Raw genomic sequence first — 144,179 nt, 5'->3', positions numbered from 1 at the left:
GACGGATGTATGGATCCGTCTTATCCTTTCTCAGAAGTCCTCGCCCTTTCAGTCAGGGGCCGCCGGAGTGGGTGCCTCCGGCCCCGCTGCGGTGGCCGTTAGACAACCGGGTACCTGCTGGCTCTTTAATGAGGGCCACTGCAGATTTTACGGTCTCTGCAAGTTCCGCCATGAATGTTCGTCATGCGGTGGTAACCATGCGGCCGCAAAATGCACCAAGCCAGCAAAGCCTTCCACCAAACAGTCTGATGGGAAGAACGCCGGTGAGCGTGCTAGCGATGTCTCCGTGGCTCGATAGGTACCCGGATAGAGAAGCGGCAGCGCAGTTGCGCTTCGGCTTTTCGTTCGGTTTCTTTATACCGTTTTTGTTCAGCCGCCAGGGTGTCATGTCTTCCAATTTGAAATCTGCTGTTGACCATCCTGAGGTTCTTAGGGATAAAGTTATGAAGGAGGTGGCCCTTGGCTGTATGCGGGGCCCGTTTCCTTCTCCTCCTTTCCCGAATTTGCGGGTCTCCCCTTTGGGTGTTGTTCCGAAAAAGGAACCGGGAAAATTTTGTCTTATACAGCACCTGTCACACCCAAAGGGGGGTTCCGTAAATGATGGTATCCCCAAGGAGGATTCTTCCGTTTCATACACTTCTTTCGATAGGGCAGTTAATTTGGTCAGGGCTGCAGGCAGGGGCGCCTTACTGGCCAAATCTGACGTGGAGTCGGCCTTCCGGCTCTTGCCAGTCCACCCTGACTGCCACCATCTGTTGGGCTGCATGGTGGACGGCATGTATTATTATGATGTGTGCTTGCCTATGGGCTGTTCCATATCGTGCCATTACTTCGAGATGTTTAGCTCGTTTTTGGAATGGTCGGTGCGCTATGAGACAGCCTTTAGGTCAATCACACACTATTTGGACGATTTCTTGTTTGTCGCCCCTGCTTCCTCCCCCACATGTCAGTTCTTATTGGACACGTTTCGCTGCCTTAGGGTGAATTCACACTGAGTAAACGCTAGCTTATTCTGAACGTAAAACACGTTCAGAATAAGCGGCGTCTAAAGCAGCTCCATTCATTTCTATGGGAGCGGGGACACGAGCGCTCCCCATAGAAATGAATGGGCTGCTTCTTTCACTCCGTGCAGTCCCATTGAAGTGAATGGGGAGTGCCGGCGTGTACGCTCCGGCATGAGCAGAGCTTGCCGTATACGCCGGCACTCCCCATTCACTTCAATGGGACTGCACGGAGTGAAAGAAGCAGCCCATTCATTTCTATGGGGAGCGCTCGTGTCCCCGCTCCCATAGAAATGAATGGAGCTGCTTTAGACGCCGCTTATTCTGAACGTGTTTTACGTTCAGAATAAGCTAGCGTTTACTCAGTGTGAATGCACCCTTATGCAGCGTTTCGGTGTCCCAGTCTCTGAGGACAAGACTGAGGGTCCTAGTCATTGCCTATCCTTTTTAGGTATTGAATTTGACTCCTTGGACATGGTTTATCGTTTACCCCTAGAGAAATTAAATAAGTTGAGAGATTTGATTAAGGGTTTTTTAGGGGTTCGTAAGGTTACCCTTCGACAGATGCAGTCCCTATTGGGTTTACTGGTCTTTGCATGCCGTATTATGCCAATGGGTAGAGTGTTTTCCAGACGCCTTTCGCTCTCTACGAAAGGTGTTGTTCACCCATCCCACCGTATTCGCATTACGTCGCAGCACCGCGCCGATTTGCGAGTATGGGATACTTTTCTGGATAAGTACAATGGCAGGACTTGCTGGATGGCCCCGGAAGTTTCCAATTCGGAGCTTTCTTTGTACACGGACGCTTCGGGGAGTATTGGTTTTGAGGCAGTTTTTGGTAACCAATGGTGCGCGGGGGAATGGCCATCTTCTTGGCTGTCTTCCCCTCTTTGCCGCAATCTCACCCTCCTGGAGTTGTTCCCCATTGTGGCTGCGGTTGAAATTTGGGGGGAACAACTTCGGGATCGGAGAGTTTTGTTTTGGACTGACAATCTTTCTGTTGTCCATTGCCTCAACCACCTTACCTCCTCTTCTCTCCCTGTACTTGCATTGCTCCGTCATCTAGTTTTACGCTGCTTGGAGTTTAATGTCTGCTTTCGGGCCCGCCATGTTCCCGGCATTCTGAATACTATTGCTGATTCACTATCACGCTTCCGTTGGCAGGAGTTCAGGTCCCATTTGCCGGATGCGTGCAGGGAGGGTATCCCGTGCCCTCCTCTTCTCTGGGATTTGGTGACGAGAGAGTGATCCCGTTGATACAAGCTTCAGTCTCTCCTGCTACATGGTCTGGCCACGGTAAGGCCTGGGCGGAATGGTTGGGTATCTTTGGTTCTTCACAGCTAAATGTTGATCCTTCTTTTCTGCTTCATGTTACGATTAAATATATGGGCTTATTGAGGGAACGGGGTCTTTCGACGGTGGTTGCGCAGAGACGGTTATCTGGGGTGGGTTTCCATTTACGTTTGCGCGGTTTCATTGATGTCACTAGGCATTTTTTGGTTCGCCAGGCTCTTAAAGGTTGGCGGAGGGAGTACGTTCGCAGGGAGCGTCGTAGACCGGTTACCCATGAACTATTGGTTCGTCTTCTGCTCTCTCTAGATGATGTTTGCCCGTCTCCTGCGGAGACCCTCCTGTTTAGTACTGCATTTTGTCTTGCTTTCTTTGCAGCGCTTCGGATTGGGGAGCTGTGTTCCCCTTCCCGTTCGCGGCAAGGTGGCTTACGGTGTGATGATGTTTGGGTGTCCAACGAGGTGGTTAAGGTTCGGATCCGTCGTTCTAAAGTGGACGTGGTCGGTCGTGGCACGTGGCTCACCCTCCATCCCACCGGTGGTATTGCTTGCCCGGTAGCTGTGGTTACGAGGTTCCTTGCTTCCCGAGCTGAGTCTCCCAGTTTTTTGTCCCACGGTGATGGTTCCCACCTGACCCGTTATCAATTTCTAAGTGTTTTTCGTCGCTGTTTAACGTTTTTGGGTCTCCCCTCCAGCGAGTTTGGCACTCATTCATTCAGAATAGGTGCTGCCACTGAGGCTTCCAGAGCGGGTCTTTCGGAAGACGCGGTTAAGAGAATTGGGAGGTGGAGGTCTTCGTGTTACTCATCCTATGTCAGGCCAGAGTTAATCTTATAAGCCTTTCTTGTCGTGTTTCTGTTTTTCAGGTCTCCCCCTTCCGACGGTCCTCCTACTGGGACATTCTTATATATTTTGGGCCGCCCAAAGGGCTTCTACTTCTCCCATAGGGAGCAACTTTTCCTGATCTCGAAGTTCATTGGAGGGGTATCAGAGGGATGCGCTGGTCCCAGATGTTGTCCGAAGCGGTCGACGTGAGCAGATGTATCTTTTCCCCCGTGGTTTTAGTTCTCCATTGCGGGGGCAACGATTTATGTTTTTCCCGTATGACTGACCTCATGGCAGTTATGCGTTCTGATTTGGCTCGTCTACCTGACTTTTTTAACTGCCTCATCATTGTTTGGTCGGAGATGGTTTCCAGGATTAATTGGCACGGCGCCCGTGATGCTGGGGCAGTTGAGAGGGTTCGGAGAACAGTTAATGCGAGGATGTCTCGTTTTGTACGTTCCAGGGGTGGGGTAGTGGTCCGACATCGGCGTTTGGAAGGGGATAACTCCGACTTCATGAGGTCGGATGGTGTACATCTAAATGAGGTGGGTCTTGATCTATTTTTGTCGGGTTTGAGGGAGGGTATTGCACAGGCCCTTAGTCTCCTTGGTGGGGGTCGGGGTATGGTGTAGTGATACCCATCCCCTCCATGGGGGTAGTTCATAGGAGATAAGGGCCGGAAAGGGAGTTTTGCGGGTCCCCCGGAAGCGGGGCCGGGCCCATCTCACCGGTTATTACAATTATCTCTACATCCATTTTATCTTACGGTTTAAATTTGCATAAATTTGCATAACAACGTTATACTGTTACGGTTAATAGATTAAAGCTGTGGCCACTACCTGCCCATTCAAAGAAGCTATTTGTGTCCGGGTCTTATTTCTTTATGGGGTTTCATAGATATTTTAAGGGGGAAGGCTATGGTTAATGTCATTCCATCCCAGCAGTCTGGCCAGTCACCGGAGCATAGGGAGGATGACAGGGACTGCTGGGTGGGGATTTCGGTACACATAAGAATGTCTTACCTTTCCCCTTCTTCATTCCCTAGGCTATTATTAGTTATGGATGTGTCCCCTCCGGCCTCCTCTAGTAGGGGAGTGACGTCATCAGGTGGCGCGGGCAAGTTGGTTTGCTCCGCATATGATTAGTCAGTTCACCCCTGCTGGGGGGCGGGGCATGATGTTGGTATGCCCCGCTCAGTTATATCAGAGTCAGGCAGCCATTTTAACCTTTCCGGCTGCCTGACACAGACGTGTTTCCCACCCTCCCTCCCCTTTTTCTTTTCTTTGCAGGCTCCGTTTATTTAAAAAAAAAAAAAAAAATGTTAATGGGGTATATATGTGATTGGTTGGTAAGGAGGTTGATTGTCTGGTTTGCGTATTCACTGGCTGGTTACTTACAATTTCTTTTGTTTTTCAGTCAATCCTCTTTTTTTGATGTCAAGTCACAGCTGGCGTGCGGTAGTTCATAGGAGATAAGGGCCGGAAAGGGAGTTTTGCGGGTCCCCCGGAAGCGGGGCCGGGCCCATCTCACCGGTTATTACAATTATCTCTACATCCATGTTATCTTACGGTTTAAATTTGCATAAATTTGCATAACAACGTTATACTGTTACGGTTAATAGATTAAAGCTGTGGCCACTACCTGCCCATTCAAAGAAGCTATTTGTGTCCGGGTCTTATTTCTTTATGGGGTTTCATAGATATTTTAAGGGGGAAGGCTATGGTTAATGTCACTCCATCCCAGCAGTCGGAGCCAGTAGAACAAATGTCACTCACCTTGTATCTGACCAAGCCAAAGTCATTCATGTTCAGCTTTTGTAACTTGCTGAAAGACCGATCTAGATTTATTGTAATGGGGTTTAATCTACGTTTACATTCTGGAGTATAAATGTCCACCTGAAAATAAATTTAAAGAAACCCCACAAACAGAAACAGATATCATATAGAATGCTTGTATTATCAAGCCAGGTTCTAAATAATTGTGTCTAATAGTAATTTACAATGTGTTAATTTAATCTACAAGTTTTTAACCCTTAAAAGAATTCTATCCTCCCTAGTCTTGGACACTATGACCCGATAAAGGGGTTGTCGATGGCTTGTCCTTACATGTGTGTTGTGGCAATAAATGGGGACTGTCCTGCTGTAGTGAATGGGGGCTGAGCTGCAATAGCATGACATGGCCACTACACACGTTTACAGAGCTGATTGTTTCTGGCTCATGTATACTTGGATTGTATAATAAAAGGAACTAAATATTATTAACATTTGCTGGATTTTCATTATTACTATCCTAAGAATATAAGTCATCTACACATTCCTAATTTCTTTATGGCAAGAAAGGATCCACAAAACTAACCAATAAGCAGCTGTCAGAAACCGCTGGTTTAGTCCTTGACAATGAAAGGAATTGTCATAACAAAATCCATCATGTTAGACCTTTTTTTCTCCTGAAATCTGCTGATGTGGAAAAAAAAACTGGATAGGGGGTCAATTGACCAATTTAATGTATATGTGTATAAATGTGGAATTATCTGTCTAAAGCTAGGCTCTTTCTTATGTTACTGTATCAAAAAGGTTGTGCGGGATTAGATAAAAGGTCATATATTTTTTGCCTAGAAACAGCGACACTCTTGTCCAGAAGTTCTGTTGTAGCAGAAGTGAATTGGACTCAACTATAATATTATACACAGGTCCATGGACAGATGTGGCAACAAAGGCCCTTTTTTGTCTATTCCTGGACGGTTGTTCCTTTAAGTGCTAACTTCCAGCACAAGAAGAACGATTATAAAAAAACTAAAAACTGCTACATAGGTTCCTTGGTCATAGAAAGTCTTGTTCCGAACAGCAGAACAGCTGTTTCATCATTTCCTACTGAAGGACGCTGCCTCCTAGTGGCTCAGATTTACTATTGTGGTTACAGCTAGTCCCTAGCATAAATGTGGAACATCTTTGGGGCATCTTAGAATATCTCAAGCTAAAATTTACATAGAATTGAATTGAACTTGCTAAACATGTGGCGTGAAACAAGGGTTAAGGCAGGTATTGATGCAGAGGTATTGATAAATCTGCCCCAGTGTGTCTTTACCCTTAGTTTGTTTAGGGCAGTAGGAACTGTCTCACTGCTGGTCCTATAATGGTCATCCGAACACTGCACTCAGCTAAGACTTATTTGGGGAAGTGTTCCTCATTGACTATCCTCTGTTTGAATATTCCTACAGTGAGTAGCCAAATATAGCTAGAAGCCCCATGCATTTCATCCCAGTCATTCTCAGTCTGGCCCATAGGTAGACAGGTCAATCCTCCAGTGGACTCTGAGCCAGGGTGGGTCTAAACTCATTTTATTTCATACTGATCATACAACATCTCAACATCATACAACATCTCAACCAAGCTATGTGTTGGTATAACATAAGTGGTAGTTTATTAAAGAAGCTACCAGCTTATTTTTATATGTAGGAATTTATCATCCCATTTATAAAAGTTTCTTGCATAGATGGGCAATATTATGTCACACATTTGGCACAAGGCCCTTTATGTGCCAAATGTGTTCTGCCCCTCATTCATCACAATCTGCGAATGTGCATGGAGTGGGATGGGGATGTCTAAGCTCGACATATTTATTATAACTCATACCAGTTTTGTAGTGTGAGTTATATAGGAAAATTATCAGGTTAGGGATTCTATAAGATATATCTTTAGCAACAGTGAGGATCAGTGGTGTCTGGTGTTAGGGTCAGTGTTTAGCGATAGATATAGGGAAGGATTCAGGGACAGTTAAAGTCAAATACTGTCTGTTTTATTACCTGACTGCCACCATCATTAGCCATTTGGGCGATTATCGTCATCATATGATTCTGGTCATCTAATAATGAGTTCTTATTTTCTTTCATTTCCTGTTATGTGCGTTGTTATTGCTCTTGCAACTTTTGCATTGCTATACAATTTAGCTCTACTGTAAGTCCCGGAGTTATCTAAGAACTGACAACTGCTGTTAGTACGCAGGTAGGCCGCCTCCCTTTGCATAATTAGAAATTGATATATACTGTATAGGCCAGGATGTTATTTTTTACTTTCCAATGAAACAGCATGACTGAATGGTTCACACCATTGGAGGACCAGAAAAATGGATAGGCGGACTGCTACAACAATGGTCACATACCTATGTCCGTTCTTTAAAACTGAACCCGCCAGACAAAAAAGTCAAACTTGCAGGACTTTTTTTCAGCTGACTTTGGACCTATATTGCAATGGAGTCACCAAAGGGAGACTCCTACGCAGATGTGAATGTAGCCTGACCTGTTTAATCATTACCTTACTGTTTTACCAGGAAATAAAGGTTCCCTGTGCCAAAGTCAGAATCCAACTTTAACCTGAATGCTACGGTGTGTCATTCCTCTGATGTCATTCTGCATGACCAAGTCTGAGTTTTCTTCCTTACAGATTTTTTTTGCATAACCTTTGGGGAATGTGATCGGCCAGGCAGTTTTTTTTTCTATTTTGGTACACAGGGGTACACATGATATCACATCATAAGGACTACCAATACAAGAAACAGTACACCCTATTAGATATTACAATTTGCCACCTATGCATCATGCAGCATTCTTCTCACTGGCAGCATGGTAATGACCTTTAAGTGCCTTGATCTCTTCTAGGTATTGTACCACCTCCCTGTCTGTCATGCCCATGATGCGTGTACTACTGGCAAAATCCACCATTACTTGGGACTTTGATCTTTTTAACTTCTGGAGTTGTGGGACGGCTTCATATTTTTCCTGATAGTAGCTGTTGAAGTACACAATAACAATATAAACCAAAGCAATATGGTTAGTAAGATAGTCTGATAGTACACTTTGCTTAATATTACTAGTTAGAGCCTAATCCTGTGTCAGGGTCTGGGGTTGCTAGGTGGGGTGGCATAGACACACAAGTCTAGTATTTTTAGTCCAAAACAAAGGTAGAGTTTTATTTTCACTCAAAAAGGCAGTGCAGCAACAAAAGGAAACACTACAAAAATAAATACCTGCCCGACTAGGCTCTACCTAAACATAGAATAGGTTACCTCACCTAGAGTAACAGAAATCAAAAGCCAGTTGAATCACTTCTCTGGGAGCTCCTGGCATCTTCCGCATCTGCTTACATGGGTAGCTTCCTATTGTTTTTCTACAACTACCATGATGCTTTGCGCTTTACTCAGAGCTGACTCCCTCCCCCCTCCCTCCCTTCCCCCTCCCTTTTGCACTCATGCCCCCTCCCTTTTTCCATAGCTAGCTCAACAACTACTAGCCCTTCCTAATTAACTCACTCCCACCCCATCATACTTACCAGTCTTTGGGGCAGAACCTTCTCGGCACGGGACTTCATTGTTCTGGGTGGTCGGTAACTCCTTCATGTTTGCTGGCCGCCCAGAAGTGACATCCCGTGCCCAGAAGATCCTGGTAGAAAGACAGGTAAGTATGATGGGGTGGGGGTTAATATTGATAAGTTCTGTTTAAACATGAACACCCTAACAATGAACTTTGTCTTGAACTATACTTAAACATGACCTAAAATTTAACATTTTCCATGCATCATTTTATTTATTACTAAATCTTAATGTATAAATAAGACAAGCAATGATTTAGTTTCTGAACTCCAATGTCAGTTTCATCTTTATTTAACATAATCTTTACAGATGTACAATTACATTCATTTTTTCAGTTATTTCAATCCTTCTTCATACAGGTTACAAATAATTCTGAGCCTTCCTGGTAACAAATACTAAAACATGAGATAACATCGGCTGCTGTCACATGTTCTTACAATGCAAATACATCTAACCAGATCCTAAAAACATAAAAATCGGAATTCTAGCTCCTGTGTTGTAGCTTTGTCAATATGCTTTTGGCTTGGGCACTTCTTGGAGTTCTTTTCAAGTGTCTCTTAACTTGCACATATTATAAGCAGACATGTTGTAGATTGAGATATTCTGCCTTCTTAGTAAATCAATAGGCTACATATCCATCCCTGTGTGCTGAGAATAGGTATAAGGTCTGATTTAATAATTTGATAAGCCTTCTGTTGTTTGGCGTTGGATACATACCGGTATTTATTATTTTTGGCCTTGATTTTTGTGAGACAAGTTCTACTTTTTAATGGCGCCATTTAATATTCCAAATAATGTATTGGAAAGCCAGAAAAAATATGAATAAGTTGGAACTGGGCAAAAAACAGAACTGCTCGATTTGTTAGAAGATTCTTTGCAGTAAAAATGTCATCATACCTTGCTGGTCAGTATAATTATAGCAATACCAAATTTATTTAGTCTTTATGTATTAATAGTTTTATAAAAAATATAAAGCTTTGATAAAAATTCTTTGCATCACCATATTATGGCACTTGTAACAATTTGGCATTTGATTTATTTTTCTAGAACGTGCCTAATAGTTAGGCGTTTTCACACACAGCAATGCCATTGATGTTTATTTATTGTTTGATTTTTTTTATCTGTGAAATTTTGGGGTGGCGGGGTTTATATTTTTTTAAAGTTTTTCTTATACATTTTTTATAAGGTTTCCTAGGGGCATTTTCTATGCAATCATTTGATCGCTTATGCAATATACTGCAATACTTTAGGCATACAGAAAAAGTGTCCCGTGCAAGGAAAATATATCTTGCCTGAGAAGAAAATATAAAATGTGCATTAATGCACTGGCTTGGTGGGTTGTGTATTGTGCTATTAATGCTTGTACATCCCACAAAAGTGCTTTCCATGGGTTACCACTGATAACCAGACCTTCTGACATAATGGGCAACCAAATCAACAGATTACTGTATCATCTTATTTACCGGATAGCTATGGCTGGTTACTTTATTGGTTGGCTAGTTGGTTAACCTTTTGGAAGCCATAAGATAGATTACGGCTATAATGAAACCCATATACATCTCTAAGGCCAATCACTGTAAAACCATTGGACAATATTGCTAATAGGATTAATGGTGACTAATGTAGCTTTGTCCATTGCAGAATGGTTCTAGTTAAGGATGACCAAATATAACCCCCGACATTTATCTTTCTGTTCTGTAAGTGACTTTATCCCCAAGTCCTGATTTTCCTTACATACTGTACATATCATAGATCTTTTTCATTCGCATTTAGACATTTTGATTCTATAAAAGCAATGTAGAAGAATACTCTTGTGAAAAAATACTTTCTTATTGCTAATACGATTACTGCACTTTAGAAAATCAGATCATTTGTTTGTCTTGGTTACCAGGTCAGATAGGACTCTGGGCTGGACAGTCAATAAGGCACATATGTAGGTGTGGAGGAGGAGTGCAGCAACTCCTCAGTGATAGAGATCACGCTGGAGTCCACAGAGTTGGGGCGTCTGTCCCTCCACCCGAATATACCTCCCCTGTATTCCCTTCTTCTATCTTTCCCTTTTTCACTCTCCAGAGCCAGTTCCCACGATCAGGAGCTAAGGAACACTGAAGCTCGATTCCACAGTCTGCAATGTCTGTGTCCCAAGGGATGAGATTTCCCTGTGAGTTCACAATAGTGAATGATTTTATAGGAATCTGTAGAAAACAAAAATGCATAGACATGTTAGTAGGGGGCAGTAGTGACACACTTTACGTTGCATGTGATATTGCAAATAGAAATTCCACAAAAAAACCCCATTCTCTGTCCATTAGAAAGGTGCACCTTGTTTTGGTCCTCAGCTGCATCATGTGACCAGCAATAAGATCTTCAATTGACACAGTGTCTTATGTGTGGACAGGATATAGGTTTGTCTATTCCTTCCCTTTGTCGTTCATATTAAGGCTCTCATAGATATGAATAGATAAAAGTACTACCTGCCTGCACATAAGACTCTGTGTCAGTTGGAGAGTCTTATTGCTGGTCACATGATACAGCCGAGGACCAAAAAAAATGGGGACCTCACAAATACAGCAGTTGGTAAGAAGATTACCTGCAGTGCTAGTTACATTATGTACATTTCTAACAAGTCTCAGAATACAAATTTTTGTGGAAATTCTACTTTAAATTCATTAATTTATTTGTCTAGTAATAATGATAATCCACTATTTCCTTTAGAAGAATTACGATATCGCCATATAGTGGTTGCAAAATGCAATTCCATAGTAACTGATAGTAAACTACAGTAAATTATGGTAATCCACACAAAGGGTGTTATCCCCTCATGTTACTGTACTATGTGTCAGGAACATTCATGGTGCATATGTGAAACATAGCCTTAGGCTCTTATTCAAATGACTGAGACCAAAAGAGATTTGTTGTCTTCATCTATCTGATACATGTACACATGCATACCTCTTATGGGCTAGAGCAAATGAAATGTAAGCCACTCAGTTTGTGTTGTTTAGCATGGTCACCAATTGATGACATATACCATCTTAAAGAAGGCCTTTCACCTCCTGGGGCACATGTGGTTTTATATACCGCTAGAAAGCCGACAGTGCACTGAATTTAACGCACTATTGGCTTTCATGTTCTGTGCCCCGGTGAAGAGCTATCGGTACCAGTACCGTAGTAGTAGTAGACAGTCAGTCAGGAATGCCCTTCCTCACAGTAGCGTCTGTACTGTGTGAGCGGTGAGAGACGCCTCCCTCCCCTCCTGATAGTACTCGTCCATTGACTAGTACGGGGGGGGGGCGTTCCTTACCACTCAGCGTCTTGGTTGGGCAGTAAGCAACGCCCCCTCTCACAGTACAGCACAATAGACGAAACTGTGACTGTCAGAAACGCCCTTCTCACAGTGAAGAGTTATGGTATCGGCACTGATAGCTCTTCACCAGAGGTACAGAATGGGAAAGCCAATAGTGCGCTGAATTCAGTGCACTGGCGGCTTTCTAGCAGTATATTACACCACATGTGCCCCAGCAGGTGTAAGGTCCTCTTTAAACAATGTAGAATGGTCATTGTTGCCTCCCATTTGCCTATTAGGTTACATGTATTAAACATGTCTCCGACACAAACTGTCAATAACGACCAACCTTTTTATGTAACCTATGCAGTTCAGAGAATAAAAATGTTCTCGGTTGTTCGGTTGTTACAAGGGACATTTTTACTCCACAAGAACACCCCAAAGTGTATATGTGATCCTGTACAACCTTATAACCTGTCTTACATAACAATTATTTCTCAGGCGTCTTACCTGACTGCTGATTCCAACCGCCAGATCTCCCAGTTTGGTTCTTCCAGATTCCCAGATATACAAGATCTCCCCGCTAAAGGACTTCAGGTGAACTTTTATCCCTGAAAAACATAAACCAAGCTATCAAGTTTGCCTGTACCAAAATCCAATAAAAATTTTCTTTACTCCTAATTATGTCAGTGCACAATTGTTTTGGGTCTCCAGGGTGCCATTGTATTTTAAGCCCCAAAACGGATGCAGGTGACGCATGTCCTTAGGGATATCCTCTTTTTGGTGTTATACACAGCCCCCACACAGATCAGAAATCTCTCAGCTTACCAGTGAGCCAACTGGGTGTAGTTGTGTTTCCTCCACTGAAGAATGAGCCACTCTGCAGGCTCCAGGGATCCATCTGGCTGTCCCACGAATGAATCCCAGAACTTTTAGTGTCCAAAGTTGTTAAGGAATCCTGTATAAATCAGTAAAAGGGAGAATAATGTAAGGACAATGGCAAATAATGAAAGAAAAACACTTGTATATTTACAGTGTACTTATATTTTTTTATAAGTACCTTGCGGCTGTGTAGAAGCTCCAGGCTGGGCTCACTCATTTGTTCACATTCCTCAAGTAAGAAAGGTTGAGAGAGGTTCTCCATGTATAGATCTATAGATGGAAGAGTAAGGTGTTCAGCTTTAAAGCTCTTGTTGGATTTTGCTGGTTATATAGGTATATATTCAACAACGTCATGCAACATCCCATGTATAGAATCTTAAAGGGGTTATGTGGTTCTTTAAATAGCCTTTCCTTAAGATATTATATCCGTGGGAATCCAACTCTCAGCAGCCTGGTTGATCAGTCTGTCACCAATGAGAGTGGAATTGCCTTTATAGTTTATCACAGGTTTCCCAACAATAGTGGGTATGCCTGATATTTCAGATTACTACTAGACGCCCTTCTCATTCAGGTGAATGGATTGAACTGCAGTACCAAGTACAGCCACTGCTAAGACATAGGTGACTGAAGAATGGTGGCTCCTCTGAACAGCTATTGGCAGGATTCCGACCGCCATCATTGTAAGAAAAGAACCAGATAACCTATTTAATCTTCCTATGTTGACAATAATACAAAAAGTTATAGCACCACACATTACCTAGTTCTAGACGTTCAATCTCCATTTCACATGGCAGCTTGGCTTGTTCCACACTTCTATGACTTGCCACATCTTCTGTTATGTGTGGTATACTGTAGTTCTGTACTGGCATGACTTCTTCATGAATAGTCTTGAGCTGTTGATCAGGGACAATTGGGACATCTGTGAAGGTCGGAGGGAATATTCTAGGTTCTCTGTATGCAGTGTTATATGATGATTTCAGACCTCCAACTAGAAAAAGAAAAGCATTTATTTATTATATATTCATGTCTGATATGGCTTTATTTGCATGTAGGACAGCAAGAACTTGTTTAAGGCCAGGGCACAATGTTGTCAAAATACTGCATTTTATATTACCTGCAAAGTGGATGGAATTCTTGCTAATTCCATCCAATCATTGCAGGAAAAAAAAAAAATTGGCAGCGGACAAATGGCTACATGTCAATTATACCAACAGAAACACTGGCGTTTTCTGTATAGGTTTCCACAGAGGTTTCCAAAGAAGTTTTCCCATCATACAACTTTTTCTTAAACAAAGAGTAACTCTCATTTTATTTATTATTTTGTTGTTGTGTCAGGCAGCGTGGTGAATATTACCAAACTTTCTTTTAATAGAAAACAGTAACGTTCCCATTAGCAATGCTCTAACTAAGCATTGTGGGGAGACGCTGTCTGTACTTCTATACGCAATGCAGTATGTAGAGCTGAAGCATTTCCCATAGGGTGATACTCACTTCAAATAGCTCTATCTTTGGTTATATTACCACCTAGAAAAATGGTTCTGGTATCACAAGAACACCCCCTCCCCTCCTGATAATAGTCGTCTTTGGACGAGCACTGTGAGCAGAGGGAGGGGGCGTTCCTCCCCGTTCACACAGTACAGCGCGATAGGCCCTGCTGTGAAGAAGGACGTACCTGACTGACTGTCAGGAATGCCCTTCTGACTGTAAAAAGCTATGGTACCGGAACCGAAAGCTCTTTATTCGGGGCACAGATCGGGAAAACCGACAGTGCACTGAATTCATATAAAACTGCCTATGCCCAAATCAATGAAAAGTCCTCTTTAAAAACACAGTTTTTTAACTGCTGCATATTAAGTTCAAATCTCTGACTGTGGGTTTCTCAGGAGAATATGACATCTTGTTTTATAATAACAAGGAAGTTAGATAGGATAAAGTATAAAGTATATTACAAAAATGGTCACCGAACACTCCCTGACACAATAACAAAAATAAAAGGGAGTTATAGTTTAATCAGTCATGTGAATAAACCTTCTGCATATCAACTGTTGTTTAACCATTTTCTATATATCCTCTCCCTCACCTTCCACTTAGCTCCATTAGATTTTCAGTCTACCATGGCCAGAGTGGCGATGCAGTATACTATACAGTATACTATACAGTATGTGTCTGCTTTACTAGTGAAAACGTTTTCTCAGTGCACCTCATTCTGTGCGCTTCCTGACTGCGGTAATGGAAATTTTTCCTAAAAGAAATGATTCATGCACTGCATGTAGAATCTAAGCATGCTTGTCCTGGATGAAGATGGACAACAGGACCTATTCATTGGTAACATTTCTCAAACACTGATAGGGAAAGGGGGGCATCATTATACCCAGTGACATATACCATTTGGCTAATTACTTTCAATGGGTGACTACTAGAATTATATAATTGTTGTTGTGAGAATACCTCTAAGACTTAGACTCCCCTCTGAAGGTGTTATACAGTATGTAACATATACATTTACAGTCTATGCTTTCGTTTGTGCAGTTTAGTATTAGATGCTAGATATTAGTACAGTGCTTACTTTTTCGCAGTGCAATGTCCACTTTTTTAATGAGACCCACTGTATCTGCTCTGTTACTTGGATCCTTCTGAAGTCCATCCACAATAATATTGCGGGTTAGACTGTGACAACTAGGAGGGATTTCTTGCAAAGGCGGTGGTTCTGTGGCAATCTAGAAAACAAAAGAATAAAATATTATTAAATATAAGATATAAATTTTGTTTGCGGACTGTCTATCCTGACTACCTTATACGCTTTGCATGTGTAGTAAATAGGAGAATGGAAGAAAGGCTGATGACATGTCTGGCAGCAGCAAAAGGAAAATGCCTATTCCATATCTCCTCTGACATCACCCAATCCTTATCTTCCCCCATATCTGTTGTCAGGAGTTTTCCAGGAAATAAAAAGTTCTGCTCCCCTGTCACGCCAATCCTAATGATTCTTTAGCATGTCCTGGGGCTGGAAGTCTTCAGGTTCATTTTCCTCTGCTGACGCACCAACCCTAAATCACGTGACCAAGCCAGCTTTACTCTGAGGACAAGCAGGAGGGGCAGAGCATGGTCGGTCACATGATCTATTGTCTGTGTGTCAGTAGGTTCCAAATTCGAAGGCTCCTGACATTGCTATAAAATTCTCATAATCAGTGCAATAGGGGAACACCATGTATATTAGTAAGTAGGACCGTATACTGCAGAGAATACACTGCAAGAGCCTTTTTATCCTCCAGATAACCCCTGAAAAGGCACTATTTAGTGTTTATATACAGACCCTGCCTACTACATTATACTCAGTTTTTAGTTCTAATCTTCCCTATGATCTCTATTACAGTCCAAAGCTGGATTTACAATTCTTTAGGCCTCAGATATTCTTTTGCCTACTCAATGTCTATACAGACTCTGCTCTGTGGTTTGTATTCTGAAAAGTGTTACCTTTGTACAGTGGTCTGATATAGTATACACTGATTGTCCCATTGCATTATACAAATTCAGCAAAAGCTGTTAGGGTGGTAACACACAATGTATGTGGGTGTGGGCATAGCTGCATGGTCCCTGATCCCTGATGCAGTTTTGCTATTACAGCCTGTAATGATATCCAACTGCAATATATTGACATTTCACTTACTCATGAGTGAAAACATCGGCAGCCTGAGGACTAAATGAGGCTATACTCTCATCCAGATACACCTTGAGTCACTACCCTTACATACGCATCATTGTTTCAGCTTCTTCCAATGACAACCAGTATCTCTGTAATAGCAGCCATATCTCTAGATCTGTAATACAATCTGTTTCCAAACTTTTTCAAACTAGTTGTGGAAATATCCCCTACTGTGATTATGTTGTTTGATAATATTAGCATTATATTACATATTAATATTATGATAATATACTCACTTTCAGACATAGGGGTGCTTTGTGTGTACGGCTCCATGGGTGCCAACCATTCAGCATGTGAAGAAGCATGCAACATGCACTCCACACATCTATTTTTGTATCACAAGGTTCCCCCCGCACTATCTCAGGGGCCATGTGCGTCTCAGTACCTGGGACATAGTCACCTATGAGAGACAATAAGTATAATTACTAAGCCTATATAAACAACAAGATAAGGTTATTTTTTTATTTTTACTTTCTCCTGTCATTAATTTATTAATAAAGTTGAAAGTTTGAAAAAAATATCATAAAATCTTTACTATAGGACGTGGGCGGCTCAGGGTGCATGCTGGGTAACACAGTTACTAAGGCAGTGAGTGTTGAGGGAACAAGATATAAGCATAATATTTTGGGGAGTATCTTGCAGTAGCTTCTCTCCCTCTCCATTGAAATACATAAGAGCTGAGCATTCATTTTTACGGTTTGTAAAACATTGCGGTTAGAGATGAGCGAGTACTGTTCGGATCAGCCAATCCGAACAGCACGCTCCATAGAAATGAATGGATGCACCTGGTACTTCCGCTTTGACGCCTGCCGGCCGCTTAACCCCTCGCGTGCCGGCTACGTCCATTCATTTCTATGCGAGCGTGCTGTTCGGATCAGCTGATCCGAACAGTACTCGCTCATCTCTAATTGCGATATATATTGGCGCTATGCAAATACAATTATTACTATTTATGGAGGGAGCAGGGAAGATATTTGTGAGCCGAGCCAATGTGTATTACATAAGTGACAAGTTGTTTTTAGTCTATTTTTTATACATGTTTCAGTATTTTTACCAAGGAATGTATCTATGTGACACTGTCACCTACCTGTCAATAGCTGTGTCTTACAACCACCAGGAAGATGTGCTGCATGCCCAAAATCACACAAGTATGCTGTTTTCCCATCATCAGATAGGAGTACATTGTCAGCTGTAAAGAGAACAAAAGCTTAGATGGAAAATGTTGTGCAAAAATAGGATTATACAAGAAAGATGAACAAGTTGGAAATTGAGAATTGCCTGCGTAATATTAGTCATATTGAAAGAGTCCATGTATCTTTCAGATGTAACGTGCCACAGAATCAATAGAGCGCTAAAAACAATTAATAATATTCCGATGTGCCATGTGCATTACAGTCCTGTTCATTTCAATGAAGACCTGCTAAATTCCCTGCCCAGTGATTCTGCCCCTTCTGCAGCCACTGAGAACAGAGATTGTTTGCAGTGGTTACTCGTAGTAGACTTGTTGTCATCAAAGCATTCAAGTAATGCAGTGTTCACACTTGCGCCTTGACCTGTCCATCGTGATTCTGCCTAAATCCCTAGAAAAACTGCATAGGGACGGCTTGCGGGTGGTCAATTTAAAAACCCATTCATTTCAATGGGTTTTTCAAGAAAACCATCAGTGTCTGTATGCAGCCTCTCCGACGGGAAGCCGTTTTTGGTTTGTTCTTTTTTGCACTGACACAAAGTCCTGCATGTCCGACTTTGTGTCTGTGCGAAAACAAACGGTTTCACGGCGGAGAGGCCACATATGGACACCGGCAGTTTGCTTTAAAAACCCATTGAAATTAATTGATTTTTAAACTGACCGCCAGCAAGCCATCCCTATGTTTTACTGGGGGTTTAGGCGGAATCAGGGCAGGTCAAGGCGCAAGTGTGAATGCTGCATAACCAGACCTATCTGGAGCAAGGGAGTGGTCATGCTGGAACAGCAGGGGAATTTATGTCATGAATTCTGTCTATCACTTTATGCCATTCTCCTCCTTCAGGCAAATTTTGTCCACTACTGGAAAAACCCATTAAGTGTAAGTTCACCGTTACACGTCATTGAGACAGGTAAAAGGATTATTGTTAAGCGTTCAAGCTGGGATGAATTGTTAGAGTTAATTGATAACTTTTTCAAATTTTCCTATGGGACTAGGATAAAATGTTATATTACCTTTTATGTCTCCATGCAGTATATTAGCAGCATGAAGATGTTGTAGGCCTTGTAGTACTTGGCCTGTGTAATATAGGGCCCAGTTCTCTTCTAAGAAGCCACTTCTTTTGATCAGCTGTCCCAGAGGTCCGCCTGAAAAATAAAATTGACAGCAGTTTGCTTCACTTTTTCAACAGAATAATGTACTTACATAATGAAAAAAGGCCTAGGTCAGTGTTATCAGCTACCTAGTAAGATGTTTTCACATTATGTGTCTATATGAAAGAGTTGCTTATCTTGGTCAGGCATTACAATATACTGTAATAAACACTTACAGTGAAACTTCTTTGAGACGACCACCCAAAATTGCAATAAAAATTGGTCTTCTGGGGAATGACCTTCTCAAGGAAGGTGGAAAACTGAAATCTGTTTCTGAAAATGTGCTCTAAGCAAGGAAGTGATCTTTTAGAGACGTGTATATATCAATGTTATTTTCAAGGAACTTACAAATGTCAGCAGACATTCATGACTCAGGCTAGGTTAACATCTGTGCTGTAGTCTCCATCTTGGTGATCATCGAAAATTGCTCGATGAAAAATTGCTGCAAGTACGACTTTTTTGCCCAATAGTTTCAGTTAAAAAGGACAACCAGGCAATAAATCCCATTATAATCAATGGGGTCCATTGGGCATTGCTAGTATCTGCTATTTTAGAGGTCTGTTGTTCTGATCCCCTGACAGACCAGAATAACAGACTCATGAGCACAAATGCGACAATAGCGTAAATAGCATCAGTGTAACATTTGTTAAAACATGTTTATTATTTTATCTAATATGCAACATCTTATAATAAAGTTTTTTATACTGTCTTGTGTTTTCTGTGCCATGATAAGCACAAATATATAATACTGATTATTGTTTGCTAGTTGGCAGCTTACTAGCAGCAATAGTATAAACGGGTATAGAGGAGTCAGTGGCAAGTGTTATGTCAGCTAAAGTAGTCACTGTGACCGGACTGCAGCTTCACTATAAAGACACATCGACATCTCATTTTTGCCCTACGTTAAATGTATACGTTGGGGAAAAGAAGAACGTAGAAATGTAGTATACTGTGCTTTTACATTCCATGGTGTCCAGCAAAGACTGTGTAGATCAATTGTACATGTTTTTATACAGTGTAATCCTGTGGTGACAGATGCCACGATATTGCATTATCTGTATATGTCTGTGGCTCTGAGAAACTAGGAGCATGGTCTTATTTTTCCATGGAGGAAGGCCATTTCTAGAATATTTAAGATTTTTAGGTTGTAGTTTGTAATAAGTCACTGTCACTAGTCATGAACCTTACCTTTCATGTGTTTCATAAACACAGTGATCCAAGGTCCTTCTCGGACTGCCCCATACACTGGGATTAATTTTTCGGAAGGGACAGCTAGGCAGCATGTCAATTCCTCAGATCGAAATTTGCTGATATGAATCTGAGAAGAGATGAAGGAAGAGAAATTAAATAAACCAACATAAACCTGCCGTCTCATGTGTGCACAGAAGCAAGTGAGTATACCTGTTATTTACAATGAACCTGTTTCATAATGTTCTGTTAGGGCCTGTGCACACGATGTAACGTGGCGCTGATTCTGACACGTAAACTCATGTCAGAGTCAGCGCTTCAATACATAATCCCATTGACTTCAATGGGTTCCATTTAACGCGCGTAACACATTGAAATCAATGGGTTAAAAAGCCTTTGATTTCAACGTGTAGCGCGCGAAAGACAGAACCCATTGAAGTCTATAGTATTCTGTTTTGAAGCGCTGACTCTGATACAAGTTTACATGTCAGAATCAGTGCCGCATTACATCGTGTGCACAGGCCCTTACTGTGTGAGATATTCACTGTGAACTGCAATGATCTATAAAGCTTTAGCCTAGAAGTGATGAGAGTGCAAGAGAACCCTTTAGAAGAACCAGATCTATGAGCTTGCACCATTTTTGACACAAAAGTACTTTAAACATGGCATGATTTTATTGTGAGGCTAAAGTGGTACTAAACTATTTTTTTCATATATTTCATAGGACATTTATGCAGAAATCATACTCACTGTTTTTGCTGCAAATTTAAATCCAGTTCTGTTGTCCTTGCCTAAGAACACATCTCCAAAGGCTCCACAGCCCAGCACTTCTTCGCTTTTTGTCCAGTGGATGCCCTTTTTGTACTCATAATCCACCATTTCAAGTTCCTAAAGACAATTGAGACTGCAAGTTATTTAATGAAATATTGTCAGCAGTGGATTCTCATAGTAGTAGCTGTAGTCTCCATATTTCTAGTACAGTATGAAAAACAAACGAAAAATGAGCGCTACGTTTTCCCTTTTTGAAAGTGGCACATTATTTTACAATCTGATACTTTCAGTCCTGAGTAGATAAGAACTAGAGATGAGCGAGTACTATTCGAAACGGCCGTTTCGATAAGCACTCACCCATAAGAATGAATGGTAGCGGCTTAACCCCCTGCGTGCCGGCTGCGTCCATTCATTTCTATGGGTGCGTGCTATTCGAAACGGGAGTTTCGAATAGTACTCGCTCATCTCTAATAAGAACGTTTTTAGTACGCTAAGACGTTTAGTACGTCTTTTTTGTTTCATAAATTGCACAGTTTTCTAGGTCCAGAATTATGTACTGATTAATTTTGTCATACATCTTTATGGTATCTAGCGCTCCATTTTTTGACAAAAAAAAACAAACAAACGCTGAGGACCTTTTCACCACCTCCACTATCTCATCTCTTTTTTTCTTTAATAAGCACCATTTCTTTAACAGTAGTGGTAATGGAATTTTTTCTGTAATTCCCACCATTCCTGACCAATCGGTGCCTTTAGTTTTGGTGCCTGATATTCCAGCTAGACTTTGTAATGTCAAATGGTTGATGTCAAACAGAAGTCAATGGTGTTTCTGAGCTTTGACACACTTTGTCAAAGCGATATATTGGCATTGGATTCACAAGGGGATTCAGGTAACAGTAATCTATCTTTCTGTAAGGCTGGGTTGATATAATGGGTTCTGGTGATAGACTCCCCTTAAAGAATGAAAAATGGTCAAGTTGGTGAAAATGGTGAAGGGTCCTCTTAAGAAATTACAATTTTGACTTATTGCTTTGCATCAGAAAATGTAACTCCAACTGCTAGAAAGATAAATTAGACATTTTAGACCTACTTATATTGCTCCAAATGTGGTTTCTCTGTATTTGGTCTCAATGATTTAAGACAGTGATCATAAACTTTTTTTTTCTATGTAGATTGTGAGCCCACATTTTTTTCCCCTATCAGTATGTATTTGGAATATTGGAGGCAAACCACACAAACACAGGGAGAACATACAAACTCCTTGCAGATGTTATCCTTGGCAGGATTCTAACCCAGGACTCCAGCGCTGCAAGGCTGCAGTGCTAACCACCAAGCCACCGTGTTGCCCCTGATCATAAACTTATACTGACACAAAGATGAGTCCAGTATATTGTTATACCTCATTCAGTAGGATCCCTTCATTGCCCACATGTTCCTCCTCGTCGGCACTTTTCTTCCAGGATTTGACTAATGTGCACAAGTTGTGAGGTTCTCCACAGCTCACGCTATCCTTAAGAGCCCACAGTACCCCCTCTTCCACAGATTGGGTTTTTGAGTCCATATAGGAGTCGGGAAACTTAGAAGAACTCAATTTAGAGATAAAATTATGTTCAAAATCATCGAGCCCCAAGGCGGCAATAATTTCTGATAATTTATCTCTATATTGCGGCACATCTAACAGTCCGATCGATGGCTGAAGTTTTCCAGCACCTACATGGTAGATGTATTGCGATGGATTTATAAGCCTGTGGAGCGACTTTTGGTTGTCATCAGCATAGGGTTGTGATTTCGGAGGTGGGTATTCAACATTTTCTTTGGGTAGTTGGATGGAGCAGTGATTTTGCATATCATCTTTATGCCACTGTGTAGACTGAGATTCTTCATCCTACAGCAAACCAGAAAAATAATATTTTTTATATAGCAAGAACACAACTACAGCCCTAATATTACAGATTAGAATCCTATTAATATTATAAATGTGAAAGTTTGTGGGTTTGTGAGTTTGGATGTTCGGATGTTTGTTCCTCAATCACGCAAAACCCGCTCGACCGATTTGGCTGAAATTTTCCACAAACATAGTTAATACACCCGACTAAACAATAGGCTACTTTTCGTCACAATAGCGCACATACGTTTGTGCCAGGACCCTCACAAAACCCGAACTCACACCACCATCTCTGCAATCTCACACCCTTTGGACCATAGCAAGCCCCAAAATTCATATTGCCCTCTACAGCCTCGCCCCTAACCCCACACAATCACATATACATATACTTTACCACTTTGCCCCTCACCTTACCGATACTCCAGGAGGCTCTCTTTAACGCTCCGGAGCAGCCATGTTTGCCGACCCCCACCGCTCTGACAATCCGCGACACCACCCACCCATGTCAATACCCCTAGGAGGTCTAATAAATGCAAAAAAAAAAGTTTTACAAAAGTAAAAAAAAAAAATATATATATATAAAAAAAGGATTAATAATTCAAATCACCCCCCTTTCCCTAGAACACATATAAAAGTAGTTAAAAACTGTGAAACACATACATGTTAGCTATCCCCACGTCCGAAATCGCCCGCTCTACAAAGCTATACAAATATTTTTCCTGTTCGGTAAACGCCGTAGTGGGAAAAATGGTCAAAAGTGCCAAACCGCCGTTTTTTCACTGTTTTGATTCTGATAAAAATTTGAATAAAAAGTGATCAAAGCAATATCATTTCCTGAAAATGGTAGAAATACAAAGTACACCCGCTCCCGCAAAAAAAGACGCCCTATACATCCCCGTACACGCACGTATAAAAAAGTTACGGCTGTCAGAATATGGTGCCTTTTCAAAAAATAATTTTTTAACACAGTTTGGGATTTTTTTAAGGGGTCAAAATGTAACTAAAACCATATAAATTTGGTATCCCCGGAATCATAACGAAACACAGAATACAGGGGGCATGTCATTTTGGTTGCACAGTGAACGCCGTAAAACCAAAGCCCGTAAGAAAGTCGCAGAAATGCATTTTTTCTTCAAATCCACCCCATTCAGAATTTTTTCCCTGCTTCCCAGTACATTATATAGAATAAATAATGGTGGCATCATGAAGAAAAATTTGTCCCAGGAAAAATTAAGACCTCATATGACTCTGGGAGCGGAGAAATAAAAAAGTTATGGGGTTTAGAAGGAGGGGAGTCAAAAACGAAAATCAAAAAATGCCATCGGCGGGAAAGGGTTAACTTCAAATACTTCTGTCCCAAAGTCACTATGTAAAGTTTCTCACAACACCGTATATATAGCAGCTCAAATACAAATTAACTTCAACACAAAAGTCTCACGTATTCTCGCAATTACAAGACAACAAGATACAAAGTTACATTTCATATCCCATACCTTATACACAGTACGAAAACCTTACCCACGCCTGTATATACCCACTGCTACAATCACCGCAGACGAAGTCGCGGGTAACAGCTAGTATAAACATATGCTCAACTTGGCTGTTTCCAGTTGTATGGATGAACATGGACATTGTGGTTAAACAGGCTCAGAATGGGTTAAAACAGAAATGAACCTATATTCACTGATCCCTCATAGTTCCCTAGATCCTTTTGCCAATCTCTACTTCTTGTCCCTGTTGGTACACAGTAACTGGCCGCAGTGGTGACCTGCCAAAGCCCTAGTGATCAGTTGATCGTCATGGTGGCTTCCATCTAAGAAGGGGTTGTATGTATATACAGTTTTATTTTTTGCAGCACATGCAATGTTTAACTGGCCTACTCACATCCCACAATCTCTAGTATGATGTCAACTGATGGAACTTTTCCGTATGGGGAGATTACAGCCAAATCTATTTCTTACATTATTCAAGCAGCCTATACAGAACTGCACCTAATGTCCATAAGATGGTGCTCTCGTTTCAGATTCTTTCCAACAGTGGCCATGCCTTTAGATCAATCCTAGTTCCCCCAATAAAATACATTATTAGCAATGCAGAGATGTGTTTTGTTATGTCGTACATTACCTGTACAGGGATTGGTGTAAGGGTCTCCTGCTCTGGGGTGCTCTGGCTTCTTTTGGGTGATGTGGCATTGCTATTCTTAATGCTTCTTTTTCGCCTCTTTTTCTTGCCTTTTGGAAATCGCAATGGCTGTGCCAATTTGCCTTCGGTTGCATTTACTACATTATTTGGAATATGCTCATTGCATTCATTTAAACTGGAAAAAAATATAGCGTTAAAATTAGATGCATTTAAAAAAAACAGACCCCACCCCCAGGATTGTATTAGTAGGACGAGTGAGTTACATTACCTGTACTGCTTGGAAGCTGTGATATACAAGGGACCTTCCTGGGAAGTCGGGCAAATCTCTGGATTATTCTCACCTGAAATGTGATATAAAACAGATGTTTGTAGGTTTTATGTAGTAATGGGTTGGGGGGATTGACAGGAGGGATTGACAAAGATAAGTCAGTAAGGAGAACTTCTAAAGAGACTAGAGCTTCTAATATGGAGTAATAGAAAGTAATATAAGAAGAGGTTACATGAGTAATAAGGAGATATAGGGAGAGATTATATGGAATAATAGGAGTAGATATAGGGAGAGGTTATATGGAGTAATAGGATGAGATATAGGGGAGGTTATATGGAGTAATAAGAGGAGATATAAGGAGAGGATATATGGAGTAATAGGAGGAGGTATAGGGAGAGGTTATATGGAGTAATAGGAGGAGATATAGGGAGAGTTTATATGGAGTAATAGGAGGAGATATAGAGAGATGTTATATGGAGTAATAGGAGGAGATATAGGGAGAGGTTATATGGAGTAATAGGAGGAGATATAAGGAGAGGTTTTATGGAGTAATAGGAGGAGATATAGGGAGAGGTTATATGGAGTAATAGGTGGAGATATAGGGAGAGATTATATGGAGTAATAGGGGGAGATATAGGGAGAGATTATATGGAGTAATAGGGGGAGATATAGGGAGAGATTATATGGAGTAATAGGGGGAGATATAGGGAGAGATTATATGGAGTAATAGGGGGAGATATAGGGAGAGATTATATGGAGTAATAGGAAGAGATATAGGGAGAGATTATATGGAGTAATAGGAGGAGATATAGGGAGAGGTTATATGGAGTAATAGGAGGAGATATAAGGAGAGGATATATGGAGTAATAGGAGGAGATATAGGGAGAGGTTATATGGAGTAATAGGAGATATAGGGAGAGGTTATATGGAGTAATAGGAGGTATAGGGAGAGGTTATATGGAGTAATAGGAGGAGATATAGGGAGAGGTTATATGGAGTAATAGGAGATATAGGGAGAGGTTATATGGAGTAATAGGAGGAGATATAGGGAGAGGTTATATGGAGTAATAGGAGGAGATATAGGGAGAGGTTATATGGAGTAATAGGAGGAGATATAGGGAGAGGTTATATGGAGTAATAGGAGATATAGGGAGAGGTTATATGGAGTAATAGGAGGAGATATAGGAGAGGTTATATGGAGTAATAGGAGGAGATATAGGGAGAGGTTATATGGAGTAATAGGAGGAGATATAGGGAGAGGTTATATGGAGTAATAGGAGGAGATATAGGGAGAGGTTATATAGAGTAATAGGGGGAGATATAGGGAGAGGTTATATGGGGTAATAGGAGGAGATATAGGGAGAGGTTATATGGAGTAATAGGGGGAGATATAGGGAGAGATTATATGGAGTAATAGGGGGAGATATAGGGAGAGATTATATGGAGTAATAGGAAGAGATATAGGGAGAGATTATATGGAGTAATAGGAGGAGATATAGGGAGAGGTTATATGGAGTAATAGGAGGAGATATAAGGAGAGGATATATGGAGTAATAGGAGGAGATATAGGGAGAGGGTATATGGAGTAATAGGAGGAGATATAGGGAGAGGGTATATGGAGTAATAGGAGATATAGGGAGAGGTTACATGGAGTAATAGGAGGAGATATAGGGAGAGGCTATATGGAGTAATAGGAGGAGATATAGGGAGAGGTTATATGGAGTAATAGGAGAAGATATAGGGAGAGATTATATGGAGTAATAGGAGGAGATATAGGGAGAGGTTATATGGAGTAATAGGAGGAGATATAGGGAGAGGTTATATGGAGTAATAGGAGGAGATATAGGGAGAGGTTATATGGAGTAATAGGAGGAGATATAGGGAGAGGTTATATGGAGTAATAGGAGGAGATACAAGGGAGAGGTTATATGGAGTAATAGAAAGAGATATAGGGAGAGGTTATATGGAGTAATAGGAGGAGATATAGAGAGAGGTTATATGGAGTAATAGGAGGAGATATAGGGAGATATATGGAGTAATAGGAGGAGATATAGGGAGAGGGTATATGGAGTAATAGGAGGAGATATAGGGAGAGGTTATATGGAGTAATAGGTGGAGAGATAGGGAGAGATTATATGGAGTAATAGGGGGAGATATAGGGAGAGATTATATGGAGTAATAGGGGGAGATATAGGGAGAGATTATATGGAGTAATAGGGGGAGATATAGGGAGAGGTTATATGGAGTAATAGGGGGAGACATAGGGGAGGTTATATGGAGTAATAGGAGGAGATATAGGGGAGGTTATATGGAGTAATAGGAGGAGATATAGCGAGAGGTTATATGGAGTAATAGGAGGACATATAGGGAGAGGGTATATGGAGTAATAGGAGGAGATATAGGGAGATGTTATATGGAGTAATAGGGTGGTATATAGGGAGAGGTTATATGGAGTAATAGGAGGAGATATAGAGAGGTTATATGGAGTAATAGGAGGAGATATAGGGAGAGGGTATATGGAGTAATAGGGGGAGATATAGGGAGAGGTGATTGGTGGAATAGTTGAAAACTAAAGCTGAAACATGAATGTAACATATTATGTGAGACAGGAATGAAATATGTGTCAAAGAAATTAATATTATATAATATGAAAAAAAATCTTACATTCAGGTTGTGCTATGATGGAGATTCCCAAGGCAGGGCTCTCTTTAGTCTCTGTGGCTGTTCCCTTCAGTAGCAGTTTGGCCCAGTGTCCATCCTTATTCTGGAGAAGAGCATTGGTTATTCCTGATTCTGTTGTCTTTTCTACTGTCTCAAGAGGCTTAATGAGCTTGTGGCAGTGTAGAGGAGTCTTGGTGGAGACGGGCTTCTGTCCATCATGGCAGTCTATGGCCATGTTTGTTTTCTATAGCTTGAAAATAAATGATAGTATGAGAAGTGCTGTATTACAATAGACAACAAGTTACTTAGAGGTGATACTGTTTTACATGTGCCTCTGTACTTTTTCTAGTATAATCTAATGTCCATTTACAATGAATGAGCAGATATCACTTTTAGCCAATCAGAAAATGGTGTATCATGTTGTACTACCATGAAATTTTCACTGGAGCAATATGGGTATAAGATGAATAGAGTTAAGAAGAGAAAAACAAATTAGGTTATTATTTGGTAGAAGAAACAACCATTTATGCCTCTTATACCATGACAGGGTTTGTAAATATGTTTTGGAAAGCCGATTTGCATATTTTTCCCATAATCCCCCAGTGGAGCGAAAAAGGCTTTTGTAAGTCACCATCCGACTGTGAAGGTGATCTCTCCTTAAGGAGTGATATTATCCCAAGAACCAGGGTTTGTAACATAATTGTCTGCATGAAACAATAGTTATTTCTTTGGGTTTGACAGTAAATCCTAATGGGAACCTGTTCTAACAACTTCTCCCTCGTCTTAGTAAACATGGTAATTCCTATAGACAAGTGCACATATTGCTAACCAATTTATGCACTTCCCTTATACTGTGATGTAAAAACATTGGCAGAAATATGATAAGCTTGGACAGGTAAAGCTGGCTGAACTAGTTTCCTTATGTCACTGCTGTAATATGGTAATAAAAAGCATGCGGTTGAAGACAGATTCACTTCTCCATACTCTACTCCATACTCTAGCAGAGGACTTCATATGCAGTTTTTCCCAGTATGTGGTTCAAATACTTCTTCTTAAAGTGAGTCTGTCCTTACTTACAAGCATTCAAAACTGTTGGCAGACCTAGGTAGGGGCAGGGGACAGATTGTGAAACATTTAGTAATACTTTATATGAAAAGAAACTTTAAAAACCAGAACCATTCCCTCTTGTCCCATTTTGTTAGGGGACAACATGGTGAGTTACCTGGCATCTAAAGCAGCCTAATTTAATCCTTGGAATTCACCTTCCTCACCCCTAAGCATGGCCCTGCTTCACATCAGGGGTTCTCACTACTAGTATTTAATGTACGTGGCTCTCATCTGTCACAGGATGAGAGCTAAGGACATTAAATGACCTGCAGACAGAGCCCTTTCAATTGGGTGTCCGTCTGCATTCACATTCACCCCATGTAAAAACCATCATTTTTTATTTTTCTGAAGGAGGAAAAAGTTGCACATGTAGTCATGCATCCATTGCAAAAGTAAAAAAAAACATGACGGACAAAAGTGTTTGACATTTCTTTCACATTATAGTCATTGGGAAGTGACGCAGATCAAGGGGCTCCGTCTGGGTCCATTACTGTACTACAATTAATTTCTGTAAGGGCTTTAGTAACAGTAGTGCAAAGATACCCTTATACATCTATTTAGTGACCAAACACATACCCTGAAGAAACATTCTCTCCCCCCTTCCGTATGTCTTTGGAGTATTAGAGGAAATCCATGCAAAAATGGGGAGAACATACAAACTCCTTGCAGATATTTGTCCTTGGCAGGATTTGAACCCAAGACTCCAGCGCTGCAAGGCTGCAGTGCTAACCACTAAGTCACTGTGTTGCCCTCCTGAAGAAACATTCTGTTAGTTTCAATTGAATTAAGATTTTGTGTAAATCTGGACAGTGCCCGGCAAGCACACGAACCCCATTATAGTCTATGGGGTCCGTGTGCTTTTACAGCACAGTGCTTGCAATTGCCTTTGTACTCCATTCGGGGGGTCTCCATGCAGACTCTCCCCGGACGGAATACAAAAGCAGATGTGAACAGAGCATTAGAGCCAAATATCAGTCTAAAACAAGCTCAAAAAGGAAGCTGAAGAAATTAATTGAATGACAGTTAAATGAAAGAAGCAATTCAGCATTTCTTTTTCCCTATACAGTGCAACATAAGTGATTATTGTAAACTAAATATACAGAGGCTGTAGTATATGCTTTGTGTATATCTGTTACAGCTTATTTATTCAATTTATGAGTTGCACAACTTCTTTTCACAACTGTCAGTTGTTCCCATTCATACATTTTGGCATAGTTTATATTTCCTTTTCTTTTCTACCTTGGCCCAGACTGGCCTGAAAACATATTCAGAACATGTCTGTGCAAACAAGATTCCCATCATTTCTATCTCCTGTCACTGCCCCTCCATTACATAATCATGCCTCCTTTTGTGTCATAGCTTCCCTCCATAGAATCCCTCCTTTAAAACATGTGGACCAACTTCTCATTTTGGCATTTAAGGCTAAGGACCCACGTTGCGGAAGTGCAGCTTTTTTTGTTGCAGATTTTGTTGTAGTTTTTTGAGCCAAAGTCAGAAGTGGATTCAGCAGAGTGTAGAAGTATAAGAACTTCCTATGTGTTTCCCATTACTTTTGTAGCCACTCTTGACTTTGGCTCAAAAAAACACAGCAAAATCTGCAACAAAAGAAGCTGCGCTTCCACAACTTGGGGTCTGAGCCTAAAGGTTAATTTTCTCCTTTTTGACAATGAAGAGCAGTCATTGAAGGAAATCAGAAAGGCAATCAAAGAAGTATAATCAGAATCAGTGTGTTGAGAGAGACCTGTGGGCCCCCGGCTTATGGGCACAGTTGCAATGGTAACTGCTGTAATCACTGAGTATTTATCGGCCCCTCAAGTCTCCTAGCCACAAATGTGACGTCACCTTCTGCACCAGATTCAAGTTGCAATCCTGTTGTCTGCCATCTTCAATCCTTCTTCCCAATGATATGGTTTCCTTAATCCAGCCCATTTGAATCACTAGATATGTTTCCATCCTGTCTCTAATACCTCCTGCTTATGATAGTCTTCTCCCTTTCAGCTCTCACAAGCAGGAGGAAAAGGAGAGCAGTATGAAACTACAACTTTCAGAAATACATTAGAGTTTCTGCACACAGCACTCACAGATATGGATGGTATAAGTAGAGTTTTAGAACTCTGCAGCTCAGCATTGTATGGGAATATTTACTTTCTCATTACACTCTTGCCCCCTTATATAGTAAAGTTATGCTACCATGTGATATACTGTATGGTAAAAAGTAACTGATCATAATAACCCACATCTTTGTTTCCTGCAAAAAGACCTGGGTAGATTCAAACCCCTCACCCCACTTCTGCAGGTCTTATCAACTCCTTGCCATATTCATCACCACTTCTGGGGGTGACTTATCATCTTACTTCATGCAAGTGGCTGTTTTGTTGCCCAAACATACTTGGCACAATGCAACCCTGCAAGAGTACACATACTGTCCTCTACAGTTACCCCAAAAGAGTGCCAACCACAGTGTCCATATGTGTATAGATGGTAAGGCTGAAGACATCAATGTAACATTATTAAAGGTTTACTACTTTCTGATTCTTAGACATGTTTACCGTAAGTCGCCTTCCATAGCCTAAGAGCATGTATACACTAAGCCCGCTCACATCATATACACACAGGCACACTTACTCCATCAGTAAGGGTGCTTGAAACTTTCAGTTTCTGTGAGAAGGTGGATGAAGCCTGCCAGTAACAGGGCCTCCCTCTTCCATGCTCGCCTGTCTCCGCCTTTCAAGCCTCCCTTGCTGTTCCCCTCTTCTTTTCCCGTTATTCCTTGGCAAACCTTATACTCTTGGCTCCCTTTCATTTTATTCGTGCCCTATATCCTCTTTCTTTCTATACATAGCTGCTTTGTTTGCGCTGTTTTTCACTGCCGTGGTTAAGATTTTGGATAATTTAAAACCTCATATTTTTACTTATTATATTGCAAATCTGACTGTAGCTCCTGGCTGTCTTACCATGGCCTGTATCTCTATTTATAGGTTCAGCTAACAGAGTAACGGCAATATAGGAGAACTATAAATTCCTACAGTCCTAGAAATGATTAGGACACTACTGAGGGTAAAGGGTAATGGTATATCTTCCATAAATACAAGAGTTGTTCCCTATATTGGTTGAATTTGGCAATAATGGGTGGTTTGTACATACAGATATATACAGCCATAGGTAACACCACACAAAGAGAACCTTTGACCACTTTCACCAGCTCAAGCTTTCGTTCCTTTAGCCTCTTCCCGCCGCAGGAATTTTTCAATTTTCATTTTTGACCCCCCCCGAAAAAAACCCCCTTCTTTTCTGTTTACCCAATGATGGCTTAATGTTCCCAGAACAAATTGCACTTCATAATGGTACCATTTAATATTGTGTATGATATACTGGGAATCCACAGAAAAAGTTAGAATGGGATGGAATTGTTTTCCGTACAGGTATCATAGGGGCAGAAAGTCCGCAAAGGAAAACACTGCGAAATGAAAAATGCAGCGTAAAGAAAAACATGATGTGTCTCTCCCGCGTTTCTTTTTTTTTTTTTTTCTGTTCTTTGCTATCTGAGGCCTTAGCCTAAAGGTGAAGTTTTACCATCAAGAGACCCTTAGCATGTAATGTAATGGATAGAAATAGATGTGGCTGTAATTAACATCTGGAAGTGAGACATGAAGAAGTTAACAAAGTGCTTAAACTACGCCTTGCACTACCGCCCTCCCTCCCCCGCTCTCTCTCTGCCTTCTAGGCTAGATCTGCATTTCTTGAGAAATGTTTTTTGCGATTCTGAAAAGTGTATCTGTGTAATAAACAGGAAGCAGGAGGCAGAGAAGCACTATACACGGTGGCATTGCCTCAATTGGATTTTCTCAACCCAAAAGATATTCATAAAACTGATGTAGTTTTTAAGCATGTAATGACTTCTTAGCAAGTGTTAGTGATCTAACTCTATCCAGTGATCTTATTGCATCATTGCAGTGGTTGGAACATTTCACTTGCCTAAATGTCTCATCAGCCAGAAGGGGCAGCGTCTACAAAATGAGGCTCTGACTCTGGAGGACTTAAAGAGGACCTTTCATGTCCTCGGGCACATGTGGGTTTATAGACTGCTAGAAAGCCGACAGTGTGCTGAATTCAGCCCAGCTAGACTGTCAGGAGCGCTGTTCTGACAGTAAGGAGATATCGGTAACAGCACCAATATCTATCGCCCCGGGGCACATAACGGGAAAGCCGACAGTGCACTGAATTCAGCACAATTATATAAAACTGTATGTGCCCGAGGACATGAAAGGACATGTAATACTACAAAGTATTACACATTCTATATAGCCTGCAACATGTATATAGTGTTTAAGATGCTTCCGCCATTTAGTTGACCTTTGGGGTGGAGAGAGGGGGCTATATGTAGTAGTAGAAAAACAATGGACACAAGCTAACCACATTAAACCAATGTAATGTTTTGTTGCTACGCATTATGGTACATATATTATGGAAGTATGAATGCATGTTTCTACACTTTCCACAAGTTTCTCTTAGGTTTGGTTTCAATCCCTGCACTTCTTCTCATGTAACTGTATCCAGGGCCCTCCTCCGCAGTGTGCTGTAGACCACTGCTTCCCATTGCCAGGCTCAGCGGTATGGAGATTAGTCAGCAGGACAGCAGGATATGCTTCTTATGAGTAAGTGACTCAGAATGCCTGGGCCTCTAAATGACCCATCTTTTTCAGCTTTCAAGCTTGGTAATGAAAAGCAGATCCCGGCTTCCCTATAGTTTATCATTAAAGCCGTCTTAAGCCGTGCACTGACAAACAGCATAGGCTATAGCATGATATATACAGTGACGGCTTCACAGGTTCAATTAGGTGGAGAATTGATCATTTTAAGTGATACATTGACACCGACTAGATAAAAGTCAGCCATGTTTGAAGTTTTCACCCGATAATTGGACAAACAATACTTCCTTCTTAGAAATAATCTTTTATTCATGAACAATCGTCTCAAGAAAAGAAACATTCACAGAAAGATTGTTTATCCCTTTCTCAGTGTTTAGCCACTTTTAGTGTATGGCCACCTTCATATTCGTTCACAGATCCGACCTATAATCCTTTGGCTTGACTGTCACATTGTAGTCTATGCTGCAGAACTAGTCCTTGCTTAGCCAACACATCAAGCCTCATGTGAACGGCCAGCTGTAGATTAGTAGATACAACTCTCCCATGTTTGTATCATGTAGCATCGTGAGTTTGGAAAGCTGCTTTTACATTAGTGTACATTACGCTGGTTTACATGAAGCAACTGGCAATAACTTATTTGTGAACAGTGACATCTTTATGGTGAAGTCTACAGCTTAGGAGCAGAATGCTAGCTATATTCTTTTCTTACACTGAGAGGAGCCTTGTGCTTTTCTACTCCCCTGCTGTCAGACATTAGTAACTGCAATACTGACTAGTAGGAGAATTTTCTGCTAGAATTGCTCCTTTTAGGCTGGGTTTAGACAGGGTTTTTTGGACCGGAATTTGACACGGAGGCAGCCTCAGATTCCGGACCATTAAACGGGTAGCCGCGACTGGATGCCGGTGCAGTGTACTGACATCCAGTCGTGGCACTCCGCTCCGGATTAGGCCCAAATGCATGGGCCTAGTTGGGAGAGAGTGTCTTCAGGCGGATGTCCACGGCTGAATCAGAGGCGGAATCCGCCTGAAGAAGGGGCATGTCGCTTCTCTTTTACGCAAGCGGTAACAAAAAAAAAAAGAAATGACCGGCTCCCATTGATTTCAATGGGAGGCGTTTTTTTGAGCCGGATTCTGACGTGGATTCCACATCAAAATCCGGCCCAAAAAAACCGGCCTTACAGTCTAATGACCAAGTCAAATAGGAACATTTGTTCCTGATAATTGGTGTGTTAAAGGGCATGGCTGGACTGTGTGACAACTGCATGTAGCCCCAATGGCTGCACAGTTCTACTGGTAGGGCTAAAGTAAGACTACGTAACAATCTTATTTTCAGAATCAGACAACTATTGAGCACCATGGGAAACACTTGCTGGTTGGCAGATTGCACATCGCATGTGTGTGTGCCGCCATTAAACAGTCAGCCAAATAGGGGAGGAATACCTGTTTATTTTCCTTGTCATTCTTCCAGGCTAGAATTTTGGCCAGTGGAACAGCACTTTAACATTATCAGGAGCTCTTTTTAATTCTTAGCAGTTTGATAGAGATATCATATTTTCTAGGTTGTCCCTAAAAAATAGGCAATTAATTACCAAGGTACAGGGAGTTTTATTCTATTATTCTTATCTACAACTATATGCTGTAGGTCCCTGTAACAGGACCGCAGAAGATAAAACCCAGTTATGTTTGTTTGCCCAGACTTTTAGGTGAGCGTGTATTTACACTGAAACCAGATATTACACTCTCTCAGGCTAGATTCACACCCGAAGGGGGACCCACACAACAGAGAGCCCGTCTGCTCTGAGGTTACGCGCGGACCCCATAGACTATAATGGGGTCTATTGAGTTTCCGCTGTTTTTATACTGAAACCATGCAGAACTTTTCTATCTGCGGATGTGAACCTAGCCTCATTGCATGTTATGAGTGTATATATAGTGTTTGTATGTGTATTTTAGAATAATTAGAGCTACTATCTCATTGGTCACTTGTGTAAATGTACCAAGATTATTTGTCCTGCTCTTTGCAGCAATGAATCGGAACAAATGTTACTATGAAGATTTGTTTGCCCACTCTTCAGCCTGTCGAAATAGCCATAGGCCTTAGGTGACACTCAGTGTATGGAGGGATCCATGAAAATGGACAAAAATCGGACATGACCTATATTTTGATGGTCCATGACAAAGGACCATCAAAATAACGGTCATGCGAATAGCCCCCACTGACATTGTGATTAATGCTAATGTGACCATCGTTATTCACAATTATTCACAATCGTGTGACTATAGCCTCATGCACATGATTCTGGAATGGGACATGTTGTCAATTTAAGGGCTTATTCACATGTCATTTTAAAGCTCATATATGTTTATGGGTCTATACACACGTCTATTTTCATGTCCACCAAATGGACAAACATAGAGAATGCCAGTTTTTTCAATGGCTTTATTTAAAATGGTCTGTCAAAAAAAAGTATGTGACTAGAACCATAGACACTCATGGGTTGTAAAACGACCTTAAGCTACATGCACACGGCTGTGTTCTTTGTATGTGCTAGATGTGTTTTTAACAGATACCACACTGATCCATTTTTTTCTTTATCACTGGTCTGTGAACCTACAGGCTAAACTCAGGACAAGGCCTATTCCAGACTGTTTTGCAGTGTAGGCTCGTTGTCTATGTGCCATTTTCTCATACACTTGTACATGCACACATTTGTGTGCATGTAGCCTTAAGGATAGGGATAAACTATGATCTTGGATGCAAGCTGAGATTTTCAGTATCTGTAGCAGATGACACTGTAAGTTTTTACATTGAGCTGCACAATAGTCATATACAAACATTGTGATACAATTCAAATCAATGAGTGGATCATTCTATTGTTCTGATAGTTCAAAGAATAGGTATCATGGTATAAGGTACAGCCCAAATCAATAAGGGGATCATACTATTGTGCTAACAATTTAAAGGAATAGGTAGTATGGCATGAGGGGCAAACCAAATCAATAAGGGATCATAATGTTGTGCTGATAGTTCAAAGGATAGTCATTATGGTATAAATGTCATGGTATGAGGGACAATCCAAATCGGAAAGGGATCATATTATCGTGTTGACAGATCAAAAGATAGGTCAATTCAATAAGTAATCTATATAAGCTTTCCAGCTTACCAGTACCCCACTGCAACGCGAGTCACCATGCACATGGTAGTTCATCATAATGTTCAAGTTACAATGGCTATTTGTGTCTGATCTAACAGTCTTTGTGTATAGTTGTATATTTTGTAATGTTATTGACAATTGGTTGGATTGTCCCTCTGACAACCTGTTAACGCTTCATGTTTATGACCACTTTCGATGAGGACTTAAAGGTGCAGGCAAAACTGTTAAAGTTTAAATAAAAAGATGCATGCTCTCCTGTCCCCATTGTTCCAGTGTCGTCCTGCGCCTCCCAGTTCGTCTGCTCTACCAGGTCTGTTCCAGCATTATGCTGAAGCCGCTGATTGACCAATACAGTCACAAAATTGCTGAGGCCAATAAGCGGCCTCAGGAAGAGGATCAGTGATGTCACAGGTAGTGACATTCAGGCCCTTCAGTACAACGCTGGATGACGCCGCTGGAGCAGATGAACCAGGTGGCAGGGGAGGACACCAGAGCAACAAGACAGGTGAGTATGCTTTTTTTTTTCAATGCCCCCAGCTTATTTAAACTTTAAAAGAGTTGTCCACTTTTGCCTGGACAACCCCTTTAACAGTGTTCCAAAGAACATGAACTCAATATATTTACGAGTATTTATCTTATATAGAGGTATAATCACATGCTACAGATTTGTGAAAGTAATTGGGTTTGGAAGAAAACATCCATTTCAAATGAAAGGATTCGCATTTACAGAAATTTCTGCAACAAATCTGCTGCATGAATACACCCTAGTAGTCACTTACTAAGCTTAGCAGCATGCAGTGCAAGGCCCTATAGAGGTTGGTCAACTACAACTCCCAACGTGCCCGGACAAACAAGAGGCCCTTAACATGTATCTGATTGGAAAAGACAACCGCCAGCATGTCCTAACAGCAGCTAGGAAATTGCACATTGGACACTTAGTATGTATGTCATATGACATGCTGAGATTTGTAGCTTTACAACAGTTGGACAGTCTCACATTGCAGATTTCTCCTCTGGAGCATTGTTTGATATGAACATGTCGTAGCCATGTTTGTTGATATCATGTCTAGTCTGGCACTATATAAAGAAGGAAGCAGGTGCAAGGTGCAAACTTTACAACAACGGTCACTATTTCATTAAACAAGTGACTTTACAGGGTGAACACCTGCTCCATTCACACTTACTAGTCAACTCAATTATGGCATGTTCACACCAGGCAGATTTGCTGCAGACATTTCTGCAGGTGAATATCCGTCTCATACATCTGAAGGTGTCTGAATTTTTAGAAAATTCATTCAGGTGTATGGTACAGTTGCTGAAATTTCTACAAAAAAAATCTGTCATATGACTATAAAAGACAAATGGAACATTTTATAAGAAGGAATATGGTGTAAGAAGAAGCAAATGGCAGTAAATGGAGCAGCCTACTGGACTGTTATGTCACCTGTGACCCGCTCAGTGGCATGTATCCAAGAAAATAAATATGTTATAGGTGGTGGAGTTACATGGGTCTTGCCATAAGCTAGACCTCTCTATATCAGATAGGACTGACACAGTTTTGTTGATATGTCCAGAATGACATTTCAGATATGTTTAACTGCATCTGTTTCAGGGCCGACAATAAAACCAAGACAACAGGATACAACTATGCAAATATTTTTAAGGAGCATCTTGCAAATATAGCCAAAAAGTATAATCAAAATTGCAATAATAATTCCTGTCCTAACCAAAATTAATTCTACCAATACCCATATATATGTTTTTTGACCTCAAACATTATTTCTGTTGCCATTTCTATGTTGTTAGTGCATGTGTTCTCAATGCATTGTTAGTGTATACGTTGTTAGTACATTGTTAGTGTATGCATTGTTAATGCACTGTTAGTGTACGCATTGTTAGTACATTGTTATTGTATGCATTGTTAGTAAATGGTTAGTTTATGCGTTGTTAATGCATGTACAAAAATGCATATATATCATGTATATTCCAAAAGCTCTTTTAAGAAAACAGTGATAAAACGAGAAGGGCACCATATCATTAGTCACGTACACCATCAAGCATGTATGCCTACATGAAAGACTTAACCGGGATTTATAGATCAACCATAAACAAGCAGCCATTATAGGGTGCATCTATGCATCACGTCACCTTATGGAATTGAAGGTTTGCCTGCTCTGTAACAGCAGGTCAAAAGTTTTGGCGTCAGACATTTGACAAGTCTGTATGGACTGCTTTTCACTTGCATTGTCGATGATCGGTCAGATACACATAGCTAGGCCATACAAAGTCCTCTTGTATCTGCCGTACCCTGATTATTATGCCCGGGATCCAGACTTGCAGTCACACCCACAACCACTACCGCTCTTACCAGTTTCTGTTTTTGCTCCTGTGCCTTTTCTCTCTTTGAACTTGTCACTTGCTTCCTTCTGAGACTCTTCTCACTCTGTACATGCCTCCAGCCTATACCCTTTTCCCTCCCACCCCCTTAGTGCTAAGGATACAGCCAAAGTTTAAAGTTTTTTTTCTTTTTTCCTCCCTCAGCTTCACACAGTCCTGTCCCTCCTCCTCCTCTCATATGTGATGATCTCACTCTCCCCTGCCCTCCCTGCTCATGACCGTGACCTTATTCTTCTCTCTGATTGGCTCACAGCCTCATGGAATTTCCCGGCAAAGGCTAAGCTTCCAAGAAGACACCAGCCAATGGCTCTACAAGTCTGGGTGACCCCTAGTGGTTAACACTTTAAAACTTGCTACAAAAGGTTTATGAACAAGTTTATGATTTTTTTTTTCTGTAGACTGAAAGGATAAGCATGCTGCTCTCATGATGCAACATGAAATGGTTCCTCATACAGTTTGTTACACATTTTACAAGCGGAACCACAAAAAGTAACTAATACTATAAACATTTTTCAGCCGTCTCTTTTACAGAGATCTCCCTTTATGTGCCATGGTGATTCTCTGTGGCTCACAACTAGGCTTAAAGCGACTAAAAAAGTGAAATATAAAAAATTGAGAGTCTTCGGTAGTTGATACCTTTTTTAATGGCAACTAAAATGATGACAGATTACCAGCTTTCGCGGTTCTGGGCCTCTTCCTCAGGTATAGTTTAAAAACAATTTCTGAAGGATACATATTTATGCAAAAAGAGACACATAGGAATAGAATGCTAAAACTTACTGTATTATGTCAAATGCACTCTATGAGTAGAGATAAAGACTCGGATAATGTGGGTAGACATGGGTAAGCAGTATTACATATCTATCCTACTACTGGCTACTTTAAGCAGACTGTACACTGGAACAGTTCATTTGCTTTGGCTGGGTGTCAGCACCCGTGGGCGTACAGTTAGAGACATGCCCATAAAAAGGACTTCCACTTAACAGCTGTCTGTTCTCCTTTCTGAGATGGGAGGGGGCCTTTAGATACTGAAGATAATACAGAAGAGACTGTGAGCAGTGAAAGGGTATAGTGACTGTGGAGGCAAAAAGTAATGTGGGTGGATGGTTAGATGAGAAGCGGGATATCTGGAAAAAAAAAGCTGGACATGGCAAAGGCTGGAGGAAATAAGACAGCTGAAGGGCAGGCAGTAAAAGGGAGGAGCAGCAAGCTACAGAAACCAAAAAGAGGAACACAGTTTGAGTGAGATGCCGAGAGATTTCATTTCATTTCCTGTTAACCAATTGTAAGACAGAATTGCTCTTTAATAGGCATCGGCTACATCCGTGTGTCTCCTAATATCCCTATAATTACCTAATGGGTAGGGCTGCATTTATTACTGGAACTGCCTGATATACACAATAAATTAGCTCTTGTGTACTAATATGCTTCCGCTACATTATACAGCCGTCATTTATTATATGTGCACATACCTAGTTTGTATATAACAGGTAAATACAGTAGTGGTAATCCAGTGAGAAATGGACATCAAACAATAAGAAAAGGTGTTTATCAAAAAGTCACGTAAGAAGTTGATTTCTGCTGCCCTATAAGAGAGCAGGATATAATAGAGGGAGAGAAGCTATAAAGAAATATATATATATATATATATATATATATATATATATATATATTAGGGACTATTAAAGGATCATCTTATCTTAAATACAGAAGACTGTGTGTGCAGGGGTTAAGCAGAACTCCTGTTGTCCCTTTTAATGTCCAGTCAGGATTAAGGCTTTGTTCACATCTGTGTTATGTGATAATGGGATATGTCAAAGTGTTGGCTATTTTGACAGCAACTTATCTTATCAAAGTTGATATAAACTGAAATAAAATGTCTGACTGAATGTAGAAACATAGGACAGAACATAGACTGTGTTTTTTTTACTTGAAATCCTGCTCCAAATCACAGAGCTCACTTTCTCTCCCACTTCATATCATGACTTTCGCCTCACAGACAGAATGGAAGAGGGGGAATATCATTACACAGTAGTTGCTCTGCTCTGAGTCATGTCTTGGAGCAGCAAATTATATATTAGTGACATAGAACTGCACAGTGGCATAAAATACACTGGAGATACTGCACACAGCCTTTAGATAGTATAGACAATGTGGAGAAGGTAGCTCGGTAGCAGAAATGGTGAGGAACCAACCAGTCAGAGACAGGGACATAAAATCTTGTATCAAGCAGGTTTATTTAAAACAACAAAAAAACAGCAAAATAAATAACACTTTACGTCAGGCACAAAAGGAGCAAAATAAAATACAGCCTTAACTTCAGACAAAAGATATGAAACAAAACCCTGCTCGTCTGAGCGCTAACATAGACAATAAGTACTAATTGTACAGGTGGCTTAATACCAGCCACACGAATCAACAAAAAAAAGCACAATACAGTCTTACCAGACTCATAGTGTCAGGACAGACCCAGGCACTTCCTCTTGCTCCCAGGATCTGGCCTGAAGTGCAGGCTTTGCAGCCTTTTATGGTCCTTTAAGGAGCCTATGACCCACACCTGGGCAGAGGTCTATTCAGAGATATAGTTGTGGCGTTTAAAGCAGGGTTAGGTTATACAAACATATCCCAAGCTCTGAGCATCCCAAGGAGTACTGTTCAATCCATCACCCAAAAATTGAAAAGTATTCTACAACTGCAAACCTATCAAGACTTGGCCATCCACCTAAACTAACAGATCGAGCAAGGAGAGCACTGGTCAGAGAAGGAGCCAAGAGGTCCATGGTCACTCTGGAGGAGCTGAAGAAATCCACAGGTGGGAGAATCTGTCCAAAGTACAACTATAAGTCGTGCACTCCACAAATCTGGCCTTTATGGAAGACTGGGAAGAAGAAAACCATTGTTGAAAGAAAGTCATAAGAAGTGTTGTTTGCAGTTTATAGTGGACACAGCAAACACGTGGAAGAAGGTGCTCTGGTCAGATGAGAACGAAGATGGCATCAGAAGCTGCTGATTGGCATCAGTGGTCACACTGAAGTCTTATGCATATAGAAATATAAAAAAGTTACGGGTGTCAGAATATGACATCAAGAAAATATTTTTTGGATTTTTAAATGTGTTAAAACATAACAACAGCTATATAAATTTGGTATCACAGTAACCGTAATGACCCTCAGAATACAGCTGACATCATTTTGGCTGAACAGGGGACACTGTAAGACCAAAACCTATAAGAAAATGGCACAAACATACTTTTTCTCATTCTCTAATTCCACTCCATTCTGAATTTGAATATGTTGGCGCTAAGATAAGAAAGCATAATAAATAAATAAATAAATAAATAAAAATCCTTAGTCACACGAGGGCTTGATTTTGGCCTGACAAGCTGTACCTCAAAATGGTCCCATTTGTTATTTTGTACAAGTGGGAAAAAAATCTGAATGAGGTGGAATTGAAACAAAATTCTGTGCTGCCAATTTCTTACAGGTTTTCTTTTTATGGTTTCCACTCTGCAGTAAAAATACTATATTTTATTCTCCAGGTTACGGTGATACTACCAAATTCATAGTTTTTTCATGCTCTCTGTAGCTCCTCACCTCCACTCTATGCCCTCCATGATCTGAAATAAGTATTTCAAAAAAGAAAAGTCAATAGTATTAAGAAAAATGTTAAACTATAAGAGATCTCCCTGCAAAATATTTTCATTGAAAAAAGAAAAGTAAAAAATGTACATATAATTTCTATATAATTGGTCCTGCACAATACAAGGTCTCACTGACGAACCAATAAAAATGTTATGACTTCTGTATTGCACAGGGGAAAATATTTTTATTGGTTCTATAAGCCAAAATTAGGTATGTCATTAAAGGGATCCTATCAGTCAGACACAATTTTTTGTAGGTACCATGTTGGAATAGCCTTAAGAAAGGCTATTCGTCTCCTACCTTTCGTCGTGTTCTCAGCGCCACCGTTCGCTTATAATCCTGGTTCTTGTCGGTATGTAAATGAGTTCTTTTGCAGCACTGGGGGTGGGCCCCAGCGCTCAAACATTGGTGTCCCCAATGCTGCGAGAGAACTCTCTCCAGTGCCGCTTCCTCTTCTTCAGCAGTGCCATCCTCAGCTTCTTCTTCTGGCGGTGGCTTGTAACTTCTAGGCCTCGGGCCTTGGGCAGAGCAGTCTGCGCATGACCACAGGCCACGAGAAAATGGCCGCTTACAATACTGTGCAAGCGGTCTCTCCGGCGCCGCCTCCTCTTCTTCAGCAGCGTCATCGTCAGCCTCTTCTTCCAGAGGTGGCTTGTAACCTCTAGGCCTCAGGCCTTGGGCAGAGCAGACTGCGCATGCCCACGGCCACAAGAAAAATGGCCGCTTGCACAGTACTGTGAGTGGCCATTTTCTTGTGGCCGGCAGGCATGCGCAGTCGGCTTTGCCCTAGGCCTGAGGCCTAGAAGTTTGAAGCCACCGCTGGAGGAAGACGCAAAAAAGACCCGTTCCTGAAGAAGATGGAGGCAGCGCTGGAGAGTTCTGTAGCAGCATTGGGGACGCCCCTAGTGCTGAGGCCCGCCCCCAGTTCTGCAAGAGATTATATACCAAACGGCGGCCCAGAGAAGACATCTAAAGGTAGGAGAAGAATAGCCTTTCTTAAGTCTATTCCTACGTGTTAGGGACAAAGAATTGACTTTTAATGATAGGATCCCTTTAACAAACAAAGTGTGAACTTGGCCAAATAGTAGATGCTCACTGTGCCAATTTTTTTATTAACAGTGCAAAGAGTGTAAATATGTATGAGCTGCTAAATTAAAATTTGTATGGATTTATACCAGTTATACTTCCAGATGATCCGGACATATGGACAGCACAGCGTTAGAGTTCTGTCAGTGGCCATCCTCTAATTCCCAATAAGCATTGACTAATGTCGTACTGAGATGTCTAGAGTCCACCAGTGGAATAGATTCTAAGGACCCATGACACTTTTCTGGCTGCAACAGATTAATCATTATTTTCGCTAGTTTCCTGTCCAGATTCCAGAATTCTACACCAGCAAGGAGTTGGTGTGGAGTTGTGCATGGACCCTGGAGGATGCACCTAATATATGAGGAAGTGTGCATTTCATTATAAAATAGGTGCAAATGTTGACAGGTGGAAAACAATGGGCCTTGTATGCCAACTGGTGTAAAAAGTAGAAAAAGTAGCAATTTTCTGCCTAAACTCTGCATCACCTGCTAGTTCACACGTAAAAACCTCCTGGCTTATTTTGGTCCTAAAAAAAAATGCTTCCTAATTAGCAAGTTGTTTTTTTTTAACCTTGAGGTGTCTTTTGGAGCTTTTTCTGGAGCAGTTTTTGGTAAAAACTGCTCCAGAAAACGTCAGACGGTTTTCCTCTCCCCTAAAGTGAATGAACTGTAAAAAAAAACGCTAGACGTTTTCAGTCACTGTTTTATGCAAAAAAAAGCCTAGCTTTTTTTTTTGCAAAAAAAAAAAACGCTAGACGTTTTTCACCTCCCATTCACTTCTATTGCCTTTCCTCAGGTGGAAAACGCCTGAAGAAAGGTCATGTCGCTTTTTATTTCTGCTAGCAGAAAAATCTTCTAGCAGTCTACATAGACCACCATTGTATGGAGGCGGATTTTGAGGCAAAATCCACTGTCAAAATCAGCCTCCATAGCCCCGTGTGAACTAGCCCGTCCCACTTCCCTGAAAAGCCGTCTGTAGCTGCATCGAACTGCTGTGTTGCATATGCCTGCAGTGGGGCTTGCAAACTTTTTACTCTAGCCGAAATGCACTGTAGACATGTCCTTTTCTTTGACATACCATTTTTGACAGCTGTCAAACACTGTCATGCATTATCTTTTTTAATTTTGACTGATATAGATGGAGCCTTAGAAATAGACTAATGGATGATTATGTAGATAATCTCTTTTCCCTTAGTCCCAACAGCAGGACAATACGGGGTGTTTTCTGCCCCTGTGTGCTTGTATTGTTCTGCTGTGGGACGACAGGGAATGGATGATTATGCAGATAATCTGTTTTCCCTTAGTCCCAACAGCAGCACAATACGAGCACACAGGGGCAGAAAACACCCTGTATTGTGTTGCTCTGGGACGACAGGGAATAGATATTCATGGAGTTTAAAATAGGCAGTATTTTCACTATTCATCCATAGATATAGAATTATAAGAATGCCATTGTGCATTTTACATCATGCACATACGGTTCTATATAAAAGAAGAAGATGGATAAACTGGAATTGAGAAGTTTGGTAAAATGATCAGAAGTGGCTGGGTATATCCAATGACTGTAGCTGTCTGTCTTTATGTAGCTTTTGACCAAGATATGACAATTGTTTGCTTCAAGTTTCTGTGTAATTCTTATTAAAATGGCAACTTCTCTTTTCTATTGTAGAGGAAGTTCTGTGTTTTGCTGTGTAAAGGTTGACATAAGATTGATTTGGTTTTGTACATATCCATATACATTTTATTTTTGGCTGCATAATTCATATTATTGGTGATGTGAAACTGGTCCCATTTCAGACGAGAAACTTAGGTAACCCCAAATAATATCAGGTTTTTTGATTAGTTAGGAATGACCCATCTATTTGGTATGAGGGACAGATGGAAATAATGCTTATGAGTGTCATACTGGCCTTAGACCCTTCAGTGACCAAGTCATGCATAGAATCCACAATAACAATTTCCCTAAAAATAGGGAAAGATCTGAGTGATCTGTGATTTGATAAAGGTTTGTGTACCAGGATCCTTCAATGTCATTGTTGCAAGGAGGGCCAATGTGCCTAGGAAAGGCTCTCAGCATACAATCAATAGAAAACCAGCACTGCCAGGTTTCAGGCCCAGTACACATTCAGCAGAAATCCTTATGCATCAGCCATAGTTTACCCAAGACCTCTGTAGACCTAATGATAGGAGAGATAGTCGTAGCCATAACATGACACAATACATAAAGTGAATATTTACTTATATATATTTAATATATTTAGATATGTCTGTAAGAAGTGGCAATTATGTAATACATATTTCTATATACCATACCTGCCAACTCTCCCAGGTTCTCCTTAAAGGGATCCTATCATTCAGACGACATTTTTTCTAAGTACCACTTTGGAATAGCCTTAAGAAAGGCTATTCGTCTCCTACCTTTCGTTGTCTTCTCCGTACCACCGTTCGCCTACAATCCTGGTTCTTGTCGGTATGTAAATAAGCTCTCTCGCATCACTGGGGTGGGCCCCAGTGCTCAGACAGCACTGGGGGCATCCCCAATTCTGTGAGAGAGCTCTCTCCAGTGCCGCCTCCTCTTCTTCAGCAGCGTCATCTTCAGCCTCTTCTTCCGGCAGTGGCTTGTAGGCGAACGGCGACATGGAGAAGACAACGAAAGGTAGGAGAAGAATAGCCTTTCTTAAGGCTATTCTAACATGGTACTCAGAAAATAATCCCATAATAGGTGAAATTGGTATCTATATGAAACTATACTGTGACCACACAAGGAAAGAACATAGATTTATTAACACAGGAAGGTATATATATACTTATGATACGGGCAAATATGTTTTTTCATTTTATTTTTGTATTCGAGTTAACGAATAAAGGCGTATACATATGTTTTTAAGGGTTAATGAATTGGAGGAGGAGCCTCTAATTAAGGGTGTTTTTTAAGTAGAGAATTCACAATCTTGTAGCATGCCATGAGGAAGGAACCATGTTCCGAAACGCGTAGCTGTGTTTGATAAGCCTTGTTCATGCTGTCACTGCCTATGGATATGTGAATTTGCTTTTTAAATGGATTGAAGAATAAAGATTGCAGTTTTTTATTCAAATGGCTTGCCTACATCACAGTTATTATTATTTATTTATATAGGTCCATGATATTCTGCAGTGCTTTACAGATATTCTCAGTCCCTGTCCCATATAGGGCTCACAATGTAAATTCCCTATCAGTATGTCTTTGGAATATGGGAGGAAACTGGAATCCCGGAAGGAAAACCACACACAAATGCAAGGGAAAGTGGCTTTCACAGTATACATATATAAATGTAGCGATGACATGCAATAGTAAAATGGCTGCTGCAGTAGGACCATGCAGTGCTGTGGAATATAAATGTATGTATTATTTGCCCACAAGCCGCTGCTAAACATTTTTGCTTTTAGCCCCTTAAAGGGGTTGTCCCACGTCGCATACTCACCAGTCTTCGTTGCTGTAAATTCTTCTTTCTTCCGGCTTTGTTGCGTCATTGGTGGGCGGGGTTACATATGCAAAGCCAGCGGCGAGATGCCGCTGGCCCTGCGTGCACGCTCATAGATGGTTAGACCAGTCTAGTCTTCACAATGCCAATACAGACCCGGCATCCGCCTCTCTCTATTACAGCGGATGCCGGTCTGTATTCGCATTGTGAAGGCTAGACTGGTCTATGAGCGTGCACGCAGGGCCAGCGGCATCTCGCCGCTTGGCTTTGCATATGTGAATACAAACACACTACAGACAGACTACACTCCCTGGCATCCGCCTCTCTATTACAACGGATGCCGGGAAGTGTAGACGCCGGCACAGATGCACAGATGCCTGCAACATCGCTATGCTCCTGCCCTGCATGAAGCCATCAGCAGCAGAAGCGATGCTGTTATTTCGCTCCCCCCCCCCCCCCCCGGAATAGCAGCATCGCTCCTGCCGCTGCTGGCTTCATGCAGGGCAGGAGCATAGCGATGTTGCAGGCATCTGTGCTGGCGTCTAACCCTCCCCGGCATCTGCCTCTCTATTACAGCGGATGCCGGGTCTGTATTGGCGGCCCCTTCCCCCAAAGGGTAAAGTACCCCCCCCCCCCAGGCTCACTCCCGTGCACTTAGCCCCTCCCCCCTCAGAGCAGCAGATACATCACTTGACTTATGACAAGATAAGTCAAGGGATGTGTCAAAAAAAAAATTAATAAAGTAAGATAGAGGACAAGCAAAGCAGTTTTGCTGAAGCAATGTATTTAGGAAAAGTCTTACATTCACATTAACAAGCAGTATAGATAGGATCCTTGTGATGGGACAACACTTTTAAGGACACGGCCTTATTTGTCACAACTAACATGTCACTTTATACTGTAATAACTTTGAGACGTTTTAACTTACAGAAATGATTTTCAGTTAGTTTTTTCGTGACTCATTCTACTTCACATTAGTGGTAAACATTGATCAATATTTTTATACTTAAAAAATAAAAAAAAGTAGGACATTTAATAGAAATATGGTAAAATTCGCAATTTTCAAAATGTGAAATGCTATCAGATAGTCATACTGCCTAAATACAGTAATAACTATTATCTGCCATATCTCTGCTTTATATTGGCATCATCTTTTAAACATCCTTTAATTTATTTTGAATAAAAAACAAAAGAGACACCGAGCACACTATATAGTGTAGAACAGGGGTAGGGAACCTTTGGCTCTCCAGCTGCTGTGAAACTACAACTCCCAGCATGCTCCATTCACTTCCATGGGAGTTCCCAGAACAGCAGAGCCAGTATGCATGCTGGGAGTTGTAGTTTTGCAACAGCTGGAGAGCCGTACGTTCCCTACCCCTGGTGTAGAATGTCTGATAAATTTTGGTGGAAATAACCAGAAGATATAATTTAAAAGGACCAAATGGCCTCTCACCTGATGAGGTTGTGACAATCGCTCACAACTACGTTTGGGGTTTACCATTAGGTGGAGGAGGCAGCACGTCTGATGGACACCGGCCAAGGCCGGGGAAGATAGCGTTTTCAATTAAATGGAAAGACGGCGCTCTCAGGTCACAACAGGATTTTATTGAATAAGACAATGATGCACTAATTTTAATTTATTTTGGACATTATTAAGCTGGGTTCACACAGGGTTTTTTGGTCGGAATCCGCGTCAAAATCCGGCTTGAAAAACCGCCTCTCATTGAATTCATTGGGTTCCTTTTTCCATGAGTGGTTTGTTCCCGCTCGGGTAAAAAAGAAGCGACATGCCCTTTCTTCAGTGTGACACTCCCTCCTAACTAGGCTCATTCATTTGGGCCTAATCCGGAGCAGAATGCCACGACTGGTTTTCAGTGCACTATATGCACTGTACCCGCATCCAGTCGCGGCTAGCCGTTTTATGGACCGGATTCTGAGGCAGCCTCTGCATCAAAATCTGGTCCAAAACCCCCCATGTTTGAATCTGACTTAAAGCTTACAAGTAAATTTCCCTTACTCACCTTTTTAAGAACCATTTCAGTTCTGAAGGAGATTGTAAAAGCCTGTATATTAGAAACCCCAATAAATCACCCCATTTTCAAAACTGCACCACTCAAATAATTCAAAACCACATTTGAGAAGCATTTCATGAGAATAAAAACAATATGGAGGTGAAATTGAGACACTTCATTTTTTTTTCCAATAATACATTCATTTAGCCCTGTTTGTTAGCACCCAGACATACTCCACATGTGGGTGTAAACTGATGTTTTGGCACAAGGCAGTGCCTGGAAGGGAAGGAGCGACACCGGGCATTTGAAAGGCAGATTTTGCTGGAATCGTTTTCAGGTGTGATTTCTCATTTGCAGAGCCCCTAGAGTACCAAAATAATGGGACCCCCCCCCCCCCCCAAAAGTGACCCTATTTTGAAAACTGCACTCCTGAAGGAATTTATCAATGGGTATAGTGAACATTTTGATCCCACAGCCATTTCACAGATTTTATTAAGATTGGGATATGTAAATGAAAAATTACTAAAATGTCATTATTATCATCAGAGTTTTCATTTTCACAAGGAGTTAACGAAGAAAAAGCCCCCCACAGTTTGTTACACAATTGCTCCTGAACACGGCAATACCCCATATGTGGCCATAATCTGCTGTATGGATACATGGCGGGGCTTGAAATGGAAAGAGTGCTATTTGGCTTTTGGAGGGCAGATTTTGCTGCAATAGGTTTGCCTTGTCATTTGCAGCGTCACTAGAGTACCAGTTCAATGGAAACCCTCCAAATGTGACCCCATTTTGGAAACATGCCGTACTCTGTGTCTGGTTTAAAAAAAAAAACGGTTTCGCCACGGAGAGCATAAAACGCTCACTGACACTCACGGCCAGACTCGGCATGACAGGTTTCCATCTTCTGCAGACAGAAGACGGAAACCTCAGAACGGAGACCAGGCGCTGGTGTGAACCCTGCGTAATACTAATTTTGCAGAACTAAAACTCATTTGGGGGACATAAATCATTTACTTTTGCATCACCATCTTCTGAGAATCGTCTTTATTTTTCAGTTGACAAAGTCAGTTGGGGGCTTATTTTTTGTGGAGCGAGTTCTGCATTTTATTCAGTTTTTTGTTTTTTTTTTACAACCTTCACCATGCAGGTTAAACAATGTGTCAATTTTATGGTACAGTTTGCTATGGACGTGACAATACCAAATGTATTAATTTTATAAATTTTTAGGTTTTTTTTTTATTTAATTCATTTTATATAGGAAAGGGGCATTTTCAGGGCTGTATTTCAGTGTATATAGAAAGTCAGCCTATGCAGACACTGAATTTGCCACGGGGGAGGGTTGACAATGGGAGGCATTATGGTAGTGGAACCCCTTAAATAACAACTGAGCTCCAGTCGGGGTTAATGGAGCAGGGTGTTAGCTGTCAGTTATGTAACTGTACATTCAGATGCCTGAATACCTTGGCATCTAAGACTATTAAAAGCTGGATTGTCTGTAAGGTCAGTGTTACGTTTAATGATACTTGATGCTTATAGGACTAATTGTACAGTGCTGCGGAATATGTTGGTGCTATATAAAAAAAATGTATTATTATTGTAGGAATGTGGTTTAAAATGGTGGAAACACTAGTCAGAGGAGAATGGCAGATACCTCTGTGGGAACACTGCTGAGTATTTTTTAAATTTTAATTCTGACATGATTTAAGTGTGGGTGGCCACTGAGGAGGCATTGTATAGTGTGGGACCCAATAAAGAAGCATTATACTATTTGGGAGCCAATGAGAAGGCATTATATTGTGTGAGAACACTATGAGGACATTATACTTTGCAGGGGCACTAATGAGATATCATACTGTGTAGGGCCACTAAGGGGAGATTAAACTTGGAGGGGTCACTAATGGGGCACCATACTCTGTGGGAGCAACTATGGGGGTATTACCTGTATATTGTAGGGGAAGGTAACTAAGGAAACATCATCAATGTGTTACAAAATGAAGGCCATTATTACTGTTTAGGCACACAAAGGAGCTGAGTAGGAAGGATCAAACAGGGCATAGGCTGGGTTAGTGGTATGGATTAACAAACGAACTTTAGCAGATTTGTCATTTTATGTATCCTGCTAATGTCATTTTTGTATCCTGTGCCTAAGTGGTGGTGGGGGAGGGCACTTACAAAATCTTTGCACTGGGCCCACCAATGTGTTAAAATGTCCCAGGCTACACATGTCAATGAAGCTGAGACTCAATCCATGGACCATTTTGATGGGTAACTTGGATACAGGTCCTATTCATTATCAGTAGCAGTGTTCTGTTACTTCTCTTTCTTTTGCTAAATAGTTTTTCCAGAAAGGTTACTTAAATCTATCAAAGTGCTGACATTCATTATAGTTCATGCTCACATTTCATTTTTAGGAACTAGCTATGTAAAGTTTGCCAGTTTCTCCTTTTGTGGGATTCCGGGTCTAGCTGCAAAGGGCAAGTTATAATAATATAATACAGCATCCATCCCATTTTGGCAGGACTGTTTATTCAATTCAGTAAGTCAGGGGCCACACGGTGGCTCAGTGGTTAGCACTGCAGCCTTGCAGCACTTAAGTCCTCGGTTCAAATCCTGCCAAGGGCAAAAAAACCTTCTGCAAGGAGTTCATATGTTCTCCCCGTGTTTGCATGAATTTCCTTCCCATACTCCAAAAAAGACATACTGATAGGGAAAAAAAATAGTCTCCTATGTGGGGCTCACAAGCTACATTAAAAAAAAAAATTGTAAGTCTCATTCGTAACAATACCAAAAGCAAATTTTGTTGAAATCCTCTTCTTTCAGCTGGACCATAGGAATGGGATCTTCAATGCCACACTATCTTTCTTCCATAAAAATAAAAATTTTACCATCCATAACTGGATCCTGTGGAGCCTATAATTTAGTAGAACTAGTCACCTATTGCATAAACATGTTCAGTTTCAGTATTGTTTTTGCCTCCTTACTTTTTCCCGGACAGCCATGAAGGATTGTATCAAGGATTATTTATGAGTTGCAAAACTTTTCATAATGAAATATCTTTATTGACATAAGATAATGGAGTTTTATATATGTTCACAATATTACTTTAGTTATGTAAGGTAAATCCTAAAATTATGACATCTTCTTCACGTAATGATCACTGTTGCATTCTGCTTAGTCTATCAGTATTTTCTAATGTGTAAATGGAGAGTCAAGAAGGAGGCCTCAGTGCTGACTCAGATTATCGGAGCTTCTATTGTACAATGGAGTAACTATGTAACTCTACTTTATAGGGCTGTTTCTATTGAATTGCTAGGGTTGCAAAGGTTAATCTTCTTAGTTGCACCATGTGTATATAGTTAGGTCTGCATAGTAGGAACGTGACTCATCTGTTGCTAAGGGGACCAGACGTAATGTCAGCCATGCCATGTACTCACCTTCAAGGATCACATCCTTCACTTGCTGGAGGCTTATATCTATATGCAAAATATGATCTGCAGCCTTTGTAATATCTTGGAGGTTAGCACCACTGTAGCATTAGTTTTTTTTTTTTTATATGAACCTGACCATGGGGAACATATGTATAGAATTTGTATATTCTTCCTGTATTCCATGGCTTTTGTATGGGTACCCAGTTTCCTACCATGCTTTAAAAATATACTTTCAGGTTAATTGGCTTACTATAAAATTGAAGAAAATCGAAAAAAGCAGTTACAACATTCGGGCCATGACCTTCCCCCTGGTGATGCTGGTTGTCACAAAGTTAGTTGTTACATCTAATGTGTCGCACAATCACAGCATTGGGAGCTCCAGAGCATGTCCCGTCTCATCCAGGAGGGGAAAACTTTATGGCACAGATAAACCACTTACTAGGCTACGAGTCCTTTGATAGAAGCATTTGCGGTGTGCCCCTAAAAATGTGTATTTTGTCGGTGTGAGAGCTTGTTTGTAAAGTTTGTGGGTTGACAGCAGAATAGTCAAGTGGATGACATCTTGTGGAAATGACAGATCTGTCAGTGAGCAGAGTAAATTGATCATTGAAGCATCCCCTGCCCTTCCAGCCAGGTCTAGATGAACATAGTGTGGACACTTCAGATGCTCCCTGGAGGCTAATTAGCATATGAATAAAAACAGGCTCATCCAAAAACTACAGAGACGATTAACATACAAAGGTAGGTGTAGAATAACCTTTAGCTATGCAAGAATGTTCTTAGTTAAAAATGACTTTTCCCAATGATAGAGCCCCTTTAAAAAGCTTTGCTTCCAAAAATGGTATCAATAAAAAGAACACATCTTCCCGCAAAAAATTAGACCTTCCAAAATTCCACTAGTAAAAAAATAGTTAAGTTTTTTCATTTCATAAGTAGTAAATCTTTAAAAAAAACTATACAAATTTGGTATCATTTTAATCATATCCACTCAATGAATAAATGTATTAGATTATTTAAACCACACAGTGACTGGTGCAAAATTTATAACATAAAGAGTCAACGGCAAAATTGCTGTGTTTTTATATTCCTTCCCAGAAAGAGTTAATAAAAGTTAATCAATGAGGTACATCTACCCCAAAATAGTGCCATTAAGCACTACCACTTGTCTAACAAAAAACATGCCCTCATTGAGTTACATTGATGGAAAAATTAAAAAAAAGTTATAGGGCTTGGCATGTGCTGAACGAAAAAAATTGTTTGGTCATTAAGGAGGCCGGTCACTAAAGGGTTAAACAGCAAATCAATTACTTGAAATTGCTTAAGATGCAAATCTGTTACTACTACGGCCCCTCAAACAACTGGACGCCCCACCATCAGCTTACTGTTGGGGAACTTCAAACACACATTGTTTTTATTGTCAGGTTTAATACCAAATCTATCAGGGGTCTAACTAGCGCAAGTATCTATTGTGAGTGGCATCATACTATATACCACAAAGTTATGTGAAGGTCATTGCGTGGGCTTTTGTTTGTCCAGGCGGAAATGCAATGAATGAGGAAGTAGGCTGGAACATAACACCACTAATACACTAAATCTACAGCTCTCCTGTAACTGCAGAGAGGAGAGCTCAAAATGTGAGTCTCATGTATGTCTAATGCAAAGCAATGTATACGGTAAGTTCAACAGATCTATACTATTCAAGGACTCTCCAAAATCAGTCGGCAAAGTGGTCTGAAGTATTGAAGTAGTACATTGAGTCAGTGGCGTAACTAGGAATGGCGGGGCCCCGTGGCGAACTTTTGACATGCCCCCCCCCCCCCCGACCGACACCGAAGACCTCAACCGACCCCCTCCTCCGCATTCTTGCGCGCTCTATTGTGGCCCCTGCACACAGTATTATGTTCCTCAGTGGCCCCTGCACACAGTATTATGTCCCTTAGTGATCCCTGCACACAGTATTATGTCCTTTAGTGGTCCCTGCACACAATATTATGTCCCTTAGTGGTCCCTGCACACACAGTATTATGTCCCTCAGTGGCCCCTGCCCATAGTATTATGCTCCATAGTGGCCCCTGCACACAGTATTATGCTCCATAGTGGCCCCTGCACACAGTATTATGTCCCTTAGCAGCCCCTGCACACAGTATTATGTCCCTCAGTGGCTCCTGCACACAGTATTATGTCCTTCAGTGGCTCCTGCACACAGTATTATGTCCCTCAGTGGCTCCTGCACACAGTATTATGTCCCTCAGTGGCCCCTGCCCATAGTATTATGCTCCATAGTGGCCCCTGCACACAGTATTATGCTCCATAGTGGCCCCTGCACACAGTATTATGTCCCTTAGCAGCCCCTGCACACAGTATTATGTCCTTCAGTGGCTCCTGCACACAGTATTATGTCCCTCAGTGGCTCCTGCACACAGTATTATGTCCCTCAGTGGCCCCTGTACACAGTATTATCCCCCATAGTGGCCCCTACACACACTATTATGCCCCACTGTGGACACCCATAAACAATTATTATACTCTGGGGTCTTTTCAGACCCCAGAGTATAATAATCGGAGACCCAGGGGAATGAAAACATAAAAAAAACCACTGCTACCTGTCTCAGCTGCAGTCCTCCGCTGTCGGCCTTCTTCAATGACGTCGGACGTCAAATGACCCGGCCACTGCATTGAGTCCATTTAAAGGAATAGACTAGATAAGGTTCTCAAGGCGATAAGCAGCATAGCAAAAATGAGTATTTACATGTAACGTTTACTGTAGTTTTCCAATAATTGGGGTCATAGTTCTGATTTGTTCTAAAATCGTGAATGCAATTGCAGAATAACCACTTGTAAATGCATGCACTAACTGGGTATATATTAAAGGGATTTTATGAAGGGTATGCCCAAGCCGTAGTGGCTGCTACGGGGCTTGCAACCTTAAGGGGCTGGATGGGTCCCTGCTGCTTTTTTTTATTTTTTTTAAAAATAGGTTATTACCTGCTGCGTCCCATATCACGTTACTGACAACGGACAGCATCAGGACTTTGCTGACAACAACGTCATATGGGACGCATAGGGGCACCCTGGAGGGCAGCAGAGGCAGTTCAGAACAGGTAGGGGATTGATAAGTAAACATGAGTATTTCTGACAAGAGTTGAGGGAACCCTGCGAGATTTATTTTGCAAAGTTTTACCTGGTGGTTCTGTTCAGACTGAATCCATCTGAACAGAAACTGCTATTATTATAGTCTGGGGTCTCTTCACACCCTGGAGTATAAGGCCCAAATGTTATTTAGGATGTTGCTGCTGGTGTCACGGGACACAGGTAACAAGGTATCAAAGTTTCCACTACAAAATTTCCCTTTCAAGATAAAGTTGTTTGATGGAGATGGAAAAATACAATAATTCAGAATATGTAATAATGTTAGTCTGGGTGTGACAGTAAATTCTTCTGTATCATATGACTACATTTTATCCGCCCACACTTCCTGCTCTTCTCTAACATACATGGCTGACCATACTAGCTTGTTATGGATACTGTCCATCAAATCTGTCATCACACATATACTAGTGCTGACACCTTGCTCCAGTATGTGGAATTACATGCAGAAAATCAAGCAGTATACAGTATAGTAAGGGCTCTTTCTCACACACTATTATTATGCTAGTGGGCCACATAAAGTTTGCAGAGGTTTCCCCTATGGACTTTCTGCTTCCATTATACCTATATGGAAACCGCCAGTGTTTATGTAGGTATAATTGACATAATGCAAAATCCAAAAACGAGATTTAAATATTTTGAACAGCTTTATAAAATTTTACATGTTGTAATTTTTTTTTTTTTCTAGCATCTTTAAAGGGGTTGTCCAGGCAAAAATGGACAATCCTTTTAACTTTTAAATCAGCTGGGGGCATTAAAAAAAAAAAAAAAAAAATCATACTCACCTGTCCCCAATGCTTTGGTGTCCTCTTGGCCCTTCCGCTGAATGGGTCTCTTCCAGAGTTCTGCTATAGCCGCTGACTGACCTCAGCGGTCATGTGAATAGCAGGCGATGTCACTACCTGTGACATCACGGGTCTTTTCTTGAGGCAGACCCAGGAGAAGTCACCAAAGCAGAAGAACCTGGACAACCCCTTTAAGTCCTATGGAGAAACCTATGATAAACTAGCATCTGCCCGCGACTTCGTCTGCGGGTTGGTGTTGGTGCAGAGCCGATTATATTTAGCCAATTGCTATTGTGGATGATCAGCCTGCTCCCGCGTCTCGGCTCTGCTACATTGCAGCATATGCGTGGCATATTCAGTTGTATGTACATCTCTGCATATGAAGCGCGTAATCAGCTGTGCTACAGCGCTGCTTAAGCTCTGGTACATCTGACCATTTGTATTATAGGGGTGTTCTTATGTCAGTGTGTGAGCAGCTTCTGTGTTACAAAGGGCTGAATGGATGTTGCTGAAATGTTCGATCAGCCTGCTCCCGTGTCTCGGCTCTGCTACATCGATGCATATGCATAGGCTACTCAGCTGTATGTACATGTTTGCATATGGAGAGCCTACAGAGGTGTGTTACAGCGCTGCGTAATCTCTGCTACATGGGGCAATTGTGATTACAGGGGTTTTGTTATGTGACTGTGTGAGCAGCTTCTGTGTTACAAAGGGCTGAACGGATGTTGCTGAAATGTGCCACAGTTCTCCCCCCTCCCCCATCAGAGGCAGAACAACACATTCCCCATCGTACTCACAAACTCTACACCTAATATACTCCTCTTGCCCACACACAGACTGCATGTTCTGTAGTCTCCTGATCTTCCATGATCTCCATTTTCTTTCAGCTTTCACACTGTCCAGCTTCATCCTATATAGCTCCGCCTACAAAATAGTGTGTAGTTCCCCCTGCTGCCTAGCATGATCCTATCCTAGAAAGGCTGAAGGACCTGTGATGATATCATCACAGGTCCTTTAGTGTTGTGTGAACCTAAATTCCTTCACGGTGGTCGTCACCAAACGTCATTTACCGGGATAAAAAATATCCTATGTTTTAATCGGGGTTCCTATCTATGTATGTGACAAATTTCATGCAAATCCATACAGACGATTTTGCGTGATTGAGGAACGAACATCCAAACCTACAAACTTTCACATTTATAATATTAGTAGGATGGGATACTCAGAGCATGCTGCATTTAAGAATAATACCACAAAATATCTAAAACGCCTTTTACGTAGACTTTTTAATATTTTACTATAGAATTTAAAGCAACATCTAGACACAGTGGTTGCTATTTATCATCTGCCTCTTTTTCGTCCATAATTTGTGCAGGTGAGCTTTTTTTTTTAGACTAGTTTTACTGTGGTGCTTATTTATGATGTACGCGCACCTCCTTGTTAAATGTTGTGTGAATGTTAGATGCAGCTTTTTTGGCCATGTGCACTTTGCCACTTTTTCATCAAAAGGGCCCATTTGCTCCTTTCTAACTTTTTTACCCTGCCCCTCGACTGGAGAGCATTTACGACTCTTTGTAAACCTTATTAAAAAAGGCGCAATTCATAAATACAGAGTGAAAAGGATCTGCATTTAGGCCTTTTCTCCCCAAAAAGCAAAAGTGACAAGAACAGCATTACAGCATGAAAAAGAGGCGCAAATGCTTCATAAATGAAGCATAGGGCAGAAAAAGACTTCATAAAAGTGTAATTTACGCAAAAAAAAAAAAAGGCACAAGTAACTTGATAAATGTGCCCCAATGAGGGAGATTTACTAAGTGTTTTAGAAACTTTACTCATTTCATCTAGCTAGAAAGGAGCATGGTTAAAAATGTGACACTGTACGCCAAAATGTTGGCGCAAAAGTAAACCAACCAAAAGGTGATCCACTGATGTGACCTGGAGAGGGAAAGTTCTTTCGAGGTCATCCTGCCATCTGCTGGTGAAACATAAAAGGAAGATATTATACTTACCTGTTCTTCTCCCCACTGTCTCAGTGTCAGCCTCCTTGTTCTTGGAGTCTGTCTTCGGTTGTGGCATTCCAATAATGAAGTCAATCCGCCATTAACAGGCCTTAACAGCCACATGTGGTAGTCAGGCATGTGTTCTCTGAATTGCTAGAACCTCCACATCGATGTCGTAGCTGACTACTCTAAGTACTGGAGTGCTGCAGCTGGGTTGTTAGGGTGAGTATGAAATCTTCATTTTTCCTTTAACCCTTTTCCTGCCCTCCTCTTAGCCCCCTTGTATGTGACCGTATGAATGGTTAGTCCTGGACGCAAAATATGGAACAGGTCCTATACGATTTTGTGGCGCTGCTTTTGTGGCTCCTATTCTTTGAATGAAAGGGATTGTGAAAACACGGACGGTGCACGAGCGGCACATGGATGACATCCGTGTGCCCCCTGTGCGTTGTCCGTGCCGTTCATTCCGGGCGCGGGTTAGACTTATGGCCCATTTATCACCAGGTACCCTTTCCATAAAAGAACCACAGGACAATTAACACTCTTAAATGGATGGAGTCGGCCACAGCTTTAATAAATTCTCAGTAGATGCTTTCCAAACATCTGAAAAGTGAGTATGATCTTCCTGGAGGAGGGTGGCTGTTAGATTCACTGCTGGAGAGCCAGAAAGAGGGTATAAAGGGTGCATGAGTACCGCTAAATCCCCTTTGGAAAGCCAAAAACACCCACCCAGGCCAGAGGAGGGGAAGAGGAGGAAGGCTACCCATACATGCTATAGCACCAACAAAACACATAGCTGAAAGGAGTAGGGAGGTCGTAGAAAAACAGGGACCCTACAGAACACAATGCTACAGTCCCAATTGCCTTCGTTAGGTGGTTTGGCATTTTACAATTCTCCAAGTGGTAGGTAACGTTTTATTTTCTCGCCTCCCTCTTGAAGAATAAGAGCTAATAAGAGCTAATTTACATATAATAAAAAGTGATAAGATAATAAGTAATAATATAATAAGAGATAATAAGAACTACTTTACATATAATAATAAGCGATAAGATAATAATGATAATAAGATGATATAATAATCCTACTAATATTATAAATGTGAAAGTTTGGATGTTTGTGTATTTGTTCCTCAATCACGCAAAAACGGCTGAACGGATTTGAATGAAATTTGGCACATAGATAGACTGTAACCTCGATTAACATATAGGCTACTTTTTATCGCAATAAATGACATGACTTCATGACTGTTATGAATTTTTGTTCACATACTATATTACACCGCTCTTATCTCACCTTCTGAGAAAGCCAGGGCTGTTATCTCATGCGCAGTAGCATGCTGCTTCTACTACGGCTACTGCGCATGCGCCCACGCCATTTTTTTTATCAAAGTCAGTTCGCGAGTAAGACGGGACCCGAGGACATCGCAGGAAGAGGAGGCGTAGCTGAAGAAGACGGCGGACCCTGAATGCCCGCCCACCGTGCACGATGGGTAAGTTTATTACATTCTGATGAAAAGTTTATCACATTCTTTAAAGGTACTCTATCAGCAAAATCACATGATTTTGCTGATAGAGCCCCTTTAAAGAATCTGCACTAGATGCTGCCGAGGTGTTGAGCAATTCCAGCCATTGTATCTTTTTCTCCTCTATGAGACAGAGGTGTGTACTGAAGGTCACCTTTTTTTTTTTTTTGCATGCACCATGCCGTCATTGTAATTGATTTTTGGGTTTTTCCCAGCACTTTGGTACTGAGGACCTCATTATCAAATCAGCTGTTTGAAGAGGCTGCAACCCTCATATTAGCGCAGTGACCTCTTCATTGTATATGAAGCAAAGCGTCATACATTGTATAGTGGCTGTAATCGGTATTGCAGTTCAACACCTTTCACTTAAGTGGGGCTGAGCTGAAAATAGGCTATGTTACAAATGAACATGACATCACAGGCTGTGTAGAAGCAGCAATGCTTGCTCTAGCATCAGTCTCTGCAAATAGCTAATGGACTGATCTGACATTGCTCACCTATCCTGAGGTTAGGTCTTTATTATCAAACTCACAAGAACCTCTTCAATAAAGAAATGGAAGTTTTATATCATGTACAGGAGCTTTTCAACTTTTGTATTTATGGTATGTTACCTTTATTGTGGGTGGTAAATTTGTTAAAGGGGTTTTCCAGAATAAACTGCAAACACAGATATGCCTGGGAAGAAGTTATATTCACCTATCACCAATCCTCCATTTGGGCTGCATGAACCCCATTCCCTCTGGTTTTAGGTCAAGGAGGCCCTGTCAGAAGTGCTAGGCCTTTCATGACTGCTATAGCGTCACTTATCTCAGCGATCATATGTGTGATGTCATAATTTATTAGCAGTGATATCACCAGTGCTGCACATGGGATCAGCCAGTAATTTGCCAAAGAGGTCATGTGAGCCTCAGCATTTCAGGGGCACACTGCTCAAATTAGGAACAGGGGTATGAGAGTATAACTTCTTTATTTATTTTGTAATTTTGTAGCTCCTTCGGCCACTCCACGTTTATCCTGGAGAACCCCTTTAAGTTCTGCTTGTGCGTACATTGGGACATCTTGTTCCAGGTGAAGACATAGATAGACATTTGTCTAGCTACGGCTCTGGAAATCAGATACAGTAAACTTCTTTGAGATGGCCACCCAAAATTGCATTAAAAAGTGGTCTTCTGAGGTGTTTACTAACAGAAGGTGTTCTCAAAGAGGCGGTCTTTTAGAGATATTTCACTGTATCTATCTCATACCAATTTTTAATGCACTTTCTTAATCTAGGATGTTTGTTCAATATTAAACTAGTTCCCTCTAGTGGACAAACATGTTCAGTACAGAGTGACATTTCCAAGTGATGTTGGTATTGGATACCTTATGTGATCCACTCTACAGGTTTGTTAAAGAGGACCTTTCACCACCTCCACCAACTCTTTCTGTGAATCCTTTAATAAGCATTGCTCCACTGATTTCAGGTTCTTTGTAGCCTCCACCATTTCCCAGAATTCAATGTAGTTAGATACGTTACTTAGAGCCTGTACTGTCAGGTGGGCAGTGTCAGGCAGGAGTAGACAAGGGGTGTGATTCAGAGCTGCAATCAGAGGCAGATGGTGTCAGAGCTCAGAATCACACCCCTTGTCTGCTTCTGCCTGACACCGCCCTCCTGACAGTACAGAGACTAAATAACATATCAGGCACCAAAACTAACAGCACTTATTGCTCAGGAACAGAGGGAGAGAGAAAAAATTCCATCTGTTACAAAATCAGTGATGCAAACACTATTAAACGATATAAGAACCTTAACTAGGCAGAGGCAGTGAAAGGTCCTCTTTAAGCTTGGTTTATGATCACGTGACTGCTGAGGCCAATCAGAAGAACTCCAGAAGAGACCTGGGAGACGCCGCTGGAGCAGAAGAATTGGGACACGTGGGAGGACGTCGGAGCATCAGGGACAGAAGAGTGTGGAATTTTTATTTTTTTTAAATTTCAATGCCCCTGGCTGGCTTAAAAGTTAAAAGGGTTGTCCATTTTTGCCTGGAAACCCCTTTAGTCTAAGGCCTCACAGGATGTCCCGCAGCAATAAAGCACTATGAGAAAAACCATTGCAGGGACATATTGTGGTTCTACCCACAGCGCTTTAAACGGATAGTTTGCAGAGTTTTCCAGGTTTCTGTTACAATTATATCTATGGGAAAACCGACAGTGTTTTTGTAGATATAACTGACATGCTGCTATTTCCAAAACCGCGTCAGTTTTGGAAATTGCGGCATATGTGCATGGCGGTTTTTACCGCAAAGTTACTTTGCCTGTACTATAAAACGCCACGATTTTTTTCCTGTGGCAGAACTGTGGCGTTTCTGACTCATGGGGCACCGGCCTTAAGGTTTGTATCTTTTTCCACCAAGTGCAGTAAGCTCTAAATATGAACAAACACCAGCTTGAAAAACAATAGATAAAATGCACATTTCAAATGTAACAAAATAATAAATGCCACCAAAAATACTTGTCATTAGAATGTGCCCCAAACTGTCTCTTGTATATTTCTTGTATTAGAAGAACTGGACAGTAAGTAAATTAATATTGTTAAAGAGGACCTTTCATGGTCCGGGGCACAGGCAGTTCTATACACGGCTGGCTTTCCCGATCTGTGCCCCGGGTAAAGCGCTATCGGTCCCGGTACTGTAGCTCTTTACAGTCAGAAGGGCGTTTCTGTCAGTCTGTCAGGTACGTCCTTCTCTACAGCAGTCCCTATCGCGCTGTACAGTGTGAGCGGGGAGGAACGCCCCCTCCTGATAATACTCGTCTATGGATGAGCACTATGAGCAGAGGGAGAGGGCGTTCCTCCCCGCTCACACTGTACAGCGCGATAGGCGCTGCTATGGAGAAGGACGTACCTGACTGACTGTGAGGAACGCCCTTCTGACTGTAAAGCACTACGGTATCGATAGCGCTTTACCTGGGGCACAGATCGGGAAAGCCGATGAATTCACACTGTTGGCTTTCCAGCAGTATATGGAACTGCCTGTGCCCAGTCTGATGAAGGGTCCTCTTTAAGTGAATTGCACGTTCAACAAACTTTGCGTAAATTACGAAGGGTGCGAAATGTACGTCGGGGCTCTGAGTGGGAGTCACAGTGGTGAGCACAATACTCTATATACTGTTATCTGGGGAGTTTGAGTAGACCTTTATGTATGCAGGAACATACAATTGTGGCTAGTGTTTTATTTGCTATTTGCACATGCTAGTCTTGCACTCTATCGATTCATTCATGAAGCTAGATACATCTTAAGTAAAATGCTCCACTTTGTGGATAACGTATTCTGACCTATATATTTATACTCTTGCACTTGCATTATTGCAGCTTACATTTTTGTATCCACAATCTTTAAATTTCGAACAAGGTCTTTTTAGGTGGGATCGAGATTGGTGATTATTTCCCACAATGCTTAGCTACTGGCCAAGCATTGTGGGAAAAGCTAACAATGTTAGCCTTCACACTGAGTATACGCTCCGCTCATTCTGAACGTAATCTCGTTCAGAATGAGCGGCGTTAAAACAGATCCCATTTATGCATTGCTTCACGTTCATGTTTTTTAGGTTTTCAACTCTTGTGTTGTGTTGTATTGTATTTTACAAAAATCCTTTCAATAAAAATTACAGTTTAAAAAAAACAAAAAAAACAAATCCCATTGATTTCTATGGGTGCCGGCATAAGTTTGCTCCCCATTGAAATCAATAGGAGACTTTTTATCCTATTGCTTTCCATGGGAGACTAGCTAACATCTCTAGTAGCTACTTATCTGCAGAGATGGCTGGTCCGGTGCCTGGTGTTCTCGGTCTTCTTCGCCTCGCTGCCCCCCACCTCCCAGGTTAGTGTTAAAGACCTCGGAAGAAGGCGGGGCTTGTGGCTTAGGAGAGCCTCCCCTCCCAGTACCCGCCCACACTCTCCTAACCTGGGAGGCGGGGGCAAAAAGAATGAGAACACCAGGCACTGGACCAGCCATCTCTGCAGGTAAGTGGACACCAGGGGGGACTAAGTAGCCAGAGGATTAAAAAAAAAAAATCCTCTGGCTACTTAGTGATTAAAAAAAAATTACTACACAGCGTGGATTCTAACAATTAAAGCGTTCAATTGTTAGATTCCATGCTGTATAGTAATAAGAACGTTTTTAAAATCCGATCTCCGATTAGTAAGAAAATCCCATTGACTTACATTGGGATCGGAATTGGGATCAAGATCGGGTTCGAATGAAAAATGATCGGAAATCGGATTTCAAAATCGATCCTGAAAAGTCAAGATCGGCTCAACCCTAGTGGTGAATTATAACAGCACACTCTTCAGCTCCTCTGACCCCTCTATGGTATATGTGTGTATCATGATTACTCTTTGTACTTTTTTTGTGCTCTTCTCACTGTGACTCCCACTTATGTATTGTTTTCTATGTTTTTAATTGATTAAACAAATTCTTTTTCTGCTCAAGTAGCTAATAAATAAAGTATATTTTTGTACAGTTTATATTTTTGTGGACATTATTCATTGTTTTACTAGCCTAGATAGGTATACCTTTGCGTAAATTAATACTGCATGGAAATATAAAAAAAAATCGTGCTATACCCCCAAACTATTCACTTACTCAGAATTCTCTGGTAGACACATCTTGGTCTACCAAGATTGAACAGACCACTCAAACTGAATGGAGGAGTGGTCGGGCAGTGCATGCACAGCTCCATTGATTTCATTCGGAGTGCCAAAGATTGCTGAACTATGGCATTTGGCTACCACTGGTCTCTTTAGGATAGGGGCATAAAATCCCTGTTCTCCTGATCAGTTAGGGTTCTCAGTGGTCAGCCAAGTAAGAGAGAAGCAGACAGACACACAGACATGCAACTCATAGAAGGCTATGGAGAGAAGAAAGTGAAGAGAAGTATATAGACACACTCAGAGAAGCAACTGCAACTAAAAGCTAGTTAGTAATCTCACCTCAAGTTCTTTATTTCCATCAGTACTTCTTTAATGTCCAACCTATATTGTGTTGCTGCTTCTGAGTGAGTGCATGAGAGAGTTGGGGAGCACCACTCTCCCCATGCAAAGATCCCTCCACACAGTATAATGTCCCACAATGGGGATAACCAGACAGGTTCTTGCTACGAATTTTTTTGGTTTGCGATTACGCCGACATTCCGTGACTGCTGAGTCCTAGTCACAAGCTGTTGTTCCTGATGTCGTTCTAAAGGTTGAAAGAGGCTCGATGAGGGCAAGAACCTGTGTTTACTCGCCTTCCCTAGGCCGCCACTTAACTGTGGGGTGTCTACTGAAGAGATGGGGCACTAAAAGGAAAGCGGCTACAAAGAGTATCTATGTCTGGAGGCCCTAACATCTTTGCATTACAAGGATCACTCATTGATATCAATGGGCATTATCTAATGCGTCATTTCCCCTTTGGTGGCACTGCAACAGAATTGGACTTTTGTTGCCAGGCACTTCTGTAGATTACTACCAATCACTGAGGATTCCAGTCACAAAACAGTATGTAATCTTATTATTAGGGGACACTTTTTACAGACAGTGATTTACCCAAGATGGGCAATAATAAATTCTACTAATTTATCTTATCAAGGAATGGGAAACCAAAATGGAGTGCCAGTGTATTTGCATGACTGGCGCTCCACTCACTTCTATGGGGCTGTAATCTCCGACACTGCCCACAGCCCCGCATGCAAGCTTACTGGCACTCCATTCACAAGGAGGCCTTAGTAGGTCTTTCGGTCACCCACAGTATAGTAGATAAGTGTCCATAACAGGCTAAAGCCCCATGTTTTTGCCACAGCTGTATCGGCGCAGAAAAGAAACACTGCATTTTACAGTACCTGCAAAGTGAATGAGATTCTGGCTAATTCCATCCACATATTGCATAAAAAAATCTGCTGCAAAAAAGTTGCATTTTCAAAAATGTCCACGTTTTTGAAAACCGCAGCATGTCAATTATACCAGCAGAAACGCCAGCGTTTCCTCTATAGGTTTGATAAGGGCAGAAGATCTGCTGAGAAAATCTCAAAGACGCAATTAAAAACTCTGCGGAAAAAACCACGATGCATTTTCGCTGTGGTTTATAAAAAATGTGAAAAGCAGACAAGTTTCCTGTCCTTTTTATTTACATTATTAAAATAACAGTAAAACATAGAAAAATAAAAACATAAAAATAAAATCGTATGTGTCCCCTCCCCTCCCTAAAAAAGCGCAGAAATTATTTGAATAACTGAAAGGATAAAAAATTTCATAGTTTTTAGAACCTCATATACGAAAAAAACCTGAAAATGTGTCTGGTTGTGAACCATGGAAAGTGGCTCGGTCCTCGGAACCAGTCAAAGGGTTTGTCCAAGACCCAGGCAAAATGGATACTGATGACTTATTCACAGGATAGTTCATCAGTATCAGATAGCTCAGGGGTAGGGAAGGTACGGCTCTCCAGCTGTTGCAAAACTACAACTCCCAGCATGCACACTTGCTCTGCTGTTCTTGGAACTCCCATGGAAGTTAATGGAGCATGTTGGGAGTTGTAGTTTCACAGCAGCTGGAGAGCCGAAGGTTCCCTACCCCTGAGATAGCTTGTAGTTCAACACCTGGCTAAGGCTTTAGGCTAAGGCGCCACGTTGCAGAAAAGCCGCTTTTTGTTGCAGACTTTGCTGCAGTTCTTTGCGTTAAAGTCAAGAATGGCTACAATAAGGAATGAGAAGTATATAGGAAGCTTCTTATACTTCTTCCTTCTGTTAAAGAGATTCTACCATTGAAAACTTCTTTTTTCTCGTTGACACGTTGGAATAGCCTTAAGAAAGGCTATTCTTCTCCTACCTTTAGATGTCTTCTTCGCCCCGCCGTTCGGTTAAATTTCTGTTTTTTGTCGGTATGCAAATTAGTTCTTTCGCAGCACTGGCGGCAGGCCCCAGTGCTCAAATAGCACTAGGGGCATCCCCAATGCTGCGAGAGAACTCTCCAGCGCCGCCAACATCTTCTTCTGGAATGTCCTCTTCATGCGTCTTCTTCCGGCGCTGGGGTCACACTTGTTCGCCTGCGCAGTCGGCTCTGCCATCGGGCCGCAGGCAGAGCCGAATGCACATGCCGGCGGCCATGTTTTTGTGGCCGTTTATGTGAGTATGCGCAGTACGTTCCTGTAGTTCAACGGAGAAAAACGGAATTTTAACCGAACGGCGGGGCGAAGAAGACATCTAAAGGTAGAAGAATAGCCTTTCTTAGGGTCCATTCACACGGAGTAACGCGAGGCGTTTTTTGTGCTTATTTTTAAGGCCGTAAAAAGACGTTTCCATTGAGTTCTATAGTAAAATACGCCTGTATTTTTACGCCTGTAATTTTACGTCTGTTATTTTACGGACGTAAAAATACAGGCGTATTTTACTATAGAACTCAATGGAAACGTCTTTTTATGGCCGTAAAAATAAGCACAAAATAAGCACAAAAAAGTCTCGCGTTACTCCGTGTGAATGGACCCTTAAGTCTATTACGACATGTCAACAGGAAAAAAAAAAAAAATTAATGGTAGAATCCCTTTAAATCAGCTCCTGGCTTTGACTAAAAAAAAAAAAAAAAAAAAAAAAAAACGCAGTAAATTCTGTAACAAAAAAAAGGCAGCTTTTCCACAGCATGAAACACATAATAATTGATCTGCAAGCCATGTTTACCAGTTTTTTGTACCAGATTTTGGCACGTTTCTAGGTTTGTAAAACAGGGTAACATTGCATGTACACAAGCCATGGAGTTGAACTGTACCTGGGGAGGAGATTATAGTTTTCCCACCCATGTTATGGGACTTGTATTCTTCAGCCATGTATGTAATGTAAGGTGTCGTATGTACACAGCACTCCCTCCATTGAATGTCCTCCCTCCTCCCAGGAGGACTTGTGCTCACCTGTTACTATTACATGTATTCAGAGGTTGTCCTTGTCCACAACCTGCTGCTACACACAACTCCTCTCCTCTCTATACACTTTCACTGCCCACTTTGCCAGTTCTTTTCCTTCCTGCGCCTTGCAGCCCTCCCTCACTTCCTCCCCTTACCTCCCCCTTCTATCTGAATAGCCTCTGTCATATTATCCCACCCTCATTCCCTCCTCTCTGCCCTCCCCATACCTCACCTTTCCACTTCCACAGTCTGCCTCCCCTCCCTGCATTGCTTACCTCTCAGCCTCCCATTTCTCCTCCTCTCACCTCTCCCACTTCTCCTCCTCTCACCTCTCCCACACACTCTTCCTGGTCTCTCTATGGATGGACAGAACACAGAGGAGACATCAGAGACTGCTTACTCCTTACTGAACTGACAGCAGCTGTCCAAAAGTGACCTCTGCTGAGAGACTACCTGCACTGAACTAGGCACCATCTCTTCTTGCACTGAGACCTTTAATGAAGGAGACACCCATCTTGCACCGAGAAGCTTTCAAGGAGACATCCCATCTGTATTACTCATGTGATCCTCCGAAACTTTTATCCACTAGAAATTCCTCTGAGAAACTTTTACTAGAAGACGTTTCGCAAGTCTTCTTAGAAGTGTTTCATTCTGTTCACATGCTAGGAGACATCTGCATCCCAGAGGAGTTGTGCACTTGCAGATCACACACCTGGGATGAGCAGGACTTCCATACAGTCTGGGTGTGACAGAGCGTCCGTACTCCTGCAGGCAGGGTGCACCAGTGTCCAGGGTTGTGTAGTTGTGCACTGATTGTGGAGCTCTTGGATATCCTCTGATTGTGTCGGCTGGAATCGGTGTTGGTGGCTCATCATGGCAGAACAAGAAGGCTTGCAGTATGGCAAAGCAGACTTTGTTCTTATGGACTCTGTCACGTTACCAGAATTTATGGATAATCTGAAGCTCAGGTAAGTTCACCTGTTATGGCGTTTCCTTCTGCCCTGGCTTCACGCTGTGTGATCTGTCCCTTTCTGTATTATCTAGGTGGCGGGCATTTATTTATGTATATCAGCAAAGTTATCTCTTAGTGGCGCCATATATCTGGTGACTTTGAGGAGGTTGGAGAGATGGAACAGCCTACCCTTGTTTTAAGTTTGTCACCGATGCAAATCTCGTTCATCGATGGGCGAGCTGTGACATCATCAAATGGTTACCTCTGTGTCATTTTTTTTTATGTATTTATATTTACTCAATTTGGACATTAAACAGATTATACAGAACTTTGGTATTGATAGTGTATCCTTAGGATAGGTCATCCGTATCAGATTGATGAGGGTCCAACTTATTTTTAAAGGAGCTGTGGTGCTAGGGTGAGGGGTCATGTTCAGTAGCCACATAGCCTTTCTACTGCTCAGTCCCATGCAAATTCATGGAATGGAGCTGCAATACCAGGCACAGCCACTATACAATGTATGGCGTTTTGTCTGGTATGCAATGTAGAGCACACAGCTTTCTAGAGCACTGCAGCCTCTTCAGTCATCTTATTTGTGGGGGTTTCAGATGTCAACCCCCTCTTATCTGACATTGGTGCCGTATCCTAAGGATAGGACATCAATATTAAAGTCCCAGAAAACCTTTTTAGGCTGAGGTCCCATGTTGCAGAAACGCAGCTTTTTTTGTTGCAGATTTTGTAGCGTTTTTTTTTTTTTTTTTTGAGCCAAAGCAGAGAATGGATACAAATGGAATCAGAAATATATCGCAAGTACTTACATTTCTCGCTTTGGTTCAAAAAACCGCAACAAAATCTGCAACAAAAAAGCTGCGTTTCTGCAACATGGGGCTTTAACCTTAATGGAGTTGTCTAGTTTTTGTCAAACCCAAGCCATGTATAGTTAATAAGTGGGGCCTTTTATCTAGAACGTTCCTCTACAGCATCAGTTGAAGCTCTTGGCACTGGAGCACCGTCTGAAATAAAAAAAATAAATGAAAGGAATGGCAAGTACAAGTGAGCAGCAGCTTGTTGAAGGTTTTCAAGTATCGTTTTTTTTTTTCTAGACATTACACAAACTAAAGCTGAGATCACACTTGTGTTGAGCTGTCCGTTGTTCTTGTCTGTCGATGACCAGAACAGACAAGTGGCCCGTTACAATTTCTTTTCCATTTGGAGACCAACCATTGACTAGAATGGGGTCTGTTCGGTGTCTGTCATTTTAAAACTGAAATTGGCAGACAAAAAAGTCATTCGTGCAAGACTTTTCTGGCCGCTGATTTCAGATGGACGTGGTGACTGTCCACCAGAGACTGCGGTGTAAATGTGAATGTAGCCTTACAGAGCCTTTGCTGTCTCAACACGGCAACAGCTAGCCATCACTACAGGTGTTATCCAATGAGACAATTTTTACTTGTCTACTTAAGCCGATTGCACACCGTGTGCTGCTGACCGGCTGTGAATTGAAGGCATGGGTGGCGTATGTGGGACATGCAGATATCACCCATGTGCCGTCCATGCACTGGCTGTGCTTCTGTGGTCCCTTTCATTAAATGAATAGAAGCCACTGAAGCAAGGGCCATAAAATAGGACAGGAATAGGACCTGTTCTATATTTTGTGGCCTGGACTGTTGGGCCGCATGTGTACGGGCCGCATGTGTACTGTTGTGACACCATGTGTACGGGCCCATAGAAATGAACGGGTCAGTGCCCATCCATAAAATATAAAGATAGCACATTGACCACAACAGCCATGGTCGCCTGCAAGGCTCCTTAGGATGAGGCCTCAAATTGTAGAAATACAGCTTTTTTGCTGCGTTTTTTTGTGTCCACTTGATGACCCAAAAAGCGGAAAGCTATCCTGCTTAAAAAACAGTTACGGTACCTGCGGAGACCCATGGGCCCCATAGACTGCAAAGGAGTCCACCGGGTTTGGTTTGCAACCAAAAAATGCGGAGGACTTTTCTCACCCAGAAAATATAGGGAGCACTAGTGTGAACCAAGCCTTAGGCCCCGTTTACACGGGGAGCAGATTGGCGGGTTTTGGTCCTGAGAGTGTCGCGGGAAGCCACGTCACAATAGGGTCAAAATGCGCTTGCCACGACTGTCACGGCTTCCGACAGTTGTGGCTTCCCCCTCCGGAGTAGGTTCAAATTAATGGGCCTAGTCCGGAGGTTGCTGCCGTGAGGCGGACGCCGTGGCTGAATCCGACGCGGAGTCCGCCTGAACAGCGGACAGCTTGCTTCTTTTTTCTTCTCACAGTAAAAAGTAAGTTGGCGGTCTACATAGACCTCCATTGTGATGGGGGTGGATTATGACGTGGATTCAGTGCCATAATCCCCCCCCCCCTCTTGCCCCGTGTGAACGAGCCCTTACTGTACGACATACGACATTTAGATGGAGCCTTTATATATGGTAGTTGTGTATTGTCCTCTTGGAATAATGTGATTATGAGAAATGATGTTTAGACTGGGTATACACCATGGGGGAGATTTATCAGTGCATATGTATACTGCAATCTGTAGAAAATGATAGATGAAAACTAATTGGTTGCTATGGACAACTCTTCCACTTTTGGAATAAATCTCCCCATGGTATTTTGTGATGCTAGCCCCAATTTGAATTATCAAAGTGCAATTTCTAGAATGGAGCTTCCATCTGAAAAGATGTTTAGGCCCCACATAGCCATATGCAGCTAAAAAGACACTGTGGAAAAAACGCATTGGGTTTTTTCCTAACCGTTTTTCATTGAGTTTTTGCAACATTTTTCTTTTTGTGGCTTTTTTTCACCCTATTAAATCTATAAGTAAACCTCTCACAATTCCACACATAACACCTTGTTCACATCTGCATTTGGTAATCCGTTTGGGGAGTCCGCATGGGGACCCCCCGAATGGAATACCAAATGCACTGGCAAGTGGTGTGCAGTGAAAGCACACGGACCCCATAGACTATAATGGGATCTGTGTGCTGCCGCACGAATCATGCGGATCACAAAGTGCGTTTCTGTCCACACTTTACATGCGGACACCGTGTGGAGGGCACACAGACCCCATTATAGTCTATGGGGTCCGTGTGCTTTCACTGCACACACCGCTTGCTAATGCGTTTGGTATTCCGTTCAGGGGGGGGGAGGGGTTTGGGGGTAGAGGGGGTCCCCATGTGGACTCCCCAAACGGATTACCAAACGCAGATGTGAATGAGGGGTAAAATGATCATTCTGCCTATGTCAATACTTGTGTTTTTTAAAAAGTTGCTCTTCCGCAGCTCTTTTTTTTTTCCGCACTCTATGGATGAGATTTTCCCGGTACAGTAAAATGCAGCTATGAAGAAAGGATGGGGCTTACGCTAGGTTCACACCCGCTTTCAGATCTGAAGAATGGAAACCCACTCTGCTTAAAAAGCGGTTACCTGCGGAAAACCGTGGACCTCATACACTACAATGGAGTCCGCTGGGTTTCCACCCAGTTTCATGTTTAATTGGATTCAGGGACAGAAACCCTGAACGTTAAGCAGGCGGAAGGCGTGAATGTAGCCTTAATGGGAAATTAGTAGAAATTTTTTTGTGCAACATAAACCAACAAGTTGCAAATTCATAGTTTCTAAAGATGCACCAGATTTATCATCCATCATGAACCACTTTGATAAATCCAGCGCATCCTCAGGTCTGGTCTAACAATATGGCAGGATTCGTAAAGTGTAGGATGATTTCTATAAAATACATTCACATTTCCAGTTGATTCCAATACTGGTATGTTCACTTGGTGTAAGATATGTGTATATGGTTTGTTACTCTATACAAGGGCTCCTACAGACGGTCTGTTATACAGATGTTACAGATGTTGTACAGTTGTTATGTAGGAGACATTTTTCTAGTCTATCGCAGACTTCATATTTTCCATGGATGTGGCTCAGGTTGAAAAAGTTGATAACCGAGATAAAATTCCTAAATATATCACAATCTGCACAACTTTGCCGTAGCTTTGGAAACTAGTGGTGACTTTCCCAACTATTGATAATCCTCTATCATGCCGTATTGCTATAGAGAGGGGTCATGGCATTGTATTCTATCCATGTTATCATTGTTTCTTTACTAGTATCACCTCTCCTGACATGTCTGTGCTTTTCTTATAATTGTGCATTGTCGTTCCTCTGTTATTCCTCCTAGAAATGTTTGACTAGATTGACAACTGGCCTATATGATTTTGTTCTTAAAGGGTGTGTCCCTATAAAGTCTGATCCTGGAAGCAGTGACTAGAGAGTGTCCGTATTATACACTAGTGGTAACACCCAGCTGTTGGTTTACTTATAGCACTCTTCTTTCATATGACACTAAAAGCAAGTTTGTACGTTTTATAGTATCCAAGATATACCTGTTTGAAGTGACGCTACCCTACCCTCATTTTGTCTACATTTTACACATCCCCCTACTCAGTAACATTCAGTGAGAGGCAGAACAGGGTAAGAGAGTTTCAGGATCGTGCAGAGACACAACTCCAAGTGGTAACACCCAGTTGTTGATTTACTTATAGATTTCCAGTAGGAATAACAGAGGAACAGTATAATGCAGAATACCAATAAATGAGTTGTGACATAATGCATTAGGACAAATGAGGGAGCTGACAGGTTGTCATCACCTGAGGCACCTCCCAAGGTATGTATATGTGGCGACACATACATGTTCATCATGCCATAGGTGGGTCGTGAGATTACATTCTATGACTAGTATTGTGTTTGTACTACTATTATTTAAGGGTTGTCATAAGCTACCTGTGTCACCTCCCCACGTGTCTATGGGCAGTACAGGTAGGGAAGAGCTAGCATTTGTATTTTTGGTCAGTCTAGTGCTGACAAATGAAGGTATCTGAAGTATAACTACAATCCAGACACATGGATTATCATCCATGGGTCAGTGGTGCACACTGTGCCAGAATCTGGCTAGGACAAGCTGTATAATATCAGAAAAATGGCAAAGAGCTGCAGCTTCAATGTTTCTACTTTAAAGAGGACCTTTCACCACTTTTGGGCACATGCAGTGTTATATACTGCTGGAAAGCTGACAGTGCGCTGAATTCAGCGCACTGTCGGCTTTCCCGATCTGTGCCCGGTGTAAAGAGCTTACGGTGCCTGATAACACTCGTCCATAGACGAGCATTATCAGGAGCGGGAGGGGGGAGTTCCTCCCCGCTCCACAGCACAGCGCGATAGGCGCCACGAGGCAGAAGGACATCTCTGGCTAATGGTCAGAAACGCCCTTCTGACCATAGAGCACTACGGTACCGGCACCGTAAGCTCTTTACACCGGGCACAGATCGGGAAAGCCGACAGTGCGCTGAATTCAGCGCACTGTCAGCTTTCCAGCAGTATATAACACTGCATGTGCCCAAAAGTGGTGAAAGGTCCTCTTTAAAGGAAGTGTCACTTTTTTTCTAATGTGTTTTTGTTTGATTTTTTTTTTTTAAATGACATTTTCTGTACATGATTATGGTAGCTGCCATCTTACCTGCACTATGCAGAGGAGGGGAGTACAGTATATATGTTCGGTGACATCATCTGATGGGTATTATGTGATTCTTTCTGTAGTAGATGTGTTAGCTTGTATTGTAGTCCCGACTGTGATGCAAATGAGATAACTGTTGCAAAGAAAAGCAAGAATTGGCAAGTGTCAGTGTATTGTTAGATCTAGGACCTGCTCCATATTTTGCAGCACGGACTCGCAGCCCACACACTGATCCATGGAATATACGATGGTGCACTTGGACTCCTAGAAATTAATGGGTCAGTGTGCTATACGAGAACATGGATTGTCATCAGTTTTTTTTTGTTTACGGAAATTTAGGCTTAAATTGGTCACCGATCACAAAAAAACACTGACGTCTAAAAAAAAAAACCCATTGATATGAATGGGTACCACACGTATGTGAATAAGACCCAAAAGTGTCAATCGATAATGGTTTTCTGCAGGACCATATTCTGATGGGGTTAATTTACATAAAAAAACAGGAAATTTAGAGTCTGTGTAATGTGATGGACAAGGTGCCCCGAAGAGACATTTCAGAATTGGGCTGGGGCTGAATTTTTCAGTTGCTCTTCAGTGTGTACATTCTGTGCTTGCACACCTCGCACCTCCTCCTAATCTCATGCAAATATCTGCCTCTATTGCTATTTGCCTTCCAATCCCACGACAGTCCTGCAAAGTAAATATTCAGCACATTTCTCAGGAAATTTCCACAGCAGATGATGATATATTCTCAATGTTTTGGTCTTGTTTTTAGTAATAATCTGCAGGGCTCAGACCTTCTCCTCCTACTCATTCATCCCGTCTACCCTACTCTCTCTTGGCACTGAGTCATAGGTGTACGCCAAGTGGCATTTTCTTGTGATTTAATGTCTGAGAGCTCAGGAACCGGATAGGATATGACCATGCCAGAACACAAACCTTATATTGTCACTGCGAAATGTTCAATATTTTTTTCTTAACCTTTTGTTTATTCTTGTAAGTTTAAAAGGGTGAACGGCTCCAGGAGACGTCAGGAACCTTTTATGAAGCTATAGAAACTGTAATGTTTACTTAGAAAAAGGCCGGCTGCTATTTTTCTCTTTAAACAGAAAGTTGACTGATGTCAGTGCATGTTTGACTGACCTTCCTCTCCAGTCCAAAGTGTATGAATAGCAGCACACTCCCTGCATGCAGTCAGGAGAGAGGACAAGGGGGCAGTGTATAGTGGGGCTGTAATTTGGAAATCGTCTACCTGATCCTGTGTTGGCCAGGCATTCTTATTAGATGCTGAAATGTTTCAAACATTGGCCCAGATTTACCACTGTGGCGCTGGCGCAAATGTGGTGCATCTTTGGCCTCTCACCGAAGCTTGGCGGATCTAGTTTGAGCTAAAACGTTTCTGACTTCATAGACCTGTGGCTTATCAGTAAAAGAAGCATGGCTTATAGAGTACCTGAGTGTTGAATAATTTGCAGGGTCTTGCTAGGCGATTTGTTCTGCTTTCATACATAGTGCCCTATCAGTTTTTTCTGCTTCTAATGTCCCCATTTTGGCTGAAGCACATTTTGCGTTTTGCTTTGAGGCTGTGGGCATGTACAGTAAGGAGCAGTCTGCTCCCCACCCCTATCCATTATAATTAGTTTGGTTCATTAACACTAGGAGGGAGGAGGGGCTCAGTGCACGGGAGCCAGCCTGTGTATCTAGCTATTCCTGTGTCTATAACATGTCACCTAGCTCCCTGCTCTCAGATAGGGGAGAGGAGCTGCTTTTATTTCTTCTGTTCTCCCAGTTATCAGGCTAGCTAATTCAATTGTGTTCATTATGGCAGAGACAGGCAGTCTCTGTATGTAACACAGAATGGAGTTGCTGCTGCCTGTACTTCATAGTGTAATATGGGTGGGTGGAGCTACATGCAAATTTGGGGGTGGAGCTAAACGGCAGGTTGCATGTGAAACTCCACCCACCAAATGATGCAAGAAACCAGGAAGAAAGAAGATTTTACAGCAGTAAAGACTAGTGAGTATGTGACGTGGGAATACCCCTTTAAAGGGATTCTGCCATTAAATTGCTTTTTTTTTTTTTGTGCTTTAGATGTCGGAATAGCCTTTAGAAAGGCTATTTGTCTCTTACCTTAAGACGTGGTCTTGCAGCGCCGTTCCTTAGAAATACCGGTTTTAACCGGTATGCAAATGAGTTCTCCGCAGCCATGGGGGCGGGCCCCAGCATTCAAACGGCGATGGGGGCGTCCCCACTGCTGCCAGAGAGCTCTCTCCAGCGATGCCTCCATCTTCAGCTACAACCCCGTCTCTTCTGTCTTCCGTGTCGGTCCAACCTCCAACGCCTGGCCGGCGGCCATTTTTGGGAGGCCGCTCTTGCTCTTGTAGTTCAATACAGGAGCGTACTACGCAGGCGTCGGAGCTTGGACCGAGACGGAAGACAGAAGAGGCGGGGTTGCAGCTGAAGATGGAGGCGTCGCTGGAGAGAGCTCTATGACAGCAGTGGGGACGCCCCCATCGCCGTTTGAGCGCTGGGGCTCGCCCCCATTGCTGCGGAGAACTCATTTGCATACCGGTTAAAACCAGTATTTCTAAGGAACGTCGCTGAGGAGGCCATGGCTAAAGATAAGAGACGAATAGCGTTTCTAAAGGCTATTCCGACGTCTAAAGCACAAAAAAAAAAGCGATTTAGTGGTAGAATTCCTTTAAAGTCCTTCGGATGAGCATGTGGACCATAAGGATGAGAACCCTGTCCACTTAAATAAGCAGTTACATATGAAAAATTGCAGACCCCATAGACTATAATGGGGTTCGCTGGGTTTCCGATGATTTTATACTGTATTTTAAGTGGATTCTGTGCTGAATCTCATGGAGACTCCAATACTAGTGTGAATCCAGCCTTACATGTAATTCAGCAAGGAGTAACTGTACAAGATCAAACAAACTGTTGAGGAAAACCCAAGTGGCCATCACATAGAAGATCCAGGAACACTAAACTGCAGATATAGGCTAGATAATTGTAGATACACACTCCATTCTAGCTAGCAGAAAAATGGCGGCTCCCATTGAAGTGAATGATAGCCTTTTTTGCAGGCGGATTTTCAGGTGGATTCCGCGTCAAACTGTGCCTGCAAAAAACTCTGTGTGAACAAACACTAATACTGTCTAATGCTTTCTATTTGTAACCGTTTCGACAGTGTAAGCATAAATGTTCTTTATCCAGAAGCATCTCTGCTCTTGGCCATCTGCAGTGCCTAGAATTGCAGCTCATCTCCTGTTTAAGGGATTCTATCATTAGAATCCCTTTTTCTACAAAGACCACATCGGAATAGCCTTTAGAAAGACGATTCTTCTCCTACCTTCCTTCATTTTCTGATCCACGCTACCGTTCCTGAGAATTTTCTTTTTTATCCCTTTAAAGGAATGGGTTGAGCAACTGCAATATCAAGCACAGCCTATGGGCAAGAAATGCAGTGTTTCTTAATAAAGGAAACCTGTCACACCAATACTAGTTTTCTTTTGCACAAGTTTTTTATTCCAAACCTAGAATAGTTGCTTCACTAGCAACCAATGAATGACCCCACAAAGTATCAAACTTCAAAGAGGCCTGTTTGAATGGAGTTTTTGTTGGCAAGGAAATGTGTCAACTGTGAGGACTCTTCCTGTGTCTTAAGTTAAAGAGGTTATCTGGAACCATAATATTTCTTGCTGTCACCTCTTTACTACTTCCAAAGCACAACGCCATAGTGGCTGTGATTGGTATTGCAGTTCAGCCCCACCCATTTGAAAGGGACTGAGCTGCAGAAGGGCCTTATGACCAGTGGACTTGATGTCCCTGCCTGAAAAGAGTGGCTAAATATCATAGCCCCAGAAATAAATCCCTTTAATCTTAGAACATATTGTGGAATATACCCATAACATGACCAGTAGAAACAAAATATTAGATTAGGGACAAATTCTCCCAAACATGGACATGAATCGCAGCGTTTTACAGTGACTGCAAAGTGGATGGGATTCTTTTGTAGTAAAAACCGCGGCGCAGACACACCGCAATTTCCAAAATCGGTGCAGTTTTGGAAATTGCAGCATGTCAATTAGATCTACGGAAATGCCGGCGGCTTCCCCGTAGATATAATTGTAACATATAGTACACAGAGGAAAACTCCGCAAACTTTCTGTTTAAAGCGTTCCGATGCCTTTCCGCCGCGGTTTTTCCCAAAGTGCTTTATAGCTGCGTGTCATCCTATGGGGCCTTAGCCTAATGGCCATTCCTTATGTTACTGGGTGGTGGCTGGAACACTCAAGAAACCCTGATCAGTAAGGGTCTCAAGCCTTGAGCCCCAGTAGATCTCATAGTGATGGCCATCATTGAGTTTTCATGGTAAGCCCCTTTAAGGAATCTATTCTACACAGTCCACTCACTTAATGTGACCACCGCCTACTTTTGACGTCAACGTTAAATAACCAATCGCAGAAGGCACGTGTCATCAGCGATCTGGGTGCGCTCATCAATGTGGAAGTCATGATGGATCTACACAAGTATACATCTAACCTTGTGGACCACGTTTACCCCTACATGCGAATTGTTTTTCCTCAGGATGATGGCATCTACTAGCAGGACAATGCGACATGTCATAAAGCTCGCAGTGTACATGCATGGTTCGAGGAGCACCAGGATCAGTTTACTGTACTCTTTTGGCCAGCAAATTCCCTGGACTTGAACCCAATTGAGAATCTGTGGGACCACCTCGATAGAGTTGTTCGCGCCATGGATGCTCAACTGCGTAACCTAGCGCAGCTGGCCACGGCACTGGAGTCGGCATGGCTTAACATCCCAGTGAACATCATCACAACAACCCCTCTCTTCCTGCACGTCTCGCAGCGGTCCGCTCTGTGAAAGGTGGTTATTCTGGATTTTGACAGGTGGTCACATTAATATGACTGGACTGTGTAGTTTGAATGGTGAGCAACAAATGGACAGGACAGTCTTTCTGGGCTATACACATATAGAAATGCATCTGATCATCCATATTTCCCTGCTACACCTACAGGACTTGTACCTGGGGTTCAGGGCCACCAACATCCACCAGCTTTAGTGTCTGAGTTTCTCTCCCACACTTTTATTACATTCTTGCCTCTTAACAACATAAAGACGTGCACAGTTCTTACTACAAGATCCAAAGGTTCCATTTATTGCCTCCTTTATCTCCTGCAAACACTGAAGATGCTGAATTGCAAGCATTGTATGATTTTATAAGCCCTGTAAAAGTTTATATAAATACCTGTTGAGATCCGTATGTGTTGTCTAATGTTCCTTAAATACTAAACGCCCAGATAAACAATACTAAGCCTTAAGCCATTGTGTTAGTCATTTCATCGCTGACACATTTCCCCGTATAGGAAGCTGTTCCCTCCGTAGTTTGTATTTGACACCTCCTATTCCTTGCTTGACTTTGAGAAATAAATGTGTGTCAGCAAAATGACGTACATGAAATGCTATATTCACATTGAATAAACCATTGGGAACACAGGACTGTGGTGTTCACCACTAAATCTAATATATATGTAACTTACATAAAGGAGCTTTCATGAGATGACAGAAGGTGACTTGTATTGACCCATGTGTGCAGTCATCTTTGAATGTTCCTCCAGGCGCTAGAGACATCAAAGAAGATATGGCCGCATGGTGTTAACCCTAAAATGGCTGTGGTTCATGTCACTCCATTTATCCCAACCTATATCGCTGGTATTGCTAGTTGCTGCTTGTGCACCAATAAACATTTTTATTTTTTTTTAAACTCGTTTTATTGAAGGTGATTTAACAAAACAAACAGTGTAGTCAGGAAAGTGCATGTACAGAACAGCAAAAAAAACAAAGCACAGAAAAAAGACTCGGATAAACAAAGATTTGCCACATCGCCATCCCGTCCCCGCCCAACCCACTCCAAAACGGAGCAAAAATAAACAGGGGACTCCAGCGTCAACATACATACATTATACCAACAGAAGGGGCCATGGATCCATCCGGCAGACGTCCCTCCTCAAGGTGCATAGGTGCTTTGAGGGGGCAGAATATTGGGTGGCAGGGGAAGCACACCACGCTCCCCAAACTTTAGTAAATTTCTGAGGGCAGGCCCTGCCTTTATATATAATTTGGTTAAAGGGGAGGATCGAATTGATCAGTCTCCACCACTGAGACACCGACGGAAACCGTGGGGCCATCCACCGTAAGGCAATGGCCTTCCTGGCGTAGAATAGACACTCCCGGAGAAATATCCGGACGTGATGTTGCCAGATCTCTTCCTCCAGAACGCCAAATAAACAAACTTCAGGAGAAAAAGGGACAGGGTGATCTGGACGTCTGCCAGAAGGTCTACCACTCCTCACCAAAAAGCTTGTACAATCAGACAACTCCATATCATGTGCCAGAAATCTGCATGGGGGTACGAACACCTGAGGCAATTCGGGCCAGGCAAGCGGCCCATCTTATGCAGACGGGTTGGAGTCAGGTAACACTGATGTAAAATGAATATTTTGATCAACTTATTGTTAGCTGAGGGTGAAACGTAAAGAGGAGATTCCAAAATATCCTGAAACGTCTCATCCGTCAGCTCCGGAATATTGGTGCGCCAGCGCATCAGGGCCGGGGAATCGGCCAGGGACACTTTAGCAAAAATCACATGTTCATAAAGGTCAGAGATCAGACCCCTTGCATTGCAATGCAATCTGATGGTGTCACCGTGATTCAGCGCGATTAATAGAGGGGAATGATCAGAAATTTCCCTGGGTAAATAGGATACAGAGTGTAAAATGGAACATGCTTTTACATTCCCAAAGGCGCAATCGATGCGGAACAGGCATGTCTATGGGCAGAGTGGCAGGAAAAAACCCTGGAGTCGGGAAACAAAATCCTCCACAGATCCTGCCACCCCAACTCCAGGACGCACTGTATTTTAAAGGCTCTACTCTCTCCAAGGGCAAAAAACACTGCTTTTTAAAGGCTCTACTCACTCCAAGGGCCAAAAGCACTGTACTTTAAAGGCTCTACTCACGCCAAGGGCCAAATCTAAATCTCTGCTGTTTAAAGGCTCAACTCACCCAATGAACCAACAAATCTCTGCTGGTGCAAGGCTGAACTAAGTTAAAGGGCTTAAAACTTTGCAGGTAAAAGGCTAAAGTCACCTGAAGGGCCTCAATCTCTGCTGGTAGCTCAGCTTAAGGGCCTGTAACTTAATTTGGAAGGGCTCACGTTAAGGGCCATAAAAGTGAATTTTGGAAGGTCTTACCACATCTCACACACACACACACACACACACACACACACACACACACACAATGACCGTTCAGGGTGGGTACTGTTGGATTTCCCATTGCCTATTCCATCTGTGGTTGTCATGGGCAATGTGATTTAAAGGGGTGCTTGTTAATGTTTGTTTAGCTTTAATTTGGGATTGTGTCCATCCATTTGGGGAAGAAAGAAGGTTTCCAGGTATTTTCCCACTTTGATAGAGGGTTTTTGGAGTGTGGAAAGTGTGTAGTTGTTAGGCTGTGATGGTGGGGTAAAACTGTGACTTGGGCTTGTTAGATGCACCCAGCCATGCTTCCCCTGCTGTCCCAGTTGCATTGCAGAGGTGTTGGCATCATTTGCTGAGGTGTCATAGTGGACTTGGTGACCCTCCTGAGTCGAATTGTAGGTTCCCCTGAAACAAAGCATTTTCCCCCACAGACTATAATGGGGTTCGATATTTGATCAAATAGTCGAATATTAAGCGGCTATTCGAAACGAATGTCGAATATTTTACTGTTCGCTCATCTCTAATAGCGTTGTCTAATGGCTGTTGTGACTATGGCAGCGTTAATAAAGCTGTTTTTGTAGCCTGCATAAATGTTTGCACTGACTAGGCCAGAGCCTTGATGTAGCAGGTTGACCTTTGAACTTGCATTTATCAAGCTTTCTACTTATATTCAATGTTATGTTGAAGTAATGATTTTAACCATTGTAGACCACCGGACCCTCACCCAATGGTTTACAGTGTAAGGAAAAATAAATAGCAGTAGAATGGACTGGTAGCTACTTCACTACCATAGATTTTACATGTTCTTCTGGACCAGGTTATTACAGGAGGGGCGTTGCATTGATTTGAGGCCAATTTTTATTGTATTGACATGTTTAGCTGTCTTTGTTTGTAACCTGTACTCCATGCCATCCCATGTACTCTCTACATCAGGGGTCGGCAACCCCTGGCACGCGTGCCAAGTCTGGCACGCGAGGCATATTTTGCTGGCACGGCAGGCAGCCTGCAACTTTTATACACTAAATCAGGGGTAGGCAACCTTTTTTGTTCGGCGTGCCGATTTAAATTAAAAAATCAAAGATGAGGTCCTCGGAGTGCCGGGCAATGATTGTACAGCTGACGACACCTACACTAAAGTCATATAGCACAAACCACAACATAGGGGTGCTGTCATTCTGTGCTCCCAGCCACATGCACTTACCACTATTTGCCTGGATACACATGTTCTTTTCCTTTAGAAGCAATGTAAGAGAGAGAGCGTCCCTTTCAGTGCTCTGGTAGAGCTGCGTGTAGGACACGCCCCCTTCTCTCACTGCCCACCAATCAGAGGTGAGCCTCTCACTGCACAGGATAAGGGCTCCCTGGACCTGCTGCTACATGTGAGGAGGCTCCTGCCATCTGCAGCCTGAGGAGGGGAGAAGCAAAGTGAAAGTAAAAACACCAGGTACATGTGTGTTACTAACTATTCTTATAATGTCAGGCATTTGGGGTTATTACTTTTGTTTTAGTAACTCCATGTGCCTCACATTAATAGCAGTTAACCCCATCATGCCCCTCACATTCACCCCTGTGTTGCTCACATAAGGGTTACTGATGTGTGAGACATATCGAGGTACTAATAAAGGACCTATATAATGAAAATGTTCACTTATTACCTCCATATGTCTCACATATCTGTGTCCCTTATGTAAAGCACACAGGGGGTTAATGTGAGGGACATGATGGGGTTAACTGCTATTAATATGAGGCACATTGAGTTAACCTGCAATGCACATGACCAGACTCTTTATCTACAACTGTGGATAAAGTACAGACCTATAGATTTCAATTGACCCATATATACAGCCATTTTTTGTGTGGCTGTGTATCTGGGCCAAATTGAAGAGCTGAAAACTATTGAGCAGGTCCTATATGTGTCCTGTGCATCCCCTATATCTGTCTGCATTTGCAGCCCTGTCAATTCATTTCTAATGTATAGGTCAGTGAAAACCACATCCGTGCCATTTGTATGCAGGAGGCCTAAGGCTGAGGCCCGACATTGCAGAAATGCAGCATTTTTGTTGCAGATTTTGATGCAATTAAAGCCAAATCCAGTTCCTGGGCACCAGTGCATTCACTTTGTTGAAAGTGTGACACCCATTAATTCTTGGCTGTCGTTTTCATGTTACTGCACCGCCAGGAACTAAAAGTGACAAATTAATCTGCGTTTCACTTAGGGAGCGTTCACACTACTGTCGGTGTCCGACAGCTAGTGTCCGCTGCTAATGTCTGTTCAAAATAGAAGATGTCCGACTTCTCAAGCGGACAGAGGAACCCTGCATGCAGGGTTTTTCTGTCCGCTTGAGAAGTCGGACATCTTCTCTTGCGGACAGGGAAGGACGGGCACGGAGTGCAAAAGAACGCACCCGATGCCCATTCAAGTGAATGACAGGTGTCACGGACACATCTAGTGTCCGCTCCTAGTGTCCGTGACACTAGGAGCGGACACTACATGTCGGACACCGACGGTAGTGTGAACGCCCCCTTAGACATGCCAAACCATAGATGACTGACTCTAGTTTTATTACAGTAACTGAAATCTACTAGGTTTTCTGTAATATGATCAATTGAACACTGGTAAAGGTTTATCAAAAGGCGGCTGCTGACCATACAAGTTACCTCTTGTTCACATCTGCGTTTGGTAATCCGTTCGGGGAGTCCGCATGGGGACCCCCTGAATTGAATACCAAATGCATTGGCAAGTGGAAATGAAAGTAGATCACAAAGTACTTTTCTGTCTGCATGTTCTGTGAGGACACTGCGCGGAGAGCACAAAGAGCACAGTATAGTCTATGGGGTCCGTGTGCTTTCACTGCACAGCGCTTGCCAATGCGTTTGGTGTTCCGTTCGGGGAGAGAGAGTCCCCATTATCCCAAAATAATCAATGCCACATTAAATGCAGAGCAAGGAATTGTAAAAGGCCATTTTGCTGATCGAGCCAGACAATTTCTGCCAAAATTTCCAACCATCCTATGTGCATAGTAGACTGCCATCTAACAGCAGGTGCTGGAGGGTAGACATTATAGGATATGGTGGATTCCAGGAGAAGATATCCTGGCAGTGTATGACTCTCTTGTTCCCATTGGAATAAAGCAGGCACATTTAACTGCGCCAAAACGTGAAAGTTTATAAGGGAATTGGGATAAATAGTGTTCAGCCAACAGCTATGACCGCTATATGGCCATCTTAGATCTGTCAGATCCAAAATGTCTGCCAAACCAATAACATGCAGGGGCCTTTAATAGTATCAGAGACATATGTTTGTGGTAATTTACAGAAATATTTATGATGGATATACAAATCAGCCTGCAAGAACAGGGTTGGGATGTGTGATTTGCCTAAATCTAAGGCTGAAAATGTCAAACCCCGCTAAAGAGGAAACATTAGGCACCAATGCAATAGGAGAACTGAAGCATTTCCAACTTTCTGTAGGTAAATCTGGCAAATCCAGCTCTACCCCCAAGCACTTACAGATTATCTATGCCTTGCTTCATTGATTTGGCCATAAAAGTATGATTCTGCTCCTATTAAAGTCCCTATAAATACAATTGTTGGTTTGGGAGGCATTTCGGACCTGATAGACCCTTCAAGGCTAGGGCTACATGACAACTTTTGTTGTGTAACATGAAGTTTGTGGTGTTGTATTGTGACTTTGTGTCTAATGATTGTCTATGGAGTCACTTTGTGACCTTATGTGATATAACAGTTTCAGAAAATCAATGTTGTAACAATGTGACTAGAGATGAGCGAGTACTATTCGAAACGGCCGTTTCGAATAACACACACCCATAGGAATGAATGGAAGCGGCTGGCACGCAGACTTTGCCGGCAGCCGGCCACTTAACCCCCTGCGTGCCGGCTGCGTCCATTCATTCCTATGGGTGCGTGCTATTCGAAACAAGAGCTTTGAATAGTACTCACTCATTTCAAAATGTGACAAATGTTGCCTAGTAGCCCTAACCTAAAGCTGGCTTCATGAGATAATTCCTGCCAAATAGATATGGGCCATCCTCTCCACCCTAAAAATGTCTTTTTTTTGCAATGTGCAACAATTTTGGGTAGCTTCATTTTTACTTCATGCCTTATGGGTGGAAACAAGACTGTAAAAGGCTAAGGCCCCACATATTGAAGCACAGCTAGGGAATAGCCGTTGCAAAAATGTGTTTTGTTTTGTTTTCTTTCCCTATTAAATCCGAAGAGAAAACAGTCATGATTCCACAGATAAAACTAACATGCTGCGTTTTTCCGTAATGTGTGGAGGAACCAGAATCTCCTTCACTTTGCAGGTACTGTAAAATGCAGCATTTTCTTTTTCTTTTTTCCATTGGGACTTGAGCTGAGGCTGGATGCAGAGGTCCATCTCTGAGGTTTGCAGTGGTTACGTTTTAGACTACAGTGGTCTGACTTCCATATACTATGAGAGGGGGGAGCATTGTGCTGTGGTCTTTACCTTATGCTGATGATGTGAAATACAGGATTTATGAATCCATCATGGGTACCATATTACATTAAGGTTTCTAACTAAAGTTCTTCCCTGTGATAGAAAGAGAGATCTTTCTATCTTGAAAGAACGTTTCCAATAAATGACTACACAGTAACCGCTTTATCTTCAAGGTGTGTTATTACCATTGATGGCCCTGTAAATGGTCGTTTTATCTGATCTTCTGGAGCTGTCACTACATTTTTGCAGGTTTATTGCGAGAAGGTATTCGTTCCATAGTCGATCTTTTTTGATAAGCTCTAATATGGTGGCGGGCAAGTTTTTGTGAAGAGCAAATGCTGAACACTTGTGTTTGCTTTTCTTTTCCAAGAACAGATGATTTTGCAGACTAGTATAGATGTGTCTTAAGCTTTATACAGATGTATACGGCCTGAATGAGAAATCCCACAAACATAGTCTCTTCTGCTATGGATAAAAGGCTTTTTCTCCACCTCTCCCCATTGATGTTGGGAGACTGAAGCCAGAATAGACTGTGACGATCCTGGGGAATCTTGGGGTACTGCTGGAGAAAGAGGATGCAGATGCAAATATAGTTGTGGTTGTGGCCGAGGTGTCTAGGACATCAGGCAATAGACCTAGGGCACATGGTGCCACCGCAGAAACCGCCAGAAATTGGTGGAGAGAACAGTCTTGCATGGAGGACATACTTTTCTCTCAGCCATTTTCAGTATAAAAATGGCGGACACCTGGTGGAACCCATTATAGTTTATGGGGGTGTCCATGGGTAACTGCTGTTTTGGCAGTCGAGCACTCCATCTTTCGGATTCCCTGGCGGACCTGAACGACACAGAGGCCAGCACAGATGTGAATCTCGCCTAAAGAGTCGTGTGTGATGCAGCTCCCAGAAAACACTAGATCTCTGATCATGCAATGACTTGCATCATTTAAAGTGACAACACATAATGCAATCCCAACATTTCACAATACGTAATGTAACAATAAATCACATGCCTGGGCTACAACTTGTAATTACTATGTGGGCAATATAGATAGGAAGTTAACCCTTTACATAAAACCCGCCAAAAGTTTAAGGTGTATGTGAGTATAAACTGCCTGACACCTACAAGTAAAGGTAAAAGAAAATACATCTTCTAATTCACCTATAGGTCACAGGTTAGAGCAAAAGTCCTCAGAAGTCATTTGTGTACAATTCTTCCCTGCACTACTTGTTTATTGCTGTAATAAAAGGATTGCGGCCTTGTTATATCGCAGAGTTAACTAGTGAGTATCCTGTGAGGCTGCTATAGTCTTCTATGGTATATATTATCTCAGCTCACCCTCCATTCATCCATCCACCATCCCATGATTCTCACAGGCGTGTTCCCTGACTGCGGGTTCTGTGTACACAGCTTTATATTCCTATACAAGGACCTTGATACATGATACAATGGGAGAACGTGAAGCTTTTGTTAGAGGAGCTCTTAAATCTTTGTGATGGTTTTACACATACTGTATCATTATTCCACAGTGTATACACCGGTAGTGGCCTGTCCCAGTTTTTGCTTCAGAGGAACAGTATCACATTAGTCTCATTGTTATATACTGTCATTCTTCAAATTTTCAATTCTTTTAAAAGGTTTTGGTCCATTAAGAGTCACTTACCAGCAATGGCTGAATTCATATCTCTCAACTAGCCTGGGATTTAGAAGGACAGTCTGGGATTTCGGGTGCTTTATTGCTGTCCAAAGCATCTCCTGACTTCAGCTCTGCATCCCTGCCCTACCATGTAACCATTGTTTCTGGATTCTTGGATGCAGGCAGGCAATATGTAGCGATGCCATTAGGTCTGCTCCTCCAAGTTAATGACGGCAGAGACCAGCAGTTCCCTCTGAGGAAACAGGGAAAAGAATTTTTTTCTTTACATTTTATTCTACATTTTACTGTGTTGGGGGGGGGGGTCACAGGGGGCTTTATATTGTGCGGGGACACTAAGGGAGTATGATACTGTGTGTGTGTGTGGGGGGGGGCACTTAAGAGGCTTCATTGTGTATTACACAAGGTGATACACTTATTGTATGGAGGCATAGAAGGAATGGGTGGGATTAGAGGGATGGCTTGTTTTACATAAATATCCCATGGTGAATTGAAAATACCAGCAATGAGGGTTGCAGCTGCACTTGGGCCTTTGTACCGTAGGGGTAATATTTAAAAGGGAGAGTAATATGACTGAATCAGGGTCTCTGGAGGCCTCAGGGTTGGATCATGAGGTACTTTCCATTTTTTTTTATATTTCAGAATTTTCTATACCCTCATATAGAGCCACATAACTATAGCCAGTATTATACAATGTCTAAATGATACCACAGCCTCCACCATGCCATAGCTTTACGATGAATTGCCATGTTTAGATTTGGTGAATTCCAGTGGGAATGGGATGGTGCAAACCCAATTGCAAATGCCCCTTTTGCCTATGCCAAAAAATTGGTTACTATTTATTATTTAACTAGCCTGTAAAGCACCATGGAATTAATGGTGCTATATAAATAAATAATAATAATAATTTATTTATTATGCTTACTTACATAGCTCCAACATATTCCGAAGCGCTTTACAGACATTGACAATCACTGTCCAGTATAGGGCTCACAATCTACATTCCCTATCAGTATGTCTTTGGAGTGTGTATGGGAGGAAACCAGAGTACCCAGAGGAAACCCACGCAAACATGGGGAGAACATACAGACTCCTTGGTAGGATTAGAACCCAGGACTCCAACGCTGCTGGACACAAAGCTGTACCTCTGGTATTGAGGGCTAGCTATGGAACTATGTCTGTGTTATGATAAAATTATGTCAATAAATTATGCTTATGGCAAAGCACCAGTCAGCTCCTAATACAGACAACATATGGGAAGTTCGAGAACAGCTCTAAGATTATGGACTGGCATCTCCCACTTCAGAGTGAAATGACAGTGCCATCTCCATCCTGATGTTCCATCATTGTGTAGAGCGCAGTGTCTGGTGCTGTGACCGCACATTTAGTCTGCAATTAGCCAAATCTTAAAATAGACAGGGGTGACTGTGCTCCAGGATGGGTGTGCCCGAATAACTGTTTCTGCTCCAGACTGGAAAACAACACTTAGCACAGGTCTCCACCAAACATCAGCTGCTTCAGCAATTACGATCGGAAACACATCAACAAGGAGACTGGCACAAATGGCAGAAGTTCCCAAATCCTTTGTGATCACGTGCCAGATGACTTCCTGTGCCTTGTCCTGCTCCATCTACTGTGAGTATAGGCTTACAGAATAGCCACACCAGAATTCCTTGTTAAAGAGTCACTTCTTTAACAAGGAATTGATTTCACTTCTCCTGACGTCCGCTTTAGTAAATGTTTGCTTCTCCCAAAATATAACAATTCTGGAACATCTCTGTACAGAACTCTGTATTGCGCCAATCCTCTGTTATTCCTCCTAGAAATATATGAGTGAACTGAGTGTTAGTAGGTGGGAAGTGTTCCTACATGTTTTCCCACTGTCACAATCTAGCATTTCATTTTATTCATAAATTTCTAGGAGGAGTAACAGAGGAATAGCACATTGAAGAGAAAAATATGCTCCAGATTACAAAGTTCTAATTCAAATCAATTTATAGATTCTCTAGATCCAGGGCTGCTCTTTGTAACAACTCTACACTCTGGACAGGACATGAGGGTCGTGAATGAAAGATTCCCTCTGCTAGTATTTCCTAGTAGGGTTTATAAAATTGGGACAACCCCTTTAATATCAGCCTATATGATCAAAGACTATAAATGAGGATTAAAGCTCTGTCCTGACAAATTTCCCTATGGCCATAATAGAAATAATAATAATCATTTATAAATTGCTTTACCCCTGTGATTAAGAAGATGTCCTGGGGTTTTTAAAGTGTTGTACCTAGGGGCTCCATGCTGGTCCTGACCATGGGTCACATGATTGTAACATACATATGGCGCAAATCAGGAACAGGGTTCTGATTATATGACCTGTGGTCAGAAACAGCCTTCAACCCCTAGGTATAGCGCTTTAAAACCCCCAGAGGAAGTAAGTGTAAAGAGACCCCATGGACAACCCTTTATATACTGTCCTTCAAGTGGAAAGAAATGAGTGACAGATGTCAATATCATCAGAGTAAATATGCTAGGTGATGAACCGCTTCTTATTGTCCCAGCAACTGAAGGGAGGAGAACTCTGGAGAACCAAAAATAAAATACAGCATTCAGTTACTGCACATAATGATTCCCAAGCACAGTTAAGTTTTCAGTTTTGGCAGGAGACTCACTTTAATTTAGGTCAGTGCGATCAGTGGATTATGATGAAGACTTGGTGTTCACTGGCAAAAGGGATTCTTAGACGTTCCATTCATTGAGTTTGTGGAGCATATATTTGGTACTTAAGAGACATAAACAGATATTGCAATTTTTCCTGCCTGTCCCAGCCTTTCGTGTCTCCTGCCACATGCTCCATTTTCAAGGAGCCTTGCGCCATTTTAATTCTATGAAGCTAGTACCTTCAGTGTAGCTACTTCAGAGCTATATCTCCGTTTAGTTTTATTTGGATTTCATTTAAAGAAAACCTTTCACCATCTCCACCAACCCCAGTTCTTTGCATCTTTTAATATGTGCCGCTCCACTGATCCCAACACAGTTGGAATATTTTTCTCTAGCTCCCTCTGTTCCTGAGTAATTAATGCAGTTAGTTTTGCTGCTGATACATAATTTAGACTCTCTCCTTTCAGATGGGCAGTGTCAGAGCTGCAGTCAGAAGTGGGTAATGTCAGCGCTCAGAATGGCAGCCTTTGCCTGACACCACCCACCTGACCGTACAGAGCAAAGGCATTAAAACGACCACTGTTAAATATCTCTGAAGTTGCGGGTGAGACTTGTGACCACGTGTTATAGGCCTTATCATGATAGGAAGAGTCAGCTTGTTATTAGAGATGAGCGAACACTGTTCGGATCAGCCGATCTGAACAGCACGCACCCATAGAAATGAATGGAAGCACCTGTGACGCCGGCCGGCCACCGGCAAAGTCAGCGTCACATGTGCATCCATTCATTTCTATAGGTGCGTGCTGTTCGGATCGGCTGATCCGAACAGTGTTCGCTCATCTCTACTTGTTATGAACATGTAGAGTTTAATTAAACATCTTGAAGGAAAACACAGGAACAGGGAAAATGTCCAAAATAACAGAAATATCAGTCAATGTCTCAATAGCTTACATCTTCAGAGAAGTTAGATTTCTTCATCTGGATATCCTGTAGTTACAGCTTGGTTCATGCTTGTCATCTGGTTGGTGGACTTGGGCTAGTCACGACGTTCTTCATGACTGACCACCTGCCAGGGTCACCCACCCTGGTCTTCCCAAAGACAGACCCAGACATGTGTATTTGTCACTAATTTATATTCATGAGAGGGGGTGTTACCTTCCATCTTATTGCTCTGTAAGGAGATTTCTACTATAGTGTACTCTAACTGCACCCATGTTCCCAGAATATAGCAGATATGAGGTCAGTAGAGTGTTAACCCCATGTCTGCTAGAGAATATTGTAAATATAATATTTAACAACCACCACTTGTTGTTTAGTAAAGGTGGGGACTAGAGAAAAAATTCTAACTACGCCAGAATCAGTGGAGCAGCGCCTATTAAAGGATGCAAAGAGCTGGATTTTGTGGAGGTAATGAAAGGTGCACTTTAAGTAATAATAAAACTGTATTCCCATCTTAGGCTGAAACTGGATGTTGCAGAAACATAGCGTTTTTGGCTGTCATTGCATGGATGTTGAGAGAGAATTTAGCAGTTGTTATTCTCTTCATGTAACTCCCATAGACTTGAATAGAGGGAGATGAACATTTTTCTATTGCAGAGAACTTACCTTGGACATACAGTACAAACCAAAAGTTTGGACACATCTTCTCATTCAAAGAGTTTTCTGTATTTTCATGACCATGACAATTATAGATTCACACTGAAGGCATCAAAACTATGAACTGACACATGTGGAATTATATACTTAAAGGGATTCTACCACTAAAACACTTTTTTTTCTAGTTAACACGTCGGAATAGCCTTTAAAAAGGCTATTCGTCTCCTACCTTTGGAAGTGCTCTCCGCCGCGCCGTTCGTTCAAAATACTGGTTTGTACCGGTATGCTAATTAGTTCTCTTGCAGCGAAGGGGGCGTCCCCATCGCAGGAGCAGCGATGGGGGCGTCCCCATTGCAGCTCGAAAACCGACCGCAGCGCCGCCTCTATGGTCTTTGGTATCCTCTCCTTCCTTCTTCAGCGTCCTGTCGGACGCCTGCGCAGTACGCTCTGTTCGAAGATTGCCGAACGTACTGCGCATGCACGAAATTGCGGTGCCCGCACTATGGCTGGGACCGCAATTTTGCGCATGCGCGGTACGTTCGGCAGTCTTCGCCGAACAGAGCGTACTGCGCAGGCGTCCGACAGGACGCTGAAGAAGGAAGGGGAGGATACCAAAGACCATAGAGGCGGCGCTGCGGTCGGTTTTCGAGCTGCAATGGGGGCGCCCCCATCGCTGCGAGAGAACTAATTAGCATACCGGTACAAACCGGTATTTTGAACGAACGGCGTGGCGGAGAGCACTTCCAAAGGTAGGAGATGAATAGCCTTTTTAAAGGCTATTCCGACGTGTTAACTAGAAAAAAATGTGTTTTAGTGGTAGAATCCCTTTAACAAAAAAGGGTGACACAACTGAAAATCTGAGAATGCCAAGAGTGTGCAAAGCTGGAATCAAAGCAAAAGATGGCTACTTTGAAGAACCTAGAATATAAGACATATTTTCAGTTGTGTCACACTTTTTTGGTAAGTATATAATTCCACATGTGTTACTTCATAGTTTTGATGCCTTCAGTGTGAATCTACAATTTTCATAGTCATGAAAATACATAAAAGTCATTGAATGAGAAGGTGTGTCCAAACTTTTGGTCTGTACTGTACATGTTTGATAGATTCAGGTTCCACCTCAAAAACAGGGGTCTTTTCTTTCACTTCTATAGAATTTGCAGAAAATGCAGAGTTTGATATTTCCTATGAATATGTCATGAATGTCCAAGCTTGGAATACTCCTTTAAGTCATGGGTAGATGTGGTCATTGCCAACATGTCAGGGAATCCCTGTTCCAAAATATGTGGCAGTCCCACAGATCTGACCCACATCTCTCAGACATATATGACATATACTGTAGAATTCTGAAATATCTTTAATGAAACATATATCCATCAGTGACTGAAATGCCATTGATCCTATCTGAATAAACCTAAAGCATTAACCCTGCAGCCGCTCCTCACAATGAGTTAAAAATGTACGGCCAAAGGCCTGTGTAGGAATTCAAGTCTCTCTTTTTTTTTCCCCCTGTGGAATAAGCCAACTGCACCACAAAAATGTCCCTTCTAACTAAAAACACATTGCAGGATCAGAGAGGCTGGGTGGAGCTGTGCACGTGGATTCATGTAAATAGATTTACACATATACATATGAGAATCATGGCCATATTGACTGAACCTTTTCACATCTGAAGAATTGTAGACTAGAGGAGCCGAACATGTGCTGTGTGCGACATGCCAAGTGTCTGCAGCCTATTGTTCTGGACATCATACATAATACATGAAGCCTGGATTTATATTTATAGCCTTACGCTATTATGTGTATTACATTTACCCATAGCATTTAATCCTCACATCTGTTGTGCTTTTTGTTTTGTTTTTTAACTCTAGCAGGTAGTTTGTAAGAATTACATCTCCTAGCATGCAGTATATCTGTTTAAGCAATAAAGGGGTTGTCCAGTTGCAAGAGGTACCCTCTATCCAGGGGGTAGTCTGGTGATTTGTGGGGATCTGCCCATTGGGACTCCCACCAATTGTGCAAACTGCGGTGTTGGAAAGCATGGTTGGTCAAAAATGTTAGCCACTCTCTATTAGTTTTAGTTGGAGATTGCCATCTAGTGATTGACTATTTCTGGCGGTTCCCATTAAAATGAATAACGTACATTTCTGACAAGCCACTTCACTCAAACTGGGTTTATTAAACCCCAGTTCTAATGTAGATGCAGGTTGGGGACAAGTTCAGCAAGTTACCCTTAATCCTGCGGATAGGGGTTACTTTGTTGTGAATGGACAATCCCTTTAAAGAATTATTCCCATTTTAAGATAAGATAATCCTTTAATAGTCCCACTGTGGGGAAATTTCAGTATGTTACAGCAGCATGGTAATACAGATACAGGATAATAAACAGGAATATATTACAGAAGCAGTGGCATAACTAGGAAAGGCGGGGCCCCGTGGCGAACTTTTGTCGTGGCCTCCCCCCTAACTGACACCGACCCCCCTCCTCCGCATTTCTGCGCGCTCTATTATGTCCCTTAGTGGCCCCTGCACACAGTATTATGTCCCTTAGTGGCCCCTGCACACACTATTGTGTCCCTCAGTGGCCCCTACACACAGTATTATGTCCCATAGTGGCCCCTGCAGACAGTATTATGCCTCACTGTGGACACCCATAAATAATTATTATACTCTGGGGTCTTTTCACACCCCAGAGTATAATAATTGGAGACCCGGGGGAATAAAAACATAAAAAACTACTGTTGTTTACCTGTCCCCCGGCTCCTACGCTGTCGGCCCTCTTCAATGACATCAGACGTCACATGACCTGAGACACAGGCCGGGTTCATGTGACGTCAGAGATGTCAGACAACTAGGCCTGAGGCCTGCCCTGATTGTGGAGAGGTAAGTAACAGTGTTTTTTGAAGTTTCTTACATTTCCCGGGCCTCCAATCATTATAATCGGGGGTCTGCAAAGACCCCCGAGTATAATGATAGTGTTTGTGGGGCCCGCGGTGTTACTTACCGATCGGCCTATTAAACAGCCTATTAAAAAAAACAAAAAAAAACGCAGCAGTAGCGGCCGTCACCGAGCCCCCTAATGTCCCGGGCCCTGTGGCAGCTGCTACCACTGCTACCAGGGTCGTTACGCCACTGTACAGAAGGAGACACACATAATCTGAGAAAAAAAAAATACTAGGAATCCATTAGCAGCTAAGGAAGAAAAAAAAGAAGGAAGACTTCAGAGTCATTTAGTTCTCTGTGCGGAGTAATCTTCGCTTGGTCTGATGTAGATTATGTAACCTGACCACAGTTGGGAGGAAGGATCTCCAATAGCTTTCCATCTCACACTTGGGGTGAAGCAGTCGGTCACTTACAATGCTGCCAAGTGCCATCAAGGTCTCATACATGGGGTAGGATTTATTCTCCCGATGGAGCTCACCACGGACAGTATCCTTCTGTCACTGTCACCCACCACCTGTACTGGGTTCAGGGGGCTCCCCAGGACAGAACTGGCCCTTCTTATCAGCCTGTCAAGTCTATTTCTGTCTCTGGCTGATATACTGCTTCCCCAGCAGGCCACACCGAAAAAGATGGCTGAAGCAACCACAGAGTTGAAAAAGGCCCTAAGAAGTGGCCCCTGGACTCCAAAGGGACCACTTCATCCTAGGTTCGAATCCCCCGCCAGGAACAACATCTGCAAGGAGTTTGTATGTTCTCCCTGTGTTTGCATGGATTTCCTCCCATTCTACAAAGACATACTGATAGGAAAAAAAAATGTACATTGTGATCCCTATATAGGGCTCACAATCTACATTAAAAAAAAAAGTCAATGTTTCATGTCAGACATACATAAGATAATCTAATATTCCATCCATGGGGAAATTCAGTGTGTTACAGCAGCAGAAAGAAAGAACACATACAAGCTCAGAATAGCAGATAGAAAAGATACTTGGAGTAATAGAAACTAAGAAGAAAAAGAGACTCAGGATCATTTAGTTCTCTGTGCGGAGTGACCTCCACTTAGGTTGATGTTGATTATACAACCTGACTGCGGTTGGGAGGAAGGATCTCTGATAGCGTTCCTTCTCACACTTGGGTGAGGCAGTAGGTCACTACCCAGTGACTACCTACTGCCTCGTGCTATCACGGTCTCATACATGGGACGGGAGTTGTTCTCCAGCATGGAGCTCACCACGGACAATATCCTTCTGTCACCCACCACCTGTACTGGGTCCAGGGGACTCCCCAGGACAGAGCTGGCCTTCTAATCAGCCTGTCCAGTCTATTTCTGTCCCTGGCTGGTATGCTACTCCCCCAGCAGGCCACTCTGAAGAAGATGGCTGATGCTACCACAGAGTTGAAAAAGGTCCTAAGAAGTAACCCCTGGCCTCCAAAGGCCCTCAGCCTCCTGAGCAGGTAGAGTCTGCTGTGACCCTTTCTAAGCAGCGCATCGAGGTGATCTGCTCAGTCCAGTTTATTATGGAGGAGCACAACCAGGTACTTATAGGTATTGACTATCTCAATGCATGTCCCCTAGATGTCCACTGGATTCGGGGTACTCCTCTGCTTACTTAAGTCCACCAACATCTCCTTGGTTTTCCCAGCATTAATCCTGAGGTGGCTCTGCTGACACCATTCCACAAAGTCCTGGTTTAAGTCCACCTGCTTGACATCTCAACATAGAAAAAACATAGATTTCAATGGATAAATGACAGGTTATACTGAATCTTTTCCCACAGACTTTTCCAGGTCCGCTCAGCACTTCCTGCTCTATAATATGCTGTCTACAGATCACAATGCATTTTTCATGTGACAGGTTCCCTTTAACTAAGAGGCGGACATTATGATGGTATCCGTATATGTCTGCTTATTTTGGTAACTTTAGCGTCTGAGTCATGTTCTTTTATTTTTAAGGCCTGAGGAATTAAAGATTATGATAAGGTTTAATGAGTGTAATGTCTGTACTGAGTGTTATATAGGTTTATTAGGGTTTTAAGAGCACGTGTGGGAAGTTATAGCAGATCTTTACCATCAGGGAGTGGTTATATAAGATAGCATAGCAAGATAAAGGAAGTGTTGGTAATGTACAAACTACCTGTAAGGCAAGAAAAGGTGGATATAAATAGCACAAAATGAAGGAGCCATTTCACATTTCCAGCTCTGTGCCTTAAGGTGTACCAGACCTGGTGACTCTGGACCTAGTCATATATACTGCAAGAATGAAGAAACCTTCACCAGGACATAACATTACTGGGAATAGAGGGTGTAGTCAGGCTCAGGCCCAGGAGCCTTAGGGGGGCCTATAAAGTGTCTCTTCTCAATATGGGGAGACCAGTATTATAAATGTCATGTGCCATCTTTTTTACGTTTTAAGTGGGCGTGGCTTATCTCTGCTATCATTTATGATATGTGACCTTTTCTTTTAATGCTGCAGGACATGAGCAGCCTAATAAGCTCCACAATATCTGACAGCAGTGGAATACGAAGCAACATTTAGGACACGATTGCTTTTTTTTTAGTAAACTAGGCCGATGGAATGCTGAGACATAAAAATGTTGCGTGTCGAAAAAAAAGATGCAAAAAATGTGCGAATGATAAATGACCTTCCCCTCCTTCCCCATTGATTTCGGTTATGAAAAGTCACACCGTGCCAGATATGGCCTAGTCTAGCTGAGTAACTTTCCTAAGATCCTAGCTTGTCTACTGCAAGTCATGAGTCTGTCCATAAGAACGTTGACTGCTTTGTATTACAGGCTGTATTTAAGGATCAGTACAGAATGAGTAAGGTTTTTATAAAGTTACTTTTTATGTTTATTTGTAGTAAATTGCAATATGATAAAAGGAATGAGCGCCACAACGTAACAGTTTATGGCCTTTTAGGATATTTTCATATAAAGTGTCAAGCCTCTTTAAGGGTAAAGACATACATTCAATTTTTTTTGAGTAGGTTTAGATCATAACCAGGTCCAGGTGTGGACCTATCAAGAACAGAAGGGCACTTCTCTAAACGTTCTCTACGTTTTTTGTTTTGTTTTGTTTTGTTTTAATCTATTCCTTGTTTTGGTTTTCACAACATGCAGCTAAAAATCTGAACATTTGTCTTCGCCCTACAAAGGTTTTCCAAGATTTGGGGAGAATTTGATATTGATAACCTAACCTTAAGGATGGGGCTCCACAGGATGTAATCCGACGGTGCGGACACAACGCAATTTCCACAACTGGCGCAGTTTTGCAAATCTCAGCATGCCAATTATACCTAGGGAAACGCCAGCGATTTTCCCATAGGTATAATTGAAACAGAAAGTCCGTAGAGGAAACCTGTTTAAACCGAGAGAACCACGATGCGTAGCCACCACGGTTTTTACCTCAGCGCTTTCTTGATGTGGGACTCCCCGTGGGCTTCTTTTTAGTAAAGCCTAAAGCGGTTGTGCAAGATTAGAAAATATTGCTGCTTTCTTCTTCTCAGAAAATGATCTCACATCTGTTGGTTATATGTCAATGCTAGAGCTAAGCCCCATTAGAATGAATGGGACTGAACTGCAGCAAGGCCATGTGACAAATGGATGTAATGTCACTTCCTGATAAGAAGTCAGTCTTGTTTTCTAATCCTGCACAACCTCTTTAAAGGGATTCTGTCAGCAGGAAAATTCATGCCAAACTAATGACAGTACCTTTTAGAGCTGCTTCTACACTTTCCAAAGATTTATCTCTTAGGGTGGGTTCACATCTGCGCCCGGTCTCCGGTTTAACTAATCCTACCGATTTGCGTCTTCTGCCCCACGAAACTGGACAAGAGACGGAAATCCGATTGTCAGCTTTCAAACCCATTCACTTGAATGGGTTTGCAGAGGTGACCGCACGTGTGCGACTTCTGCATGTCCGCGGGGAAACAGTTTTTTTTATTTTAGCCGGACACAAAGTCGGACATGCAGGACTTTGTGTCCGGTTAAAAAAGCCAAACAGTTTACCATAGTTTGATATTTAGGCAGATTATCTGAAAAGGGCTTTAGGGGCTTTTCTTCTCGTACTGGGGCTTTCTGCTGATAGACTCCCTTTGAGATAGATCATCAATAACAGTGGGAGTCCAAAACATGGCAGAGCCACTATCTTTGAATACTGTATAGTTGCGGTGCTGGAGGAACACCTGATCTGTGGGGTGCTGTTTGTTTGATCCACTCTTACCAATCTGATACTGATGACCACTATTAAAAATATGTCATCAACATCACCTCCCCCCTCGCAAAGCCTGGAAAACCCCTTTAAGCACTATCTTTTCAGGAAAATGATTTCAGGGGAATGAGTAGTTCATGCTGTGTTTCAGCTTAACAGGGAAATTGTATTGGGAGGCTGAAAACACTTGCAATGCTTCATTATTGTGATATTATGATGGTCCACCACTTGTTCTCTTTTGCCAAGTCGTTAACCCCTTCTGACTAATGACCTTTTTCAATTTTCGTTTTTGACTCCCCGCCTTCCAAACCCCATAGCTTTTTATATATATATATATATATATATATATATATATATATATATATATTATATATTTTTATGTACAGGGATGCTTAGGGCGTCTTTTTTTGTAGGGCCAGGTGTACTTTATATTTATGTGATTTTGGGGAATGTCTATTTCTTTGATCACATTTTATTTAAATTTTTATCAGAGGCTAATCAGTGAAAAATGGCAGTTCAGCACTTTTGATTTTGTTTCCCACTATTTTGTTAGGATTTTATTTCCTTTCTATTGCAGGCCTCATAGAGCAGCCTGCAATAGAAGATAATACCAGACAAGCCTGGGAGCCTTCAGAAGGCTCCCAGCTGTCATAGTAATGGCACGCCAGCCCCTGGAGCTTATGAGCCTCCAGCAAAGTGGTGCTTTGGTCAGCTTTGAGGAAGACACCAGGGGCCTTAATGCCCATGATCAGTGCGGGCACTGATCGTAGGCATTAGCCTAGGGTCTCTGCTGTATAATACCGTATTTAAATACTCAACATCCGCTATACTATTATTTATCTGAGCTCCTGAAAAGTCTGTCTATATATGGAGAATTACATAAAAAAGAACCAATACTTGCCTATGAAGGCTCCCACCATTCTGCTGGTTCTGTTGGACTTACTTGACTGTAGCGATGATGTGCTCATTAGCCAGTTGACCGCTGCAGCCTTTATATAAGATTATTTCATTGTGACTGGTGTAAAGCTGAAGATGAATGCAAATCTCACAGCATGTAGATACTATTCTCTCAGGTGCGTTCCTGTACAGTATTTGTTGGGGCAGGACATATATAATGTCAGGGTCTGGGGTTGCTAGGTGGGGTGGCATAGACACACAAGTCCAGTTTCTTTAGTCCAAAACAAAGGTAGAGTTTTATTTTCACTCAAAAATATAGTGCAGCAACAAAAGGAAACAATACAAAAATAAATACCTGCACGGCTAGGCTCTAACGCAACATAGGTTACCTCACCAATAATAGCAGACTCAAAAGTAGGTTGCATCAACCAAGACCTTCCTGCTGGCTCTCCAGCCAAGCTCTGTCCACAGTCTGCTGCTGGAGCTGACTTCTTAAGCCTCCCTTGATGAGCAGAATCTCTGCAGCTGAGTCGCTGCCGAAACATTCCCAAAGTGTGGACTGGAGGGGGTGGAATGACAGGTCCCACTACCAACCTACCTGCCATTCCTAAAAATCCTTCCCAGTAACCGGAACTTTGAAATAACACTCAGCAGACAATAGTTATCTGCTGAGAAACGTTCTTTCTGGAGTTTTCTCATCTCACCCACCTTAGTAGTCTGGGTGAGATGTACACCCTCTCCATTACCTGACCAGCCATCGTCTTACAATAAGTATATGTATATAACTACTGAACTACGATTATCATCTTCATTCAGTGGTGTATGTCCTTTACTGGTTACCACCACCATTCTCCTTATGTACCACTAAGTCGTGTGAATACCCAGCCTATTAGATCACACACTGGCAGAGGCTGAGCCCACTCTGCTCAGTCATTCCTTGTCTAGGGAGGAGAAGGTAGGCAAGAAGTATTTTGTAATCTAGAAGAAACGACTTCTCCTGCTGCTACCACACCCCTGAACAGGATGGGAGAGTCTCCAAACATAGCTTTGTCTCATATTTATTACACAACATGACATTTCTTCCTGACACTCTACATTTCATTATTGTATCAGTGAGTTTTGTAAAAGCTGGATCCCAGACATGACAGATACCAACAGGCCTGCGATCTGTCTGATGTTCACTATGGAGCATGCTCACTAGTTTGTTGTTTTTGATGGAATCCGCAACAGAGACTAACAAAACCTCCAGTGTAAGGCTAAGGCCCCACGTTGCGGAAACGCAGCTTCTTTTATTGCAGATTTTGCTGCGTTTTTTTGAGTCAAAGCCAAGAATGGCTACAGAGGGAATGGGAAATATATAGGAAGTTCTTATACTTCTGTCTTCTGCTCAATCCACTCCTGGCATTGGCTAAAAAAATGCAACAAAAGAAGAAGCGTTTTTTGCAACGTGGGCTTCAGCCTAAAGGTGCACTGCGGCCTAAAGGGGTATTCCAGGTGATGACATATACTCTGTGGAACATAGCACCTTACTCAGAATTATTCCCATTGTAGAAATATGGCTGTCCAAGCATTGTGCAAGTACTGAAACTCAGTCCTTTTTTTACTTGATATGGCGTGGGATTGGTTCTACACAGAAAAAAAAATGTCATTTTCATAAAGTAAGGCCTCATATGCACAACCGTGTACACAGTCACCTAGCTAGCCAGCCGTACCATAGGTACCACACTGACCAATTAATTTCTTTGGCCCTATACACATGACCACGTAGTTTCAGAGTCCCGTGTATAAGGCCGTGAGCAAAACTCAGGACAGGTCCTATTCCTACCCATTTTGTGGACTGTTTTCAATTAACTCAATGAATGGGGCCATGGAGGCACAGACGGCACACAAATGTCATCCTTGTCCTGTCCGAGCCATTCACTCACGGTCCAGCGACATGCACTCAGTCATCTGCATTTTGCTTAATAGTCACGTTTACTGCCGCTATTTTCAGTCACTAAGCAATGACTTATTGTTTTAATCATGTTTTTATGTTGAATATAGTTTTTAAGAATTTCGATGATGTTTTAAATTTTCCATCTACGGTATATTTAAAAAAAAAAAAATCCTAATAATCTTTTAATTAAATTTTTTGCCACTAAGCCTAAAACATTCTGTGACTTACTGTTTCCTATAGAAGGATCATGGCCCATAGACACAATGGACTTTATTCACTTCTATGGGAGAGTTTTCTAGGTGTGCTCTGGACAGAGGTCATTGTGTAGAGAGGGCACAGATAAGCTGTGAAATCGCTATATCTATATATACATGATAGGTGGGATCATCCGTGTGCTGATAAGTGAGGTGACTGCTGCAAAGATTTCTCCTATAGACAACAGGAAGTCTCAGCATATTATATGGCCAAGTGGCCAAAGTCAGAATTATAGGATTTTTAGGATTTTTGTTTTAACATAAATATAATAGTGAAACTTTTTTAAAACCTCAGCAAAAATTATTTGAAAAACTCAATTAAAAAGTAATTTTCTTGCAACGCTTTTCCTTTAAGCAGTCTGACAATGTGCCAGGTTTATCACAGTCGCTGAGGCTGGATTATAAATATGGCATATCTGTCTAGTCTAAATTTATACTGCCAGTTAGTTAGCATACTTTGAGCCCACACTTTCTGAGTGTCCATACTCACATGCCTAGCAGGTCAAAATTTTAGCCAAAACTAGATGCGCCAAAGATGCACCCTGTTTACGCCAGGGTCTATTCATAACCACAATGGTAAATCTGGGCCAGAGTCCCTTTTAATCTGTAGAAATACAATTCTGGGAAAGGACCACCAGCTCTGCCAAACTGCTCGGCATTTGTGACCCCCAGGGAATATGACGACTATAAACTGCTGTCTGAAGTTTTGTACCATTTCAGCAGAGCCAGGCTGTAACATAGTATTATGTGGAGTTTCAGTATGTACAACCTCCATCTTCATGTTCATGTTGTTAGATGTACATGTGTCTAGTCAGAGCTTTGTGCATTCCAGTTATGATGACTGAGGAGGTGTTAGACTGACCCTTTAACCCACACTGTCCTACTAGTTGACTGTGCTGCTTGCTCCCACCCTTCCCGCTGGCTCTGGGCCTCTCTCGCTCTCAATGTGCTCCTGCTGACTTTGAGGTATAAAGAGGCATTATATAAAATTTGGGAAAGGAAACTCGACCTATTTATAGCTTGTATTCCAAACATCTTTCCCCTGCTTAACCCCAGAGCCGCCTCGAGGTTTCGAATTATTGTTCACTGTCTGCCACAAATAGTCGTGGTCAGTTTTCTACATTTTAGGGTTGTGACTGGTGTATGAGCGATGTCTGGATGACATTAGTCAAGCAGAATAAAGTCTGTTTTGGGTTTAAAGCGTTAGTGGCGAGATTATAATTTCTATGTGCCGTCATGTTGAGTTTTATTCTTGGCCATCCTTCATTCCGTGTTTATACTAAGTGTCCCGTTTGCTCCTCAGGCTTCTCGATCCTCCATCTTGCCTTTCTTGTATCTTATATTTGGTGGGTTCAGGCTGGTAATGTGGGTACAAAGTAAAGCAATGTCTGATTTGGTCGAGGATTCCTTGCCACCTGAAATATTTTGTTCCTAAAGTTTTAGAGAAGCCAAAGCTTTCTTATTGCAAAGGTTCCCTGTCCATAGAGAATAAATGATGGAGATTTCAGTTATTTGGTTACTGTTTGCTTTTGGGTTGATCTTATAATTTCTACATTACCAATGTACTGTTATTATGGTGTGAAGATTATTGCTATGGAAAGAAGGTACATAGAGCCACCTGTTATCTCCCTGTGGATGCAGGTAGTGCAGCTGTGACTCGAAATTATAGCCTGCAGAAAAATATTGCTTACAATGGAAAGGAAATGTGTTTGCTTTACTGAAGACCTGGGGAACTGAATGACGTGTAAAGCCTGGACCCATGTTTTGAAAACGCAGCGTTTTGGCCATGGTGGAAACGCCACAGCAAAATATGTTGCCTTTTACAGTACCTGCAAAGTGGATAGGATTCTGGCTAAACTCCTCCATGTTGCAGAAAAAAATCTGCAGTGTTTTTAAAAACATAGGAAAACTGCAGAAAAAAAGGTGATGCGTTTCCACAGCGCTTCACTTAGCCCCGATTCATACTTGTGCATGGGTTTCCACTTGGGGACCCCTCTGAACAGATTAAAAAATGCAGTTACCTTAGACTATATTGGGGTCTGTGTGGTTTCTGCACGAAAAATGTTGAGAGAAGAGCGCTGCCTGCAGTACTTTTCTCTGCGTATCTTTCATGCGGCGAGGGGAACAGAATGACCCGAATGCAGATGTGAACTGGACCTTAGTCTAAAACTGTAAAATAAGGGCGCGTTTTCACCTTTGATGCCGTCTTTGAAGCCAAAGCCAGCAGTGTAATAGAAAAAGAGAAGTCTGCCCTTCACATGTGCTTTGCCTTTATGATCCACCCTGGGTTTTGGCGTCGAAAACTAGACACTAAACCTGAGCATGTGAACCCAGCCTAACATACGCAGTTATATACTGTATATGAGAACAGGAATGGGTTATGCACATGGACGGAGGTTAGGTGCTTTGTGAGTGAAGACACTTGCATACGTAATGTACAATATTCTTAAGTTGATCTTTCTATCATTTTGGGACTATTGTCTGTCATAAACCTTGCAGTACACATATGCCTTTTCACACTGCTTCTCTTGTTTTCTGCACATTAAGGCTTGGTTCACATCTGTGCTTGCTACCACATCCGAGGATTCCGTTTCCCCCTCTGCATGAAAAATGTGCATTCGCATTCTTCGCCCTTTTCGTGCGGAAACTGAACGGAAACCACGCGTTCCTAAAGTAGCCGCTTTTTTATACAGATTAGGTTTCTGTTTGGGGAGTCCCCAAGTGGACCCTTTAAATGGAAACCCGTTCGCAGATGTGAGCCAATCCTAAGTCTTTCAATGTTGCTCTTTCTTCGAAAGGTGCCTGATGTAATAAAAACACATGATGAATGGTGATTTCAGGTTTAATATTGGTTAGTGGATTAGAGTTCAGGCAATTGCAAGAATCATATCCAATATATACATAAATTAGAGACTCAAATCCTGCACAGTCTCTCAATTTATGCAAGGAAAATGCAGCGCTCCAGAGAAATAATGTTTATTCACCAGTGAACTTTTCCGTCCCTCTATGGAACCATTTTCAAGCAGAGCATCACGCGTGCGGGTTCTAGTATGTATACATAGTCAAACTAGATCCAATTACATTCAATTATATCTCAGATTAATGAAAAATGCAAAATATACATATCAAGAAGTAGTGCAGGTCAGAAAACAGTGTTTTTACATGTACTAAACGTAAGGGTCTCCTTAGCAATTCATATGCAAGAGAACAAAGTGCATGGATCAATAAAAAATACATAGTATAAAGTGTGACTAATCATATATATGAAACATCTGTAGGGAGCTGCCAATCTCCAAAAACTACTGCCTCCAGATGAAAGTGCTTCTTACTTACATAATACATACACACTAACATTAGGCGGTCAATTAAGGTTAGGTTAATATACAGTTTGCAGGTTTTATGATGCCTTTTTTTACTGTATGTTGTAGATGAGCTCCCTCTTGTGGTGGTATAGGTAAAGTGGCAACTTATTTACTTTTGTCAACATCTTAGGACACTGTGGGTTAAAGGGTCAGTCTAACATCTTGTAGGGGTTATGCCATTAGGCAAGAACAGGAGGTGCTTTCCCCTGCCGTACATTGAGCTTGACCATAGTAGGCTGAATATGGGCATGACTAGTGGTGTACGGTCTTCTCATTCACTTCATTGGGGGTGCCAAAAATAGCCGAGTGCTTTACTTTGCCTGTATCCGGCGCTCTGATTGAACTGAATGGAAGCACCATCCACCACCAGTTATGCCCTGACTGTAGTCAGGCTTAATATGTATCAGAGGTAAATAACCCCCCGTTCTTGGAATTGGTGATGGTCTCCGGTATTTATCTTCTATCACGGCATAAGCAAATCTGCCAAGGGAACATGCACCTCCATCTATGGGTAGCAAATATCAATGTTAAAACAAAGGAAAGTTGAGCAAATTGATAGTTTGTTGTGGGAATGATTCAATATAACTTGTATTTCATTCATTCCTGTTCGGAGTCCAGTAGGCGGTCTTAACAGCAGTCCTTGAGTGCAGAGAGAGCTGTCAGCCAGTGAGGAGAACCACCCACTGGACTCCTAAGCCCAGAATTATTAGGGTTAAAAATAATATATAATCAAACTATCGTACAGAAGGAAGGGTAGAAGGGTATATCCTCCGCTTACACAGCATACTAGACGCCCCAGGTCAGCTGCACGCTCCAATTCATAAGTGCAGCCTGGTATATCTGTATACTTTGTGTTTTGCACATGGTGTGTTTTAGTCTCCCCTGTATAAAAGTTTTGCATATGCCAATGAAACAGAACTGAGCTGTTAAATAAGCTGTAAATGTGCCAGAAAATTTCTATATCTCACGTCAAAGAAGCCGGTGTTATTTATAACGTCATTGCCAGAAGAATGTGACACATTGGTGAATTGATTGACTGGATAGACTGCATTCTAATGGACGACTAGTGAACAATGGCTATTGTCTATTGTATAAGAAGTCTTACGACTAAACATTGGAAAAAATCCATGGAATATTTGGAAAATTCTTCTAATTTTCTCTCTCTCTTTTTTTTATTTACCTTTTGGTACAGGTTTGAGAAGGGACGTATCTATACATTTATTGGGGAGGTGGTGGTCTCCGTGAACCCCTACAAGAATCTTCCAATCTATGGGAAGGACACGATAGAACAGTATAAAGGAAGAGAGCTGTATGAAAGACCACCACATCTCTTCTCCATCGCAGATGCTGCTTACAAGGCCATGAAGAGGCGCTGCAAAGACACATGTATAGTAATATCAGGTATATTGCTATTGTCGCGCTTTCTCATAACATACAGGTATATTTATGAAGACTGGCATATTGAATGCCATTCCTTATAAGCCCATCATCGATGAAAGAACTGCCTCTTTATAAATGTTTTATTTATTGTTGCATCTGGTGTTTAAAAAGCAGAGGTTTGCGACTTTCTTACTCCAGATATCTGGTGTAAGGTAATTAATATGCCCCACAGTATAGCAAATGCTCCCTGCACCCATTCCACGTCTTAGCATCTATTAATAGGCACCTATTCGCTGATTTTGGCACAGTTGGAATTTTTCTGTAGCCTCCACTGTTCCTGAGCAATCAATGCTGATAATTTTGGTGCCTGATATGCTACTTTGGCTATGAAATGTCAAATGGGCAGGAGCAGACAAGGAGTCATGATTCTGAGCTTCATTCAGAGGTGGACAATGTCAGAGCTCAGAATAGAGCCTAAGAGCCTAGATAGTATATCAGGCACCAAAACTAACTGCATTGATTGCTCACGAAAAGTGGGGGCTAGAGAAAAAAATTCCAACTGTGCCAGAATCAGTGAAGCAGTGCTGATGCAAAAATATGGACTTGGCAGAGGTGGTGATAGGTACTCTTTAACAGTAAAATGGAGCTCTGACCTATATAAAGATATACTATGAACATAATTGCCACAAAATGGCATGAGTAAAATTACAGATATTTTTTTTTAAGCTTAGACTTTTAACACTTTCTTTCTAATTTTCTTTCTTGTAGGAGAAAGTGGAGCTGGGAAGACTGAAGCCAGTAAATATATAATGCAGTACATAGCCGCCATTACTAATCCAAGCCAGAGAGCTGAGGTGGAGAGGTGAATGTTTTTTTTTTTTTTTTGGGGGGGATCAATGTCCTTAAAGGGATCCTATCATTAAAACTCATTTTTTTCTGCCTACCACGTAAGAATAGCCTTAAGAAAGGGTATTCTTGTCCTACCTTTAGATGTCTTCTCCACCTCGCTGTTCGGTATATAATCCATTTTTTGTCAGTATACAAATGAGTTCTCTCACAGCACTGGGGGCAGTATCCAGCGCTCAAACAGCACTTGGGCATCCCCAATGCTGCAAGAGAACTCTCCAGCGCCGTCTCCATCTTCTTCAGGAACGGGTCTTCTTCGCGTCTTCATCTGGCGGTGGCTTCAAACTTCTAGGCCTCAGGCAGCTACAAGAAAATGGCCACTTACAATACTGTATAAGCGGCCATTTTCTTGTGGCCCGCGGGCATGCGCAGTCGGCTTTGCCCTAGGCCCGAGGCTTAGAAGTTTGAAGCCACGGCCGGAAGAAGACGCAAAGAGAGCCCATTCCTGAAGAAGATGGAGACGGTGCTGGAGAGTTCTCTCACAGCATTGGGGACGCCCCCAGTGCTGTTTGAGCGCCGGGGACCGTGCCCAGTGCTGTGAGAGAACTCATTTGCATACCGACGAAAGCCGGATTATATACCGAACAGCGCGGTGGAGAAGACATCTAAAGGTAGTAGAAGAATAGCCTTTCTTAAGACTATTCCTACATGGTAGGCAGGAAAAAAAAGAGTTTTAATGATAGTATCCCTTTAACACTTACAGGGCCTTGCTAAAATCTGTATTCTATTGTTTTTGTGACACTATATAAACCCACTGTCTCCTATACAATTCCACAGGGTGAAGAATATGCTGCTGAAGTCTAATTGTGTCTTGGAAGCTTTTGGAAATGCGAAAACTAACCGCAATGACAACTCCAGCCGGTTTGGAAAATACATGGACATTAACTTTGACTTCAAAGGAGATCCTATTGGCGGACACATCAGTAACTATCTATTGGAGAAAGTAGGTGACAACTACTTAGTGATGTGAACAGTTTGGAGGACTAGAATTGTCCATTTATATACAGTATTGTAGTGGTGCAGGCTTGTATAATAGCTATTACATTGTATGTGTGAACATGTTCTACCATCTTCAGGTCTACTGTATGGCCTAGCTGACCAATACAGGTTAAGTCGTAAACAATATACCAACACATAGTCTAGCAACTAGTCTTTGTCCCATAATAGAGAATATCACCTGCGCACAGGATATGTGTTGTGTCTGATCACTACAATATTACTTCTAGGGCCCCCGCTAATCATGTGTCTTTTCTAATACTGGTGTCTTTTTAAGGGCTCTTTCACCGGGGGGCGGTGGGGCGGATTTTGACAATATTTTGACTCGGGAAGCCAAGTCAAAATATGGTCAAAACCTGCCTGCCACGATGTCGCGGTCGCGGTTTCCCCCACCCTGGAGTCGGCTCAAATGATTTGGCCGACGCCGGAGGTTGTTGCTCAGCGTGCCACGAATCCGCCTGAAGAAAGGGCAGCTTGCTTCTTTTTTTCCGCTATCGGCAGTTGCCAATAGCGGAAAAAAGGACGCTAGTGGTCTCCATAGTCCACCATTGTAAAGGGGCGGATTATGTCGTGGATTCCGCTGTCAAAATCCGCCCCTTTGGCCCCGTGTGAACTAGCCCTAAGTGGTAGAATGGCTTTATAGCCTCCTCACGCACCAGAGATGTAGATGCAATTCTACCTGTGCACCCCTGTTGCTAATATATAGTATTCATTGCAATTGGTTTATTTCCACATATGGTCTCTTTTAGTCTCGGGTGATTGTCCAGCAACTTGGAGAGAGGAATTTCCACTCCTTTTATCAGGTTGGTCTTACTTGTTTACAAAAAAATCTCAATATTCCATATGGACTCTTTCTCTTTACAACTGTCTTGCTTGGTCACAATACATACCTAACATATAGTGTACAGACTGGTCACTGACTGGCTATGGACAATGATAGAGATTAGAGATGAGCGAACACTATTCGAAACAGCCGTTTCTAATAGCACGCTCTCATAGAAATGAATGGAAGTGGCCATTCATGTCTATGGGAGCGTGCTATTCGAAACAGCGTTTCGAATAGTGTTTGCTCATCTCTAATAGAGATGTCAAGGTTCTCTTTAGTTATTATTGACTACCAAGAAGAGCTCATGCTCACCATACATATCTTGTTCAACTTGGTCAAAATTGGCATGTTTGGCTGACCAACCTCTATTGTGCATGGCATGAGAGCTAACATGGCTGACAATGATAGCTGTCTGTCATCTGTTTCCTATTACAGATATATAAAACACAAAACAATGAATAATGTGCAGATGTATATTAACAACAAACGTGCAAAGTAATACCACCCAGCATAATATGATAAAAAAAAATATTTTTAGTAGTACTATTAAAATAGTAATGAGTATTACAAGATGAACAATAACAACACATAATATAAATGACATACACAGGGGAACTGAATAATACCCTGATCAGAAGGTGAGGGGTACTAGGATACGAATGAAAATGTGCATAATGATCCCAATGAAGAAATATACTAAAAAATCAGTGGGTAAAATAAAATGCAAAAGTAACCATATACAGTGCCTACAAGTAGTATTCAACCCCCTGCAGATTTAGCAGGTTTGATAAGATGCAAATAAGTTAGAGCCTTCAAACTTCAAACAAGAGCAGGATTTATTAACAGATGCATAAATCTTACAAACCAAAAAGTTATGTTGCTCAGTTAAATTTTAATAAATTTTAAACATAAAAGTGTGGGTCAATTATTATTCAACCCCTAGGTTTAATATTTTGTGGAATAACCCTTGTTTGCAATTACAGCTAATAATCGTCTTTTATAAGACCTGATCAGGCCGGCACAGGTCTCTGGAGTTATCTTGGCCCACTCCTCCATGCAGATCTTCTCCAAGTTATCTAAATTCTTTGGGTGTCTCATGTGGACTTTAATCTTGAGCTCCTTCCACAAGTTTTCAATTGGGTTAAGGTCAGGAGACTGACTAGGCCACTGCAACACCTTGATTTTTTCCCTCTTGAACCAGGCCTTGGTTTTCTTGGCTGTGTGCTTTGGGTCGTTGTCTTGTTGGAAGATGAAATGACGACCCATCTTAAGATCCTTGATGGAGGAGCAGAGGTTCTTGGCCATAATCTCCAGGTAGGCCATGCTATTCATCTTCCCATGGATGCGGACAAGATGGCCAGGCCCCTTGGCTGAGAAGCAGCCCCACAGCATGATGCTGCCACCACCATGCTTGACTGTAGGGATGGTATTCTTGGGGTCGTATGCAGTGCCATCCAGTCTCCAAACGTCACGTGTGTGGTTGGCACCAAAGATCTCGATCTTGGTCTCATCAGACCAGAGAACCTTGAACCAGTCTGTCTCAGAGTCCTCCAAGTGATCATGAGCAAACTGTAGACGAGCCTTGACATGACGCTTTGAAAGTAAAGGTACCTTACGGGCTCGTCTGGAACGGAGACCATTGCGATGGAGTACGTTACTTATGGTATTGACTGAAACCAATGTCCCCACTGCCATGAGATCTTCCCGGAGCTCCTTCCTTGTTGTCCTTGGGTTAGCCTTGACTCTTCGGACAAGCCTGGCCTCGGCACGGGAGGAAACTTTCAAAGGCTGTCCAGGCCGTGGAAGGCTAACAGTAGTTCCATAAGCCTTCCACTTCCGGATGATGCTCCCAACAGTGGAGACAGGTAGGCCCAACTCCTTGGAAAGGGTTTTGTACCCCTTGCCAGCCTTGTGACCCTCCACGATCTTGTCTCTGATGGCCTTGGAATGCTCGTTTGTCTTTCCCATGTTGACCATGTATGGCTGCATTCACACAGAGTAACGCCAGGCGTTTTTTGTGTGTTTTTTGCACATAGCGCCGCGTTTACGCCGCGTAGCGTCGCGTTAACGCCGCGTATACGCGGCGTTAACGCCGGGCAACGCCACCGCTAAATAGCGCGGCGTTAACGCGGCGGATACGCGGCGTTAACGCGACGCTACGCGGCGTAAACGCGGCGCTATGTGCAAAAAACACACAAAAAACGCCAGCGTTTACTCCGTGTGAATGCAGCCTAAGAGTGCTGTTCACAAGTTTGGGGAGGGTCTTAAATAGTCAGAAAAGGCTGGAAAAAGAGATAATTAATCCAAACATGTGAAGCTCATTGTTCTTTGTGCCTGAACTACTTCTTAATATTTTAGGGGAACCAAACAGAATTCTGGTGGTTTGAGGAGTTGAATAATAAATGACCCTCTGAATAAACTTTTCACAATTTAAAAAAAAAATTAAACAAAGAAATAACATTCTTTTTTGCTGCAGTGCATTTCACACTTCCAGGCTGATCTACAGTCCAAATGTCACAAGGCCAAGTTAATTCCGAATGTGTTAACCTGCTAAATCTGCAGGGGGTTGAATACTACTTGTAGGCACTGTAAGTGCACCAAATGCAATAAGTAAGTACATGCATGAACCCACATATGGATGATACAAAAAGCATACCAAGGACCCCCAACACAGTATACTACCTAGACCCCCGACACCATCTGATCACACATTCGCCTGACGCGCGTTTCTCCTGTAATGGGCTTTGTCAAGGGACAGGAAATACTAGGGCATGATGGTATATAAAGAGAAACTATTGTTTCTTCATATTATGCTGGGTGGTATTTCTTGGCATGTTTGTTCCTATTACAGAAAGTATAGGGAGGAGAAGGAAAGCACAAAAATGAACTGAACTTAGGGGGCATTCACACTACCATTATGAACATCCATTGCTCTCATATGTCATAAGATGAGAGCAATAGACATTAATGATAGAATGCAGACAGAGCCCCCTCCCCATCTTTGTCTGTTCCCATTGATAACAATGTACACAACATGACACAACAAATCCTGCATGCTTGACTTTTTCTTCCAACAGAAAAGTAAAAAACCTGATTCTGTCATGTTTTTGTTGTGACTGAAGATGGACAACAAATGGAGGGGGCTCCATCTGTATCAGTCACTTAAATAATGCCCATTGCTCTCATCCTATGACAGATGAGAACAATGGCGGATAATAACGGTAATGTAAACCTTCCCTTATATGATTTACAGAACTGCACAAAGTTACCACGTATTAGAGTAGCACAGTCACAAGAAATTCTAATACGACGGCTTGGAAATAACTTACTGCTTGTTTATTTCTATATCAACATACTACATATAGATCTGGGCTTTTTGCTTTGTAGTTGATCTTAGGAGCACCTGAGCAGACCCTGCGTTCTCTTCACCTCCAGAAGGATATTGCATCTTACACCTACACCCGATCTATGGTGCAGATGAAGGTGAGAGCAGATTATAAAAATATTATATGCTGAACACATGAACCAATATATTGTCCATATGTAGCTGATGTAATTCCCTTCACTTGTCATGTAGTCTTCCATCAATGACGCTGGAGAATTCAAAGAAGTGTCAGAGGCCATGAAAGTCATTGGGTTTAAACCAGAGGAGATCCAGACTGTCTACAAAGTCTTGGCCGCAATTTTACATCTGGTGAGTAGGTGCGAGTATGTGGTGGAGAAACAGAGAGGAAAGTGTCAGCGCTTAGGTTACAGTGTGGCCAACCAGCCGCTACCGATGATCTTTTAGAAGAAGTAGTGTATAAAAATTGGCCGACCTCCTCTCCAGCTGTGTAAATATACATATCTAGTACAGTCTACCGTACGAGAGCCAAAACATATACGCACACTTGTTTACAAGACCCAACAAGGACTCTGCGCTAGTTTCCTGTGTTCACAGGAAAAACTCAAGACATCATATTGGCTCGGAAGTCACCTCGTAAAGGGAAAATCCAGTCAAAATGATGATGTAATATGCCATAGATGTATTGGATAACATTGGTGAAGTCTGTGATTTTGGACCACCATTGATTTCCAGTTTAAAAGGACTATGCGCTGTGCTCAGTCTCCTTTGGCAGTTCTTAGAGATTTCTGATATGGATAATCCGTCACAAGTTTTTGTTCACTTGTGTCTTAAGGAGGTTTGGTGATTTATGGACACTTGTTTCGGGAAGTCAGTGCTGTTCAAAGGTCACAGACTTTACAGATAAGATCTTTTTACATCTATTTGTGATTTTATCAGAAGATCCCTGTGACTAGATATCCTGTAGGAATGTAAAGCCTCACTACATCTATTTTACATGTATCATGCATATTTGTATTAGTGAAATATCTTCTACTAGAGGATGCCTAACTGGTACCTGTCACTGTGACACATCCAGGGTATCAGACATACACAATATAGTAAGTCCCATACTGAGCCAATACTAGCCTATACAGGGAAACCTAAAGGTGGGTTTTTTATGCTTAGAATGTAAGTAAACTTTGAGACATCTTTTGATTTTCTGACAGCTTTTGTGTCGTTACTACATGTTGTAATATATATTACTAACACATTTCAATAGGATCAATTCAAATGGCAATATCTCTAACATTATAACATAGAGAAACTTGCTTATGGTGTCATGTGAAAGAGGAGATTCTCATCTAAGGCTGCCTTCACACGATGTAACGTGCCGCGTGATCTGGCATGTATATGGCGTGTGAGAGTTTGCACGCTGTAAACGCTCCCATTGATTTCAATGGGAGTTAGGATCGTATATGCTGCGTTATTTTGCGGCCGTGATTTTGCAGCAAAATAACGCGGCGTATATGATCCTAACTCCGATTGAAATCAATGGGAGCGTTTACGGCGCGCAAAGTCTCACACGCCGTATACGTGCTACATCACGCGGCACGTTACATCGTGTGAACGCACCCTCAATATGTATTTAATATGGCTTCTGTGATAGTATTTACAATAACAGTGACGCTGGGTTCACACCTGCGTTTGGGGTCTCCGTTCTATGGTTTCCATAGACCGGGTCCGGCCGTGCGCGGCGGTGAGCGTTTTAGGCTCTCCGCCGCGAAACCGGATTTTTTTATCCGGACACAGAGTACTGCATGTCCGACTCTGTGTCCGGATTATAAAACCCGGTTTCGCGGCGGAGAGCCTAAAACGCTCACCGCCGCGCACGGCCGGACATCTTTCTCACCCATTCAAATGTATGAGTGAAAGAGACTCCTGCAGGTTTCCGTATCCTGCCTGTGTTTTAGGCAGGAAACGGAAACCTAAGTACGGAGTGCCGGGCCGCAGATGTGAACGAGCCCTGAATGACATCTATTATCTCTTTTTCAGGGAAACCTCAAGTTTATAGTAGATGGGGATACCCCCCTTATTGAGAATACTAAAGTTGTGTCAGTGGTGGCGGACTTACTTGGCTCCAAATTTGAACTCCTTGAGAAGGCTCTTCTGTTCAGGACTGTGGCCACCGGCAGAGATGTTATTGACAAGCAGCATACAGAGAAAGAAGCTAGCTATGGCAGGGATGCCTTCGCCAAGGTACCCACTGACCTCTAGGAGGCTGCAATGCTTTGTTGTATATGTCACTCATGAAAATAATTATATATATTTCCATTTACAGGCCATCTATGAACGCCTATTCTGCTGGATTGTGAATCGTATCAATGATGTCATTGATGTAAAAAAACAAGATGCCGCTCTCCATGGCAAAAATACCGTTATTGGTGTGCTGGATATCTATGGATTTGAGATCTTTGACAATAACAGGTGTGATGGCTTTCATCCAAAATGTAAAATTGGTCATCTATTAGTAAATCAGGTGTTAAAGTAGGCCCCAAAGTTTAGTAGGTATGGTTTATTCACAAGGTGGAATCTGGCGCTGATTTTGAGGCGGATTCCAGCTCAAAATCAGTAGTTGATTCCTCCCTAATTCTGCCTCCCATTGTTTTCAAGAGAAGATTGAATCAAATTGCTAGAAAAATAAGCATCGTGCTGATACAGTCACAGGTTCTATGGTGTGAATGCCCCATTGATGAGGCCTATTCATCTGACCCTAATAAGAGAAATCGGTGGAATGGCTGGAAGGCCGGAAAATGAAGAGGAATCTAAGGCAGATGTTCACCTCACATTCCTCTTCATTTTCAATATTGTGAACAGTCCCTTACACTGATTTTGGCAATCCTTTGATTTGAGGCAGTGGCAGTGACAAAGGAAACTTCGCCATATTAGTCGTCACTTTCCATTAACTTATCAGAACCTGATGGCAAAGCTGTCATTTTGTTATTTCTAGAAGATGATGACAGGAGGACAGGGCTCCTTCCATTACTTTATGAGAAGATAGTTACAGACACTTCAGTTATATAAAATGAGTTAATTTTTGCATCACATTGACTTTAACTAGTTTATTTCTATGTGACCTCCTTTATTATTACCGGGACACATGCAGTAGTGCACCTCCCACCTCAGGCCACTCGTATAATCATTATATAGTCCCATAGGAGAGATATCAGTAGCTATTTCCAATCCCTCCACTCCTTATGTACTAAATATTATTTCTGGACACTTCATCTTACAACTGGGGCTGTCCAGGACTAAAGAAAACCCCAAATATCAGGGAATTTTATAACTTCAGTCTAACGGTCTGCAGCAAATACGTACCATACATGTGCATGTCAAAGTCAACAATGAGGTCGGTATTTGGCTGCAATGGTCACATGTACATGTACTACATATAATCACTGCAGGCCTGTAAATAGAGGCTGGCAAGGACCCCCAGAATGGCAATGCTGGACTAGCTGGGGTTTGAACCGAGGAGGGGGCAAAAGTTTTTAATTTTTTAAATTCTGTGTCACTCCCTGCTATTTCCATTTTTAAATCACAGACAGCCCCTTTAATACTAGTGCAGTAATATTAACTCCCTCCCTTTATGTAGTCCTTATCCTCCATTCTCCAAAGGAGACTGATAAGTTTATATATCATTTCATTTTCATAGGGCTAGTAATACACTACACTGGGTCTGGTACTGTGGGCTTTAGCTTCTAGTTCAGCAGTGAATTGCGATGTTTCCAATGTCTGATGGCGGACCCTATACTTGTCCATATCTTTCAGTTTTGAACAGTTCTGCATTAATTATTGCAATGAGAAACTACAACAATTGTTCATTCAGCTTGTCCTGACCCAGGAGCAAGAGGAATATAAGAGAGAAGGGATTCCCTGGAAGCATGTAAGTAGGCGCACCATGGTAGGAGGGAATATAACCTGTGCAGTTTCTATGCCTCATTCCCATAAGCAGTAATGATCTGTTGACTTAACAATGGTGTCTCATACATCTCTTCTTTCATGCTTTTCACAGATAGATTATTTTAACAACCAGATAATTGTGGATCTGGTTGAGCAGCAGCATCGTGGAATCATATCTTTGTTGGATGATGCCTGTATGAATGTTGGGAAAGTGACGGACCCCATGTTCCTGGATGCATTAAACAAGCAACTGGGAAAACATGCCCACTACTCCAGCAGGAAGGTAATTATAGTCAAAGAAAGGAAAACTAATGGGTAAAAGACCAATGGTTTGTCCAAGTGGACCTCCCCTCTATGAGACCCATATGTTCTGATACATACATAAAGAACTTCTTGTGCTTGCTATATTTCAAAGTATGGGCTTTTTCTGTAATGCAAGACCTACCATGACTCAGTGGTTAGCACTATGGCCTTGCAGCCTTGTGCAAGGACATAAATAAAAAAACTTATGCAAAAGTCATTGATGTCTGTGGGAGGTGAGCTGCAGTGATAGCTCCCAAGGACTATACAGGTCCTCCATACTGTATAGGACAGGTTTCCACATAGCACCATACTGTAAATTGGTCTAGGGGCCGGCTGTGAGCCCCCACGGACCAGGTATTCATAACCTACCCTGAGGCCAACCCCTTTGAATTGAACAAAAGAGAAATCATTATTTGGCGTGACCAGCCTTTGCCTTCAAAACAGCATCAGTTCTTCTAGGTACACTTGGAAACTTCTGTAGATGTAGGCTTGTTCAAATCCTTCTGACTCTTTATGTAATCACAGACAGACTGGATGATGTTGAGCTCTGTGGTTGGTGACACAAAATATGGATTTGATTTACATTTCTCTTCTGCTCATTCACTTTAGTTAATTTTTGTTAATTAACAGAATTGTTAACACTTCTATTATATGAAAACTATCTTACTTTATAGCATTCCATATCTGTCTAAAACTTGCACAGTGCTGTATTACAGATTTTACTGTTATCACCTTGACCTTGTATGGATTTATGAAATAATTTTACGTTCACTAGCTAGCTCTTTTGGTTTTCCATTTGTATGAAAGTAATCCTATCCCTTTATTTTGGGGGTAAAAAGGGTAAACTAAATAATTCTGGTTATAGGTGGGTATACTACCATTATAGGAATATATGTGTGATATACGATCTCACAAGTCTGAGCACTTTATTGCGTGTCTGCGGTGTCATTTATCATTCACTTGTCTTTTTATAGAGTTGCACTTACTTCACCCTTGAGAACAATGTGCTAGTATATACTGTATTTGCATCTACGTATAATCCTCTATCCTGTGCCATGCTACTTAATCTATTAAAAGGACATGAACACTAAGACACAAAGTGTTCTGATATGAAGTTTATGATGCTTGCATTATTCATTCATGTGTATGGGGCCATCAGAGATTGGAGCAGCCATAATACTGATAGCAGACACAAGATGTATCTGGGTTATGAAGTTGTGTGATTTTATGCCACAGGAACCAGTTAACCTATCGGTATGTCTTGGGAGTTTAGCCGAACCCCACCGTTAGGTAGTAGTAATAACTACTAAGCACCCAGCATTATAGGCATGAATGTATTTCTGAAGTGGGAAGATTATATTGCAAAGTCCCACCAATAACAGGGACTGCTATAAGTGTTTACAATCCTGATAAATTGCCAAGGAACATGCTGGCGCTCTATAGATGGCAAGAAATAAAGCAATATGTATACAATTACTGAGATAGACTTAGTTTCATGCTAGAGGTCAATAGCTTAATAATTTATAAAATCCTTTTATTACGGAACATAATGAAGTTGTTAAAATTAATAATGTATTGAAGTTGTTCTTAAACTTTCCAGCAGAGGGAGCCAGAATCCCTGCTGACTGCATTACCAGGGTTGTGCATGGATCAAACCTTGAAAGATGATGTCATGTCTAGCCAATGGACATTGTATACTGCTGTCGCCTGATTTACACAGTCTGCAGGCCTATTGGTATTCCAGACCTTGAGGCATTAGACCTTAACACTTTGCTGTGGAATCTGAGGGATTTTTTTTTTCGTTGTCAAATGTCAACAAAACAGAAAATGGCCGAAGTATATTGCACAAAGAGACCCTTAAGGATGCCCTAAGCATCTGAGCTGTGTGAGAAGGGCATTGCTCAGTGCAATGAGGAGGTAGATTGGTAGTGCTGCTGGTCAGCCCCTGCTATTAGTCACCAGAGGAGGCTCACTGTATATAAGCAGTAACAGTATGTATATGTAGACCTGCTCAATACGTTCATCATGATATGGTTAATAAGATCCTTGAAACCTAGCATAGGATTCATAGAATCTCTCTGACTATGTAATGGGGATAAGTGTAGTGTACTGAGCTGACCCATGTCAATCTTCATCTGACACTTGCCATGACCTGAATCATCACTGGTCTTGCTACAAATTGTTTTTGGATGTGACCATCTTGTTCCCTCAAGCAGCAGCTAGAATATGGATGACCAGCTTGAATGTAGTGAAACCTCACCTTTGACATTGCTTGCATAGTCGTCACGTGCAGTCTGCATTCCCTGTTTGCTCCCCATCTATGTTGATTTTATGGAAACCATCAACAGGCTGGTGACCAGCTACTGATGCAGACCTTATATATTTATACGATAGTGATGTGTTGTGTTCCTTATCAGGGTGTACATCTCAGAGATGTTTGGGATTTTTTTCTATACACATACATCTTGAGATGTTTGGGAAGTGGTTTAATATTTGTACTCATGATCCAAAATTTGCATTCCTTTTGCTTTCATATGAATGGCTAAACTGGTTGTAATGGTCGTCATACTGCTATTTATGTAATAATATAATAGTGGCAAATCAAAGACATGTTTATTCAACCAGAAAATAAGATAAGATAATCCTTTAATAGTCCCTTAATGGGGAAATTTCAGTGATACAGTTTCATAGATGGTACAGTAGTATATAACAAGAGAAAAAACACATACAAGCTCATGGCAGATAGAGAAATCCTAGGAATCATAGCAACTAAAAAAGAAAGAAACAGACACACTTCAGGATCATTTAGTTCTCTGTGCGGAGTGATGTTAATAATACAGCCCGACCCATTCCCAGCCAACAATTGACTGGGCTAAACAAGTGCTCTGTAAAGGAGGGGTGTACCTCGCCACACAGTGGGTAACTCCAAAAATAGGGGGGAAATATGCATGAGGGAAGCTGCAAACCTACAATTATATACAGGTATAAATACACAGTTGTACAAATAATAAAACAATGCACACAGTGCAATAAATATTTAAGCGGGGTCTATTGGGGTGCAGCATATATAAAGAGCAGATCAGTAAACAGCAGCTTGTTGGAGGTTTCCTACTGGCAACTGGATCTTCTAGTTTCTGTGTTGTAAATCTTCCAGTTAAGTATAAACTATTTACCATTCTTGTTGGTTTTATATATCATTATATCCACACTATGTCTTTAGGTATGTCCAACAGATAAAGCTCTGGAATACGACAGAGATTTCCGAATTCGCCACTATGCTGGAGATGTTGTGTGAGTATTGGAACCCAGAGAATGACAGTCCAGTAACATCACACAAATATAGGGTTGACGATTTTTATCCATTTAGACTTGGTGACATTTATATGGATGCATTGTGATATCTTCCTAATCAGAACTATATTTCTATTCCCAATAGGTACTCTGTGGTGGGATTCATTGACAAGAATAAGGACACGTTATTCCAGGACTTCAAGAGACTCATGTACAACAGGTGAGAAGACACAATAACGTCCTGGTGTGCTCTCTATACAGAAACCCTTTGTACTGTAAAACAGATGGTCCTGTTACTTTATCAATAGTCCTGTTTATCTCAAATAAGTGATCTGTGATGTGGCGGATCATGCTCTATTTATAAATTGGGATATACATTGTCGTGCAGCTACTTCTCAATCGCTGATGCATCAATCCCACTCCTGACAAAATGGTTATGGGAAACCCAGCTTGATATACCATAGGATAAATGGCATCGGGAATTTAAAGGGCATCTCCAGAGCTCTGTATGTGAGGCTAGGTTCACATCTGTGTTGGAGACTCCACTGCAGAAATTGCCAGAAATTAGTGGAGTGAAAAGTCTTGCACAGAGGACTTTTCTCTCTGCTAGTTTCAATATAAAAATGGCGAACACCGAGCATAGTCTATGGGGTCCGAGGGTGTCTGTGGGTAACTGCTGCTTTAGCGGTCCAGCTCTCCGTTGTTCGGGCCCCCTGTCAGGCCTGAGCGATGGAGAGCCAGGTGCCTATATGAACCTAGCCTGAGGCTGTATACAGAGACAGAGATGAATCTTATGTAAACAAGTAGTCAGATTGATGATAAGGAGCAGGAGAGCAGCCTAATATGTTGTGAAGGAAACAGATCTCCTTAATAAGATACATTACAAAGTTTCTTATATTCAAATGAACTGTTCATCTAAGAAAAGTTATTCATAACTGGAGTTGTAAGGGTATTTGGTATTGCAGCTCAGTTGCATTGACTTGAATAGGACTGAGCTACAAACAGGACATGTGACGAATGAACATAATATCGCAGGCTTGTGAAACTTAGCTGATCTGTGCGGGTCGTAAAGATGTGTCTCTAATATGTAACTCTCAGAAAACCCCATTATTTTCCAACTATTCAGAGTATACTATTATTGTTATGTACTTGAATATTTATGAGCCACTGAGAACATTATCACAGGGAATCTCCCAGTCATATGATTTACATGTTATTTGCATCATCTCTGCCTCTAATGAATGTACTAATATTAGGGTGACCAGTTAGGTGGTACATATGTCACTGTTATTGAATATCCTGATACCAGTGATATAAACATATACTTCATGTTTCCTTAGCCAGCATGAATACACTTTAAACTACTTTTTCTATTTGCTTTTCCTTTTATTGTACTTGTACCATTCACACAATCCCATGGCTTTTCCTGCCTGTATACTATATGTACATAGTTGACTGCAAACATTTGCTGGTTTACGCCACCTCCCTGTCATACAACCTGACAAGTTTGCTATTTGCTGTTTAGCTACTGTTTTATGCTTAAACGGGTTTTATTAAAGATTTTTCATAATAATACAAAACAAACAACAAACATGAAGTCGAGCAATAATGAAAAAACATAACAGTCCGCGGACAGGGAGGCCAAAAAGACCCCCCTCCGCACAAATCAAATATAGCCCAACGAGAAAGGGAAAAAGGGAAAAGGAGTAGACAAGAAATAAACAAACAAACACAAGACGAAGACTAAAAGAACCACAACGGAAGCAAAAGAAGAAAAGGAGAAGAAAACAGACGGCCATGTCACACTCAAGCAAAGGCAGAAGAGAAGGCAGACGACTCCTGGAACATAACCCAGGGATGCCAACGAAGTTCAAACTTGGAATAGTCAGGGGAATCCTCCGCCACCAAGGTCTCCATCCGCTGAATAAGAAGGAACTCCTGGAGGAACTCAATCAAGGAGGGAGGGGTAGGGCTGCACCAGTGTCTGGGGATGACGGTCCTGGCGGCCATAAGAAAGTGCCCCAGGAGGTCCTTCTTAATCTCCGACCGCTTACCAGGGATAACCGACAGAAGTGCCAGCTGGGGAGAGACAGTCACCGAGCGCCCACTAACCCTGGAATACAAAGAAAACACCGCGTCCCAAAAGGGGCGCAGAACGTCACAGTCCCACCATATGTGCAACATAGTACCCCTAGCGGAGCCACAGCGCCAACACAAGTCCGGAACAGCGGGAAAAATCCTATGGAGAAGCACTGGACACCTATACCACCGGGACAGAATCTTATAATTCCTCTCCTGAGCACTACAAGGGAGGGCCAGCTTGTGAGAGAGCAAAAAGGACCGGTCCCAATCCGCAGATGACAAACCCACAGGAAGGTCAGCGTTCCAAGCGGCGACGTAGGGAGGGAGTTCCGCAGTGACATCCGAGAGGAGAACATCATACAGAAGCGAAAGGGCACGAGAGGGGGAGGTCTGACGCCCGACATAGGATTCAAGGGCCAATGGAGGAGAAGAGAGGCGAGGAGTGAGCGAAAACTGCTTCAGAAAGGACTGGAGTTGAGCGTACTCCAACCATAACGATGTACAAGAATATCCAGCACTCCTTGACTTTCTCTCAGTTAAAAAAATGACATTTATTTCGGAGCCATACTCCCTTTAAAAATCCATATGTACAACATGCACAAACGCAGACAGGTAAGATGGATTAGACAGAAACCGACGCGTTTCGAGGAACTAGCCTCTTAGTCATGGTTTAGAGGCTAAGGTAAGAGGCTAGTTCCTTGAAACGCGTCGGTTTCTGTCTAATCCATCTTACCTGTCTGCGTTTGTGCATGTTGTACATATGGATTTTTAAAGGGAGTATGGCTCCGAAATAAATGTCATTTTTTTAACTGAGAGAAAGTCAAGGAGTGCTGGATATTCTTGTACATCGTTACCATTTGCTGTCTTGCCGGGAGACCCTCCGCGCATTCTTAGGACTTCTCCTCTCTCCAGGTATCGCTCATCTGACAAAGTAAGCTTTGGATATATACATTTTTTATCCATCTATTTACTACTTACTGTGCTGGCTGTGACCTCCCACTTTACAAATTTTGTACTCCAACCATAGCTACTGTTTTATGAAGGCTTTACACTGGCAGTCTGGTATTGTTGGGGTGTAAGCTCCTATCATATTGGTTGCTGTTGGCTTCCCCCAATGTCTCTCTTACACTATTTTACCAAACAAGCTGTGGGTATAGAATAACCATTGTTTCCTTTTTGTCAGACCCCTATGTAAAGTTTTATAAAGTTTATTATGAAACTTTTAGCTTTTTTTTTTTTTTTTTTTTTTTTTGCTTTATTTAGTACTAATTCTGTTCTGAAGACTATGTGGCCAGAAGGGAAGCTGAGCATCACGGAGGTCACCAAGCGTCCCCTGACTGCAGCGACATTATTCAAAAACTCCATGATCGCCCTTGTGGACAATCTGGCATCCAAGGTAAAAGAAGAGGAGTGTAGGGTTTTACTGCTGTGTGCCCTCAGAGTACTGGAGTAATGACCAGACTTCACTATTTGACACTAACCCCAACATCATATACACGGGGAAAACAACCATATCCACAAATAAATATAAAAATATATTTTATTACTATCCAATTAAAAAGTTTTTCACATGGACATACAATAATACATTACATAAATAACATAAAGTAAACGGGCTAAACCGTAAGGTTTATAGGTGCCAGCAAGCCAAAGTGATGTGGGAGAGACAAAAACATAGGTATTTGAAGTCAGTATTTAGCCATGGGCAGGGCAACTAACGGGTTAATTGAATAGTATAAATGCATACATATATGCCATAATAAGAAAAAGGACAACTGGTCCATTAATATGTAAAGTTACTTATGGCATAGCAGTCAAAGATCACAGACCTCAATTATATCCCAAAGTGCCCACATATGAACAAAAAATATGCCTTAGCTCACCTTAACATCATATAAACTGTCCGACGCACGTTTCACCCCTGCTACAGGGCTTCGTCCAGGGACCTAACCCCAACATGTGAATTTTATGAGGTTTTTTTTTAGTTTTGGGATTTATTGTAGGTGTTGAAGATTGGCTTCTCCCAAATAGAGCTCTCGCTCTCCTGTACATATTGGCATGCTATAGTAGTATTCAGTATGTTCACCATTTGAAGGCCATTTTATAGTTTAAGCTTTATATAAGGTTAAGGGGTTTGTCCATAGAATAAGTGCCTAATCATTCGGGTACCACTGGTTGTACCCCTAAGTGATCACAAGAACAGGGGTCATGTACCTCTCCATTCGAATGAAGCCACAGTCATACATGCCCACTGCCACGTCAACTCTTTGGGACATCCAAAGATGGCTGAAAGATGTACTTGGCTCTTTTCAAATGGAGAGACACAGAACCCTTGTTCTTCTAATTCTTGGGAGTCTCAGTGGTGTGACCCCTAGGGATCAGGCACTTATCGTCTATCCTGTTGAAAATTCCTTTAAGGAACTTTATAGCTACACGGCATTACTTATCTGGTAGTGATATGGAGTTGCCTGAGTTACAGGCCAGAGCTTCCCTCCACAATAATAAATCAGGGACAATGTCTGACAAGTCATAAAAAATCTTTGCCCCTTTTATTCTGCACCTATCTAATGCTGTGTTATCTGTGGTGATCCCTCAGGAGCCATATTACGTGCGCTGCATTAAACCAAATGACAAAAAGTCACCATCTCTGTTTGATGAAGAACGCTGCAAACACCAAGTGGAGTATTTGGGCTTATTGGAAAATGTCCGGGTCCGACGCGCTGGTTTTGCATATCGTCAAGTTTATGAGAGGTTTCTCCACAGGTAAGTGTATTTTTCTCCTATTCCTGATACATAAAAACAGATGTCCATCATATTGAAGGGAGTAAGGACATATTGGGTGATAATTTGTCTTTAATATGGATATCTTACATTACACAGTATATTAAGTTGCAGTCTTTAACCTTCTGTCCAGGTACAAGATGATCTCCCAGTTGACATGGCCAAACCATGATTTGCCTTCGGACCAAATTGCTGTCCAGAAACTCTTGACCGAGTGTGGTTTCCAGCAAGATGCTGCCTATGGTAAAACCAAAGTGTTTATTCGCACCCCGCGTACCCTGTTCTCTCTGGAAGAGAAGCGCAGTGAGATGTTAATAAGAATCATCCTCTTCTTGCAAAAGGTATGACGACGTATAAGTGAACTATATTCAGTTTTTGGCCATTTCATACATTCTAAGTATCTATGTTCATTCAACTTTCAGATGTGGAGAGGTACACTGGCCCGCTGGAGATATAAGAGAACAAAGGCTGCCCTCACAATACTTCGCTACTATAGACGCTACAAAGTCAAGTCCTATATTCTTGAGGTGGTCCGTAGGTTTAATGGAGTAAGGAACAGCAGAGATTATGGAAAGCATGTAAAATGGCCCACACCTCCTAAGGTGCTTCGACGATTCCAGGATTTTATGCAGAGTATATTCAACAGGTATTTTATAAGTGGCATTGAATGAGTGATTTGCTATGATATGGTCACCAAACCAACAGAACTTGCAATCTCTTTGTATAGATGGAGAGCGTACCAACTAATAAAGAGCATTCCTCCAGCTGACATTCCGAAAATCAAGGCTAAAGTCGCTGCTTTTGAAGCTCTCAAAGGGCACCGAGCTGATATGGGGCTACAGAGGAGCTGGGAAGGGAACTACCTGTCATCCGTAAGTGCTTGTCAGTAATATGTAAAGTGAATATCCACTTTTAGGCTAAAGCCCCACATTGCGGAAAAACATAGTAAAAAAAAAGCTGTGTTTTACTGTACCTGCAAAGTGACTAATGCCATACCAAAAATCTAGAAAAGTTGAGAAAAGTGTGAGAGGGGACATTGCTTACCGCCCAGCAATGATGCAGAGCGGTGAGAAAGGCCCCCCCAGTACTCGTCTATGGATGAGTACTATCAGGAAGGGAGGGAGCGTTCCTCATCGCCTCCACAGTACAGCGCAAAAGACGCTACTGTGAGGAAGTACGTTTCTGACTGACTGTGAAGAGCTACAATACCGGCACTGATAGCTCTTCACCGGGGGCACAGAGCATGAAAGTCAATAGTGCGATGAATTCAGCGCACTGATGGCTTTCTAGCGGTGTATTAAACCACATGTGCCCCAGGAGGTGAAAGGTCCTCCTTAAATACTATTTTGAAGTAACATTTCAGACAGAAAAAAAAAGAAGACATGGACGGCACATCCCAACATTATACATCTCAACAAAATCTACAAAAATGAAGAAGATGCATAAGCCCACCGACCACTTCACAGCAACCTCTGTATAGGGGGTCCCTATTCTACTAGGTGCAGTGCTGCACAGCACCCCATGCTCTGCATTACATATTATTTTAGCTTCCCTGAGTTACAGCTTGCAATACACTCCATAGCTGAATTATCAGTTCTGCAGGCGTCAGAGCTGTAATCTCCCAGCATTCCTTCTGTATTCAGAAAGTCACAATTTATTATTTTTTACAGAAACAAGAAAACAGCCAAGGTTCAGCATTCTTTGTGTCTCGGGCTAGTGAGCTACAGAGAAAAGACAAGTTCATGCAACCCCTCTTCTCCTGCAACGTACGCAAGGTATACATCTATCTATATGATATCACTCATTGAGCCGCTGTTGTCAGGTTGTTGGGAATTTGATCTGTATGTCTATGTGGTACTTACTGAAGTATCTCCGGACGTAATAAAATAGTAGTGTATTTACATTTCTTTTCCTAGTTTTTTATACTTACGGGCGGTGTAAATTACAGACAAATGGGTTTTGTTGCCATCATTCATCCATCTATCAACCTACGTCGTACATTGCTATACAGTCTAGATTTTTCTATGTTACAATTTGTTTGCATTTACTTCTATAAAGTTATTGATCTGTGGCTTATCTTAGAGTTGTAGTGCATTTACTTCCAAGGAATGGCTGTATGCATTGGTTTATTATCTGATAGCCGTCCTTTTTTTAACCACACAGGTCAACAGATTTAATAAAGTAGAAGATCGCGCCATCTTTATAACTGATAGGCACCTGTACAAAATGGATCCTAACAAACAGTATAAAGTCATGAGCAGTACACCTCTCTATAATGTAAGTAAGGAATGGGGTTCACCTAAATGCAATAGCTACCCATAAGCTTAAACTGGATCTGTCTGCTTGTCTTTCTCTGTCTGTTGTCATTGCCGTATGTAAAGTTGGACAAGCTTCTTGGATCTCAGGGGCTTGATGCAGCGCTCGTGGTAACATGAGTATTGGGCGTGTTTGGTCATTGGCTATATGATATCTTGGTTCATTACATATAGAATCGTTATAGTATTTTTGTTAGCAGAGAGATATATTTTGCTTTAGGGGGCGTTCACACTACCGTCGGTGTCCGACATGTAGTGTCCGCTCCTAGTGTCCGCTCAAAATCTGTCACGGACACTAGGAGCGGACACTAGATGTGTCCGTGACACCTGTCATTCACTTTAATGGGCATCGGGTGCGTTCTTTTGCACTCCGTGCCCGTCCTTCCCTGTCCGCAAGAGAAGATGTCCGACTTCTCAAGCGGACAGAAAAACCCTGCATGCAGGGTTCCTCTGTCCGCTTGAGAGGTCGGACATCTTCTCTTGCGGACAGGAAAGGACGGGCACGGAGTGCAAAAGAACGCACCCGATGCCCATTCAAGTGAATGACAGGTGTCACGGACACATCTAGTGTCCGCTCCTAGTGTCCGTGACAGATTTTGAGCGGACACTAGGAGCGGACACTACATGTCGGACACCGACGGTAGTGTGAACGCTCCCTTAGATTTACTGTATATTGCAAAAATACAAATAACCAAGAAAAACTGCACTTCTTTTGGATCTTTGGAACAGCAAAAACTAAACTTACATTACAAGAGCATACTGTATATATGCTCTTTTAGAATATACAGAGTCTATTTGGCAGCGTTAAACCCGAACGACCCAAGGTGGGTAGAGATGCGACAGGTGAGTATTGGATATACCAATAAGGGACAGTAAAACACGCTCACTCGGAGCCAAATAATTGAAAGAAGGTGAGTATTTATTCAGAAGTTAAGATGACGCGTTTCTGGGTTTTTGGAGTCACACAGGATGCTCCACCCCTTCATCAGATCTGAAAACATACAATAAAACACTAATAACTGCATCAGTCAAAAAAGATACATTATATATAATAATTTATAGAGTGTACAACACAACATTTGCTAAAATGGTCAACACCAGGTTTATTAATAACACTGATGGTGTACTATAAATTTAATCTGGTTTATACTTAACATATTAGCAGTACATAAATATCTTATTTGTATATTCAGGGCAAGGTAAATTAACCCCAGTTAGGTGAATGTCTTTTCTTTTCTTATTTCCTATGTAGCCTATATGAGATATAAGTAGATCAGATTTTATTCTGGTTGCAGGATGTTTGTGCGGATCTGGTAATGGTAGTATCCATCCTATATCCTTGTAAGGGAACACGTATTGTACATTTCCTAAACCGCATCTCTCTAGACTTAATGCTACAGCACCCCTGGTGGTTATTGAGCAATCCGTCCTAGTGGCGAGTTTTGTACGCGTGACCAATATTACAGTCAGTAACGTTGTAGAATTAACACTTTCTGCAGCTGGTTATATCATCTGTTGTATATTTCATGTTTGATGGCTGCCAATCTTTTTTCAAAGATGGTTTTGCAATTTTTTACATTAACATTGCACAGTGATTCAGACATTTATGGGTTTAAAGGGACCTTTAAAATCATGTGGGTCAAAATTGTAATTTTTAACAAAAAAAAACCCTGATCATTTTAATTCATATAAACAATTTCAGGTGAAATATAACATTGTAGCCATTTAGATGAAAGTCCATGGTTGTTACCACAAGGATGACTTGGGTCCACCAGAACTGGAGACTCTCGTACAGAGCAGCTCTCTGCTTTGGCTCCTAAGGCGGTCTCGACCATTGCGACACCTCTCTATGATGACCCTATGACCTAATACAAGATACAGCCCCTATAATTGTAGATTACTCATGGTTGTATTCCTGTAGTAGACATGAATCTTTCATTATAGTGTTACACAATTTCACTTTCCATAATAAAGATCCTAATATCATGTTAAAGGGGTTGTATGAGATTAGAAACAAATGCCTGTATGTTTTTATCTCCCAGAAACCGTGACCCCTTATCCATAGGTTTGACATCTACAGCTTAATCGCACTCACTTGGCTGGGGCCATGATGCAAAATCAGACACCACTGAAGGACAAAAATTGTGCTTTTTGGGGGGATCAGAAGAAGATCCTGTCATACAAGTATTTAAGACCACATTTCCATCTCCCCCATATAGAATATCCGCGCTGCGGTCAGAATTACCTTAACAGCTGACGGCTTTGTTCCAGCTGTCGGGGTCTTGGTCTACAAGCCTGATCATGTCTACAGGGAAAGCAGATCTATTCCTTACAGAGCTTTGTTACCTATCAAATGACACTCCTATGAGGCCTGTACTATATAAATATATATTGCTATATTACTAATTCATTAATGTCTAGGGCCACAAGCCCAGATTTTTAATATTATTAACTGTGTAAGGGATGATTTCTCAGAAGAGCAAATTTTTTCTGCTGCGTTCACATCATTTATAATATGTATGGTAAATTTCATTTACTTCTGGCTCTAGATTTTCATCTTTGGCACTTCATAAAGGAGATGTTGTGTCTCCCAGAAACACTGAGAATGTATAGATTACTATTAGTGCTTTTACTGTAATTGTATGGTGATCAAAGTGTCTATGTGCCCTCACCCTTCCACTGCCATATATCCCCAGGCCATGCTAAAAGCCGTCTGCATCCTGTCTCAGAGATACTGGACTGCTGGTAATAGCTCACATGCCATGAATTATTGATTGGACAGAGTAACAGAAGGGATGAGATACTTATTGAATTTGGGCATGTATCTGCAGTTGAATGCAAGTGTTGGCGCTCCTTGTTCTAAATCTAAAAAGTATCTGTCCCCTTCCATGTCAAGTCTGTTTTAGTAAATCGCTCTGCATAAAGTAACAATTCTGCATCATCTCTTTCCCCGAACTCATTGTGCCATTATTCAGTTATTCCTCCTGGAAATACATGAATAAACTGACAAATGGGTGTTACCTTTTTCCTTGTCCATAGTGTATGATTCACGATGCTGACATTACCAGACCATTTAGGCACATGGCCTATTGAGAAGAAAATGGCAGTGCTCACTTGCTTGTTTATTCATACATTTCCAAGAGCAATAACAGAGGAATAGCACGATGTAGAAATATAAGAAAATGATGCTCTAGAGTAGTTATCTTCTGGGGAACACTAGTATTATGCAGTTTGCAATGACCAGTGTATGCTGATCGATGCCTTCTATTATCTCGTGGCTCTCGGCCCATCTGAGCATTGGCCATATAAAAGGGTCTTATAACAAACTTGACAGTAAAGCGGCAAACTTTAACAACATGACTGTGTCAGGCCAGGAAAACCTGTCCATTTATGGGCCAAACTTATAGGTCTGAACACAGCTCAGCTGAACTTATCTGACGTGCATGTTTGGGTTTGTAAACCTGGCCTGTACATGGACCATTTTTATAGACCTGAACGCTGCCATAGGATAGGTTATCAATATCTTAATCTCGTAAAACTCCTTTATACATAACTCCTTTATACATACTACATACTGAAATTTCCCCACTGTGGGACTATTAAAGGATTATCTTATCTTATACAGGACTTATTTTTGTGATATATCTTACTGTTTAATTGCCAAATTCATCATGGTTAAAAAGAGAAAAAACCATTTTACCATTTCAAAAAATTGGCCTCTCTGCAGTTCAACCAAATATATATAATTTTTTAGGTCTCAGATGTAATTTGACAATGTTTGCCATGCCTCTCTATACATATATGCACTAAATTCTGTTACTGGTATTACACCAGCCCTGTTATTATACACAACAGTGAATAATTCAGGGACTGCACATTGTGTGCTCGAAGGACTATACATAATGTATATTCATCATACAGACAGGTCTTTGTTTCCTTGTCCCTATATTGTATATATAGAACAGAAATGCACTTTTATTACCACCTGCTAAGTGGTAGATTAGATTGGCATAACCTGATGGGTGCAATGATGCCCGACATGAAACGGCAAGTGGTATTTGTGAGACAAAGTGGTATCTACAGGGACAGTAAAGCAATGGAGCTGATGGGGGAGAGAAGGGAAAACAAGGTAAGGGGGCAGCAGTCATCCACTTAGGAAGATGCAAGCATCCAAGAGGATCCCATCACTGTGACAACTACTTGGGGGATGGGGTTGCCATGGAGATCTCCATGGAGATTGGATCAGCTGATGCCTGGTCCAGCGCTGGCTTCCTTCAGCTTGGCCTACAGCGCTGGCTGCCTTTACTGCTAGGATTCTCTATTTTCTGTGGATATGGCCTCTTCCCTGTATTTCATTCGATTTCACAATTATCACTGTGATTTTTTTTTTTTTTTTTTACATTATAAATAGATACCATACGCTACAGAAAGACTGTCCAGGTTTTGCAGTAAAACCAATATCCGTTCCTCCAGTGCTTTCGCATCGTGGAGGGTAAAACCAATATTTTTGGAATCTCGCCATTGATGGCACCGCTTAGGACACTTGCAAGTCCTGTAAAAAGTTATTTCTTTGCACAGCATGCACTATGAAAAAAAATGCATTTTTTTTTTTTTTTTTTTTTCAATTTTTTTAGAATTTTGGTTTCCCATTCTTGGAAAGGTAATATGTCTGAATGTTGCATAGACATTATACAGAATTTTAATCTGCAGAAAAAATGGATCTCCATCAGACACGTCTAGGTGCAATGCCCACTTATAATTGTACGACACCACCCTGAATATTCGGAGACTGTCTCATTGGTCTCACCTCTGTGTGTTGGCGGCATTGGGAAATTAGGCTTATTATATTTATGAGGTTAAAGGGTTTGGGCCTGTTAATAGCTGCTCTATTTATAGATTTACTGGTTGACTCATAGTAAATAATTAGGATAAATGTACATGGCTGACACCAAGCTAATCCTAGATATGACAGACAGGTACACAAGAGGGACACGTGTATTACATGATAACACTGAAGGCTTCTCTAGGTTGTACCATATTAAATGGATGGTTTGCGTAACCTTAAGGCAATCTGCACACAGGCATTTATAGTCCAGAAAATCTGCACTGTATATTGGCTGTATGTACCCTTTGCCTGCAGACCCACACTCACAGTATTGCGGTTATTTATGATACTCTGAGTCACTGCTTCACCATGGGACTACTGTCCATACTGTAACCATGATGGGAGAGTAGTCCTATGGTAAGGCCGTGGTATCTTAGATAACTATGGTACTGTGAGTATGGGTCTTCAGAGTCCAGGAGATATGGCTGATACATAGACTGCATTTTCTGGACCATAAAAACTGATGTGTGACTGGCCTGGAGGACCGAGCCCCATATTGCTGGCCTTATGCCTTCATGTGAATGAGACTGAATTGCAGTATCGGTTACAGCCCATAAAGAACGGTGCTATTTCTGGGCAAATATAAAGCGATTTGTTTTTCTAATGCCCGATAACTGTTGGTTTTTCAACAACTTTTTAAGCAAAAAGATTTATACATATTTTCCAGTTAAAATTTAATGGGTTCAAGTCCTATAAGTTGCTTCTGAGCCAACCTTTAGTCCACTTTGGACTGTTTTCACCTTACCAGTCCGGCTTATAGTATAATGGCAGCAGGTGGTTAAAAGAGGGCGCCAAGCCTGTTCTGTATCACTCTTGTGGCTTCTTCTTGGTTTAGATACAAAGTTATTTCTGTGGACCTAAGGGGGTTATCTATGACTGTTCTAAACCACAAATCAATCTATTTTTTGTTCCACAAGGTATCTGGTATCAGTGTGACCGACGGGAAGGACCAACTGGTGGTTTTTCACACGAAAGACCGCAAAGACCTTATTGTATGTCTCCGTTTTGCTGGACAATCCCCTCAAGACAGTCACGTGGGAGAAGTTGTTGGACTCTTGGCCAATCACTTCAAGAAGTAAGTGTGCTGTAGTAAACATTCATTGTAAACTATATCTAACGCTCACATTCTTCATGTAAGATTTATCTTTCCAGAAATAGCCCTGAGATTCTTAAATCTCTGAATGATGACAAGTGACTCAGATTTCTCTAGTCTCACCCTAAACATCCTGGTTGTATGGGCAGCTTTATAAGGAGATAGACGTTATTGCACCCTTTTGATACTCCTGAGAGTGCAGACAGTAAATTTACAATGACCTTGCCTAAGGCACATAGAGCAAACAGTCAATTTGTGCGCTGGACCATTACTCACAATTACAGCCTATAAATTGTCTGATGCGTGCTGAGCTGCTGTCACTTGCCACTAGTAAACACAATGCTCAAACCTATTGATTTGGTCTGCAAATGTCCTTCTCATGTGTACATGATAGACTGCCTTTCATTTCAGTGGTATTAAAAGACTCTGATGGGTGAGGCCCCAGGTATCATTATTACATAGAAGTATATATATATTTATAGTATATCTAGGCTCCAAGTGGAAGGGTTAACTATGATGCAAATAATATTCCATTCCATCAATTTCTGTGCTTCTTTATTCTCATGTGTGTCTTCCACCACCCCGTTCAGGGCTGTTAAGTAATATCATGAGTGACATACCCAGCTGGAGGGGGCTTCATACATCTCCCTGTCACTTCAGTGCAGTCATGCTTAGCTTTCAGCTGTCTTCATTACCTCTTGTACTACCTTCTCGATCCTCATTATGAGCTCCTTTCCCCATCTCCATACCCCTCCCATTATGTTATGAGGCTTCTGTTACAACATATCACAGACAACGTGCGCTATGGCGTTGTGTATTTATTGACCTCTTCCTTCATTTGCTTTTCGACTGTTCCTTACCCTTTGAGTAAAGGGGGTAATTCTTTGCAGAAGAGTGTGATTGTTTCCATGGCAGCTGCATCAGTATCTGAATAGATCTATGGAGAGGATGGAGAGCTTAATGAGCTCCAGTAAAAAACCCTGGTCAGCACCAGGCAGCCGTCCAAGCTCTTTGTAGCCATCAGCTTCCCTGCCCCGTTCTCTCTCTTCCACATCCCCCTCCTTTCTCCATCCTTTCATCCTGTGCCTCCTCCTCCCTCCTCCCCTCTCCCTTTGCCTTCCTTCTTTCTCTCCTATGAGACTGGTGAAGGGTGGACACAAGGGGCGCTCAGGAAAGAATTTCCCAGAATCTTGACAGCAATTATAGCTCTTCGTCAATATGCCAGCCTGAGATCAAGGCTTCATAGATAAGATTTTCTTCCTGTAAGGAGCATTAAATACTTTTCCTGTATTACATCCTCAGTTACTCCTTTGTTAGGAGATAATGTAGACAATAGACCCTTATCCCGTTCCACCATAAGTGACTAACCAGACCTTGGCCTATATAAAGTGCTGTGTTATTACATGGTATTACTCACCTCTCACCCTGCCTTGGGTGAAATCACATGCTGGCACCACTCACATGCTTTCTCTTAGGATCACAATACAATGACTTAACATGCTCAAGGTTTAGCACAGTCACAGCTGGAGAACACATGGTTAAATAAGGCAATTAAACATGGGTATCCTATGATACACAAAATGGTCATCAAAGGAAACCTGTCCAGGTGACAAAAAATCTCTCCCCTCCGTACAGTGGCCCTGGGAAATTCTGGGCAGATAAGTGGTAGTGGCTTGTCATCACAGCATGTCACCAACACTTCTATACTAGAAGATCGGGTATGGTCACCTAGTTCTGGCAGTGTCTATTGGCAGACAGCAGCCCATACACAATGCATGAAAAAATGTTCTTAAAGGAACAGTCCACCTCTGGCAACTTATATTATTGAAATCCATTTAATATAAAAACTTAAGCATCTTATCAAATATATACAAATTGACCCATTCATTTTTATGGCCCCATACACATGACTGCGTATGTTCACAAGCCCGTGTATGGGGCATTGGGCTCATGGCAACACTTAGGACAGGTCTTATCCCAGACTCACAGATCAGTGAATGGGGTCAATCACAACCTGGCAACATGCACACATTCGGGTACATGTAGTCTAAACATAGTATTTTTGTAGCTTGCAGCCATGGATACCCATAGGTCTGCTCAGATGCTGTATACCCAAAACAATAACAGATATTTAAGGGGTCATTTTTGATATTGAAAACCTATCTACAGCATTGGAAAGGATATATAGAAAAACCGGGAACTGACAGAGCGCTAATGGCAGCAAAATCCGTAATAAACTTGAAAATAAAAATAACAGTGTGCAAGGTTTAGATGAATTGGTTCTGTTTTATTGCTCCAAGGACATGAACAACAGCTTAAAACGGCTACGCGTTTCGACACCGGGCGGGTGTCTTCTTCAGGCCAAGCAGGAGGTGTCCAGCAATAGCCTAAGAACCAAATCCTATCCACAGCATTAGTATGTGACAGTCGGACACCCTGGGCTGGAAGCAGCTTTGCGTCTGTTCATGCATTGAGAGCAGTGCTGCAGTACCCCAGTGCCACCGCTATATAGATTACTTGAATAAGAGCAGAGCTCCTTCTGTCATCCCAAGGTAGCTAGATCATTGTGGATGCCCCGTGATAACATACTGATGAACTAGCTTGTGGAGAAGTCATCAGTATGAAAAGCAATGGATATGTTGTTTTTTTACATTTTAAATACACAGGTAAAATCAATAAAAAGATGGGCAAATCCTTTAAGAATATTCTTTCATGTTTAATTCTTTCGGGGTTTGGGCAGAAACAAATGAGTATACCTGATCTCTTTACTCCTGTAGACACTGGAGTAGTCACCGACTAGTCTGCCGAGCTACTGGTAATAGGCTTTGGATTTAGGACTATCTGACAAATAATAACAATGGTGAACTTTGTTTTGTGCAATATTATACAGTAAATCTGTAGCAAGCCTCATGTTGGACTAAGTTATTTGGATCTAAAGCTAAAGAACAAAAGCTGCTGCAGGGAAAGGTGTATTGTGTATATACATATATACACAATACACCTATATATACTGATGTGTATATATATTGTCTTGTGACTATATATATATATATATATATATATATATATATATATATATATATATATATATACACTCACCGGCCACTTTATTAGGTACACCATGCTAGTAACGGGTTGGACCCCCTTTTGCCTTCAGAACTGCCACAATTCTTCGTGGCATAGATTCAACAAGGTGCTGGAAGCATTCCTCAGAGATTTTGGTCCATATTGACATGATGGCATCACACAGTTGCCGCAGATTTGTCGGCTGCACATCCATGATGCGAATCTCCCGTTCCACCACATCCCAAAGATGCTCTATTGGATTGAGATCTGGTGACTGTGGAAGCCATTGGAGTACAGTGAACTCATTGTCATGTTCAAGAAACCAGTCTGAGATGATTCCAGCTTTATGACATGGCGCATTATCCTGCTGAAAGTAGCCATCAGATGTTGGGTACATTGTGGTCATAAAGGGATGGACATGGTCAGCAACAATACTCAGGTAGGCTTTGGCGTTGCAACGATGCTCAATTGGTACCAAGGGGCCCAAAGAGTGCCAAGAAAATATTCCCCACACCATGACACCACCACCACCAGCCTGAACCGTTGATACAAGGCAGGATGGATCCATGCTTTCATGTTGTTGACGCCAAATTCTGACCCTACCATCCGAATGTTGCAGCAGAAATCGAGACTCATCAGACCAGGCAACGTTTTTCCAATCTTCAATTGTCCAATTTCGATGAGCTTGTGCAAATTGTAGCCTCAGTTTCCTGTTCTTAACTGAAAGGAGTGGCACCCGGTGTGGTCTTCTGCTGCTGTAGCCCATCTGCCTCAAAGTTCGACGTACTGTGCGTTCAGAGATGCTCTTCTGGCTACCTTGGTTGTAACGGGTGGCTATTTGAGTCACTGTTGCCTTTCTATCAGCTCGAACCAGTCTGGCCATTCTCCTCTGACCTCTGGCATCAACAACGCATTTCCACCCACAGAACTGCCGCTCACTGGATGTTTTTTCTTTTTCGGACCATTCTCTGTAAACCCTAGAGATGGTTGTGCGTGAAAATCCCAGTAGATCAGCAGTTTCTGAAATACTCAGACCAGCCCTTCTGGCACCAACAACCATGCCACGTTCAAAGGCACTCAAATCACCTTTCTTCCCCATACTGATGCTCGGTTTGAACTGCAGGAGATTGTCTTGACCATGTCTACATGCCTAAATGCACTGAGTTGCCGCCATGTGATTGGCTGATTAGAAATTAAGTGTTAACGAGCAGTTGGACAGGTGTACCTAATAAAGTGCCCAGTGAGTGTACATCAGTTTATATATAGTCACAAGACTAGTTTGCTTGTTACACAAGTTGCTGTCCTTGATGACAATGGCCGTGTTGCAGTCTCCCATTTGTTGCCTGTGCATGTTAAAGCAGATAAGACAGATGTGATCCGTTACGGTAAGTCTTTGCGCCTGGACTGATGTAAGAGGATGTTGGGACACCCAGACAAAACTTCCTCTGTGTCATATCAGTATGTGTCATGAGTGGAGCCAGGACCTGGGAGCTTGCAGTATGTAGGTCACAGATGTGATACAATCCATTCAGGCATTTCTTTAGTGATAGTACAGACATTGTGCATTCATGCATTTGGCTTCATAGACCAGGCTGTACAGAGAACACCACCATTTCCATAGGCTCCTAACATTGGAGGCAGTCATTTTCTGTTCGGCAGTATTTCTATAAATGCAGCTGAGGATTGTTCTATGGAATTGAAAAGTGACTACTGAAATGGGCAATGTGTCACTAGAGCTTGTATGAGGTGCTGAATAGTGATCCCAGACTATATTATAGAATAACATTTCAGGGTGTTCATGTTCTGCTTTTTAGGTAGAAACAGTTCTAAAACTAAATTTTATACTATACTATTTATATCACTCCATCTGTGTAGAATGCCGTATGTGCTGCCGGAGGTCTTGGTGACCACCATACATGAGCCAGAAGAGGTCACAGGAAGGCTTGTTTCATGCTGGGTGACACATAATCGTGAAGTATGTCCACCCTGTTGGAAATCGTGTAGATTTAGAATAAAACCATACAAAGTGCCAGAACAAGACGAAGGATTGTCCTTCACAGCAACCTATGGTCATAGTAAATACAAATGAAGAGACATCCTATAAGCCGTCTGCCATATGTAGGGAGCAGGTACAATACACTGCCAGGCTGTCTTTTGTCTATGATACATGCTTTACACTTACATCATGCATTTATATTCATAAGTACTGGACAATGGGAGGAGTTATGTCCTGACTATCTCATTAAATGTCATTTTTCTATCCCAACAGTGAGAAGAGGCGTCTCCAGGTCACAGTGTCGCACCCAGTCCAGTGTAGCCAGCATGGCAAGTCCTGCTCCATCACTGTGGAAACCAAGATAAATCAAGCGCAGCCTCACTTCAATAAGAGCCGATCCGGCTTCACCTTAAGTGTGCCAGCCAATTAACTGATGTGCAGCGTCACCGTATAGAGATACCAAATATATCTGCTCTGTGCCTTAAAGGGGTTTTCCAGGCTAAAAATATTGATGACCTATCCAACACCCAATACCCCTGTTATTGACTTCTGATACACAGAGAATGAAGCTGGAAGAAGACAGCTCCATTCTGTGTAGTCACCAGATCAGGTCCGATTAAGTGCAATGCTGTCTGCTTCCTGCACCATTCTCTGTGTCAGTTTCTGAGAACAGCTACTTGCTGGATGTACTGGGTTTTAGCCCTCCAAAGACCTGATATTGGGTCATCAATATTTTTAGCCTGGAAACCCCTTTATATAGCTAGCTGCCCAGGTGTACCTTGGGGTATGGGGGACAGGTACCCCCAGCAACTCTGTTGCACACTTTTAACCCAGGATCTTTAGCCTGCAGCTGTCTCTTTTATAATTATCTATATAATAATCTGTTAGATAATATTTCTACTTTTAATATGTAGGTCTCTTAATTTTGGGGGGGCTAAATCATTGGTAATTGTCTTGATCATCAGTGTATATTTCATTTCTAAGACCTGGGGATGACAGCAACTTTGGACACATGCGGGTGCATGGTATCTAAAGTCAAGTGACTTCTATTGGATTGCATTGAGTCTCAGGATATCGTAGTTCAAATGAGCAGAAGGTTGACCCTCCACATTGAAGCATCACCCTTTGTGGCCATAGCAGTAGCATTGCTGATGCTCCATGTTGTAGGCTGCGGAGCAAGGGGCCCAGCAGGTAGGACTGGGTCATCCGAAGGTGTAAATGGATGGTACTCCCATTGCAGGGCAATGCTTTTATAAAATCACAGTAATACAAAGCATCCATGTTTGGAAGCAGCAGGTATATTGTTTTCATGTGGTTCTTGTATAGCTATGACCGAGACAACCAATATGGTGTAACGGTGCCTTTTATAAATGACTTTAGTCAGATTTATCTGCTTGTCAATGTATTTAGCATTCAGTTATTTTCATGCTACTTTTGGTACTGTACACGTTTTATCAATGCAAAAAATGACATATAATACTCCCAGGATAGCATCTCCCTCCAATAAACGTAAATTATTTAAGAATGTATGAATCTCTGAGGTAAACTGTTGTTTATATAGTGCAAAAATTCTGCAGAACGGCAAATAAAGTTTTTATATCATATTTATCCTGTTAACTCACACTTCCTATGGTCATCCCTTATAAATGGGTTATTTTCACCAGGGCAACCTCTTTCCATATGGATTATTTCTGCACATGGGAGTCTTTGGTGCAGGGCGGAAGATCTCCCATATGGACCAACCTCCTGAGCGGTGACTCAAGGGATGCTGTTTTGGACCTGGCGTTATACAACACTTTGCCTGTAGTGGCTGCTCTAGGGGAAACGGAAGGCCAACTGGCCTATAATGTTGTTATATTAGTGATGGGCCACAGAGTGAGGACCGCCAATCTAAAACCCAATGTTCCAAGTCTTTGTTATAGTGTATATTCTTGCTCACAGTCTTCCTTCAGTAACCGTGGTGCCTGTCCTGTAAATGTGTAATGAAGATACATTATGGGGTGTGTTCCTCTAGTGAAAGCGAAGCTGATGCAAATAACACTAAGGGTAAGTTCATTTGGTGGAAACCTTTTCTGCGGGCTAGCTGCAACGGGATGCTGATGCAGTGTATCAGCATCCCACTCCCGATTAGACCCAAATATTTATCAGTCAATGGCAGAGAGATTGCAAGACTATCAGGTTACTTAAAGAGGACCTTTCATCAGATTGGGCACAGGCAGTTCTATATACTTCTGGAAAGCTTTCCCGATCTGTGCCCCGGGTAAAGCGTTATCGGTCCCGTAGCGCTTTACAGTCAGAAGGGCGTTTCTGACAGTTAGCCAGGAACATCCTTCTTCCCAGCAGCGCCTATCGGCTGTACAGTGTGAGCGGGGAGGAACGCCTCCTCCCTCTCCTGATAATACTCATCAATGGACGAGCATTGTCAGCAGAGGGAGGGGGCGTTCCTCCCCGCTCACACTGTACAGCGCTATAGGCGCTGCTGTGGAGAAGGACGTTCCTGACAGACTGTCAAAAACGCCCTTCTGACTGTAAAGCGCTACGGTACCGGGACAGATAGTGCTTTACCCGGGGCACAAATCGGGAAAGCCGATAGTACGCTGAATTCAGCGCACGGCTTTCCAGCAGTATATGGAACTGCCTGTGCACAATATGATGAAAGGTCCTCTTTAAGGTGATACCTGAAGATTTATCAAGAAGGATGCAGACATAAGAGGAACATGATGCAAATCTTATAGGTAATGTGAACCTCAAAGTGACTAATAGTGTTGAGCCAGATCCCCTATACAGCCCTGTAGGCATTAAGGTGTACAGGGGTGTATCTATAAGATGTGCAGAAGTAAGAGCTGGTGCCTGGGCCCTCAGAGGGCCACAAAGGTCCCTCGGACACATAAAATACACTATTATCTTAAATGGCACAAAGAACGTAGAGGGCTTATTACAGATTTTTACTCTTTCAGTTTCGCTTCTGGTAGTGCGCAGATCTATTCCTTTCAGGCATCTTTTGAAGAATAACAGAATGCAACAACTTATTTCCTTGTGCTGAAATTCAATGCAATGGTGCCAGGTGAGTCTTCTGCATCTTTCACTTGATGGAGGAAACAATAAAGTGGAACAATAACCTTTTGGTCTATAGTGTAAAAACAACATGTTATGATATTCGCACAATGCTGTACCTTTACCAGTCCTCGAGGTTCTCCTCTCCTGACATATCTATTTTAGGAACTACTTACAGCAGTACTAATTCTGGAGCATTGTTTCTTAGATCTGTGGGTTGTTCCATTCCTGCGCTAGAGGAATAACACCCAGTTATCAATATATTCATGAATACTCAAGAGTAATAACAGAGGAGCGGCACTGAGTTCTAAGAAAAGACTCCAGGCTTGTTTTCTTATGGTTAAGTATATGCTAACACAGGCGACATCAATTTATCAACCAATTGGCACCTGGCTTGGTTTTTCTGATACAGTCTCCAGATTATATCAATTTTCTTTTGGGTTCTGTAGGATTATTCTAATAAAATATACATGCCTATTGAGTTGGTAGGTTCTTCCGGGTAATATAGGTGCTCTGATCAATGAATTGTATTCCTTATACATCACAGTGGAAGAATACAGAAATACAAAGAGCAGTAGGGGAACCAGGTGACATGATCATAAGTGGCTCAACAGGATCGGGAGTAGCAGTTTATGAAAACTTTCCTTTAATTGAGATTTGACAAATTTTAAGGTTTTACCTTTTAAAGTGAATGCCCACCTTGTAACACCAGATATTCTATTGCTGGTGGATCTGCTTTTCTGACAGAGTTGAAGTACAATTACATCATGACTGGATTAAAAACAATTTTGGTTTTGTGCAGGCAGTCACCACTAGTTTTACTAGTGAGCTCAGTGTTTCAGAGTATGCAGTAAGCTCTCAAACTCCCTCTAGTGGTGGCTGCAGTCAGTCATAATCTTATCAGGTAACTTGAAGCTCTGTAACTATAAAGATATATTTTTTCTTGCTATATATAGCGGCACATGTACAGCGCCAAGAATAAAAGAAATCAAATCCTTAGGTGAAAATTAACCAAAAATATTGCCTTGTTTTGCTTGAGGATATTCATGAGTCCCATAGACCTGAATGGAGAAAGACCAAGATCCCAGCAGCTGTAATATATTTACATGTATTGCAGTCTGCCCTGAAAAATTATGGCTGCTTCACCCACTGCCCCATAAAAATAATCAGACATGACATAGATTGTGAGTCTTTATTTCATCCTCACTGTACAAAAATAAATAAAAACAAAAGACAAGAGCCAGAAGTTGTCACCTCCACGCCCTGCATTAGTGTCATTCATACACAGCTACATGTAAACTGGGAGATGCCACACACATGTACTCTGCCATGTTCATGCCTAAACTCCTATACAAGAAACATGCGTACCCTGCGTACATGTGTGGGCTAGGATTGGCTGTCATGCACTCAGTCACACAAATACAGATTTATATACATATACTTATATTACACAGGCAGATGCCAGGTAACATGCCAGTTTACAGTCTGCCGGCAAACCATATATACCCATCAGAGGTCACCATGATACAGCCAGTTATCAGCAGTAAATATAGTGATATGTAACCACACAGGGTACAGCATTCAAGCAATGAGGATGCCTTGAGTCCCAGGCAAGTGACATCATATATGGTCAGAAACTGCATCCGCAAAGTGCCATCATTCACTGTATACATGACAGGACTTGTGTGTTTTAATATGTCTAATAGTCAGTACTATAACATAATGGGGGGCCTATGCCAAATCTCAAAACTGGAGGAAAACTGACAATAACAAACAGTTATAGGTTACGTGAACATTATTATTTATTTTTTTTTATTTGGCTTCACTTCAAAAACTATCGCAAATATGGGGATAAAGCATTGTCGTAATGGGCCAACTTGGACGCAACAGAGGAAATTATGCAGTGCCTGAGAAACACAGTGCTTGGGTTGGCCCATGAACAGACTCTATACGTATAGGTCAAGGGCTTACGTATACTTCAAGGTGGCACTGCTGTAGGTTCCCCCATCTCTAGACATGTATGTTCCCCAACCACAAGTTAAAAAGCCAAACAAAAAGTGGCCTGCCCTACTGCCAGGTTTAATAGGTATGTCCTCTGCTGGGTCCATATGTCAGAAACTGGCAGACCAAGCTGCATATATGACCCAGCACCAACATCCACAGTCATCCCATTACTGCCAATAAGGGCTGTATACATGGATCCAGTACTTCCCTAAAACATACTTATCTTCAAAAGTGTCAATGTGAGTTGGCCAC

At 41.9% G+C, this 144,179-nt stretch overlaps 2 protein-coding genes across 2 annotated transcripts; one reads left to right on the top strand and one right to left on the bottom strand.

Annotated features, from left to right (window-relative positions):
* Positions 1-8,762: 8,762 nt before the first annotated feature.
* On the bottom strand, positions 8,763-39,088 carry MAP3K14 (mitogen-activated protein kinase kinase kinase 14). The gene is made up of 16 exons (XM_075277138.1): positions 38,883-39,088; positions 27,607-27,853; positions 24,943-25,015; positions 24,657-24,849; positions 22,047-22,532; positions 20,627-20,764; positions 19,877-20,006; positions 18,551-18,682; positions 17,438-17,539; positions 16,587-16,750; positions 15,214-15,364; positions 13,405-13,635; positions 12,826-12,917; positions 12,594-12,723; positions 12,276-12,376; positions 8,763-10,674 (listed from the first exon to the last, which is right to left on the bottom strand). Exons 2-16 carry the CDS (start codon positions 27,836-27,838, stop codon positions 10,456-10,458), a joined length of 2,574 nt encoding a protein of 857 aa, XP_075133239.1. The 5' UTR covers positions 27,839-27,853; positions 38,883-39,088; the 3' UTR covers positions 8,763-10,455.
* Positions 39,089-68,163: 29,075 nt separating this feature from the next.
* MYO1D (myosin ID) lies at positions 68,164-140,473 on the top strand. Its single transcript, XM_075277137.1, has 22 exons — positions 68,164-68,871; positions 106,860-107,068; positions 107,816-107,909; positions 108,731-108,896; positions 109,699-109,752; positions 113,163-113,258; positions 113,353-113,469; positions 115,153-115,356; positions 115,439-115,584; positions 116,926-117,040; positions 117,170-117,340; positions 120,581-120,651; positions 120,797-120,871; positions 123,997-124,129; positions 125,330-125,496; positions 125,648-125,855; positions 125,937-126,160; positions 126,242-126,386; positions 127,185-127,289; positions 127,678-127,791; positions 133,632-133,789; positions 139,143-140,473. The coding sequence occupies exons 1-22, from the start codon at positions 68,777-68,779 to the stop codon at positions 139,297-139,299; spliced, it is 3,024 nt and encodes a 1,007-aa protein (XP_075133238.1). The 5' UTR covers positions 68,164-68,776; the 3' UTR covers positions 139,300-140,473.
* The last annotated feature ends 3,706 nt before the right edge of the window (positions 140,474-144,179 follow it).

The sequence above is a fragment of the Leptodactylus fuscus genome, chromosome 6 (assembly GCF_031893055.1).
Source record: "Leptodactylus fuscus isolate aLepFus1 chromosome 6, aLepFus1.hap2, whole genome shotgun sequence".
Classification (NCBI taxonomy): Eukaryota; Metazoa; Chordata; class Amphibia; order Anura; family Leptodactylidae; genus Leptodactylus; species Leptodactylus fuscus.
This window is presented reverse-complemented; position numbering and strand designations above follow the sequence as displayed.

Coding starts and splice junctions, on each gene's coding strand:
- MYO1D (XM_075277137.1), top strand. CDS start 68,777: ATGGCAGAACAAGAAGGCTTGCAGTATGGCAAAGCAGACTTTGTTCTT. Junction 115,357..115,438: donor GCAGGGATGCCTTCGCCAAG/GTACCCACTGAC, acceptor TTCCATTTACAG/GCCATCTATGAACGCCTATT. Junction 120,652..120,796: donor CACTATGCTGGAGATGTTGT/GTGAGTATTGGA, acceptor TATTCCCAATAG/GTACTCTGTGGTGGGATTCA.
- MAP3K14 (XM_075277138.1), bottom strand. CDS start 27,838: ATGGCCATAGACTGCCATGATGGACAGAAGCCCGTCTCCACCAAGACT. Junction 24,850..24,942: donor ACAGCTTCCAAGCAGTACAG/GTAATGTAACTC, acceptor ATTTTTTTCCAG/TTTAAATGAATGCAATGAGC. Junction 20,765..22,046: donor AAGGGATCCTACTGAATGAG/GTATAACAATAT, acceptor AATTGTCTTTAG/GAACTTGAAATGGTGGATTA.